Below are 130,000 nucleotides of genomic sequence, written 5' to 3'. Positions count from 1 at the left end.
TAAGTCATGATCTGCAAGATTAACCACAATCTGATGTGATCCCACCACCTCAGAGAAAACCAGTGTTGAGCTGCTGCAAGAGCTTCTGAAGCACAGCAGCTGTGGTCAAAGAGTTCACGTGTGTTCGGAGCGGGTTCTGGAATCATTTGAGTCAATTTGGAAGTTTGGAGCAGGTTGGCGAATCATTTTAGTAAGTTTGTGGTTCGCAAATCATTTGAGTCAATTCGGGACTTCGTAGCGGGTTCGCGAATCATTTGAATCAGTTTCGGGAGTTCAAAGCGTGATCGCGAAATTATTTTAGTCAGTTTGTGGTTCGCGAATCATTTAAGTCAGTTAGGGAGTTCATACCGGGTTCGCGAATCATTTGAGTCAGTTCGGGAGTTCATAGCGAGTGCGCGAATCATTTGAGTCAGTTCGGGGGTTCGGAGCGGCTTCGCGGATTATTTGAGTCAGTTTGGGGTTCGCGAATCGTTTGAGTCAGTTCGGGAGTTCGTAGCAGGTTCGCGAATCATTTGAGTCAGTTCGCGAGTTCGGAGCGGTTTCGCGGATCATTTGAATCGGTTCGAGAGTTCGGAGCGGGTTCGCGAATCATTTGAGTCAATTCGGGAGTTCGTAGCGGGATCGCGAATCATATGAGTTAGTTTGTGAGTTCGGAGCTTGAATCATTTGAGTCATCTCGGGAGTTCGGAGCTGGTTCGCGTATCATTTGAGTTAGTTTGGGGTTTGTGAATCAAAGCTGTATATGGATAGGCATTTTTAACTAATTTAGTAGCTAGTTCTAATTACGTTTTCCACGCGTGTTTATGTGTGATATGTGAAATCGTATTTTTTGTTTTAATTATGTGCCTTTTAACAGTATCAAGTATATTCAAAAACTAAACAAATCGTGCCTAAAAAGTGCAGGCATCTAGGCTAATGTAAAGTTACATGATGAAGTCATACTAGTGCCTGTGTGCATTTTGAGTGCATTCTTTCACTGCATTATTCAGTGTATTCAAATGCATTTATGAATGCATGAGAATGATCACAAAATTCAAGATATGGGGGTTAGAAAATGTATATATTTATATCATTTTATGTAGATAATCAATATCACACGAAGAGTGCCATTTCAGTTTTCTCCAAAAATCAGCATGATTAAAATGTGATATTAAGTTACTACAAACAATAATTTAATTACAAATACAAAATGTTGCAGAATAATGTGATATATGAATGAATAATAACCTAAAGAACCTTTGTGCCAAAAGGGTTGTCACTTGTCATTATAGAACCTTTTTATCATAAAAAGTTCTTTGGAGTTGAGTAAAGAACCCTATGGTTCTATATTGAACCCCAATTAACCCTTTTTCTTAAGAGTGTTGTCCAGTGTTGGGCAGTAACGCGTTATTAGTAACCAGTATCCAGTTGTCTGTTGTTATGCTTGCGTTCACATGATTATGAATCTGGCACACACTTCTTGCAGCATTCAAGAACATCTGCGTTTATTTTGCTGTTTAGTTAATCCCTAAAATAGATTCTTCTTTAGCTTCAATATCAGGTTTCTCTCAAGCAGCGTTTTTGTTCTTTTTTCCAAAAGCATATTTTGGGTAACTTTTGTAACCTTCACTCTGTTCTGCTCCAGTACTTTACAATAATTAGTTCAGGACAAATAGCTATTTGGACTGGGATAGTTACATGTATTTCTAATGAAGCTTTAGCCGCGTCTGAAAAACTCAGACACAAGAAAAGATAAACACAGATGGTTCGTCACATGACTGAGTGATTTCTGCTGAACAATAGAATCCCTCAGGAAAACAGAGAGCTAATGATCATTACAGCACTTTAACACACTGTGGGTCGGACCACCAGGCTTTTGCTGACGCAATTATACTTGAATAAATCATAATTAGTTGTAGACTTGATTGTCTACCTTCAGTCTGGACAGTAAACATATACAGACATATACACACTGGGAGTCAAAAGTCTGGAGTAATGAAGATGTGCCTCACTAGGGCTGCATTTATTTGATCAGAAATACTGTAAAAATATGAAAATTATTACAATCCAAAATAAGGGATTTCTATGTGAATCTGTATTAAAGTGTAATTTATTTCTGTAATGCAGTGTTCAGAGATGATTGACACACGGCTGTGACCCCGGGGGTCGAGCCCTCAGTGGGGAACATGAAGGTGAGTCATGTGCATGCTGTGACCTCTGACCTCTGCCCCCTGCACAGGTCCAGTGATTCACAGGAACCACGCATCAAGAGTGTATATCCTACCAGTGTTGGGTTTAATTACATAATTCTTCTTATGTAATTGAACTTAATACTGACTGTAGAATATTTATATACAATGCAATACAATAGTAGATTTAACATGAAAAATATTAAATAATTTAACCTTTCTGTTTTTTGTTTGTTTTTTTTTTTTATGCGAGTGTTCTTTAATGTTTAAGTGTACATTTTGTTGTTGGACAACATTGAGGGAGTCTGATCTTGGCATTTTTATTAATTATTATTATTATTATTATTATTTTAAAGCATCATTAATTATGAGAGATTTTAAAATCAATGTAAATGTGTGCTAGAGACACAAAAAAATGTGTTTGAGTTTATAAAACTAAAGTATGTTTATTTACTCAATTACTCAAACTTGTATGTATTAATGTATTAAATAAAAATATTATTAAAAACTATCACAGTGTTTCAGTTGTACTAAAATGTGACTGGGCTTTATTATTTCAGTTTAATTCAATAATTGTGCAAATATTTCCATCTAGTGGCTATGATTGGTTTTGCAGTTTCTTTTGCAGCTGGTAAATATTGATAATCAGAAATGAATGATCTTCAGCAGCATATTAGACAAATATAAATGGTGTTGAAAGCCAAAATATTAAATATAATGGATGTATATTTACTGAGTAATGCTCTATTTTGTAGGGTGGGGGGGTTCAAAATGATAATATGGCTTCAAATAGTTAAATCATCGTACACATTTTCAGTGGTCAATAACCAAACATGGGTCACTCTGCATGCAGCTGATTTATTGCGTTTAAAACAGGTACTTCTGAAGAGCAAATTATGTTGAAACTACAAATGTAGCTTGTTTTCCTCTGTCAAAACAACTGCACTGAACAGATTTCTCTAAATGGCCTCAACGCTGAGCTCAGATCATAATAAAGAGTTGATGAGATCTGTTTAGGACAAACTGTGTTTAATAGTATTGTTTATATACTGTTATAGGATTTAATGATATTATATCATTTTTATTTTTATATTTGTATGTAGTTTATGTAGTAGTTTTATGTGCGTTTGTCATTTTTGTTCTTAACGTTTTGTAATAATTCTATTGAGCTTTATTAACACACTGAACTAAACCTGAAATTCTTAAGTAAAGAATACTCCAATAATCTTTATTTACAACTTAAAAAAAATAAAAAATATATACATTTTTTAAATAATTAATTAATATATATTTTTTAAATGCAGTGGAGTTAAAATAGTTAAAATTATGTTATTATTTCACAATTTTTTAAATTATACAAAATTTCTAATTTTTATCTAATATTTATATTTTACTTGATTTCAGCTTTTTTTTTAATTATAAAAATGTATTGTGAATAGTTTTAGTTAGCAATGTGAAATCTTTCATTTAATATCTTTTCTTTCACCTTTATTTATTTTTTAATTTAACTAGATAACTAGCTAGTTTTTAATTTAATATTTATATTCATATTTTATTTCCGCATTACTTCAGTCAACAAAAATATTTTAATAGATTCAGTTTTAGTTAACAGTTAACAGGTTCTTCATCTAATATTTATATTTATTTTATTTTAGCTTTGTTTCAGTTAACAAAGTTTTATCTAATGGAAATGGTTTTTAATGCTTTTATTTGGTTATATTTATTGTAGCTTTAATTTATGATGTTAACTGCTGGACTGGAGTGCTGTAGATTACTCGTGGATTATTGTGATGTTTTTATTCTGACGGCACCCATTCACGTTTCACGGCACTTTGAATGCTACTGGTTTAAGTTCGACAAATGCACCCAAATGCACCCTGGGGTTGGAGATCGGGTGGTGTGTGATGCTGCTGTGCGTTTGAGATCCTGAATGTCTTTTTTTGCTGCAGCTGTCAATGACAGATTTGTAAAGTTAATTAAAGCTGTGTTTATTACTGACCGCATCGATTGATCTTCTGTGTTCACTTTGCTCACAGAAGATGTGTCTCTCTGCTTCTCTGTGTGGTTAAGACTTCATGCAAATATGTGTTTTACACGACTCAAAGGTTGGAGCTTGTTGTCTGGTTTTACATCAGAAGGTCAAGGATCATTTTTATGCAGAAATTGATTTAAGCCTACTGTGAATCACATGAGCTAAAATGATGAAATTGGGAACACGCTCTGGAAAACAGCGTCTGCTATATGACTAAATGCTAATGTACCAGAGCTTGGTAAATTACTTACAAACTGTAATCAATCACTGATTTCAAATTCCATGACAATAACGATAGTTAGTAACGCAATCTGTTACACTGCACTTATAAGTAATATAATCAGATTTTAGATCGGATTCGACTTTTAGATTACTTCATATAAATAAGTAATAATGTGAATTTGTACATTTTTACGTTTTTGAAAGTCAAAAGCCTTCCAAAGACATAGTAACATACTTAAATGATCCCTCTGACCGAATGCAAATAAAAAATAAGTTGTTCATTAGTAGTTGATGTAATATTGAATTGCGAATAAAATACTTATAATAATCTGTTAGCGTCATATGTTAGTGTCATCACAGGGGTCAGATGGAAACCGATGCTTTTGCTTTCTTTTTTCCCGATTTGAAACCTGTTCACACTGCAACTTAATCCGGTGTCACTCCACTTCTGTGTGTAATGGCATTCAGAGCGAAATGCACAAAGATTCAGATGTTTTTAAACAACTTATTATTGATTTCTGTTGCATAATAGAGCAATAACTCTGACCAGAAAATGACTGAGAAAATTTATCGGTTACTACATTTAGTAATTTCTTTAAAAACAGCCATAAATTTGATTGACTATCTATATTATATAATTAGACCAAAGTGTAGCTATAATGTACTTTATTAAAAGAGCATGTTTATAAACATTGTTTTTGCATACTGTGTATAACAGGAATGGACCAATACTAAATTTCTCAGCCGATACCGATAATTTAGAAAGATATCGGTTGAAACCGATAGTTTAATGTCTTGCAACGAATATAAGATGCTAAAATTAACTATTATATTCAGTGGGATTTATATGTGCATTACAAAAAAGGTTGATACGTCGCTGCAGAGATGTATATGTTGTAAATACTGGTTCAGCATTGAAACTTTCACAGTGTGAACGCTGTTAATCTGTTAAAAATGCATGGTTTGGTTGAGACACTTGTTAGTGACCAGCATTGTTTATGCTTGATTCCTGCTGAACACACAGTGTTGTGTGAAGTTGTTGATGTTGCAACATATGATCTTGTTAAAGCGCTATAGCATTTCTTCGTTTGCTTTCAGACACATGTCAGTGTTGTCTGCTGTTAGTTTGTGGACTGAACTGAGCTGTCTGAAGGGTGAATGAGCAGCAGGTAACGTTTGGCTCTGATCCGATCAGTGTCGGTGAGCTTTTATCTGCTCAGGCGTTTGTCTCTGAGGAGTCTCTTCACACATGGATGCTTATTTTAAAAGCTGGAAGCTCTTGACATGCAGTGGCTGCTGTCCAGTTCTCTTATTCTGACCCGGGGAGAGTTCATCAGGACTCCCTCATGAGTCTTATACAGTATGTGCTAAAAGACTCCGAGCTAGTCTTACTGAGACTATCTGGACATTTAGTGGAAGTTTTATGTGCAAAATTAAAGTTTCTCCACATCTGGAAAGATTTGCTTCCAGGGGATAAAATAAAATAACATAAAAAAAAATATTAAAAAAATATATATATATATATATTATTTTACTTTATTTAAATTTTATTTAATTTTATTTAATTTTATTTATTTAATTTTATTTAATTTAATTTAATTTAATTTAATCTGTTTTGTTTTAAAATTTATCTAAAACGAAAACCATTTCCTTGACTTAAAATAAAATATATAATTGAAATAAAGTATTCCAAACAAATATATTTTATTTCAGCTACTTGCCAAAGCAACATTTCTTATTTCTCAGTTGGAGTTCTGCCTGTTTCACAAGGTAATTGTGACTTTTCATCTCGCAATTCAGACTTGTTTTGTTTTGTTTTGTTTGTGATTTTGCAAATATTTTTTTCCCTCAAAATTGTGCAATAGAAACTCAGAAGTCTAAATTTTTACTTGCAATTTTGAGTTTGTATTATAATTCTGTGTTTATGTCAAAAATTTAGAAAGACATTTATTTCAATTCTGATTTTATAGTTTATAAAAAGTTTATAAATCTCAGTTCTGAGTTAAAATGTTATAATAAGTTTGTCTCACAACTCTGAGTTTCTATCTCATTATTCAGTGTTTTTATTTATGCATATCTCTCAGTTGAATTTATATTTAAAAATTCTGAGTTTATATCTCATAATTCAGAATATTTATCTCACAATTTATATCTTTCAGTACTTTTTTCATCAGAATTGAGTTTATAACATATGTTATTTGGAAAAAGTATTTTAAGACACATAATAATAAAATAAAAAAGGTAATTGCAACTTTGTATCCCACAGTTCTGACTTTTGTTCTCACAATTCTGAGAAATTGCAAACTGCAACAAAAAAAAAAAGAAAAAACAGAATTGAGAGAATTATGAGATAGTCAAAATTACATTGGTTGATTGGTGGGTTGGTTGGAATAAATCTATAAATACTGAAGTAACTAAAACCAATAAATAATATAAGCAACTAAACTATATCTAATCTAAACCTTAACTGAAATGAAGGTGAAAAGAGAAAATATAAAACTAAAAACTAGTTCCAAAAAAACAACAACAACAACTAAATAACACTCTTCCAAATAAAGTAGTTTTGCATGTGATAAAGTGGAGAATTTTCTCTGTATAACCCCAGTGTTTGTCAGAATGCATGAGTTCTTGCACAATACAGAACATTTGGTGTAGTTATAGTATTTAAGAGGTTCATGGTTGGATTTACATGTGTTCTCCGTACATCAATCCTCCATTAAACATGCATGGCATTGACATTCCAGTCTCTTCAGTCCGGATGAACAAATTGTGGGCAATTGAAAGTGACAATAAAATCAATTGAGCGTGTGGATCAGTGTCCAAGCGGCGTGGGGTCGCTCTGTGTGTCAGTCAGTGTGCTCATGACGACTGTAAGTGAAGCTCCGCCCCTCTCTGGATTAGAACACAGCCAGATCTGGAGCTGTTCATATTCAACAGCATTGACTCGCATGTGGACAGATCTCACTGAAACACTGCAGGCGCAGACAGAGACAACACCGCAGGTAACGCCACACTCTCATCTGATCAATTACAGACAATCAGCTACACTTTCTGTTTATTTTATTTAGTAAAATATTATTTTTACTTCATAATTGCACTTTATATTTGACATAAATATATAAATAAAAATTAAAATAGTCAAATAAAATGTTATTTATTTGTTGAATTAGGAGTAAGTTCTGTAAAAAAAAAAAAAATTAAATTTACACGTTTATTTGTAAAAAACATTTCATTCATGTATTTATTTATTTATTTCAATGTTTTTATTTTATAAAAAAATATTTTGTGTGTGTTTTATTTTATAAAACAATATTTTGGCAACCAAATAGCACTTTATATTTGACATAAATATATAAAGAAAAATTAAAATAGCCAAGTATGTATTCATTTATTTATTTTAATGTTTTTTTTTATATAAAATATTATTTTAACCCTAAAACACAACTTTTTTAATTCATGTATTTTTTCATTTATTTTAATGTTTTGTTTTATTATTTATTATATAAACATATATACATTTTTGCATTTAAATTTTATTTAGTAAAACATTATTTTGGCACCAAAATTCTAATTCTTTTTTTTTTTTTTTATGAATCTGTCAGAAAATAAATCATTATGAGTTATTATGATTATTTTCTGTTTTTGTACATTTAAAAAAAAATGAATTAGGAGGAACAGTTTAGATGCCTAAAAACATTTACACAATATTTTGGTCTAAAAATTTTCACTTTGTCTACTGTTTCAGACACAAACTACAAAAATAGCCATTTATTGTTTTAGCTGTCATTTTGAAGTATTTTAATTTAGTCTGTCAGAAATGAAATCATTTTGAGCTTGTTTTGATAATTTTCTGTCTGTGTTTGCATGTTTTACAACATTTATTCTGTTGAATTATGAAAAATGTATTTGTTTCTTTTATTTGTTAGACATTGTTTCTACTCTAAATGACAATTTACACTAAACATAAAGTGCAAAAATCAGTCTGTACAGATTTCAGTCATCATTTGGGATGATTGTAACTGGATCTGTCATCATGGTCTGTGTTTGTGTTGGTTTTGGTGACATCCGTCTGTCGTTTCTGTGTGAGGCCTTTGGCTTTGCTATTTTAAAAAGTCATCTGATGGAAAACAAAAAAGATGATAATTTCCCACATTTGAACATCGTCGGACCTTCCAATCCATTGGGACACTTGCTTTTTGAGAGTTTCTGTCCTGAAAGCTAAATGTAGTCTGAGGTCACAGAGAGAACATTGATGAACCAATGATTATTAATCTTTGTTACTGGGAATGGGATATATCCAGAGAAATAGCTTAAAATTGGGAGTTTTTATTTATTTATTTATTTATTTTATTACTTTTGTTTTGTTTATGCTTAAGTTTTGGGTTGGCCTCTTAACATCTAATTATACACACACACGTTTCAGGAGCTTTTCTATAAACTTTTTGCTCTGATGTATTTTTGAGTATTATGTAATTTTGATGATGCAATGAATTAGACATTAAGGGCAAGTGAACGTCATCTTAGACAGAAGCTGTTTTTTACATTCAGATTGAACAGCTTTAACTTGCATGACCCTGTTGATGGTCTCGATCATATTAACATTAAATAAATAAATAAATAAAGAGAGGGAAATCCTCTTATGGCACCTACATAGAGCATTTAATCACTCTCTCTCGGGTTTAATTACTTCCTTTAATCGTGAGGCTCATGTCTGTGTGTAATTTAAATGATTACAATTAATAAATCTCTCCTGCACAACATATGTTGTTTTATGGATGCTGTCATATCTTAATATGTCTGTTTTCATAAACGCTTCAATGTAACAGATTTGAAGAGGTTTCCTCCGCACCTTTAGACAGGAGCAATAATCCGAGCCGCAGCCGCCTGAAGGGCTTCAGTTCATATACAGTACTGAAGTATAGAAATATTCAATATCTGTGAACACAGCAGGACTCAGGTGTTATGTTTGTCATGCTGTACTGGGAACAAACACTGCCAGTGCAGGATCCCAGTACATTTTTGAATTATTGTTTGTTTGTGGTAGCATGTACATTTTGTGTACAGTATACCTATAACATTTACATTTGCATTTGCATTGGCACAGTCCAGGAAAAGGTCCGTGAGAGTGATTTTGAACTTCTTTGGGATTGCACCACAAGGCGTCGTTCACTTGCAGAGCGCAAACTTCTGGAGGGCGCATGAGATTTAACCAGTGAGTTTAGGTAAGTTGGTGCCGTGCCAGTGGTCGTCTTGTAGGCTAGCATCAGTACCTTGAATTTGATGCGAGTGGCTACTGGTAGCCAGTGTAACCTGATGAGGAGAGGAGTACAATAGTCCAGTCTGGAGAGAACAAGAGCTTGGACAAGAAGTTGGGTGGCTTGCTCTGATAGGAAGGGTCTAATCTTCCTAATGTTGTATAAGGCAAACCTGTAGGACCGGGTCATTGTAGTAATGTGGTCTGTGAAGCTTAATTGATGATCCATCACAACTCCTAGGTTTCTGGCTGTCCTCCAAGGAGTTATGGTTGATGAGCCCAGCTGTATAGAGAAGTTGTGATGAAGCGATGGGTTAGCTGGAATCACCAGGAGTTCTGTCTTCGTAAGGTTAAGCTGAAGGTGATGGTCATTCATCCAGCTAGAAATGTCACTCAGACAGACTGAAATGCGAGCAGCTACCATCGTGTCATCTGGCTGGAATGAGAAGTAGAGTTGGGTGTCATCAGCGTAGCAGTGATAAGAAAAGCCATGCTTCTGAATGACAGATCCTAATGACGTCATGTAGATGGAGAAGAGAAGTGGTCCTAGTACTGAGCCTTGAGGAACCCCGGTAGCAAAGTGGTGAGACTTTGAAACTTCACCCCTCCAAGACACACTGAAGGATCTGTCAGAGAGGTAGGACTTAAACCTTAAACAGGAGTGTGGTTCCACAGATGCCCATCTTTCTGAGGGTGGACAGGAGAATCTGGTGATTAACGGTGTCAAAAGCAGCAGACAGACCAGTAAGATGAGTACCGAGGATCTGGAAGCTGCATTTAGAAGATCGAAACTAAATACTTCTTTACTAATTTTATTCAATGTATTAATTTATTGTTTGCTATTTGGAATAATAATACAAATAATAAACAAGTTTTACATAAGTAAAATAAATTTTTACTGTAATAATAGTGAAATAAATAAAGAAGAAGGGAAAAGGGAGTTAAAAATAAATGTAAAATCCTCTGTCTAGGATCATACAATCGAAATAAAACTGGAGACAGAATATAGCATTCGCATTCAACCTATTTTTAGATATTTTTGCGAGTCCAGAAACAACTGAGCCCATGTTTTCAAGATCTTAATGTCCCGAGACACTAAATATTGTTTCATAACTTGTAATATTAGTCATGAATTGTAACTAAAGCTCATCCTGACAGACATGCAGTACTAATTCACCCTCTCAGGTATAAAGACCATGAAGCATATTCATGTGAAGTTAAAAAAAATAACTTCACATGAAAAGTGAAAAAAAAAATAAGTCTTTGTGCTGCAGGTGTTATTGCTTTGCCTGTATTTCTGGAGCTGGAGGCGGTTTTCGGTTGCAGGATGAGCGAGAGCTCAAACAGAGCATGTTCTTATTTGCCATAAGCCTCTTGAATCACATGCTGTGAACAAACCCCAAACACTGGTGTAACAACACTAAAGCAAGTTGGAAATGTATTAAGAGGAGATTCTTCTGGAGAAACTCTTTGGCTGGACTTTGAGAGGTCAGTGAAGTCAGATGGAGCTTTAATGAGCGTCTTCTGGCAGGTATGGAGGAGACGGTGGACATGAACCGAGGCTTCTTCAGGAAAGTGGACGTTCCCGATCATGCACACTACATAGTGGCCTTCTTCGTGGCTGTTATCGGGGCTGTAGGAGTGATTGGAAACCTGCTGGTCATGTATGCCTTCTTCAGGTAGGATCTCACGTCTCATCAACTTATACTAAGCGTTTACTGTTATGAAGCTGAGGCTCTTTTTGACAGTGTCTAAGTGAGCATTGCACATCAGTTTCTGGAGAAAAGTGTTTTATGTTAAGGGATGTATTTATTAAATAAAAAATACAGTAAATACAGTAAAAATTGTGTGAATCTGTGTTAAAGTGTAATGTATTTCTCTGATGCTCCGCTGTATTTTCAGCATCATTCCTCCAGTCTTCAGTGTCACATGATCTTCAGAAATCAGAATAATATGATCATTTACTGCTCAATAAACATTTCTGATTATTATCAGTGTTGAACACAGTTGTGCTGCACAATTTGTTTTTCAATAATCATGATTCTTTGATGAATAGAAAGTTAAAAAAAGAACAGCATTTATTTAAAATTGTTGTGATTATTTTAATGCATCCTTGCTGAGGCTATTAAAGGTGCTGTAGGGAACTTTTGTAAAAAAAATATTTTTTACATATTTATTAAACCTGTCATTATGTCCTGACAGTAGAATATAAGACAGATAATCTGTGAAAAAAATCAAGCTCCTCTTGCTCCTCCCAGTGCAGAAAGTCATGCGCTCCCGGTAAGAAACAACCGATCAGAGCTGCGGTCCGTAACTTTGTTTGTGTTCAAAATGTAGAAAAATTTATATAATAAGCGAGTACACCATGAATCCATTTTCCAAACCGTGTTTTAGCTTGTACTGAATCACTAGGGTGCACCTATAATAAGTGTTTATATTCGGACTATTTTAGATTGCTTCGGGGGTACCGCGGCGGAGTAACCCAGTACCTTTGTGATTCTTCATAGACATAAACAGAGAGAAGTAGTTCCGGCTACGATGTTCTTCCGCAAGACGCAAGCAGTTCTGTTTATTAACCGCTAGAGCGTCAAAAGTTCCCTACCGCAGCTTTAATAAAAAAAAAAATAAATAAAAATCTTGTTGAACCCAAACTTTCAAATTGTAGTATATTACGTTTTACACACACACAGACACACACACACAAATTCAAAATGAAGATATTTTTTCAATGTATAATGTTCCAAAATACTGCTCCAAATACTGTTACAAATAAATACAGCTCTTTTGAACTTTATATTTAACGAAGTAAAATGTATCACAGTTTCCACAAAAATATTATGTAACATTGATAATAATCAAAAATGTTTCTTGAGCAGCAAAACAGAATATTATTATGATTTCTGAAGATCATGTGACACTGAAGACTGGAGAAATGATTGGTTTGATCACAGAAATCAATTACATTTTAAGAGATATTCTCATAGAAAACATCTATTTTAAATTGTAATAATATTTAGCTATTTTTACTGTATTTTCTATCAAATAAATGCAGCCTTGGTGAGCAGAAGAGACTTCTTTCAAAAACAGTAAAGTATCTTAATTAATACAAACTTCCCAGTGTAAAAATAATGTGGATGCTGATAATTTCATATTGAGATCAGATCTGAGCACAGTTTGAGCCACTTTTGAGATCTTTTGTAATTCCTTTTTCACAAAATCTCATTAAAAACTGATTTCAGGACACATTTTCCAGCATACAGACTACACTGAGGTTTGCGCAATCTGATGCTGTGAAATGTTTGGTCTTAATAACTCCTCAATCCTGCGTCACTGCAGTATGACTCACTGCTGATTTTGTCTTTCATTTTAATTACTCGTACTGCTGTTTGAAGTCTAGCAGTCTTGACATGGTTTTATACTGACAGATTTATTTTAGTCGTTGCTGAGAGGGACGGTTTGCCGTCAGTAATAGATGGTGACAGCAGACACACTGCAGGAGCATTTTCAGACATTAATAAACATGATAAAGTTTAAACGTTTCGATTAAACGTAAAAATTGTGAGTGGATGTAGAATTACGACATTCCTGTAAATAAAAGTATGAGATAAATTAAGGTTAAACAGGAGTAGTTAATTGCAGCGTGAACTAATTGTCTTTCATCAACTACATTTTTTCACAAACAAATACTCAGTGATTTTGTCAATATTGATTTTATGCAACAGTGAAATAAAGTTAACGTGTTTTGTGCAGTTTCGCACTTTCTAACTGTTTAGAGCAGTGTTTCGTTACTGAAATTAATTTTGTACAAATGGCTTGAGTCAATGATTCAGTCACCTGCTTGGTTTCTGAAAGAATCATCTGTTTGAGTGAATCTTGAATCAATGATTCAGTGACTCATTCGTAAGGACTTGCTTTGTTTCTGAATGAATCATCTGTTTGAGTGAATCTTGAATCAATGATTCAGTGACTCATTCGTAAGGACTTGCTTTGTTTCTGAATGAATCATCTGTTTGAGTGAATCTTGAATCAATGATTCAGTGACTCATTCGTAAGGACTTGCTTTGTTTCTGAATGAATCATCTGTTTGAGTGAATCTTGAATCAATGATTCAGTGACTCATTCGTAAGGACTTGCTTTGTTTCTGAATGAATCATCTGTTTGAGTGAATCTCGAATCAATGATTCAGTGACTCATTCGTAAGGACTTGCTTTGTTTCTGAATGAATCATCTGTTTGAGTGAATCTTGAATCAATGATTCAGTGACTCATTCGTAAGGACTTGCTTTGTTTCTGAATGAATCAGCCCTTCCAACTAACTGGTTGAGTGAGTTATTCAATGACTCACTCATTAAAACACTGCTGCATATTAGATATTTAGAGTATCATAAAAAAATATTTGTATCATTTCATATTTCAGTTGGATATTTATTAAAAAAATAAATAAATAAATTATGTGTGTGTTGCATGTTTAAATTCACTCATATTAACAGGTTAATCATATATTTTACAGGCGTATATAATGAATTTTGAGTTTTTATAGAACTGCTTAATTGTTTTAAAATCTAAGCTAGACTAAAACAATTCATGAGTAAAACATGACTAAGTGGCATTTTAGTGTAAAGACTAGGATCAAAAACAAACCAAAATGTGCTGTGAAATGAAGATTCGGTTTATTGTGGATACACTCTATGCGATGCATTCAGTCTAAATCCTCCAGGGCCGATGACACACTTTTTGCATTTGTTCAGCTCTCACTCTCAAAGAGCACCGCTCTTCTCAGTCCCACAACACTTTCTTATCGATCACAGCCCTAAAGACACAACACACACGCTTACGAGTGCTAAAGATCTGTCTTTTCAATCTTGAATCTGAATCTTGAGTAATGCATTTATATTTAAATGCATTACTCTATATGCAATATATGCAATGTTTATTTCAACGTTTAATTAAAAGTTAGTTCTGTTAACATTAGTTGATGCACTGTGAACTTGCATGAACAAACAATCAATATCTAGTTAACAAATACTTAAAAAATATTGCTCATTGTCAGTTTATGTTAGATATTGCATTAACTAATGAGATAAAACTGTAAAATGTTACTGACATTTTAAAGTTGACAAACAATAAATCACTGTATTTCTATAAACTAGCATTAACCAATATTAATAAAACCTCTGCAATACATTGATTATTGTTAGTTTGGTAATTCATCAACTAATGTCAACAAATGAGATCATATTGTAATGTTTTTTTTTTCTAAGTTATGTCTTCTAGAAGCTGCTGTTAGCATTGGCCCATTAACAATATGATTGCATAATGTAATGAAATGTAGCCATGCAGTTATGTAACATAATGCACATTGACTGTAAACTAAGCAAAATGCTTTTGACCGTAATTAATCAGATGCACATGAAGGCCTTTAGGGTTTGGGAGTTTGTGGTGATCGTGTGGAAGTGGAAAATAAACCATCAGCTTCTCAGTGGTCAATGACAAGAGACAGAAACAAAGCCACGGACAACCTGTTTAATTCAACAGACCCGCTGTACAACACAAGAATCAATGTCTGACCTCTTTAAAAAAGCCTCTCATTTATTCTAGCGCTCATCTCCTTAAACTTTACTGTGTGCTGGAGAGAACTTAACAAGCTCATAACATTTCTGATTTACAACCACAGTGATTATATAAAGGCTGATGGGTAACAGTGGCCGAACTTTAGGGTTTAGGTGATGCAAATGCAACGACGAATAAAAGTCATACCATAAAAACCCTAGTAGCCAGTAGGCAGCAAAGTTCCTCGAGACAGGAACTTCAACATTGTCTAATATATGCAACAAAGTCACAATCCATCTCTGTCCCAGATTATTTCTGGTGTTACCTAATGACTAAACATGACTGCTGTTAATCAGATAAGAACATACTCTTGTCATGCTGCAGGATTTAGGATGCTGACTGAGAATCACAACTCGTCCTCGTGTCTCTCTGGAGGTCGTCTGTCAGCTGAGAGCTTTCTAGGAAAGGCCGTGTTGTTCCCGTGAAGTGTTGATGTCTCCTGAAGCTCTAACGCTTGATGGACGGGGATAAGGGTTTCAGATGGGGGACGTTCAATCAGAGGAAATTGTGTGAACTGTGACTGTAGGATTAATGAGATGATGTGCAATCACTGTGATTGTTGTGTGACGAATCACCTCAGATGCCATGTGTTGAATCAATAAATTTAACACCATCAACGCTTGTAGAAGCTTCTAGCACTGTTCTAACCCTATGAAGACTTTGCTGTGTCACACACAATCTACTGCACGTCTTCTGTCGTCTGATTGATAGTTTAAAGTTGTAGTAAAAGCTCTTTTAGTGTAATCAGCTTCAGATGGAGCTTCTGGTGTCAAATCTCTCCTGATTGTGATCAAGTAAAGGTGAGAATAAGGTCAGTAATATCTCCAGATGAACTCTTACTGGACTGAAGCAGCTCAGCTTCACTTGATTCTCCATCAATCATGTTTCAGAGTCTCTTTTGAGGAGCGTTTGTTTCCAGAAGCTTTACTTTCACTGTTCCTCAGCGGAGGAATGATCTTCACAAGCCTCCAGAACATCTCACATCTTCTGAGGAGCCTTGATTTTCTTCAGCTCTCGATCACTGTGTTATATGTGCGGATCATTTACATCTCATCTCATCACTGGAGATACTGTATAGCGTGATATTCAGATCAGTTTATATCAGTATCCGCTCATTGATTTACATTAAAAGCACCAGATAAAATGTATTTATTTATTGTCTCTGAATGAAGATGAGCTGTTTTTCCTCCATATCAGGCTATATGAGCCATAAGCCTTAAAGTTTAATTGATAAAATATGATACTCAATAAAGAAATAAATAAAAACATAAAAAAAAATTGTCTAAAGATTCAACAAACTCTTTCATTTCAATTTGATAATGCAACTTGCAAAATGCATTCTTTACCTAATTATATACAGTAGAGATATATTCCAGTTACCACTGCCTGCATACTTTGATCATATGAAAGTGAAAATAATTGTGTGAATTATCTGTGCATTAAAGGTTTAAATGAGTGTGAGTTGACGCATTGTTTGGTTAGCTGACGTTTTGAGGAAATGGCAATTGCTTTACATCTACTCTGAGCTTCTGTAACTGTGACTGTGACTGAAGCTGCTTTTTGTGTTTCAGTAACAAGAAACTACGGACGCCTCCGAACTACTTCATCATGAATCTGGCAGTGAGCGACTTCCTCATGGCCATCACTCAGTCGCCCATCTTCTTTGTCAACTGCATGTACAAGGAATGGGTGTTTGGTGAAATGGGTACCTAATTTGCCCTCCTCCACATCTAGACACTTACTCAGTTACTTAAACCCAGTAGAATCATAACACAAACCATTGACAGAACTGTTAATGTTAAGCTGTTCCGAGATCTATGTTATTGGAGGATGTGTCAGTTCTTCAGCTTGATCGAGGGAAACATTTACGTTTAGCTAAGTTGGCTCTGATAGCACCAAAGAGATCTATAGCTTTAAAATGGAAATTGGAGGAACTTTCCGGTAACACTTTATACAATACGGTGACAATGCGTAATAATTAATGTGTAACCCATAAAGAACTTAACCATTTATAAATGATTACTTAGAAATTTCCTGTTGAAAAAAATAGTTTAATCTGTAAAAAAAAGTCTTGTGGGGCATACATGAATAATTTGGATGTTACATTGACTGAAATGCAGATGTGACAATGTAACCCTTCTTTGCGCTCTTTGTTTATTATTATTATTGTTATTTATGTATTTATTTTTATAATTTAATAATATAATTTTTATAAATTCTGTCTAGTGAGGGCGGGATAGGTTAGAAAATAATGTTTACTTGTATATTGAACTGACTCTGTAAATTGTTGATGTGAGATTAATATATATCTTGATTAAAAAAATGATGCTTACTCTGTTTCCACATTACACATCTGCTTCTACGCAGGTTGTAAGATGTATGCCTTCTGTGGCGCTCTGTTTGGAATCACATCCATGATCAACCTCCTGGCCATTTCCATCGACCGCTACATCGTGATCACCAAACCCCTGCAGGCCATCCGCTGGACGTCTGGACGCCGGACGCTCATTATCATCCTCCTGGTCTGGATCTACTCTCTCTGCTGGAGTCTGGCACCCCTTGTGGGATGGAGTGAGTTTAGTGTTCATTTTGTCATCTATTTTTGTCAGATTAATCTTAGACCCTGGTTTTTATAATATTTAGGCAACCTTATCCTATTTAGTTTTTTTAGTCATTTAGTCTAGTTTTTATCAAAGAAAACCTAAAGTAATTGAGTCCTTTTAGTAAAATAAAATATGATTGCAGTCTAGTTTTAGCCAAAGAAAATGTATTTTTGTCTAGTTTTTGTAAAAGGAAATCTGAAGTATTTTAGTCGTTTTAGCCAAATAAAATATAATTGTTAGTCTAGTTTTAGTCAAAGAAAATTTATTTTAGAATAGTTTTAGTCAAAGAAATCTGAAGTGTATTAGTCTAGTTTTAGTCAAATAAAATATGATTGTATTCAAAGACGATGTATTTTAGTCTAGTTTTAGTCTAATAAAATCTGAAGTATTTTAGTCTAGTTTTAGTCTAGATTTAGTCTAATAAAATCTGAAGTATTTTAGTCTAGTTTTTGTCTAATAAAATCTGAAGTATTTTAGTCTAGTTTTAGTCCAACAGTCTAGATTTAGTCTAGTTTAAGTCTAATAAAATCTGAAGTATTTTAGTCTAGTTTTAGTCTAATAAAATCTGAAGTATTTTAGTCTAGTTTTAGTCTAATAAAATCTGAAGTATTTTAGTCTAGTTTTAGTCTAATAAAATCTGAAGTATTTTAGTCTAGTTTTAGTCTAATAAAATCTGAAGTATTTTAGTCTAGTTTTAGTCTAATAAAATCTGAAGTATTTTAATCTAGTTTTAGTCTAATAAAATCTGAAGTATTTTAGTCTAGTTTTAGTCTAATAAAATCTGAAGTATTTTAGTCTAGTTTTAGTCTTATAAAATCTGAAGTATTTTAGTCTAGTTTTAGTCCAACAAAATCTGAAGTATTTTAGTCTAGTTTTAGTCTTATAAAATCTGAAGTATTTTAATCTAGTTTTAGTCTTATAAAATCTGAAGTATTTTAATCTAGTTTTAGTCTTATAAAATCTGAAGTATTTTAGTCTAGTTTTAGTCTAATAAAATCTGAAGTGTTTTAGTCTAGTTTTAGTCTAATAAAATCTGAAGTATTTTAATCTAGTTTTAGTCTTATAAAATCTGAAGTATTTTAATCTAGTTTTAGTCTTATAAAATCTGAAGTATTTTAGTCTAGTTTTAGTCTTATAAAATCTGAAGTATTTTAATCTAGTTTTAGTCTTATAAAATCTGAAGTATTTTAGTCTAGTTTTAGTCCAACAAAATCTGAAGTATTTTAGTCTAGTTTTAGTCTAATAAAATCTGAAGTATTTTAATCTAGTTTTAGTCCAACAAAATCTGAAGTATTTTAATCTAGTTTTAGTCTTATAAAATCTGAAGTATTTTAGTCTAGTTTTAGTCCAACAAAATCTGAAGTATTTTAGTCTAGTTTTAGTCTAATAAAATCTGAAGTATTTTAATCTAGTTTTAGTCTTATAAAATCTGAAGTATTTTAATCTAGTTTTAGTCTTATAAAATCTGAAGTATTTTAGTCTAGTTTTAGTCTAATAAAATCTGAAGTGTTTTAGTCTAGTTTTAGTCCAACAAAATCTGAAGTATTTTAGTCTAGTTTTAGTCTAATAAAATCTAAACTATTTAGTCTAGTTTTAGTCAAATAAAATCTGAAGTATTTTAATCTAGTTTTAGTCTAATAAAATCTGAAGTATTTTAGTCTAGTTTTAGTCCAACAAAATCTGATGTATTTTAGTCTAGTTTTAGTCTAATAAAATCTGAAGTATTTTAGTCTAGTTTTAGTCCAACAGTCTAGATTTAGTCTAATAAAATCTGAAGTATTTTAGTCTAGTTTTAGTCCAACAAAATTTGAAGTATTTTAGTCTAGTTTTAGTCTAATAAAATCTGAAGTATTTTAGTCTAGTTTTAGTCCAACAAAATTTGAAGTATTTTAGTCTAGTTTTAGTCTAATAAAATCTGAAGTATTTTAGTCTAGTTTTAGTATAATAAAATCTGAAGTATTTTAGTCTAGTTTTAGTATAATAAAATCTGAAGTATTTTAGTCTAGTTTTAGTCTAATAAAATCTGAACTATTTTAGTCTAGTTTTAGTCTAATAAAATCTGAAGTATTTTAGTCTAGTTTTAGTCTAATAAAATCTTTTAATCAGTATCTGTGTAATCAAGTCGATGATATCACTGGATATAAAGTGTCCCCAACTAAACAAGCCAGAGGAGCTCCATCAGTGACGGAATGAAGAACAAAAAAACAGTAGAAACCAGGCTCAGTTGGGGGCCAGCTCTTTTAGTCTTGGTCTTACTTAAATGTACATTTTAGTTATTATCATATTCAGTCAACCTTGTCATGTTTTAGTCAACAAATTGTCTAAACATTATAGTCTAGTTTCAGTCAATCAAATCTTGGTCACATTTTTGTCATGCTGTGTAATTGGTTGAACTGATAAAAAAATTATTTTTGCTCAAAATTATAATCATAATGATTGTCATTTGAGAAATGTACCTTTGCATTTTAGGTATTGCGCTTTCACCAGTAAGCACAAATCAATAAAATATAAACTAATACTTATGCTTTATTTTACGTCATCAGTTACATTCCTATTAGTAATTCCAATTTGCAGTAGCCTCTGTTTCTCTATTAAGGCAACATTGGTTGAGTAAGTGCATTTATTCCATTAATGAAACTGACACTAGGTGCAACATATTTCCTTTGCCTTTGAATGAAATAACATAATCTAGTATTAATATATGAATTCACAATTATTCAGTTATTTGACTCAGTTTTTCTTGGACAGGTTCCTATATCCCAGAAGGCCTCATGACGTCCTGCACGTGGGACTATGTGACGTCCACGCCGGCGAACAAGAGCTACACTTTGATGCTCTGCTGCTTTGTGTTCTTCATCCCTCTTGGAATCATCTCTTACTGCTACTTCTTCATGTTCCTCGCCATCCGGAAAGCAAGCAGGTACAGTGTCAACCAGGTTCCTACATGCTTTCCATTTCAACATCTGTAGATTTTCACTTTATTTGAGGGATGTATTTAAAATTCTTTTACATGTATACTAAATACTGACTAGTTTGTTGCCAAATAATTGTTGGAAAATTGTAGCTACATCAGTAACTGTAGCCAGTGTTATTTTATTATCATTGATTTACTACTTTAGTTTAATAATTAATAATTACGTTAAGTAATTTTGTTGGGTGATTTTGTCATTTTTTTTACTGTACTTCAACTTGATGAAAAGTCACTCAATGAAAATGAGTTATTGTATATATTGTATGTATGTATGTATCTATATATATATATATCACATATTATTTACATTATACAGTACATTGAACGCACATTATATATGTAATTTACATAAATTTATTTTAAATTCGTTTTTTTAATAATATTTAGCATTCTTAATATTAATATATTAATATTTAAGATTCTCACTGATTACATGTATTTAGAAAACATTATTTTATTTTAATATTTAATATTCTGTCCAATCTTATAATGTTTGCTCTAAACACACACACACACACACACACACACACACACACACACAAACACACACACTCACACACTCACACACTCAAACACACAATACCCTAAAGTATCGATCCATATACTGTAGCATAATTTGACATTATTTAAGGTATGTCGTCTGTAAATAATGTTATGTTCTAAACTATCTGTTGTAAATATTGAGCCTATTTCTATTGAAATTAAGTTTATTGGTATAGCACTTTTCCCAAACACAAATCATTCCAAAGCAGCTTTACAGAAAATGTTTCTATTTAAAAAAAAATAATAATGTGTGTGTGTTTGTGTGTGTGTGTGTGTGTGTGTGTGTGTGTGTGTGTTGCACCCTCAGATTCCAGATTTTCTAAATATTGTCCTATCCTAACAAACCATACATCAATGGAAAGATTATTTTTTCAGCTTTTAGATAGAAAAATGTACCCTTATGTCTGGTTTTGTGCTTCAGGGTTACAAATAAAAAACAAAAACAGAATAGAGGATATTTAAATATTTGTCCATTTGCTGTTTTTTTTTTTTTTGTTTTTTGTTTTTACTGCACAAGCCGATTGGGATCAAGAACGTCATGATAAACAATCAGGACAGGTCATGGCAGGACGTCTGGTCACCCTAACTGGGGTGTCCCCATGCTGTACATCAGAGTCCCATCATTGATCTTCTTGTGTGTTCAGAGATCTGGAGAAGCTGGGCAGTCATGTGAGGAAGACAGCGCTCATCCAGCAGCAGTCCATAAAGACCGAGTGGAAGCTGGCCAAGATTGCGTTTGTGGTCATCATTGTGTTCGTTCTGTCCTGGTCTCCTTACGCCTGCGTCACTCTCATCGCCTGGGCAGGGTACAGTAACGATCAATAACCATGTTTCCCTCCACAGTTATGAATTAAACTTATGCGCAAAATTGGAATATCGCATAAAGCATTTGCGAATAAATCACCATTTCCATCCAGTCAGTCTTGTTTTCTAGTACAAATATCTAAACATTCTTGAATCAAGAAGAATTTACTGTACCAGTTAAAAAATATATATAAAATAATATTTTTATTATTCAGTAAAAGTGTTTCCATAATTGTCTATGCACATGTTTCCTTATTGGATAAGAAATGTATCCTACTTAGTTAAGCGCATTAAATATTTATACATATTTTTTTTAATTTATGCATATCTTGGCGTTTCCATCCCGGGTCTTTTTATGCCACATCTTAAAATGTGTATAAAAATAGGTTGATGGAAACACGAAGATGTGCCATTGGGATCTACTTGAAATGAGTTTTGTGTCCTTGGTTTGACTGTTGGTTAGTTGTTTTCCAGTGCATTGTGCATAGAATTAAATACAGATGTGTAATTAATATTTTGACAGATTTGGATGCTCTGCAGTGAATGGGTGCCGTCAGAATGAGAGTCTGATAAAAACATCACAATAATCCACAGCACTCCAGTCCATCAGTGAACATCTGGAGAAGACGAAAGATGAAACACATCCAGCATTAAGATGATTTTAACTCAAACACATAGAGTCTATAATCCAGAATAACACTTCCTCCAGTGAAAAAGTGTTCTGTTCTGAATCAGGAGAGAAATCTGCACAGATCAAGCAGCGTTTAAACAGATCCAAACTAATCTGTGAGAGACAACAGGAGATGCACTTTCTCACTGGAGGAAGTGTTATTCTGGATTATAGACTCTATGTGTTTGAGTTAAAATCATCTTAATGCTGGATGTGTTTCAGGTTTTGTCTTCTCCAGATGTTCACTGATGGACTGGAGTGCTGTGGATTATTGGGATGTTTTTATCAGACTCTCATTCTGACGGCACCCATTCACTGCAGAGCATCCACTGATGATGAGACACAGATGCAATGCTGCATGTTTACCTCAGTAGTCCCATTCAGCAACTACCTTATTCAAAACAAGTTAAAAGTATAAATAAATGAAATATCTTGAGTTTGTGCTCACCACAGATCTTATTTCAGGCAACCGACAACCCGTTCAAAAAACCCATGATGATGGAAGTCAAAAATCTATTTAAAGTACACACATTTGTGTTTAGCAGTCTGGAGCTAAATTCTGATGTCCAGTTTGCCGTAGATCATCTAACCTCTCGAAGAAGTGTTCAGATTCACTTGTAGTCTGTCAGAGGGAGTCCAGCCGCGCAGAAGATCTGAGACTTTCTCAGAATACCAGGGTGAAGAGACGTCCTTTTATAGAAGTACTGTCCGCAGAAGACAGTGTTTTTCAGCTGAATTAAAGTCTGCTGGGTTCACCGAGGCGATGAGGACTGCGTAGGGCGAAGCAGCTTGATGCTAACACCTCTGCGTTAGCGTCAGAGTTCAGTGTTCTGGAGGATAGGCATAATCAGGCATGTGATTCCTTCCGCTCAGCTCACAACACCTCTAGGTCACTTCCATGTCATGTAAACAGCCTCTGCAGGGGTCAGCGGCTCCTCCTGACCGCTCACAAACATCTCCCTACAGTTTCTGTCTTGGGTCCTACTCGTACAAATACAAAGTATTTTATCTCCTTTTCCAGTTCAAATATCTAAACATTCTCAATTCAAAATAAAAGACTTCAGATGTTAAGAAAAAGTGCGTGTATCTGTCGGTTGGGTCAGAAAAATGATCGTGTTTTTCCTTCGGACTGAGTTTGTTTTTATGACCCCCATTAACAAAAATTAACTTGATTTATTTTTTAACCTTCTTAAAAAAAAAAATTCTTAACTTAAGACATTTTGCTTTTCAAATACAATATAACTAGATTTTTTGGACATCTGTACTGGAAAACAAGATAAAATACTAAATAACATTTCTGAAGTGTATCTAAACATTCTTAAAGCCAGATAGATTTAATTGAGAAACAAAAGGACTTCAGATATTAAGTCTTGTTTTCTGGAAAAATAAGTTATGAAAATTAAATGAGTTTATTTTTAAAACAATTTGGTAACACTTTATTATAGGGTCCAGTTCACACTAATAACTGGTTGCTTATTAGTATGTCTATTATTAACATATTGGCTGTTTATTAGTTTTTTTATAAAGTACATATAATGCATGACATCCATAATCCTACCCAAAAACGTAACATCTACCTTATAAACTATTAATAAGCAGCAAATAAGGAGTTAATTGAGGGAAAAGTCATAGTTAATGGTTAGTTAATAGTGAGAATTGGACCCTAAAATAAAGTGTGATCAAAAATGTATTTGTCTATGCGGTCAGAAAAAGAATCTTGTTTTCCCCTTGAATTAATTTGTTTCTCTGACCTATTGAAAAATATTTGTATTGTCACTTCATTTTGATCTTTAAATATTTGCGTCATTTTGCTTCTCAAGTAAATGCATCTTGATTTTTGGGGATATTTGTACTGGAAAACAAGATTAATTCAGTTACTTAGTTTTGATGCACACCAGGACCGCAAACGTTTCCTTATAATGCTTGCAGAAAAGACCAGCAAGAGTTTCTGCGAGGCAGGGATGTGTTATTTCTATAGCTGAATATGTACTTTGGTTATTATTTTCATGTTTCAGGTACAGCCACGTTCTCACGCCGTACTCCAAGGCAGTTCCTGCAGTGATTGCCAAAGCATCAGCCATCTACAATCCCTTCATCTACGCCATCATACGCTCCAAGTACAGGTTTGTTCGGGTGCAGTCGCCTTAGCAGCTTCACGATACGGAGACAATACGTGACGCAGTGTGTATTTCTGACTGATCCACAGAGACACGCTGGCGGAGAAGGTGCCATGTCTGCATTTTCTCTCCCAGTCGTCACGGAAAGACTGCATCTCAGTGTCCAACAGCGAGTCTTCCTTCAAGGAGCCCATGCTCAGCCGACAGTCATCAGGGTCAAAGGTCAAATTCCAGCGAGTCTCCTCAATGTCCACCGCAGACACAGTGAGTATTTTACTATGAGGAGGCTTTTGAATGTGATGGTTTGTATTTATTATGGAATCCAGTACTAAATCAAGGAGATGATGTTATTGTTATTATTTTGAAAAATGTAAGTGACCAGGTGTAAGTGGTGGCTAAAGTAGTTTATGCTATTTGTGCAAAAACAGAAATGTTAATATTGACTGTGCATTTTAATGTTTTTTTTTTTTTTTTTTGGTTAGTTGCTCTGATTTTACCAGCATGAGAACTATTTCAAGAACAGGCTGAAAGAAAAGCAAATGCTCTCGAACGGACTCAAATGATTCATGCTAGAACTCGAATTGATTAAAATGATTCGCAAACCCACTTTGAACTCCCGAATTGACTCAAATGATTCGCGAACCGCTCCGAGCTCCCGAACTGATTCGCGAACACGCTAAGAACTCCAGAACTGACTTAAATGATTCGCGAACCACAAACTGATTAAAATGTTCCGCGAACCCGCTTTGAACTCCCAAACTGATTCAAATAATTCGCGATCCCCAAATTGACTCAAATGATTCGCGACCCCGCTCCAAAATCCCGAACTGATTCAAATGATTCGCGATCCCGCTCCGAACTCCCGAACTGATTCAAATGATTCGCGATCCCCAAACTGACTCAAATGATTCGCGAACCCGCTCCGAACTCCCGAACTGATTAAAATGAGTCGCGATCCCGCTCCGAATTCCCGAACTGATTCAAATGATTCGCGATCCCCAAATTGACTCAAATGATTCGCGACCCCGCTCTGAACTCCCGAACTGATTCAAATGATTCGCGATCCCGCTCCAAACACACAAGAACTCTTTGACCACAGCTGCTGTGATTCAAAAGCTCTTGCAGCAGCTCAACACTGGTTTTCTCTGAGGTGGTGGGATCACATCAGATTGTGGCTAATCTTGCAGATCATGACTTATATCTACTCTTCCTCTCCCTGCAGTTTGGTAATATAAAGATTCCTCCTTTGAACTCCCACCTCTCCTGTGGGTTTTATTGTTCTGGGTCTGAATTTGGGCTCCTGGGGTCTCAAAAAAAGAAACATTTTCAATCTCCAAGGTAAACGTTATGACAACACCAGTGTTGTGCTAGTTACTAAGAAATATGCATTAGCTTATGTTAAAAGTAACTTTTTAGTTATTTTTTTAAAGAACTTTCTTTAATGTTCCCATTAATGCGCTTTTTATGCGTTATGGTCTATACAAACACAAGGTTAAACAGAAAGTAATTTATACACTATTACACTATTTTGATTAAGTCAGACCAGCACAAACTGAATATTGTATATCACAAGGATTTCTGAAATAAATAACAAAACACCTGAATAATATATTGAGAATGAAAAACTAAAGTGGCTTCTGCATCATAAAAGCTGTTGTGTTGAGCTCTTAAAAATGTTCCTTTCACAGCTTAAGTATGAAAACTATCAACAATGGACAACATAACACAAAACATTTTGAAATAAATAAATGAAAGCAATCTGAATTATTCAGAATCAATTTCGAGAAACATACATACATATATAATATAAATGCTGTTTAAAATGAAATGTAAAGTGAAATGTTCTCATGGAGCTGACTGAAAGCCGGTGACTCCACAGTAGAGACAGCTGCATGTTTTCAACAATGTTTCACCTGTATGAGAAAAACATACAGAGAATCACTTAAGACACTTTGCTGTAGACCCATTCCACATAATAATATTCATTAAAACTGTATGTTAACACGTAGGAGCTTGCTGCATGAATCCGTGAGTAGGCTACAGTTTACAAATCCATGGGAACGGATTGCGAAAGTGTGCGCGCAGATTATGAATTCGTGGGTACAGATTAAAAAACCGAGGGTACGGTTTACAAAATCTGAGCCCACAGATTGGAAATTCGTGGGCTAGGATAGGACATTTGAACCAGAAAGACACAGCTTATATTTGACTAAAAGTTTTTGTCTTTATGCACAACTAAAGTGAAATAATGAGCGTATTTCCACTTTGAGAAACTCTTGTTGCTCTCGCCTTGACTCGCCATGACTGCCGCACATACTTGAATAAACGGAGACACGCCCACAGTGCGTCTTCGTGTTTACACTGGTTGGCATCCACCAATCCTAATGCGTCGCTGCTGCAAACAGGTTAGGCTGCACTTCAGTCAAAATGTATTTATTTTTTTTAAAAAGTAACGGACAATGCACCTTATGGTAACGGTAACAGAGTTAATTTATTTAAAAAGTAATGCATTACAGTATTAGTAACTGTCAAATGGAACTGCGTTACAGTAAAGCGTTACTGCCCAAAACTGATTTTATCTGTCTACATATTCTTTTTAAACAGGCAAGATGTGTCTGTGTTGATATGCAGTTCATGTTCTGGGATTATAGGCCTGTTATTTTAATTTATCTTAATTCATATATTTTCTACTATGTGATTGTTTGCTAAAGTTACTTGTTGTTTGCTACATGCTGGAATATACTATATGACTTTGCACTGATTTTTAGTCATGTTTTCACTCTTGTTTCTGAAAATCAGAAGCAGATTCTGAGTGGTCAGACAAGACAGATTTCACAGAAAACAGCATTGTGTATGAGGGGCAAAGATTATTTTAAAATGTAAGACTATGATTCTATCCAGTTTTACCTCTGTAAATCTGTTGTATGTTTTGGGTGACAAGAAGTTTTGAGAACTTTTGATAATTTGATAATGCGTTGTGGAGAAATTCACTCCTTATCTGAATCTTTACATACTGTATGTGGACACTAAAGTTGCGGTTTAATGAATAATCTTTAAAAAAATATTTAAAGAACTGCAAAATCTGGCAGTATGAAAGTGTAGATAATTGTATTTTATAATTTTAACTGCATGTCAGCTGTTACTCTGTGTTTGCCAAGTTACTTTTGCACAGATTTCTGCCCCCCTTTTTGAAGTATGAACTCTCTAAAAATAAAAAAAATCCCACTATTTAGGTTAAAAACTTAAGTTCATTTGCTGCAAATATCATAAAATTGGCTTTACAAGTCATTTCAACAAATAAGATTAAAATTAAATCTCTTATAACTTAAAAGATGAAGCTGAAATTGGTTTAATTTGATAAGTTAAAGTGAAAACATATGTTCATATCTGCAGATTTTGGCCATTTGGTGATTACATATTTTGCATAAAACTGTGTACTAGTCGATGATAGACACACAATAATTTTTAAGCTTCAGATTTTAATTCTATCCATTTGAAGGAAATCAAACATGAAACAATCAAACATAGTAAAAAATGGCAGGACTTTTATGTCAAATGTGTCAGTATACATTATATTGCATGTGCTCTAGGTCTGGAGTGATGTAGAATTAGATCCTGTGGACCAAAGGACTCTCCGAAACTCACATTCAGCCAATCTACTGAGAGATGAAGAATGGAAGACACAAACTAAACAGGGCAAGATGAAGAACAGGAGGCGACAGGGGAAAAAACACAGTGAAGAGAAGGTAAATCAAGTGCTTTGCAAGCAGTAAACATCATTATTTTTAGATCATTATTACCCATGGATTCTCAGGAAACTCATTATATGAAAAAAAAAAAACAACTTCACTGAAATGTTTAGTGTGGGAACCAAAAATGGTTCTTCAGTGGCATCACAGCATAAACCCACTTTTGCAACATTTATTTTTAGGAGTGTATGTGTGTTAAAGGTATTTTATGGAACCATCAATGGCCATAAAATCGCTTTTACTTTTCTAACAAGACTCAGTCTAACAAGTAAAATGTGTAGGTTACAAGTTTTTCACAATAACACAAATAGAATAAATCAGTTACTTATTAGAATGATCTCCTCTGCTGGAACAAGCCGTGTGTCGCATTGCATTCTTCTTCTGAGGTAAATACAAAGCTCATTCCTCACAGCGCGTCTTCTTCCAAAAACCAAAAGCTGCTGAGATGAACTTGATGAATCTTCATGCTTTGTTAACAGAGGTGATGTGGGGGTTTAAATGTTTGTGCATCTCATGGATATTTAGAAATCAACTCGTGTGCGTGATCACATTACAGATAATGAACTCAGATGGGAAAGACTGTAGATAATGTTGGTTTCATACAGATTACAGAGAATATTTGTTTTACATAACACATTTAAAATAGACACTTCAAGCTTTCTATAAATATCTATCTGGTGTCTGTGTGTCAAGTATTCGCTGAATATAAGTTTATTTTAGTGACACGTTTCAAAAGGTTAGTGGAGACCAAGACAGCTGAAAATGCACCCTGTTTATTTTCTTTATTTTACAAAAGCACAATATTTTGTTGATATTGTGAGTGACTGCACAAATAAAAGTAGACCCGCTAAAGATTCAAATTATATATTACTCTCATGTGGACGATCAAAAATAACAAAGCATTTTAAGTTCTTTGCACAGTCATCAGGAAAAATGCAAGTAATTACGTTGGCGCCACAGTCGACCCCAGAAGCTTCAGCCAGTTTTAAAAGGGAGTTGTGCAAGTGTGTTTATTCCTGTCATTCCAGTGACAAATAAATAAAAAATTAAGTAAATAAAGTATTTGTCCCTGTTTTATTTATGTGATGTCACAGCTTGCAGATGATTGCTATGCAAAAGCTGAGCATGTTTGTGACTCTTTAGCACGGCCTATATGTTCTCAAAATTACCACGAGGTTGGCAAAAACTATGTGTGTTTTGTTCCCTTTAAAAACAAAGGTTCTTTATTGGGGTTGATGGTTTATGATAGTTGAAAAAGCATCTTTAAATATTATTCTTTACAGAAATGTTTAATGAAATGTTCTTTGAGGAACCCCAAAATGGTTCTTCTATGGCACCACTGTTAAAACCTATACCTGGAACCCTTATTTTTTAAGAATGCTAGGCTAGTTAAAGGCATCTGTCAAAAGCATAATTGTAAGTGTTTATCCATCACAGGCTGCAGTCACAGAGAGCGGCTCTTTGAACGACTGCGGACTTGACCTGGTGTCCGAGTCCGTCAACATGGCCACTGTTCCTCTTCTCATGGCCAAAAACACTCCTGGGGAGGAACAAGAGGAGAAGTGCAATGAGGAACAAGAGGACAGTAATTCTCTGAGCCCCCTGAGCAATGGTCTGGCTTTTTACGAAGACACGCAGGAGCCACAAATCATTATCATCCCCACATCAGAGCAGACCAGAGAAGACAAATTAATACTGGACCTCAAGAGCCTGAACTGCTCCAGTGAGCTTCTGGAGTCTGTGGAGAAATTCCTCTCCTGAGGCTGAACCAGAGACCCGGAGATCCTCTTCTGTACGTTTGTGTTTCACTGAAGACGCTTGGGAACCACAGTGTTCACATCAGTATTGTAGATGAACAAGCAATCGGACCACATTGCTTTGCTGCTAACAATGAATCGTAAGAACTAGTTATGATCTTATACTTTCACTCCTCAAATATGCTTCAACTTCACACTTCAGCTACAGTGTGTAGTGTAGAAGTAGCTGAAAGAGACACAACCACTGTGCACATTTGCCCTTTAATAAAGAGCGTTCTTACAAATATGCATCACAACCATCATAAAGACACTAAAAAACATGCTCAATTCATTTCTCAAAACTAAGGAATGTTCTGTGTTCAATACAAGTTGTGCTCTATTGACTCATTGTTGACTGTTGATTATAGAAAATAATTGGGAAAGCAGAAATTGCAGTTATTGCAATGCAAGTAAAAAAAAAAAAAGGAATTTTTTGCTGTTGTTAGAAGTGAATCACCCAGTAAAAACTTATTTTTTTTCTTTATGTTTATTATTTAAGATGTATTTTTTGCTTGTTATGCATTACTAATAGTTCATGTACGTATATTTTGCTGCATGCAAAGTTATTTTCTAATATCCTTGCATGCATCATAAAAAAGTTTCCCAATGTTTATTGATGTTTTGTGGTCAGGACACTAAAATAATTTGATATATAATATAACTTTAACACTGACAGCTTTGATACTGCAAGTGATTCCAGTAAGTAGGTTGTTTCAAAGCAGCAATAAACAGGAAAATAACAGTATTCATCAGTTATGAAATGACTAGAAGCAGCTCTACAGAAGACGATAGTATTATTACACCGCTCAGTTTAGATCCATGTTGATTCAATTCTCCTCTTGGACATCAGGTTGTGCCAGTCTTGTTTTGTGGGTGTTTTTATTCTGAATATTTGTGTACTGCTGTTGTAAGTGCTTTACGGTAACTTTTTACAAGTCAAATGATGAGACAAATTTTTTTGTGTTAATAGACATTACAGGACAAATAATTTTTGATAGATCTTAACTTATACTGGATCTCGAAAAGTTCTTTATGTTGATCCCAATACTGTAAAACACAGTAAAGCATGTTTAACTGCTCTATCCTAGATCTCTCAGCTTTATATTGTGTGCTTATTTCGGCTGTATGCACCTATTGTACATGTGACTCATCCCATCACCAAAAACAAATCCCGTGGCACCTGTATGTTCTCGAATCCTATTTTGTAGTAACCTATGCCAGAACATTCGAGTGGTTTGTGAGGAAAGATTTGTTCTAGTGTAAGATATAGTATAAAACAACAAAAAAGTGACCTGAATCTTCATCATGACTTCGATTTACATTTGCATTTATGCTCTTGGCAGATGCATCGACACCACTACAGCACTTCGCTCATATATTATGTTTGTTGAAGCCCTGATTTGCCATTTTCTCAAATGCTATTCGATGAAAATCCACATGGAGCGGACCAAGTGTTGTGTACATTCCCATAACGTTCTATGTTATCATAAGTATTCATATTAATTGTGAGGTTAAAAATGCAACTGAGCTTTATTGTTTCCTGTACAGTGAAACACTGCATTGCACTGATTGATATTAAATGCACAGTGAACAAAAATCCCATGATTCGGCTGCTACTGACAGTCTTAATCTCCAGGATTATTCCTCATTCATCTGGATCTTGGAGCATTAGTTAATGCAAACATTAGAGAGTATACTAGATAAGTATAAGTCAACCCTTTCTGTAAATTTACGTTATGGAAACAGCGGTCATATATTGGCATGTGATTTAGGTATAAATAACCATGCTTATTAACAAAATGCATTTAAACTTATCAATAAAGATGGTTGATTGAGTCAGGTCTGAGTTTTGGGACAGTTGATGCATTGACACAATATCTTAAATTCATTAATTGTGATTTGATGACTCGTATAGGTTTTTGTAAACATAAAATCACAAATTTTGTATTTTTTTTAAGCAAAAGTGAAGTTGATTAAGTAGCTGTTCCAGCGATTATTGCTTAAAGTTATTGTAAATCGTGTCATGGTATAATGATAGGTTTAGTATCACTAGTGAACACCCTTTAGTAATTCCATGGTGTATTTGTGTTCGCTTATATAGGGCTTTCTATTTTATATAGCCTAGTCCTTTCCTAGTGTGCTTATATAACGTTAAACTGTTATTCTTTACGTTTCATTATCTGGGATGTCAAAGCGAAGTCAACCAAACAGCCTCACAGTGTCTTCTTTCTCCGAATCATCGATAAATCTCGATCACAGAACAACAGCATTGATTAAACGTCAGTCTTCATTTACCTGCCATTTCTTCACGTTTATCACAGCTGCATAGAGGCTTAGTGAGGGTTAACTTTTGTTAGAAACTAACACGTGTAATCCCAACAGATCTGAGGAAAATATAGACCAATGTGGCAGTGGCAAAGCTCAGCTCGTGAATATTATATATAATATTAATTATATTTTTTTTTTAACCTTTCTAGGAAACTTTTTACCTCCTTTAAAAAAATGTTTTGCCACACATTGTGTTGGTTATTGTCACACATTGGTTATATTGATTGTAATATTTTATTAGCATTTGCATCTTAATTTCCAACTATACCCAACGAAAAAAAAAAACCATTATTCATTACATTTACTAAAACAAATTTAAGGTAAGTGGTTGCAAACAAGGTATTTAAGCTACATAAAGCTACATGGTTAGTTACTAAATGTCTTAAATAGCTAAATAGTCAAAATAAGTGAATTGCAACCACTTACCTTAAAAAAAAAAAAGTAAATTCAATTAAGTTTTTTTTCTTTTCAGAGGACATTCTCATTAAGTTATGAAAACGCTTTCTGAATGTTTTTAAATGTTTTAAAAACGTTTATCTTGTTAGACAATGGGATCATTGTCATTTTGTAAACATTAGGGGTATATTATTTTCGAATCACGTTTTAAAAATGCAATTAACATCCAACTAAAGCATTTTAGGTAAAGTGAAGGATGTATAAATAACATTTTTGTACCAACTTTTTGAGAACATCAGATCGTTTTGAACAAACGTTCTGTTAATGTTACTGGACGAACCTTGCCAGAACGTTCTAAGAATGTTCCCAGTTTGCTGGGAAGAAGCAAAACATGTTTACCATAGCATGTCTTTAGATTGTATCCAGTACTTTTTCCTATAGATGTGGACAAAATATCACTGTTGTAGAGTTTTGGTCCCAGTGTTGTTTTTAGTCATGGTTTCTGCAGTAGATGGCAGCATTTGAGCACATTATATAAACTAGTTCTCAGCAGCTCAAGGGTGAATCAGTGCATCACTCTGAAATGATAGGAAACAGCTCTCACATGATGACTGTTAAGACACCGCTTGTACAAAATAACACACAATGGCTATCACCATCTAATGCTTTTCTTCTTGTTGTCATTTGCCGGTATTCCTAGCATGCACGTTCACTCCTATAAAAGCAGAGATGGGAAAAACTGACATCAGCTTGTGTTGAGATCATTGAGTCTCTATCAGTGGCATGAGCTGAGCGTCTCCTGCATGCATCTCAAGTGACATCATTTAGATGTTAACACTTCATGGTATGACAGCCTATTGTTAGACAGCTATTGTTAGTTAGCTAAATAATTTAAGTATTATTATTATTGTTTGTTTTTAAGATTCACATCAGACATTATTGCTGTAAGCATAATTAATTGTTTTGTTGTATTATATGAATCTATTTTTTCCCTCCTAGTTTAGCCATGATAAGTCATGAGCAATCTCTAAAGGTTTAAAAGTGCTCTTGGCATCCAAGCGAATGTATTTTTGTTCTGTGTTCCCTGAATATTAACTTTAATCTTAGATTATTGATGTTTCACAGTAAGATATTTGTAGACAGACCCATAAGTTTGCAAATAAAATGGATTAAATGCTTTCTTTTGCCTGGCAACAATCATATTGAACAAGAAAAGAGCCACATGACCATTAAACTACATAACATAAACAAATAAAACCATACATAAAGGATGTTGATTGGTAAATTTACTTTGGTGAATATGAAACAGTAAAATAAACAGACAAAAGTAAAACAAAATAAAAAATAAAGTAAAAAAAATAATACGAAGAAAATAATAATAATAAATTGAGCGAGTGGTAACATAGTTTAAAATAAATTCAAGAGAGAGGAGAAATGCCTTAAGTCTCTTTTGTTTTCATTATATAAAAGCATAAATATTACACTTTGTGCACAATGTAACTGACTTTAAAGCTTTGGCATTGGAAGAAGAGATAGTACCCAAATAATATTTCAGGTCATTTTGACGGACAGCTGTCAGCCAGTCCATCATCGTGCCGGTGACGTCATCGCGTCAGTGCAGCGCGTGTGTTAAAGGGGCGGAAGTCAGTCAGACTTAGACGCTCGCTGGGGTTTCTAAACTTGTTTTCTCTGTCTTCTTCACTCACAGTTTGACTCCACAGCAGCTCACAGGTGAGTGACTTGAATACGCTTTAAACGCGCGGTTTCAGGGACTTTACGCGCATGTTGCACGAGTTTGTAACTAGTGAAGCTGACAGTGTTACGATTCGCGCGAATAAAAACTCGTTAATCTGGTCCGAATGAAAGTTATTGTAGAGGATTTATGAGATGAAAACCTATATATAATCAAAAAACACTCCGTCTGCAGAAAGGTAATGTTTACTGGTTATAATCGACTGGTTTAACGGTTATCGTTTAACTTTTACAGATGTTTAACGGTTATTTGTTTTTTCGCGCTGTTTCCGTTTTTAAATGTAAAACGGTTTTTGAATATTGACGTGTTTTCATAACCTCTCAAGAATTACATTTATCGCTATTTCAACAATGTATTTACTTGATAAGTCGTATATTTTGTGTAGAGATGTCTTATGTGATGTCTGCCTGTTGCAGGTGTCATTCTGCTGTCATTTTGTCTTTGAGAGTAAGCGGGGAAAGTTTAATACAATGTGAGAAAATAGTATAAAATTGTTGGTTTGCGCGTCAGTATAGCTGATGAATTCCTCAATGTGGGAATTTTGAAAAAGTGATGTTGCATGTCAAATAACAGACATTTGAGGTGTTTTTTTGGAATCGATGTTTAATGAAGAACCTTTAACATCCACACACTCCTAAAAATAAACATTCCCAATGGGTTTTTGTAGCAATGACACAGAAGAGCCATTTTGGGTTGTTCAAAGAAACTTTAGCAGTCATTTAAAGAACCATGATAGATGCCAATAAAGAACGTATGTGTGTGTGTGTGTGTGTGTGTGTGTGTGTGTATAATAAAATATGGCACAGATGTTAAATATTCTTCTTGGAACCAACAAAGAAGGTTTATTTTTGAGAATGCACGAGAAAATGCTTATTTCAAGAAAAAGTTTACTGAAAGATTTTTTGGGGGAGCCAACCAGAAATGGTCCAAAAGTGCAATGTTGGAGACTGACGCCTTTTAAATGGATAATAATGGTTGTGTTCTCGAAGACGCAGTTTAAATGCAGTATGAACATAATTAACAGTCATTTCGTGTAATTTTAGTGCTTCCAAATGGCTGCTCACTGACCTTAAGCCGAGTAAGTGAGTAGTGTGCAAGCTTGCGTGTGTGTACATACTATATTTTCATGCAAAATTGTCCCCAGAAGTGAGCTAAATTTGATGAAGCCTTCCGTAGGGACGTCTGGGGAAGTAATCGATCAGCAAAACCGGATCGTCCCCTTCAATGCAGGTGGAATTTAAATACACCAACACACTTTACCAACCCCCTAATCTTCCCATGGGATAGACAGGATTGAGTCATTACAGACGGACGTGATCCAACACGCCTGAACTGAACCCAGGTGGCTCTGGTCTGCAGGTGATGTGTGTAGGAGCTTCACCATTGGGATTCTTCAATAATAAGTTGGTTGTAGTCTAGTAAAACACTAGGACTATTTGTTCGGGTGCATTCCTGTTATATAAGAGCCAATGAAATGTGGGTAATCAAGAGTTGGTCAGTGTTACAAAGTGCACCTGTGTTTTACAGGGAAGCTCTGAATGCTTTCGGAGCCGTCTTTCAAACAAAGATTGTGTTTACAGGTCACTTTGGTAGTTTAGGATCAGGCCTGCATGGCTAAACATTAAATTGTTAAACGTTACACTGAAAGTCCAGCAATGTTGGAGCTTGGTTCTTTATGTGTTGGCGTCGTACCTTTTTTTTATTTTTTTGCCATCTATGGCTCAGTAGCTTGACACGGTCTACACATGCAGTGATTTAGCGGCTGTCATAAGCGTGTTATTTTGGATGGGTGTAGAATTAGGTAATTCCTCCAATTTAATGGAACTGGAAAGTTATGCCATTTCTGGCCAATATGATGTTTGGCTTTAATCTTGAGCTAATATTCACTCAGTTTATATTCACTCACATTCAGTTTAGTGAAGGACCTCTAATGTACATGTAAGCTTTGCATTCCACAAATGATTAATAGAATGGATATTATGTTTAGCTTGTTGCTAACTCTAAGAAACTGTTGTTCTTTTAGGAATATGTTTACTTAAATGTTCTTTGGAGAACCAGAAATGAAGTGTTGGGAGTCCGAAATGTACTGTTACTTTATTTCACTAAATAAAATGCAATGTTTTTATTGGGTGGCTGTCTGTTTTCCAGGGTGTGCTCTTGGTATGGCTCGCCATTCGTGCCATGAGAAAACCAACCGTGACTGACAGATTGGTGGAAAAGCTCGTTGGTGTTTACACAGTTTTAGCTCACATGGTGACTGACATATTAAGCCTCTATGGTTATAGTTTCAGAGTTTGTATTTGTGTATTTGACTGGGCATGTTTCCAGCTCAAAGGTAACTAATTGCGATTATTGTGAGCTTAAGGAATGGTTTTGTAGATGTGGATTAGTTTTCTTCATCAGGTTTGGAGAAATGTAACATTGCATCAGTGTCTCATCATCAATGGCTGCTCTGCAGTGAATGGGTGCCGTCAGAACGAGAGTCTGATAAAAACATCCCAATAATCCACAGCACTCCAGTCCATCAGTGAACATCTGGAGAAGACAAAACCTGCGTGTTTGTAAGAAACAAATCCATCAAGATGTTTTTAACTAAAATACAAGTGCATAATCCTTAATAACTCTTCCTACAGTGGTGTTCTGGTCTGAATCAGGAGAGAAATCTGCACCGGTCACGCGCCATTTACAAGCCAAAACGGCTCTAAACAAATAACAGACAACAGATGGGCTTTTTACTGAAGGAAGCAAATGGACTCTGATTTTAATTATAAACATATTAATGATGGATTTGCTTCTTGCATTGTAAATTCTCATTACTTACTTACAGTTACTTACAACTTTTTGAAGCATTTGGGGCAAATAGATGCTTTCAATGCTAACAGAAATAGTCTGCAAACTCTGATATTTAGTACAAGCTATTCTTGTCATGTTATTTAGACTCCGTCTGAGTCACAACCGTATTGTTGATCTAGATCTGATAGGATGAGTAAATGTTCCCGTTTGAAAGCCTGTGTGACAAACACAAACAGCCCTTGTGGCTTCAGGCATGGAAAAACGCTTCATTCACTCTATTCAGAATGAACATGTTGTTCTCTATAACAGTACCCTTAGTGCTTTCAGAGAAACTGCTGTCAAAAGAATAATACATCAGCTCCAGAGGCTCAGTAGTCACAGACACAACACCTCTTTGAGTCACGGTTGACATTCATGTTCTCTGGTATTCAGTTATTAAATAGATGGCTGATAATGTTAATGTTGAGGTTGTATTGCACATATTGTCATCCACATAGTTCATTGACTTCCACTCATCTTTACATTTTGTCCAATTTATACCAGAGCATGGAAAAGCCACAGCAATTTAACAATCAATTTTGAGTGAAAGTCGGTTTGATATGAAGCGGTTGTATCTTTTGTAGACGTTCTGAGATGTTTGTAGAGGTCTGAAGAACGAGGAGAGCAGGTGAATGATTTTAACTTCTAAAAGCGTCAGTGTTGTGGGACATTCCTGAGCAAGACCCCCCAGAGACTAATCTGTTTCCATGGAATGTTTCCTGTGCTGGATTGTGCTTGGGTTTTACCTCACCAACGACTGCACGCTCACCCGTAAGCTCTTAAAATACTTGTGTGTGCACACGAGATTCCCCCGTCACAGCAGGTTTATATAAATAGCGGCTGCTCGTTTGTTTTATCTGCACTTATGAGATAAGTTTGGACTATGAACCATCTTGTTCCTAGATTTATTTAGAAACCTGTAACATTTTCCAGATCAATCAGTTGCTCTGGTAAATTTGAGTTATGCTTCTCTATTTGTCTTTTTTTAGCCAAATAATTGGATTTTGTTTTATTTTATTTGTTCATTTTTATGCTTGTTTGAAATATATATTTGCTTTGTTTTTTTTGCTTGTTCTTTTGTTTTTGCTTATGTATTTATATTTTGTTTCATTTGCTTGTTTGCATATTTTCTATTTAATTTTTATTTGCTTTTTAATTTTTAGATTTTTTTTATTTTTTTTTTTGCTGATTTGAAATGGTCTTTTTTGTGTGTTCATTCGTCCTTATTACATTGTTTGCTTATTTACTTGTTTTATCTTTCTTTCTTTCTGCTTCCTAGGCAAGGATTTTGTGTAGGCGTCAGTATATGGTGTTTTGTTCCTGCATGATCAGTGACCTTTACTGTGTGTCTTTGCTGTCATTGTTCAGGCTGTGAATTGGACTTCGGCAGCACCTTCAGCAGTGACCCGCTCCACCATGAGTAACTACAGCGTGTCCTTGAGCGGACCTTCACCCTGGGGCTTCAGACTACAGGGTGGCAAGGACTTCAGCATGCCTCTCACCATCTCCAGAGTGAGTGTCATCTTCATCATGTCATGCACACTTTAAATGGCCCTTTAAATGTCAATAATAGCTGCATGCGACATGTAGTTCTTCTTTGATTTGTGCATCCTCCGCATGTTGTTTAGCACATGCTAGAAGACTTTTGGGTGATGTTAGATGATGATGGACCCTGTTATGTTACTCATGTTTGGTTACAGAATTGTTGAGAAAATCGTTGTTCGTGTTTATCTCTTATATCTCTTACTGTATAATCAGTGCTTGTATTTATATTCAGCAGTGTTGCAGGTAAAAAAAAAAATTACTTTTCGCAAAGATGATGATAGCTAAGATGGATACAATTTTGACATGAATTTCTACATTTGAACAAAAAAAGATGTTTTTTTTTTTTTGTAGTTGTTTACTGCATGTTGAATTGGATTATTTAAAATATATATTTTTTGAGATTTTCATAACAATTTATACACTTCATGATGCACATTTCCAATCTCAACTTCGTTGTCTTTGGCAGAAATCAAGGAATTGTTCAACTGCTAATATTTTTGTCAGTAATTTTGACTAGATTAACACTTCTTGGGCTTTTGGTATATGTTAAGGCATTTGTCAATGCGAACTTCTCTTTAGCTCTGACCAAATTCTGATCCCGTCGATCCTGTGGTTAAAATTTTTTTTCCTATTGCATAAAATGTTTCACAAGACGTCACATAAGGGCAGCAAAATGAGTTGCGGTCTCTGTTGCATATTGACTTACATTTTAAAATGTAATTGCTTTTAATACAAGTTTAAGAGGTTATATTACCAAAGGACTTCCACCAGGAACGACAGGCATCTGTTTGAGGCCACAGGAAACACAGATTGTCCAAGTAAGACACAAAGTTAATGTGTATGGTTGCCAGATATATATTTTTGCCATGAATCTGCTCCAAGAAACCCTCATCCATCAGTTCTGCTTAAACGCTAGCCATCTGGCTCATTTCTTCTGCTTATTTCCTGTTGATCTTTGGTAAACGGCCCCCAATCGCAGGTCTCTCACCTGGCTTCCACATGCAACGCTGGCTCGGAGGGACGTTATGTATCATCTGCGATGGAGATGGATCTGTCTACTGGTTTGCACAGGAGCTCGAGTACGCCAGCTGCACTTTTAACACTCGAGCAGAGACTTTAAACCCCAGGAATATCTGTCTGGAAGCGGCACGACCGTAAATCAGCGAGGCGATGCTGCCATGGTTGCTGATGAATGCTTAGCGTTGCAAGCGAATTTCTGGGAGATTTGGTACAGATCTTCTTGCTTGGTGCTTCTGCGGCTCAGTTGTGTGCAATAGATAGATCGTGACAGCTGCGGACATTCTGGGATGTTGAGATACGGGGATTTAACTCTTGTAATCTAGGCTTCAAAGCAAAGGCAGAAGAGAAAAGAGTTAGTCCTAATGTGGAGATTTAGAACTGAACATCCAGAGTTAAAACAATACTTCATCGATCATTTACTCTCCTCATGTCATTACAAACCTGTGCACTCTCAGAATCCCTGGTCCGTTCACCTTTGGATCTAATTTACACCTAAATGGTAAATACAGTCCCTCCAGGATTTAGCAAATCTCCAAACGCTGCATTTGTCGCAAGTTCAAGTAAACAGAATTTTTTTTTTTTTTTGTAATTGCCGCTTGACGCTGTTATACACAGCGCTGGGAGATACAGAGAAGAAAGTAGTTGAATTTGACGCAGAATTAGTATTTAATTATATGTAGACGTTTATCTGCATTTATCAACTACCCAGACAGCTTAAGTACATCTGTAAGACCTCTGCTAAAATCTGAAATCATCAGTTTGGTTGTTTATTTATTTTCATTTGAAATAATACAAGGGAAAATACTTAAAAAAGAGAAAAAGAAAGAAAGTGTGGTGAGTGCTGCCCACCACAGCAAGCCTCCTGTGGGAGATAATGGCACTTCCTGTCAGAGGAAGTTATTTATACTCTCTGGGCAGCTGTGAGAGAGAGACTGAGCGACTGACACCAGCGGCTTAATCTGTAGTGGAAAACTGTGGAACGAGATCTATCTGATCCCTTATTTGGTGTCCTTTTGATTCATGCAGAACGATTTTCCTCTTACATCACACTTTCTCACGCGCCGAGTCGTGCCAGCCGGCCGAGCGTCCGCACCTTGGATGTGTCGAGGCCTGAAGCGCACGGCACAAGTCGCACAAACCCACTTTACTAGCGAGACGGCGAGCCAAGACTGCTGCTTGAGTTTCATAAAGTACGCATGTCATCAATGCTTTGAGCCCATCTGCCCGTACTTACTGAGTACTTCTCTTCTTCTTTACTTTTCCATAATTCAAGATTTTAGAACAACTCTTGTTTGCATGCTTTATTTGGGGTTTTTATAAATTGTTTGTTTGTTTAATCAAAACGCTGCAATCTGCGTTTTAATATAAATAATCCACCCTGTTTAGTAACTTTTTAGTTATCAAACCCAGTAGCTAGTGAATGCAGAATTATTTTTTATAATCCGTCTTTTATATTTTTACATGAATTTGTTTGTTTTATTTTTGTTGTATCTATTTGTTTAAGGATTTTAGTTATTTTCATTATTATTATTTTTTTACATTTTATATATTTATTTTTTAGTTATTTATTAATTGTAAAATATTATAATTTATTGTTTATTATTTGCTTGTATTTAAGTTTAATAATGATTTATTTTAGACACTTTAACTTTTTTTTTTTTACATTTTAATTTTTCTTTGCTGGCTTGTTTCTTTTATTATTAATTTAGGTTTTTTTTACTAATGTGCAGATCATTAAATACAATAAATCTGCCTTTATAGTACTGAGGGACATCACAGCGATATTGTAGATGGTTTCAAAGAAACCAAACACTGTTCTCTGCATTTTCTGTTTGGTCCCTTAAAGCAGTGTGACTTACAATAGAGAAAGAGATTCAGCATTTGATTTATTACCCATCAGGAACATAAAAGCTGAAGGTTTCGGGACATAAAGCAGTACATGTAGTCACAGTCAACTTGAGTAACACGACTCTCATGTGTAAGATTTCTTAAAGAATTAAAGTCTGACAGTGAATCTCCTTGTGAAAGTCAAGCCTTCTCGCAGATTTTCAGAAGTGGTTCATGGATTTTCTCTTGATTTTTCTTCCTGTAAAGCGTTCCCATCTACAAACCGAACACTGTCGGCTGAAGTCGGTCAGAGAAGTCTCTTTGCATCAGCTCTGATCCGACTGGGACGCTGCTGTTAATATCATCGCTCGCTGGAGGTTGAGACGGCAGCTGCCCGTGTTGCTTTTGGAGTGATGTTGAAGTGTTAATATTTCCATGATCACAGGCCAGACCTTCACCACAGAGCTGTCTTTGTGTGTGAGTCCCTGAGTCTGTGATTGGCTCTTTCAGAGATGCATGAGGTCACACCCGTGCTTTATGAATGCTTGTTTAAAATATTGCAAGCATGCCGTCCTCTTCTACATACTTCACATGCATTACTGTGGCAGGAACAAACCTCAGTAATCAAAGGAATTAAACGTGTTTGAAGTTATAGATTAGGTTTAATTTGCTCATCAAGAGCTGTTGCTTTGCCATGACAATTGAAATCAACTGTGTATTTATATTTAAAATATATAGTATCTTTAAAATATTGAACCATTTATAACCCGATTTCTCTTTTAAGGTCAACTGTGTTGATGAATTAACTTCTGGATGGAAATTATAGAGATGGTGTGATTTAAACGACTAAAACACATCTCTTCCATCTTTATTTGACCCTCTGACTCTAACACTCACTACTTACTACTTGTTTTCTTTAAAAAAAAAAACACCACTAGCTTTTCTATTATTTTTGTATTCTATTTGTTTTCTTATTTTATTATACAATTAACAAAAGCAAAAAAGACATCTAACACTAGCGTGCTCTATTCTATCGGTTTTCTTTTGTATTTAGAGCGAGGAGCAGTTCATCTGAGTTTGATTTAGCCGTGTGCTGAGAGCTTAGATCAGCCAAACCTCGAGATGAAACACTTGCTCCGAATCATTCAGAACTTTTGTTCTGTGTGTGATTGTTTCTGTTAATAACAAAAACTCAACTCTGCTGGGAAAGTGCTGGAGTCTGGTTTGTTTCTCTAGCGGAGTAACAGATGATTCTTGGAAGAATGCGTCCGAGAGCACATTTATCAACATGAACATTTTATGTTCTTTCCTTTCGTTCTTAGACAAAACACTAACACTCTATTTTAACCCTTAGGGGACTAAGCCCTTTTTGGTCCGTTTTCTCTATTTTTACATTTCGGCTTATAAACCATATGTAATGAGGATGGACCACCATGTATTTGGTATCAATGGATTCAGAAGACCCTAAGCTACCATAAGCATGCATGCAATATGTCTATAAAGGAAGTATGAGTGAAAAATTGTACAATAAACTAGAGAATTTCAAAGACGAAAATGAGATTTTTGTCATTTATTACTGAAAATCCTACCTCACACAACAATAGTTAAAAGTTTTTGACCCAAAAATATATTTTTCAAACTCTTTGCTTGACAGAAATGGGTTAATGTTCAATCAAATGTGTAAAGACCAATTAAATAATTAACTTTATTTACAAACAGTCCTAGGCGTTTTTTTTATTTTTGGGACTAAGCCCTTTTTGGTCTGTTTTCTCTATTTTTATATTTGGGCTTATAAATCATATGTAAAGGAGATGAAACACCCTGTGTTTGGTATCTATGGATTCAGAAGACCCTAAGCTACCATAAGCATGCATGCAATATGTTTATATAAAGGAAGTATGAGTGAAAAATTGTACAATAAACTAGAGAATTTCAAAAACGAAAATTAGATTTTTGTCATTTATTACTGAAAAACACACAATATAGAACAGTTTTTGAACAAAGAAAATATATTTTTTCAAACTCTTTGCTTGACAGAAATGTGTTATTGTTTAATCAAATGTGTAAAGAACAATTAAATAATTAACTTTTTTAAAAAACAGTCCTAGGCATGCCAGTGAGCAAAGCAAGGCCTCTCCAGGCCTTTCCAGTAATTGTTCCAGAGCTTGTTCTGCCGTAAATCTTTTACTGCTTGCCATTTTGATAAAACAATTCTATAATAATGCTGTATCTCTCTCGAATTGATCTCTTTGTGCTCGCTAACACTACGATCACTTTCTGCTTTCTCCACGTGATGCTGATTCTCCGATCGCTCGAATTTAGCTCTTTGTGCTCGCTAATACTCCGATCGCGTTCTGCTTTCTCCACCCTGATGCTGATTCTCTGAACGCTTATTGATTACATGTCTTTTACTATAGTCCAGCCAGCTTTTACAAGGCTACAGCAGAGCTACAGAGTCCTCTGAATCGCTAGAAGACATAACCTTCCTCTGATTGGGTTAGAAAAAGACTCCTCCCAGCGGCAATTTTTCCATTGGCTGTTGCGTGTTGAATCTGCCTAGCACAATCTTTTTCATTGGCCTGTTTACGCAGTGGTATTGCGCAATAAGGGAAGTGTTTAATATAGAAACTGGACACCGCTGTTTTCAGCGGAATCTGAGGAAGACGGCAAAAAAACCCGCATCTCTCTAGCATTAATAGTTTTTGAGATAACTACACATTTGTAAAAGTATGCCATTTTGGGCGGTACCGCCTAATCCGTCCCCAGAGGGTTAAGAGCCTATAAGACTTTCCACAGTGAGCGGCACTGATCTGAGGACACTCTTATTTCCTCATAATATTTGTTTGTCCGTGGCCTTTCCGAGTCATTTGACCTTTAGATGTGGGAGGTATCCGGCTAGATGTGGGGAACGGGATGGTTTATTTGGGCTGATTTTAACCAGGCCTGTTAAAGTACCATAAATAATGCTTGCAATGGCAGGAATGGTTTATCAGGGGAGTTGCTGTGAGTGAAAGCCAAAAAGATAGTTTTTTTTTTTTTTTTTTTTTACACCAACAGTAGCCTACTATAGACATACTACTTAAAGAGGTTTTTTCAAACTTAATGTTCAAACTCTAACAGCACGGCTAAGCAACGCTTGTCTAACCATGCCTGAGAATCCTGGGCTGAGAACGGTTTGTAATCGCCACGATAGTCAAAAAGTGTCTATATACAAGCGCGAATGAAGAACGTATCGCGGTGGATCGCCTTTTTTTTCTGGTGACAGATATCATCTTGGGTTTCATCTGCTGAACTTTCCTCTCCCGGTTTGGTTCAGTCGAGGGTCCGTCTCACTGTTCACACATCACTAGCGCTCCTCCAAGCAGCCCTAAACTTCACAAAACCGTCTGCTTTCTGTCAGATTGATATTTGATATTTGTGCTCAACAAATATGCTCTAATTTTAGTCTGAGTTGAGTGCTATATTATTCCCTGATGGCTCTCCTTTAACCTCACCGTTGCTCCTCGCGTACAGTAAGGCCTGGAATGCTTTTGTAGCATGTGAACATGCCGTATGATTGAGTTTCACACGCCGTGTGTGTGTGTGTGTGTGTGTGTGTGTGTGTGTGTGTGTGTGTGTGTGTCGATCGGGTGTGAGGTAAGAGCAGGACGAGATTCCATAATCACAATAATCCAGTGTTACATAAGAAGGAGGCGTTTGAGAGAACAGGGAGATGAATGCTTTCCATTGAGCTTCATCTGCCTCAGATTTCCAGAGACAGAGCTTGGCTAATGAGCCGAGTAACTCAAGGATTCCACGAAGAGTTTTGGTTTGAAGTAGTGGTTTTGGTCTCGACTAGGTCGCCTTAGCATGACGGTTCAGATACCTCGATTAAATGTTTTACAGTCGGCTATGCGCATTATTATTTCTCAAAAGTATAAAAATACAAAATAGTGAAATTAGCAATTTACAGTTAAATAAAGCATTTATGAAAAATGCTGTTATTATTAAGAACAATATAAAAAAAATGAAGTAAATTGTAATATTTAACTATAAAATAAAACATTTACATTACCATAAAATTACAATACTAATATTTATAGAGCTGTTTTGGCACGTGACAATGTGATACGTGTGACATTCGTAATGAAACTAAAGAAGCATTAAGGTCTTCCTGCACGTTTCTGCCAAAATAAAAGTTGAGAAAAAGCAGTAACTCCATAAACATTCATAAATGTTAGTATTGTAATTTTACTGTTGTTCTTTAAAATAAATTAGAAAGACAATAATAATGATGATATTTATTTTTTAACAGGTTTAATACATTTATTGTAACATTAACACACAGGGCCCTATCTTGCACCCAGCGCAATTGACTTTGCACACCGACGCATGTGTCACTCCTATTTTGCACCTGCGCAAAGCGCGCTTTTCCCTCCACAGAAGCACGTCGCTAAACTAGTGAATGAACTTGCACTCCCTGGGCGGTTCAGCGCAAAAAAGGAGGCGTGTTCCGGCGCAAACAATCCCTGGTGCTATTTTGCTGTTCCATTAAACAATTGCGCCACTGACCAGAAAAAACCTAGTCTAAAGTCAGTGGCGCGTTGCGCGTTGTTCATTATGCTATTTTAAGGGCGCATGCTTGACCATAATGTATAGCGTGCACAACGCGCATACACTTTGCTCATGTAATCTACACAGATGCAACAGTTATTTTTGCATATCATAAATTGTTACACTAAAAAAAATATTAACACATGAGATGACGGAAATCATTGTGGTGTATTTTGGGTGGGTTTCTCCCATCCCCATACAACACAACTTCTCTGTCTTTCACTGCTCTTACAAGAACATCAGTCTCCTCGGCTGTGAACCGCTCCTGGCGTGCGCCTGGTAAATACGCCATAATAATAGCAATCCATAATGGAACTTGCGCACCTGCTTTTAAAGGGAATGTTGGATGACGCTCTGATTGGTTTATTTCACGTTACGCCCAAACCACACCTATGAATAATGAAGCTACTTCAGACCAACCCATTTTAGATTTGCGCCGGGCGCAAGAGCCATTTATCCCGCCGGGAAAATAGCAACAGCGCCGAGACCCGCCCACAAACTTACTTGCGCTTCGCGCTTTGACACTTGCGTTTCAGATCGTTAAAATAGGGCCCATAGTGTTCAAATTGGGATCTGTAATATTTTCTAATGTTTTAAAAAGAAGGCTTTTCTGCACAACAAGACTGCTTTGATTTTTATAGTAAAAAATAAATGTCTGATTAAAAGAAAGTGGTCTGATTGCCAAAAAAATTGAATTTTACTAACTTATTAATTTTAAGTAAAATTTAGTTTTGTTGCTATAATGTCAGCACATTTAGGCTATTTAATTTGTGCAATGGTGAAAAAAAAAAAAAAAACTTGAAAAACCGCTTGTTCTGTATTTGACCCTAGGCCAATAACTTTATTTTCGGTGCATCCCTAGCAGAATCCTGAAAGTCTGTACTGCAAGCTGCATGATACAGTAGCTTTGTGTGAGTACTTGATTGAAGTTCCTCTTCTCTGGCTCTCAGACCTTATTTGTGGTCACAAATGTTCAAACTTGGTACAAGCTCTAATTATCTGCATTTGCAAATGAGTTTGGGTTTTCAAGTTCCTCACATAAAGCTATCGTATGACTCTTGAACAGTTGAACGGTCCACTTTAATGGCACTTTTTGTAGGTCTTGATTGCATAAATCATCATCCACTTTACCATCTCCTGCTGTAGTTTCTTCAGGAATCCCTTCCCACTCAATATGAACCTTGCATGTCCTGCTCCAGTTGTGTCTCGGTCCAGGGTTTGGCGGTCTGTCCGGGCGTGTTGTCAGCTCGCTGGAGTCGGTGGATGTTACTGCGGCTTTCAGCATATGAAAGTCAACAAAAGTGCTGCGGCTTCGACTCGAGAGCGAGGAGATGATTTGTGGGACTTTCTAACTTGTCATTTTTGGGAGCAAGAACATCGAGCTCAATTATTAAAGTGACATTCACAGGAACCACATGAACTATTTTCAGCTCTCCAGTTGCTCTGTAGTAAGTTTGGAGCACCAGAATTTAGAACCAATAACAATGACGAGGGTATTTACAATTATATCCTTATTAAATTCAGTGTTTAAATATTCTGGTTTAATATCTAGTAAGTGTTTGGCAAACTTGATGGCTGTTTGAATTAAATCTGAACACTGAATTCATTCAGAATGCACAAAAGCTAGATTCATAAAAGAAAATTGGTTTATCATTTCCAATGATGAACGCTTTTATTTGCTTTTAGCTATTTGGCTGACTCTAAACTGCCCCGTGTTTCTTTAAACAATGCATAAATGATATAGACATTGACTTTCCAGGCCTCTGGCTCCTCATGCGGTCAAATAACTGTTGAAAACAACTAATGGAGAATGTGTGACGGCTCGCAGATGTCATTTTAAAGGCTGATTGTTCTTGATTCGTGTTCAGTTGTTTATTTTGCACATGATTTGTGCAGAAATCCTGATAAGATCCTATCTTCCTGCTCTTATGACTGATACTGATTAGGGTTGGGTATCGATTCAGATGTCCCGATTCGATTTTGATTCGCTTTTGATTCTTGGTTCGATTCTCGATTAATACAAATGCGATTGATATTTCAAAAAAATTAACGGTAAACATCAGTTTACAAATGGTGAATTTATAAAAAGAAATTAAGAGCCATAGGCCTGTTATTTAAACCTTTTAGTTTTTTGTATAAGGTCATTTTTTTAAACCATAAGGCCATATAAAATGTTCTTAATTTTTCTGGTAATCAGATGAAGGCGTTAAACGGTTTAATTTGTCATAATCAATTGAAAAACACATTTTATTGTTTTGCAAACAAAGTGCTGCAAAACAGAGGTTTACTGTTAAAATTAATAAGAAAACCAATGTGATTTATTTTCTTTAAGAATAAAGCTTTATTAATATGTACTAGTAGTAGCGTTGTTGTTACATTGAGTCTTAATACTGATAAAAATATATTTTTGACAGTTTCTTCACGTTAATCTAAACTTTTATTTTGACAGGTTGCCGTGAGGAACTTGCAGCTGCTGTGTGTGAGATATGATGGTATTTTTGTCAAATTAAATGGTAAAATGCTAATGAAGTGACTCTTTTGGGATTAAATTTGTGCATTCATATTATCATAGTTAGACGACAGAGGCTGAAAACATTGCAAGCGTTGTCCGCGCTTGTGTGAACAAAACTGCGTTGCACCATCCGCAATGATGGTGCCTTTACACGTGATGTTAAATGCTTCTGCCAATTTTTTTTTATTGTATTACCATAGAATTCACACGCATGCAAATCACCAAATCCCAGTCTTGTGAGAAAAAAATGTTTATTTTTTTTTTTTTTTTTTTTTTTTACCAACGTGTCATACCTGAATTGGTCATATTACCTCAATTGTCATATTGGTGGCATTGGTTACAGAAAGGATTTCTTAACTTCTGAATGTGCCAGTGAGCGCTATTGGGATCATAATCCGAAAGTGGAAAGAACATAAATTCACCATAAACCGACCACAACCAGGTGCTCAACACAAGATTTCTGACAGAGCATTGAAAATAATTATCAGAGGAGTTGTCCAAGAGTCAAGGACCATTTTGGAGCGCTTCAGAAAGACCTGGAATTAGCAGATACAGTTGTTTCAAAGAAAACAAGAAATAATGCACTCAAACACTTTGGTCTGTATAAACGCTCACCACGCATTACTCTATTGCTGGAGAAAAAGCAAGTTGAAGATTGTTTAAAGTTTGCTGCACCACATTTAGACAAGCCTGTGAAATACTGGGAGAGTATAGTCTGGCCACAATTAAACTCTTTGGATGCCACAATACACTCCATTTTTGGGGATCAAATAGCACTGCACCTCTCGTAACTAGTGTTGTCACGGTACCGAAATTTGGTATTCGATACCGATACCAGTGAAAATCCACGGTTCTCTGTACCAGTTTCGGTACCAAAGCAAAACACAAAAATATGCTAAAAATAACACCCGTTTTATCACTAAAAATAAAAACAATGCCATTCTTTAAACTTATTTGCAATTGTGTTTAAAGTTTTTCTAAAAGTAATATAATTTTGAAAAACAGTAAACAAGTTTCACCCAAATTTAATTAGTTTTGTAATGAAGTTTAAACACATTAAATTTGTTGGCAAATAAAGGGGATTTGCTATTAAAATTAAAACATGGAAGAAATTTTGAATGATTAATTTCTTTAAAAAATAGTTTTATAAAAAAAATTAAACGGTAGTAGCAGTGTCACATACATTCTACTAAATAATAGTAATATTTCTAGCACAATGCCTTTATGTAAAAATGAACTTTTATTTGACAGGTTGCCATGAATACCTTTTAAATTGACACTGGTTTTACTCAAATGAAACAGTAAAATGCTTGTGAAGTGACTCAGAACTGTTCTGGTGATGTTGTTGATGTGTTTATGTCCTCATTACTGCAAGCATCAGGAGCTTCAGTCTGTGTAGTAAACAAACCATTCATTAATTCAGACAGAGACACGCAGAACATGCAGGATTCATATTTCAACCAACATTTACAGATACTGGTCCATATGGAGATTTGATTTGATCCATTCATGCTAACTTTGACAAATTCGGTGACTGTCCATATTAAAATATAAGTTAAATTTTCATGACTGGATTTTGAGATTCTGTCCGCGTTTTCTGCTTCATGGAAATCAAAGCGCTGTATGCGTCAAGAACCGGGTTGACTGGGTCCTCGGTACCACCGGTACTTAAAGAAACCTGCTACCGTCACATTTAAATTTTTTAGTACCAACTTGGTACCGAAGCACAGAGTCTTTTGACAACACTAATTGTAACACACCCTAGTGTTGAAAAGTGGTGATTTAGCTCATAATTTCCCAAGTGTATGATACAGCTTTCATTCTTCAGGTCAATCATCATATTCATGAAAAACAACTGTTTGAATAAGGAAAGCGATAACTTTGCCATAATATTCTTTCAATTGTTAAAGTTACCACCGTCATTACATGATTTTGTGCTGCACTTAATTTGTGCCATTTAGTTTTATAAATTAGGATAAGATAACACATTAGTTTTATAAGATCTCTGATTTTAGTCCTTGAAAACCAAAAAAAGTAGTGCTTGTAGTCCTTGAAAGTCTTGGAATTTAATTTAGCAGTTTCGTAACGAACACTTAAAGCTGCTAGAATGGCTAGCCAATCACCTAACCTGAATCCAATGGAAAATCTATGGAAAGAACTACAGATCCGAGTTCATAGAGGTTCACAGAACCTTCCAGATTTAATGAAGTTTGTGTGGAAGAATGGGCCAAAATCACACAACTAGTTTCTCCATACAGGAGCTTCTTGAAGCTGTCAGTAACAACAAACGCTTTTGTACCAAATATTAAATACATTTCAGTGTTCAATACTTTTCCCCTTGTTAATTATGTTTTATTACACAACTTCTGTTCTCGTTTGTTTTGTTTTCTTTGCATGTATGGATTACTTGCATTGTTACCAACATCTGGTGAACATTTCATGTCAACAGCTCTTTAGAAATATATTTACTGAGAAAAATGGTGACATGTTCTATACTTATTTTACCCACTGTGTGTGTGTGTGTGTGTGTGTGTGTGTGTTTTGTTGAGCGAATGGCAAAAGATCACGTTTAACCTGGTCCTGTCAGAGCTCAACGGTGGCCATCTGTCTTGTTTTTTCCAGTTTCTTTTTCTCTAAAGGGATTTTAAACCAACCAAAGTTGTGCCTTTTCCCAAAAGCATTGTAAGACTTAGTAGATCATTGAAGCTATTGGCACTAATGTTTTCTATGATCTGTTTAGTCTTACGAGGCTTTTGGGAAACACAGCACTGGTCTGAGATGAATCGCAGCATTATAAGCTTTGATTTGTGTTTGGTAATAAAGACCAAGAGTGTTGTAAATTATTTTATGAGAGAAGAAACTACTCGCCATAGAAGTATGAAAACCTAAAACCACTGACTGTCATCATAAGCTGGGCATTTAACATTTTCATAGCAAAATATGAATATGTAGCTCTTTTGGTGCATCGTCTGTTTGCATGGTAACAGCATGATTTTTCTAATTTGTGCATTTCTCTGCTGGAAAATGGATGGATTAGTTATTCACAGAGAATTTAGCTATAGGTCATATGATGCAATTTCAATCTTTCCTTTCTCTTTGGAGTGTTACAAGCTCTTGGTGCATGAAGAGGATCTGTAAAGTTGCAAAGACTAAAGTCTCAAATCCAAAGAGATATTCTTTATAAAAGTTAAGACACTGCCACAACATTTTCAGTTTTATCCTCTGGTTTCGAAGAGAAAGTTCAGCTGTTCTGACCTCTGAATCACTCCGATATTCAGCCAAGATGAAAGTGTGCAGGATCCTTCCAGCTTGAGCTGCAAAAGAAACTGATTTCTGGCTTTTCTAATCATATGGAAGTGTGCGAATGCTTTGATCTGATATAAAATGGCACATTTACAGGAAAACTCAACTCTAAATCATTCTCTTGAGTGTCGTCCAGCCCATAACACCAAAGTATGTTCTGACGATCTTTAGGTAACATTTATGGGCTTGTAACATTTTCTGCTTGGCTTTATATCCAAAATATCATCAGTTTAGATAGAATTCCCTGGATCTAAATATAGACTCTTTCTACAGGCTTTAACAGAGTCACTTCCCCTTTAAAAGGGGAGCAAACCATCTAGCAAACCATCCCGGGCTATTTCAAGTGATTATGAAAGAGTCTTATAACAATGCTAAGAGTTTTGTGTGAATGCCAATGGCAGTAAAATCTGCGCGACCGCAGCACATTGAGCTTTAGTGTGAGGCGATCTGGTTTTAATCGTGAAGTGAATGAAACTCATCCATCATGTCACACTGCCTCACTCCGCTCTCTGATTTACAGCTTTTGTGGATTTGTGTGCTGAAAAATGGCAAGCGTTTGGATTCATAGCCAAGGAGGCCGGGTGATGGTGTGGATGTAATCTGACTTTGGACAAGCTCTTGTTCTCTGTTTGTGTTTAGATTCGGTGAGAGAAGATGATGAGTTACAAGTAAACAAGTAAAATACAGCTTCAGGAACAGTGAATATTTATTTGTTTATTTTTTTTATTGCTTTTTGTATTGTTTTTTTTATATATTACATTTCAGTATTGATAATGAAATATAAAACCATTTTTTTTTTAAATAGTTTTAGTTTATTTTTTTTATTACATTTTTTGGGTTACAGAAGAAAGAGTTACAAGTAAACAAGTTAATTGCAATTTTAGGAGTATTTATTTTATTTAATTTTTTTGTTCTGTATTTTATTTAGTTTTGTTATTTAAATTTTCGTTATTGATAATGAAAAGTAAAACTACAAAATAATTGTATTTTTAGTTGTATTTATTTAATTAGGTGAGAAAAAGAAATAAAGTAATTTTACAGTTTAAGAAACAATGCTTTTTATTTATTTTATTTATATTTTATTTTATGTTAATTTTTAATTGATTTAGTTTTGTTTATACCCTACATAAAAACTATTTAAAAATATACTTTTTAATTTTTATTTTAATTATTATTTTATTATTTAAGTGTTATTTTATTTATTTTCGTTTATTTCTTTAATTTTAAGTAAATTACAGTTGCAGGAAATTTCTTTCTTTTTTTTTTTTTTTTTTTTTACCTTTTTTAGTTTTCTATTGCTGTCTGTCTGTCTATCTATCTATCTCTGTGTTATAAAGTTATAGTTTTTTAATACTTTGATATTTTGGTTTTATTTAATATTTTTGATTTTAATATATTTTTTTATCAAATATTTAATAATTTGTTATATATATGGCATGGCTTGGGAGGGTTACTTTAAAAATGTATTCCGTTACAGTTACAAATTACTTCATAAAAAAAAGTATTCAGTAACGTAATCCAAATACCACAATATGAAAGTAATGTAACTGATTACTTTTGGATTACTTCTGGATTACTTCAAGGTCAAATATTATTTTTTTAAAACAACAACATTTATTAATTAAGAATTTCACAGCCCTGAATTAATATATATGTAAAGGACTATAGAGACATCTAGTGCAGGGTATTGGTATTACAGATTATTTTGTTTTATTTTGAAGAAAATATAAGAAAGAATTTTAAGGAAATGTTTCTTCAACAGGAAAACAGAGAATACAAATTCATTTTTTTCCAAGCAAATATAATAAGAACACAATTTTTTGACAATTGAAAATGTTTCTTCAACAGGAAAATAGAGAATAAATTTTTTTTTTCAATGCAAATATAATAAGAACAATTTTTAGACAATGGAAAATGTTTCTTCAAAAGGAAAATAGAGAATTCAAAGATTTTTATTTTTTATCTTTGCAAATATAAAACGTATTTTAAAAAGTGCTTCTTTAGGTTGGATGTGGAATCCTTCGATGAAGAAAGTTTTTTCTTTGCTGGAAGGCACAGTTTGCACTGTACAACGTTGTTTGCAATTTTTTCTTTTTAAACAAAATAGCAGCGGAATTTCCATGAAATGAATGCGTTTTAGCAGCAGTGATTCAATCTGCGTCTGAGGAGATTGTAGACGGCTGTTATTTGCGCATGCACCAGCGGGTGGCACACGTGACTCGCGTGAGTCATTAATCAAGCTGCGCTTAATATAGTGTCATTATGCCAAAACACTGATTTATTTAGTTTTAAATGAAACCATTGTAATTCTGAAAGTATTCCCCCTTTTTTCAAAATGTAACCATAATCTGATTACTAAATTTTTTGACGTAACTGTAACGGATTACAGTTACTGGATTTTTGTATCCTGATTACGTAACGCCGTTACATGTATTCCGTTACTCCCCAACCCTATATATATATATATATATATATATATATATATATATATATATATATATATATATATATATATATATATATATATATATATATAATATTAGCTGTTTTATATTGCTATAAATTTGATATATTTTGGTATATTATTATATTTTTAGCAATAATAAAAAATTCTCAGTCAGCAAAGTATACAAATGGTAACACTAATTTTATTGGTGTTTTTGCTATCTAATATGTCTTGGATGTTACTTATGATGCTATAAAATAAATGTGCTATCTATGAATTGTCTACTAACAGTTGATAAAGAGAGAACTATTCATCTGAGCTAAACTCGCTCCATGTAAAGTAAATCCACTTTTATCGTACAACTCGTACATGAGTGGACATCATCGTAAACAGATTTTCCAGAAGTGCTATGGGTTTATTTCTGTGGCACGTCGCAGGTTTGCTGCATACGAGCGTTGTTTCAGTGTCAGATGTGGAAATCTTCTCCTCCAGCAGCGTAATGTTGTTTTGATTTGCATTGCCATGGAATCGAGAGCATTAACACATTAACGAGAGAATGATGCTGATGCTCCTGTGTTTGGATCCGCGAGGTTCATCTGCAGCACATCTGGATGAAGAGCCTCATGCTAGCTGTCAGTTATTAGCCAAACACGTGATGGGTTCAAGCTTTTGCATGTCTCTCTCTTAAATGGGTGCTTAATCATCACTAGACTTCATGTAGGCTTTATCATGTAGACTTTAAAGCAAAAATATAAGCAAAACCTATGTACTGTACTTATAATTTGGAGAAATGTTCATAGAACCCGGTTTCTAAAAAATATTACATGGTAATTGTGACTTTTTTTTCTCACATCTTGCAATTGTCTTAAGTGTTTTATTGTACATTTTATTTATTTATTTTTTCTTCTCCCAGTTGTTTTTGTTTTCGCAGTTGCAGCTTTATATATCGCGATTTTGACTTTTTTTGTTCTTCTCAGAATTTAATTTATCTGAACTAAAACTAAAACCTTACAAATATTGTCATTACTTGAAAAACTTGTTAACTAAAAATTAAACTAATTTATATATAAAATATACTTATTTTCTATCAGTTACATATTAGTTTTATAGTTATAATATTATATATTAATTGCATTTTACTCTATGAATAGTTTTTTTAATTGTTTATAGTAATGTTATTTTTATTAGTTTTTCAATTTATATAATTTGTGTGTGTGTATGCTATTTTATAGCTACAAAAAATTAAATGCATTTTAAATTTACATTTAACATGTATATTTATTTTTATCTCCCATAAATCTGTTTATATAGATCATTAAATGTCTTTATTCATTATAAACATTTAATTTTATATTTACATAAATGCATATTTTATAATAATTTTTTCAGTATTCATGAATTTATTTCCTGAAAATAAAACCAACTTTAACTGATTAGTTAAAAAAAAAAGACATAAACAAAATCTAATAAAAATGACAAATAAACAACAATGATTAAAATTAAAATATAAACATACAGAAAACCTAAACTAATTCAGGCTATTAATAAACACTAGTATCATAATGAAACTACAATAACACTGTCAGGAAGTATATTATATTTCATATATTTCTGCGCTTCTATGCATTAGTACTTTTGTTGTGTAATATAGCCTGTGTGTGACATAATAGAAGTATTTTAGGAACACAGCATCTCCTCATCAAGATCCAGTAAAACACCTGGTTTGTCCCAAAACGCTCCAGGAATGTTTGACACGAATCACACCGTCTCAATACACTGACAGCAAAACCATGCAACTATCGGCACGTTTTCAGCTCTTGATAAAGATTACTGGAGGAAAAGCAGCCGTTCCACTACGTTTAACATCCAAATAATATCTTTCCACAGTTGAAAGAGGAATCTTAACCTTAGTTGATGTTGTTTGCTAAGTTAAGTGTCTCTGTTCTTTACAAAGTGTACAAATCCGGATGCTAAAATTGAGTATTATTACCAGAAACAACTGGCCTTGTGGTTTGAGGTGATTCAAAGCAGTCCAGTGCAGTTTTTAATGAGTTTTAGGAGTCATTTAACGCAGCTGGCTGAAGCTGTGCTGATCGTATCTGTGCCGAACACACATGTAGATACTGTATTTTAATTTAGATCGCTATTGTTCGTCGTATAAAGAGGAATGGAAACTTCCCTTTGGCTTTGTTTCGACGGCACCTGCATGCATCTGGAGCGATGGTGGATGCACGGATGAGGTTTTGAGCAGATAATGATGATCTGTAGGTTTATCATCTGACATCTTTATGGGGAGTTTCACCTAATTTAATTAGTGTTTGATTGCAGAGACACACATGGAAGCGTTTGGCCGTCGTCCACGTCTGAGCTGAAATGAGTGTTGTCTTATTTTGTGTGGTTTATCATAACTCACGATCAGATCACAACTGTGTGTTTTTCCTTCATCAATTACGCTGAACTGCTTCTCTGTAATTATCTGTATCACCATACTTAGAATTGCCAGATATAAACTGACATTATTTCATTCATTTCCAGTAATTACATTTTTTTTGTGTGTGTTTTTTCTGACGCTGAATAAAAAACACACACAAATTAAATGAAATTCCTAGAAAGACTTTCTGTCCTCACAAGTCTGAGTTTGGATCTTATGTTTGTGGCTTTTATTGTTTGAATAACGAGATTAAAAGTTGCAATTACTTTTTTCCTCTCAATTCAGTTTATATCTCTCAATTCTGACCTTTTTTCATGAGTAATACAAGAAATTCTAAGACAAAAATCATAATCTCACTTATTTATTTTTTTATTTTTTTATTCTGTGGCAGAAACGAGATTTCATATAATTTTTAATTCTCAAAACTTAACTAAAACATTAAAATATTTCCATTACTTAAAATAAAGCAAACATTAAAAATAAAATATAAAAAATATGTATTATTATTTTATATACAATATTATAATACATTTTTAGATGTATATAAAAATATTGCTTAGTTCACCTTTAATATTTTATTTTAATAACCTATTTTATTTAATCTAATTACAAAGGCAACATTTCTAATTTTAATATCTGAACTGAAACTAATATAGTCTTATTTAGTTTGGTTTAATATAACTCCTATCTGGATTACAGCATGTGGTGTTTTTTCTTTATCAATTACTCTGAACTGCTTCTTGTAATTATTTGTACCACCATCCTTATTTTTCTCCAGCAGTAAACAGCGTTACTTGCGGTTCTCTCATTATAGCCTTCATTTCTGCCTCTCTTTTTGGTTTAAATTGAGAAGCAGCGAGTTTTAGTGGCTTAGATGAAGATGTAGATGAAGGCTGTAAATGTCACAACAGTCTGCTGGTTGCTGGGATTGCTCGGCTGTTTTGTGGATGTCGGGTCATTGTTCTGCCAGTCTGGTTCTGTGTGTGTGTGTGTGTGTGTGTGTGTGATGTGTGATGTGGCCCATGATACCCTCAGATGGCTATAAAAGGAGACGGGCCGCAGAGCTTTGGCTTCGTAGTGGAGCAACCGTTCATTAGCGTTTACAGGCCGGCGTTAAACCAGCATCTTCAGAGCTGCCAAGAGGGCAAATATCTCATCTGTTCGGCTTTCTAGAGCTGCTCATCTGCCAAACACATGTAATGAGGACCGTTCAGCTTCACTTTATACCAAACAAAGGAGATTTGTCCTGTTTGTTTCCTAATAAGGTCAGCATGACGTCAGAATAGACCCCGTTTACTCTCTTTTCGGTGCTCAGTGTGAATCTATATTCTTTATCTGTGCATCTATATGTATCTATCTCTCTGTCTCTGCTGCTTTAGATTGATTTTGAAACCTTTGAATCCATTAGAAACATCAGAAGACAGAATCATGATTCATATATGATTAGATTTTTATGTGCACCCCTAGTTTTGACAGCATGGCAACTCTTCTTCTCTAAAGCAGCGCTACATGGCTCCGCCCCCTTTGTTGCATGTTCCTGGGGGCGGAGTTTATGTACACTTCTGGGTTTGTGATGTCACCAACCTGGGAAGTAACTTGTAACTTTTCTGTTTATTTATATACATTATTCAATTTTAATTTTATAATTTCAAAAGTATACATGGCCCATTAAAATTTATTTATTTAATTTCTCATAATGTTTATAATGTATGCTTGCATTATGTGAGTCAAATGCCTTGTTATTTCTCTTGGCTTAAGTGTGAAAATATGGATATGGAAAGTTCCTCTGGTCACGCAGCATAACTCGGCATAGTTTTTTAAAAACCTGTTAATCTTTCATGTTGAAAATGTAGCTTGAAATGTGACTAATGAAAGCATTGGAAGGCAAGCTGTGAGGTGTTGTGTGATTTGGGTTGTCCCTCTCCTCTGCGCTGGGATTTGATCCTTGTTGCCTTCTGCTTTATGAGGCTGAGGTTTAGTTTATGATGTTAATAAAAGCAAAGACTGCTGCGCCTGCTGCTAATGCTAAGTGTGTGTGTGTGTGCAGCTTCTGGAGGTGTTTAGTGTGTTGTGGGGTCTCCTCGGGACATTACATGCGCTTCAGGCTTCGAGGGTTAATTGTTGTCGTTGACCTAATGACTCGGATAAGTGTGACCCGTCAGACTCCCTCGGAGCGGTGTTTGGGAGATTTGTAGGCTGGAACGTATAGTCGTGTGAGCTCTAGATTTGCAGTTCCTGAATAATGCAGTTAATGCACTTCTGAACTGAACATTTCAGTATGAGAGAGTTTTACATCTGTCACAGTCATCCTTTGACTCATTTTGTCTTTTAAAGATGACAAAAATGTAAAATTTCACACGCATTCACTTTTCCAACCAGTTTCTGATTGGTAAAATCCTACCTTTTTTATATGTGAAAAAATATGCATGATATTCGTCATGCATGTGGTTGTGTATAGTACTTCGGTACCAAGTCGCTACTAAAAAAATTTAAATGTGACGGTAGCAGGTTTCTTTAAGTACCGGTGGTACCGAGGTCCCGTTCAAACCCGGTTCTTGACGAGGACGGAATCTCAAAGTCCAGTACGTCATGAAAATCAAACTTTGAAAATATGGACAGTCACTGAATTAGTCAAAGTTAGCATAAAATAATCAAATCAAATCTCCATATGGACCAGTATCTGTAAATGTTAAGCCGCAAAAGTTGTTTAAAATATAAATCCGTGTTCTGCGCGTCTCTGTGTGAATGAATGAATGGCAGAGACGTGCAGGTTTGTTTACTACATAGACTGAAGCGCATGACGCTTGCATTAATTTCAGCATCTGAGCTTCAGAGTTCTCTCTCCATCAAGCGATCTGAACTTTTCAGCTCATCTCAATGGACGCCCAGCGCACCTGTATTTGATGCTCTGTAAACTCTGTGTGAAGGCGCACGACTTTACTGATAGCGCTGTTTCTCACACATGCAAAGAGAGAGAGAGAGCGAGAGTCTTACCACGCTGAATTGATACGCTATATGTAAACTATTCTTTGTTGTCTTCTCCTGTCAAAATAATGGAGTTCATTTAGAATTTTTCATATTTTTTGAACAAGAAGAAGATATGCCGGTAGTGGGCGGAGCTAATGCGCATATGGCAATTTCATTGGCTGGCGCTCATCTATAGACCCTTTTACAGTTGGTAAACAAGGTGACGTATTTGTGTGGGCGGGGCTTAGCTGGAGGCAGAAAGATTCCCCTCAACACTTGAACATACAGTAGCTAGCGAGTTTTCTTAGCTTGTTTTTTTAACAATGGCTGGAGAAAATCTGAATATATCTGCTTTATCTGAATATTTAAGGTCACTCACTGTCCGGGACCGCGATAATTATTTGAAAAAGTTAACTTTAACGGACGGAACCAGATTGGGCGACCCGTACACAATCACTCATTGGATGGACGATCTGACAGGGTTACCTCCGATTGAGTGGCCTGACATCTACACTTACCTGATAGAGAAACCGAGCGTGTATTAATTATAAATTAATTATAAACTTTCTGTATTTATTCTTTCTTACCATGTTCTTAAATTCCGGTTACGTCGATTCTGGCAACCAACAACACAACAAGACGACATTTTAAGCTCCTTGAGTAGCCGACCCTGTGTTGGTTTGTATTAGCCGCCTCCAGTTTTCCGTTTGTTTTGCCTCCAGCTAGCGCCGTGACGTACCTGTGACGTCCGCGCAAAAGGGGTCTATTACCGTCCCTGTTTTGATTTCAGCAAATCAGTTTGACCGATCGCAGACAACATGATTAATATTCATGAACCCAGCAGCTCATCTTTCCAAAATGCATTGTATATTGTTAGTATGGTAGTAAAATTAGTAGTCGTATTATCTTTTAATAATAATACGATCTATTTTTTTTTTTTTTTTTACAGAAACCCTCAATGACCAAAAATATCTTAAGCATCACCACCAGTCTTAAGTTCAGTTTAAAATGACAAATATGCTTTCATTAAAAGTTCATTTTTACATAAAGGCATTGTGCTACTAAATGTTACTATTATTTAGTAAAATGTATGTTATACTGCTACAAATTTTTTATTTTTTAAAGAAATAAATCACAAAATATTTCTTCCATGTTTTAATTTTAATAGCAAATCCCCTTTATTAACCAAAAATAAAATGTTTAAATTTCAGAAATTAAAAGACAAATTAAATTTAGGTGAAACTTGTTTACTGTTTTTCATAATTATTAGGGGTGTAACGATACGCGTATTCGTATTGAACCGTTCGGTACGACGCTTTCGGTTCGGTACGCGGTACGCATTATGTATACCGAACGGTTCGTTGGAGTAATTAATTATATTTGAAAAAAAAAAAAAAAGAGAGAGAGAGAAATATAATGATATGCGTTCAACAAGGTAGCCCAATAACCCAAACAACGTAACAGGCAACGCCCCTGACACTCCCGAAGAAGAAAAAAACACCATCTTATATGTTTATGTTAGGCTACTCAGCAGGCGCTCGCTCACTCAGTACACGCTGAAGGCTCGTTGCAAAATAGCCAATGCGTTTAACAGACTAGAAATGAGAAGATCCCCCAATAACCAACAGGTCTGGTGTTTGGGTGCACTTTGGATTCCCTTTAAGCTATAATGGTGATGGCAAGAGAGTGGTGGATAAAAAAACAACGGTATGTCGCATCTGCAACATGACAGGGTACACCAGCGGGATTACAAAAAAAAAAAAACACCAGCGGGAATATCTGGGATATATGCGTCAGTACTATCTGGGAAAAGACGAAAAAAAGGTGAAACATGCACGCATCAAACTATCCCTGCAGCATTTAGAAACTATAGCTTACAGGGAATCCAACCCAAACACCAAATCTGTTGGTTATTTTAGGATCTTATATTTCTGGTCTGTTAAATGCATTCGACATTTTGCAACGAGCCTTCAGCGCGTGCTGAGTGAGCGAGCGCCTTAGGGGCCGTTCACATATCGCTCCTAAAAACGCGTGGAAAACGCTAAGCGCGTCTTTCTCCTCCTTTCCAAAGCGCTCGGGCAGAAGCGCTCATGAGGCGTCTGTCTTTGCTAAGCAACAATGACGTGCTCTCTCCATGAGACGCGGAAATTTCAGCGAAGGATAAATGGATTTGCAGCTCTAAAAATCGCTTGCAGTAGCTCTGCTACTAAATTTATTTCAAAATTGCAATCCATATACAACTATGATCAGCTGATCCTTCATCTTGGCTGAGCTCTCAACGTTGTTACGGGAAAGGATGAAGCTGATTGGTTGGTTCTTGTCACATGACCCGCGGTGCGCTTGCGGCATTCTGAAAAGTTGAGATGTTTTTACATTTTGCTGTATCTAAAACGTATCGAACCGAACCGAACCGAACCGTGACATCAGTGTATCGTATCGAACCGAACCGTGAATTTTGTGAACCGTTACACCCCTAATAATTATATAACTTGTAGAAAAACTTTAAACACAATTGTAAATAAGTATAAAGAATGGCATTGGTTTTATTTTTAGTGATAAAAAGTTTTGTAATTTTAATCAATTTTTTTTAATTCGCATATTTTTGTGTTTTGCTTTGGTACTGATATTGGTACCGAGAACCGTGGATTTTCACTGGTACCGGTACCGAATACTGAAATTTTGGTACCGTGACAACACTCGATGAGAGCACACTGCCTCTACTTCATATCAGTCCTGTATAGTACACAAGGTTAGAAATAGTGTGCAGTGTCCAGCAGCGGAGAGAAAATCAGCAACTGTTTGGTTATCCGCGTTTTCAAAATATCATCTTTTGTGTTCAGCATAATAAAGAAATGAATACAGTTCTGGCACAACATGTGAGTGAGTAAATAATGACAGAAATAACATTTTAGGGTGAGCTGTCCCTTTAATGACTGTTGGCAGCATATTTAGTTCTGTCTAGTGCTGGGATGAACATGGATTTGCACGGAAAAGCAGTCATTTCACAATAAAAGTATACTCATTAAAGCCTACTGTGTTTCACACGCAACACATGGGTTATTGGCTAGGTTTAAAACAAGAAAAAGTGCGCAAGGAAAACAATATATATCTTCACTTTTATGGAGGCAGAAAAACGAAGTTCATTAAGACTTGTGGGATTTCTTGTGATAAAGATTTAAATGCAAAAGGCACGAGACTGTTTCTGTCTGTGGTGTTTTCATTTTAAATATTTTATCGAGTAGACTAATTAGTATGTTTAAATGTTTTGCCACTTGCTTGAACAGCTTATTATACAAACCTAGAAGTAAAATGCATTAATGCATAGTTTATATTTATTGAGTTTAAACTAATGTCTATGAAAGATTGTTACTGTTCTGTGATAAGACTCACAATGCTGAAAAAAAATAAGTGCTGTCGGGCTAAAATTGTCGCCAAAGACGGCAACACGAGCAATTTGCTCCAGTACCTTTGAGCAAGCACATCTTGGAATATCAACCAGCAGAACATGCATTGAACACCTGATTATGCATGAAAAAAAAACTGCATAATTTTGAAAAAAATAAATGTGATCTTATATACAAGCACATCTCTGTTTGTCTCTCAAATCATAACCAACTGAGTCTTTATGTAAACCTTGTGTGTGTTTTGACAGTATTAGCACAAAAGCTAACTTAGTCCAGTAATCAGGAGCTGTTCGACAGGGATTTTAGTGAGCTTTAGTGTGTTTTTCCCTTTTTTATTTTATTTTTTTATTTTTATTTAAAGACTAATTGATTTTAGATTTATGTTTTTCAGTAAAACATTTTCTTGATTCAGTTGTAATTTTAAAAATTAAAAATTTTAAACTCTTTTAGGGGCCATAACATTTTTATTTTCCCCAAATTCTAGTTTCATTTTTCTAGACTTATAATTTTAATACTAATTTATTATCAGAAACAGTTGTAATCAAATAAAGGCATAAAATGTTAATTTCACTGTATTTAAAGTTTTTATACGTTTATTTTCGCTTTAAATAAAAACGTAATTTAACAAATTTAAAAAATGTATTTATAAAGTGTAGCATTGATAATATATTGCTATCATAATTTTTTCATGTTAATCAGAAAAGCCCATGGAGGGGTAACTTTTGACAGAATCGCACATTCAGGAAGGGAAAAGCAAAAAATATCAAACATTATCAATGTTATCAAAAACGGTCATACTAAAAATTTGAGTGCTAGACAAAGTTATCTATATAGCAATGGTTTTTAAAGAAAAATTTAATGAAATTTATAATAAATATAACAAAAATAGTGAAAATGACAAAGCACTTAACTGAATAACTGAAAATTAAATGAAAAAAAAAAAAAAAAAAAAAAAAAAATATATATATATATATATATATATATATATATATATATATATATATATATATATATATATTAGTAAATACAAAATTAAAAGACTTAGACTTAAAATTAAAAATAAAATAAAATGTCTCGTCAATTAACAGAAGTAAAATAAGTTTATAGTAGTATAAATGGTAGTTTTGCTAAAATTGAAAAAAAAAATCACAGCTAAATATAAATATTTAAATTTTTTAAAAGTTTTAGTTTTTCAAGAAAATATAAAAATAAAGATTAAAAATACTAAAGTTTTAGTTTTAATGAATTAAAAGTAAGATTAATTTTTTTTAAACTTGAACTAAAAATGAAAACTGATAATATTAAAATATCTTGAAACATTAATAAATACTATAATGGTGTATAAATAATATTAAAATATCTTTGTGTCCATCATCAGTCTAATAAGGGTAACGCAACTGTTCATTCTGATCAAATTGGTTAAGAGATTGATTATCAGAAAATACTTCTGCCTTTCTTTTTAATGCAATTATAATTAAAGGGAACTAAAGCATTCAGAAAAGCACACCAAAACACAGTCTCTAACTGGATTTGAGGGAGAAATTGAAGTGATTAGTCATTGATATTTGCACTAGCTCTGCTTGGTGTGTAAGAGTTCATGATCCCCATCGTGTCTCTGACTGAATCTGCTTCACAAATCCACTCTAAATGATCGAGGGGTCACCGGAAGAGAATCTATTTCAGTCGAGCCTGATGTGTGTGTGATATGAAGACAGCAGCTTTCATGTGTGTTTGTGCGTCTCTGAACTGTGTGTGTGTGTGTGTGTGTGTGTGTTTGATGCAGCTGACAGAAGGAGGAAAGGCAGCGAAAGCCAAGATCAGCGTCGGGGACGTGGTGCTGTCTATCGACGGCATCGCAACGGAGAGCATGACACACCTGGAAGCACAGAATAAAATCAAAGCCTGTACGGGAAACCTGAACCTCTCGCTGCTGAGGTAACACACACACACACACACACACACACAATTTCTTTATTTCTTTCGGTTTCAGCTGTTTATGTCTCATGGGACCCTAGAATTAGTTTGCTTTGGACCTGCAGATATAAATATATTTTCCATTACATTTTTCCAGATTACCTGACAAATAACTTAATCAATACAGGTAGTGTAACCGATTTGGGATTAACACTGGAATAATCTTTTGCACACCGGTGGACAAAAGTATGGGTTTAAGGTTTTTTTTTTTGTGCAAGAGTCTGACTTCTTCTCATCAAGGATGCATTTATTTGTCCAAAAATAAAGAAAATATTTTGAAATATTATTCTAATGTAAAACATCTGTTTTGTGTGTGAATCTGTGTTAGGTTGTAATTTATTCCTGTGATGCTCCGCTGTATTTTCAGCATCATTCCTCCAGTCTTCAGTGTCACATGATCTTCAGAAATCATGAAAATATGATGATTTACTGCTCAAGAAACATGAAGATTATTATCAATGCTTGAACACAGTTGTGCTGCTCAATATTTCTGTGATGCACAATATTTAAAAGAAAACAAAATTAATACTTTTATTCATCAAGGATCCATTAAATTGATCAAAAGTTACAGTAAAGACATTTATAACATTAAAAAAGATTTCGGTTTCAAATAAATTAAATTCTTTTGAACTTTCTGTTCATCTGTGAATCCTGAAAAATAAATGTATTATGGTTTCCACAGAAATATTGAGCAGCACAACTGTGTTCAACATTGATAATAATCTTCATGTTTCTTGAGCAGTAAATGATCATATTATTCTGATTTCTGAAGATCATGTGACACTGAAGACTGGAGGAATGATGCTGAAAATACAGCGGAGCATCACAGAAATAAATTAAACTTTAATATACATTCACATAGAAAACAGCTGATTTACATTAGAATAATATTTCACATTTTTACTGTATTTGTGATCAGATGAATACAGCCATGGTGAGCAGGAGAGACTTTTCAAACACATAAAAAAACCTTCTGATCATTAGTTTCACAAACTGCATCTTCTCCGAGTTCTCTCTTTGAAATCAACCCCACGGTCGTCCGGATGCGATCAGGGATTGTGTAAATACGCCAGCAGATCCGTCAGAGCAGAAGAGCTGTTTGTGCTGGAGCTCTTGGCTGGGTTCGTCTCTCCAGGGGTCTCTTCCCACGACGGGACACACAGGATCTAATGCGCTCAAGATGTTGGGATCTGCACATCAGCTCTGTTTCTTCAGAGAGTTGATCTTTCATCACAGTTATAAGAAAGTCAATCTAAAAGTGCTGATTTACAATTAAAGGAACATCAACTCTTCCTTTACTCACACGCATGTTATTCCAGACCTTTTTAAGCTTTAGATCATTTACATTCATGCATTCCAGCGGCAGGTGCTTTTATCCAAGGTTATTTTTATCAGTTCATGCACTCACTGTTCAGTTCATTATTTCATTGCTAAATCTAAAGTGAATACACATGCAATCAAGCTTCCTAAAGGTTAAAGATTAAAAATTATCCTCTAATTGTTATAAAAGTCAGTATATAGCAACTTACTATATGGCTATGGCTACCAACTTTCTTTAAACTATTTTTTTATGATCCACAAATTGTGTAAAGAACAGGCGTAAAAGAAAAATGGCATTAAATGTTACATGCACTGCAAAAAAATGAATGTCGTCTTCAGTATTTTTGTCTTTTTTCCCAGTACAAATATCTAAACATCCTTAAATTTAAGATGCATTTACTAGAAATGTAAAATTTAAGATGTCTATTTCTGAGAAATTTAACAAAATTGAGGAAAGCGAGAAAACGACTAGTTTTCACTTCAAATTAAATGTTTAATTTTGTAAAATAATTTTAAGTAATGAAAAAAATATGTTCCTTAAATGTTCTTTTCTTAAAGCCTTCAAAACCCCTTTTGTTAGAGCAGATTTCCTTTATTGAAAAGAGATGCGAGTGGAAATTTTTTTGTTTTTGAGTGATCCGTTCTTTTAAATGTCTGTTGCTGTGTCGATTCAAGGCAGACGAATTCAAGAGGATGTAGGTTTAGTTTTTGAGCTGTAGCTGAAGCTGGTTTCTCAGCGCAGCTCACATTCTGGAGTTATGTGCTCTTTTAGAGGACGTTTAGGGAAGAGAGATTGTGCAAGAGCTCTGGAATCTCCCATTAAAGTCTTTTAGTGCCGTTTTCATAGCTGTTGAACATTTGTCAGAATATCTGCAAAGGCTATCAAACGGCACTTAAGCTTTAGTATGAAGATAACATGGCATTAGGAAGAGCAGCGTTTGCTCAGAGATCCCAGAGAGCTGCTTGAACCCAAACCTCCCAGAATACCTCCGTCTGAACGTCTCGCTGTCTGAGCACGTCTCTACGGGTGTCTCAAACATACATTCGAGGTTAGATCGAGGTGGTGATGATGACAAACCTGATTTAAATCTCAAATAGAGCTATTCCAATCTGAAGTGCTTTAATGCACTTTTTTGGACGTTAATGAAGTTGAATTAGTTGTGTTTGTACTTGTGGTGAAAAAAATAATTTTGTTACCATTTGCTGTCCATTGTATTGTTTCCAACCATCTGTACAAGATTTGGATAAAATTTATTGTTTCATTTTTTTACATTCTTTTTTTTATATTATTTGTATTCTATATTTTAATTATTTAATTTGGTATATAATATAAATATATATATTTGGATCAATTTTATTTCGCATGGAGACACAAAAACTATACATTTCCCCATGTTTTCTTTTAATTTATAAAATGTTAATTCTTGGTTTTGTTTTTTTATTAATCATAATTTGTATTTTTGGGTGAACTAGTGATTTAATGAGGCAAATCAATCACTCTCATAGTTCCTCATTTTGATACTCCTGATCTATTCAATATGACATTCATGTCTTTCAGTCATCGCCTGGAGATGATCATTGGTTCAGATGATTTTTCATGGACGCTCTTGTTGTAAATGCAGATGACAGGTTCTGTGTTTTGTCTCTTGAGGTGGTGAAACGGCTCAATCTGTGGTCAAAGCGTCTGGATAAATCAAAGCTCCTTTCGTGCCGCTTCAGAGCCGATCATCCATATCCAATCCAAATTTGTACTGTTTTGTTTGCATCTCCAGATCATTTCAGACCACATGTTGCTCCGCTTCTCATGCGTTCTTAAGGATGTTTCCCGACCGTGTTGATGCAGTGCTGTGTGAAGCATGTGTTTGGAGCAGTACCTGAGGTTTGGGACAGGTTTGGTTCACGTCTCAAACCTCCGTCACCTGCTGGACGCTGCCGTTCCTGGGAGGTTCAGGTCCACTTCGGCTGTTTTTACACAAATTTAAACACTGTTGTCTAGAAGTGTGTGCAGATGTAAGTAGTTTTTGTCTGATCATTAGATATCCTTTCCCACTGACAAAAGCAAAGTCTACAGCCTTTCTTTGTAAGAGAGATTTCCTCAAATCAGTGGAAATGTGGCACCGACATACTGATTCAAGATTTTTATTCGTCAAATACACAATTATATAGAGTTAGGTACGCTCCATGGACAGTGCAATTATTAAAGAAAACAACACAGGTGAAAATATACATAAATAAAGCTATAAAAAATGTAATAAAAGTGAACAATAAAAATATGTATACTGTAGAATTAAATATAGAATAGAAAATGTGCATGAAAGTACACTGTACAGTAGTCTTAAATATTAAGATACCCAGGGATGTGCAAACAGGTTGAAACTGTCAGTGCGTCAATGTGAGGTAGAGAGTAATGAAGATCTTACTGATCAAGTGAATATTAATTGGAGACATGAAGATGTTAAGAGTCTGGTTTTGAGTTTAGGATCCCGATGGCCTGGGGGAAGAAACTCCTCCTGAGTCTCTCAGTTTTTGCCATCAGGCTGCAGAAGCGCTTAACAGATGGCAGCAAAGTGAAAAGATGGTTACTGGGGTGGACTGAGTCCTTGATTTTAACAGCTCTGCTTTTGCAGTGTTTGAGGTAGATGTCCTGCTCAGCTAAGCGCACAACTCTCTGCAGGGCTTTGCAGTCTTGACTAGGGATAGGTATCGTTAAGGTTTTAACGGTATTACTACTCTTACCGATACTGCTTAACGGTCCGGTACTTTAACGGTATTCTTATCGGTACTTTGTGTTGTGTCAGGCAGTTGAAAACTTAGCATTTCTCTGTCTGCACATAATGCACTTTTGAAAGATGCTTTGACAGATTGCTTGTGTTTCCGCCCTTACATGAAAAATGTTGTTGCACTTATGACAACCACTGCATCAACTCTAGTGGAGTATAAACACACTGTCTCCGCCATCGTCACTCTTTGTATTAAGCAGGAATTTTCGTGCTGTAAGGGGTCGTTCACATATCGTGTCTGAAAATGCGTGGATTTTTCTGATTTTTTCCACAAAGCCTTCGGGCACTAAAAATCCACATACAGCTATCAGCTGTTCCTTCATCTTGGCTGAGCTTTCAATATTGTTATGGAAAAGGTGAGAAAGTTACATGACCTGCAGTGCGCTTGCGGCATTCAGAAAAGTTGAGATGTTTTTAACTGGATGCGGTGCGGACGCACCTGGAAAAAACGAGTTTGACGCAACGTGTCGCAAACGTGCCGCTTCCATTATGAGCACGCATACCGCGCGCCTATATTTGAAATAACAAACTTGAGCGTGCAAAAGACGGGATATGTGAATGGCCCCTTATGCGTGTGTGTGCGCCGCGCTCGTTCTTGTGTGTGTGTGTGACTGACAGACAGCCTCCGCAGCGCGCATGAGAGATTTCACAGACAAACGACTTAATAATATCGCAAATTAGAAATGTTTGATAAGATGTGCACGATAACATTATTAAGCAAATCTCTTCGCCCTCGTCACTCTTTATTATTAAGCGGGAGTTTTTTTATACTGTTATGTCTGTGTGTGTGCCGCGCTCGTTGTGGTGTGTGTGCGTGCGTGTGTGTGTGTGTGTGTGTGTGTGACTGACTGACAGACAGCCTCCGCGGCGCGCATTAGAGATCTCGCAGATCTCACAGACAAACGTCTTAATATGATCGCACATTAAAAATGTTTGGTGAGATAAAATGTGCATGATAACATTATTAAGCAAAAATACATTCTTTTTTCCCCTCCAATACCGAAAGCAGAACCGATACCGTCAGATCTTACTGATACTACGGTCTTCCATAATTTAGCCCCGGGGCCAGTTTAATACCGGGTTTCGGTACCCATCGCTAGTCTTGACTGGAGCTGTTCCCATACCACACTGAGATACACTGAGATACACTGAGTCAATACACTTTCTATAGTCCCAGAATAGAAAGTTTTCAGGATTGCTGGTGAGACCCTGAATTTCATCCAGGTGGTACAATCTTTCACCTACTTTCACCACTTGAGGTGAGGAAATCAAGAATCCAGTTGCATAGTGAAGAATTCAGGCCGAGGTCCATAAGATTAGAGGCTAGCTTTATGGGGACTTTAGTATTGAAAGCTGAGCTATAGTTGATAATAGCAGCCTTGCATAGTTCCTGTTAATGCTGTTGATGTGTGTGTGTGTGTGGATCTGTTTGGGCTGAAGAGGGTCCTAAGTATCCGGGATGGAGGAGCAGATGTTGTTTTTAACCAGTCCATCGAAGACCTTCATGACCGTTGATGTGAGGGCAACTGGACGATAGTCGTTCAGACAAGAGGGTTTATTGTTCTTAGGCACAGGGATGGTCACAGATTTTTGGAAGGACGTGGGAACCACTGAGGTAGCAAGACTCATTAAAAAAGGATGTAAACAAACCAGGACCGAACACGGCCAGAAATCCCATCAGGACCTGCTGCTTTCCTGACGGTCACTCGCTTTAGAGCCGAACCTCGTCCTCCGACACGGTGATCACATGATGATCGCTGATCTGACGGCTGCTTCCTGATTCGCTGATTGTTATTAGTAGTAGCATTGTTTATGTATTTTTTATTTTATTCTATATTTTAATATTTTTGTGAAAATTAACCATTAGTAATTGTTTGGGAAACTTTTGCAATTGTAACACACAGTTTTCCCAAAGCAACTTTTGATAAAAAGATAAAAAATGCGTTCCTCTTGAAGTGCATGTAGAGAACTGACTCCATTTGAAGCTGTACGATTCTTTGTGAGCAGTCGTTCCTCATTCCTGTGCTGAAAGTGCAGCGTGTGTGTGAAGGGGAATCGTTAAAACAGAACAAAGTTGGTTTTTCAGACCTTTATGAGGCACAGGAGAACCGCTGCCTGTCTGAACTCTCCTGTGCTCCACAGACTCTTATTCTCTCTCCAGTCTAATACACGTCAAGTCTCCATGATTCCAGCGTTCAGAGAGTTATTAACCCCGCAAGCTTCAGTCAACATCAAATACTTCTGCAGTCTGTGAAACAGCAATAAAAACACTTACGGATCCATTGTGTGTTCAAATGAATCATGTGAGTTCATATGCATTTCATGTTGATTTGAATCACGTGTTTGTTCAGGAACAGCAGATTTAATGAATCAGAAAATATGGCTGTTCCACAGATTCTTCTTCCTGTGGAAACGGTAGCAGGAGCACAGCCGCTCCAATCTCTGAGCTGAAACGCAGATAACGTGGCTCTCTCAGCTTTCGTTTGGCTCACAGCTTATTGTGGAGCGATCTGGATCAAATCTGTTCATTTCCTGTCGAGCTGACGCTCCGCTGTTTTCATCCAGGGTTCGCACAAGATGCTTGAAGCACGTGAATTTGACTTTTTTTAAATATGAGCATGTAAAACCCTTGAACACAGCCATATTTATGAAACCGTATATCCGTATAGAGTTAGTGGTGAAATCTTTGATAGTGCTTGCATTATATTATATGCATTGTTTCTTGCATCTTGGGTTTCATTTGGGAACGCATATAAAGTCTGGCGCTCTTTGTGTTGCACTGTTATCATTGACACACACTGATTATTATTGTGTCATCGTTAGTGCAGTGTATATATATTAATGTAGTCATACTAAAGCCCGTTTTTCACTTGGGTCTATTTTTATTACTAATGCTATCAGATTACTCAATTTTAGCACAATACGTGGATTACTTGAATAAAAATTTTACTGATCCAAATTTTATTTTATTTTAGATTATTTTTTTATTTTATATTGCCGCACTACTAATAGCTACGAACAAATAAAATGACAATGGCATTAAAATTTTACTGATAAATTAAAAAAAATTAAAAATATATTTAATGTGGCAGATGTATTTCTTAATTTTATTTTTGAGCAGAGAGAAAATGTCCAAAGCTTTAAATCTTTATACTTTAACAGTTAGAACCAAGTTTTAACACTGATTTGTTGTGGATTTATATTTCTGCAAAGTTTGACTAATGTGCCATAACTGTTATCTACTCATAAAATATAAAATCAAGCTGTGAATATCGGTGAAAATAAGTCTAATGATCTATTTTACAGTCTGGCTCTCTTTACAGCCTTTTCTTAAGCTACCACACGTCTTCATCCTGTAGAATCATCATTATTTGATTGTGTTATATCTGATGTTTTTATTTCCATTGGATCCCGCTGGAACTGATAATGTCTTGGAATGACATCTTAATCTTGAAATGTCGTTTGTGGTATATTAGTTGTTGTTGAGCTCTGCGCGGCTTGGACTGGGAAAGGAAAAGTAATTTTCCCTGCATAGCTTTCGGTGCGTCAGAGGATGGAAATGAAGCTTTATAAGCACAAAAACAGATCTCATATTCATCTTCCTCCTCAGGTTCATTCGGCCTGCGGCTCAAACATCTGTGTGTGTGTGTGTGTGTGTGTGTGATATGAGTTTCAGGACTCGTAGTCAAACACCCGCTGTGGTCATGAGCTCAAAACTAGATTTCATTTGATTTATTAAAATAAAGAATTTCACAAAAAAAAAAAAAATCTAGTTTACATTTTTGTGGTTTAAATTATTTTTTATTTTATTGCATTTGACACTTTTTTTTGTATTAAAAGTGATTTATATTAAATTGTAATTTAATTAAAATTAATAATGTTGTGGTTGGGTATGGTTTTGGTACAGCATGAGGAATAAATTAAATATATTTTTTTAAATATTAAACATAATTTTATATTAAATTATAATTAAAATGTTTTATATATTTATCTCTTTCTCTCTCTCTCTCTATGTGTGTGTGTTTGTGTATATAAATATAAATCTTAGGAAATAATTTTTTTTTAAATGCAAATAAATCTCAGTCTAATAAATAAAAAAAAGTTATAGCATTATTTTATTGGTTGTATTTTAAATAATTGCTTAATTATATTTTTTCTTTGTAGTGTTACGGTTAGATTAAGTCTGTTGTTTATATTTTCATATAAAAAAAGTAACTATTGTAGGTTGTACATACTTTTGTGAAGTTTTTTTTGTATTTTATAAAATATTATATTTTTATTAATGTATTTTTGTATTTAATGTTTAACTTTTTGACATTTTATTTCCTATATGTTTCTTTTAGTTTTAAGTCCTATAATTATCTTCACATATAATCACATGAACTGTATGTAGGTTGTACATGTATTATTGTGTGTGCGTGTGTGTGTGTGTGTGTGTGTGTGTGTGTGTGTGTGTGTGTGATGCGGTGCAGAGAACAATGCGTCTGTCTGATGATTATGTCTCATATGTAGTTTTGTTCCTCTGCAGTTTTTCCAAGTGTGTTTCCTGGAGCGTCTGTTGGTTTGTGTTGTGTGTGTTTGTCATGTCTCCTGTCGCAGCTAATCACACAGAAATAGTTGTTATTTGTGCTGTTTGATTTGGTGATGTTAGTTTTGCAGAAATAACACATTCAGCTTTCACAGATGAAACTTGCTTTCTCTAACTGGATGTGAACGCTAATTTAATATGTGTAGTAAATCACAGTCACCTGCTGGATCTCTATTAGATCTAATCTGACTCCAAACGACACATATCAGTGAAAAAAAAGCTATTCTTGAAGAGCATGTTGTGTGTGTTCAGCGTGTTGAAGCATGTCTCTGAGTTCATGGTGATTTTGATGTGGACGCTGGGCATTAATAGTGTTTCACTGCAGCTGTCCAGTGTACACACACACACACACACACACACACACACAGTGGTGTGAAGTCTGACTACGCTCTCATAACACACTCTTTCTGGCCGTCAGACAATAATCGTGACACGTGTTGTCCAGTGTCTTTCACCGCATGCTAAAATCCTTTTTAAGAGTTTTTATTTTATTGAAGGCAAGATATTTTAGTGTTTCACAATCCTTTGTACTCTCTGAACACGGTTTGCCTTTGTTCAATCATTTTATTTAATTTAACTTTTTTGTTTTGTTTTAGTTTAAGATTTATTTTATTTTAATTTACTTTATTTTTTTAAAGATAGGAACTGCAGTTTGACATGGTCTACTTCCACACTGCTTTTTTTTTTTTTTCTTTTTTTTTTTTTATTGCATTTTTACGGATTTTTTCATTTCATTTTCTTTCCCTGTTTTCTTTTTTTTTTTCTCATATTTTTTTATATTTTTTTTGTATTTCATGTATTTTTTTCCTATAATTTTTTATTTCCTTTAGTTTACTTGATTCTACATTGTATTTTAGTTTTCTTTTATTTATATTTATTTATATTTTATATTATGTGGTATAATATATATATATAATATATAATATATATATTATTTTTTATTATTTATTAATTTATTTTTTATAGCTTTTTTTAAATGCTCTTCTGTTCCAACATGGTTTTCTCCTGTGCTGTCTTCGTTGTGCTCAGATGCTGTTGGTGTAGTTTGTGTTCGTATGGACAGGATGGTTCTTCACAGACAGGATCTGTAGATTGATCTTCTGATATGGAGGTGATCGAGGACGTGGCATGGATTCACAGAGTCACAGCAGTTTTTAGGAAGTGTGGCCAGTTTGTCGCCTGCTCGAGGACGGATGTTATTTATGAGGATGTTGATGCTGATTAATGAGGACAGATGAAGCCGTAGACCGTGTGACGAGAATCAGCTGATAAATGAGAGTAAAGTACCAGTCTTCAGTGTCACATGATCTTCAGAAATCAGAATAATATGATGATTTACTGCTCGAGAAACATGAAGATTATTATCAATGTTGAACACAGTTGTGCTGCACAATATTTCTGTGGAAACAGTGATGCATTTTATTTTCAGGATCAGGAAAAGTGATGCAAGACGTGATGCATTTTACCAACAAGAAGACTTTTCTTTTTCTTTATTTTTATCTGTTTTAATGGACATATGCCTTGTGGAGGGATTTCTCCCATTAGTTTTTCTTAAAATCTGATTTAAACTAGATCCTAAACGTGGATCTGATCCTTCAGTGTCATAAGAGAGCTAAAAGTGTGTATTTTAGTCTCCTCCGAACCAGCCAAAGATTGCTCTGGGAATCTCATTTGTCACCTCAGACACTTCACCGTGTTTTCTCTCAGTGATTGCGGCTCATCAGAGTCTGAACTGGTTGTTTTACGCTGTGAAGACAGTTTGTGTAGTTATTCCTGCGCGGCCTTCAGCTCTTGGCAGTGCTGAACAGGGCATGCTGGGATTGAATGCCATAGTTTGCTCTCTGCTTTATTTATGGCCATGTAATCTAGCGTACAGTGGAAGGTGCAGTCGGTTTGAATGGCAGCCAAATATCATTATTCAAACTATATCTCACACACACACACACACACACACACACACACACACACAGATATATCTTCTCTCAAACTTTGGGACATTTATTTCCATTTTGATTCAATCAGAAGATCATTATTGTTCAATCGTGAGGTCTTCTGTTAAACATCTGTCTTGTCTTTGCAGATCTTCCAGTATCACTAAAACAGACACTTCGAAGGTATGTAAACTTCAGACTATGTAATTATATGCAATGTGTGTCCTAACCAGGCGCTGATAATGTGGCAGTAAAATAAGTGTTTAAATCTACAACAGAGCGCTAATTATTACCAAAAAGTAACTCATGATTAAGCTCTTTTAGATGTTGTTTTTATTTTATTTTTTACATTTTATTTAAATTTGTATTTTTTATTTATTTTGTTAATTATTTATATATTTTTTATATTATTATTATAATTTTATTATTTAATTCTTATCCTTATTTTATTTTCTTAATTTTTTTTTTTTTTGTTTTGTTTTTTTTTTATTATTAAATTTTTTTTTGATAAAAAGTGACAGAATCTCACTCATTAAGAGTGTATTTTAATACACCGTGATGTTTGAACCAATTACATGCACTAGGGGCGGGGCCTATCTGTGCATTGTGACAGATTATAAATGAGGCAACCAATCAAATGTGACGTCACTTTTGTGTCTTTGCATCTCGTCTGGTGAGGACACACATGAGATCTGCTGCATGGGATTCTGCTGCCCTCATTACAGTCCTTTAGCAGGAGAAGATTTCAATTAAACCCTCGCATTTATTATAGTTAACTCAAGCAAAAACTACAAATAAAACGTTATTTCATTTGAGCTAGTTTGAAAGCCATTTTCATTTAGTTTAACTTGATGTGCTAAAATAACTAAAACTGAAATCAAAATGAAAAACTATAAACACATTTTTTTAACTATAGACAAACCAAAAAGGACAAAATTACACAACTGTAATATAAGAATGTAAATGTAAACTAATTCGAAGCATTTAAAAACTATAATAAAATATAAAATAACATTTGATTCACAGATTATGAATAAAATCGGTATAGACATATTTAAAAAAACTAATTAATGTGACAAAAACACAACAAAGTTACTTTTAATAGGAAGAAATGTAGTTAATAATGTGTATTTTTATTAGTTATTTATATGTCCACATATTAAAGTTTTATTATATTTTATTTTTTTATATAATTTATAATCATTTTATTTAATACATATTTAGTACATAAACACGAACTAAATGAAAATGGAAACTAGTTAAAAAAAATTATTTAAAGCTTTTATAATTTGAATGCATTTCTAGTAACATAGATGTTGTTTTATGGTTTCAGTTAACTATAATAACCATAATGTGAATTAAATGAATGTAAATTTCCTGTAATGAGTTAGTCCTGCGAATGAACTGGCCACAGACTGAAGTAAGTGTTCTGTAGGGCTGTAATGAGGGAGTCCTGCATGTGTGTGCCGTGTGACGTGAGCGTGTGTTGCATGTGTTTCATCACATCTGTAGGGGGAACCACAGGAGATCATAAAGCCGGTGCCCATCAGCCAAACACCTGGGGCCTCCACCGGCCCCGCCAGCATTGCTTATAATAAAACCGCTCGGCCCTTTGGTGGAACGACTAACACGGTCAGATCAGTCAGTCCCAAAGCCTCCATCCCCTCCGCCTCGTCTGCCTTCACTCCAGCCACTCCCACCCAGCAGCATGGCCACTCCCCCTTTGCTAACTCCTCCTCCACACCGTCCTCTGGCTCCTCCTCCCCGGCGAGAGTGATGGCTCCGCCCCCGGCCCCCGTCGCCCCTCATTCGTCCGTCTATAACACGCCCATCAACCTCTACTCCAATGAGAACGCGTGTGAGGTGGCCTTGGGCCAGAGGCGTGGCCTGCTGGAGAGCAGAGCCCCTGGGGAACAGCACAACGGGTAGGTGGAGCTTCAACCGGCCAATCAGAAACTACTTCCTGTTCTTCAGACTTCTGTTTCCTGTGTTTATTCTTCCTCACTGTTCTCAGTGGGGTGTCTTTGTGTTGTTCAGAAAGGGTTTTAATGGTGTGACAAAGGAATATTTTGGGTTATTCTGTTTGTGACGCTCTCGATATAACACCTGAGGAACCGAGCTGTTATCTTAGTGTAATTAAGATAAAACCGGGAGACTAGTTTTTATTAATATTTAGATTTTTATTTTGTCCGTTTTTTTTTTTATTATTATTAATTTGTATGTTATTTTATAGATTTTTAATTATTATTTTAGTTTGTTTACTACCATTTCAGTATCAAATTAAACTAATTGTAAAAGAGAGATGTTGAAAAAAACTAAAATCAGTAAAAAAAAAAAAGATAAATAATAAAAACAGTAAAAATCTGTAAAAACTGAAAGTGTATATATATATATATATATATATATATATATATATATATATATATATATATATATATATATATACTGTATGTCAGTTTAAGTCTGTTTTATTTTAAAGCTTTTTTATGGTTTTAGTGTTAGTTAAATATTTACCATGGGTCCAATAAAAAAACTTCTTATTTATTTTATAAATGTTATTATTATTATTATTATTATTATTATTATTATTATTATTATTGTTGTTGTTGTTGTTATTTAATTTTAATTAAGTGAATCAAAACTATTTATTCTGATTCAAAGTCATGTATTAATCTTAGTACAACTGTAGTACTATTCATAATATTCAATTAAAATAGAAATTTAAAATTTAGTAATTTTGCTAAAAAAAAATATCAGTGTGATTTCTTGGAACACAAGAATCAATATTTTTCAGTTTTAGTTAGTTTTTTACCTTTATTAAACACATTAACATTACCCCATTATTTGAGGAATAAAAATGGCAGATTATTAGTTCATAAGTACATTAGGCACTGTTTAGAAATGTCATGAATGTAATTTCTGCTCCACTAACATCACCAAACTGAATTAAAGATGTAAAGGTTTCCAGAACCATTTAATTGCTTTTTATTGGTCAGACAGACAGGAAGTCCCGCCCCAAACCCTCATTATTGGTTGAATCAGTGTTTCTGCATCATGCTGCTACAACAAACTAGAGCTTTCAGAACTTTAATGTCACACTGTTGCACTCAACCTACCTTAACATCTCTTTCAGAAGATTTGATGTTTTATTAGATACTGTACATTATCTTTGAAATATCTTCTCAGCTGGTTGAGAATCCATGCATGTAATTCAGCTGGGATTCAAATCAGGAATATAAATCTTGATTAAAGCACCTAAACATGTCAAACATGTGTTATTTGAGTTGTGAGGAGTCTAAACCTTGCGTTTGATGTGGGACTATGGTTTCAGACGGATGACTTCTGCTCGTCTGATGCTGGTGTATAATTGCTGTTTGTTTGAGTTTGCTCACATAAACAGTGCTTTATGGATGATTACATCACACTCCTTCAGTTTTTATGATCTTCTGTGGGAAGCGAGAGCCTGTCACAATTGCTATTCATAGAGTTGAAGCTGTAAATGAAGCAGAATATTGTCTCTAGAGAAAGGGAATCGCAGTATCCTCACACAGCTCTCTGGGGGAAACTGGAAGTCAGTGTGTAAAGGGATGGTTTTCTGAAACAACTGTGTGAGCGAGTGACGGCCTGAGCCAGAGATGGACCTCGTACCAAATCTGTGCTGTTAGTCCTTACAGGGCGATCACACCAGACGCGACTTGCGCTAATAAATCACGCTTTTCGTGCGTAGTTGGACATTTTGAGCCTCCTTCTGTATTATTATTATTATTATTAAATAAAATGCCTTAAATTAAAATTTTATTATTAAAATATTAAGTTATTCAATTTTAATATTTTGTAATTACAGATATATTATTTATTATTATTATTATTATTCATATTATTATTATTATTATTATTATTAATTTATGTATTGTTTATTTTTATTTCATTTTAAAATATTGCACTTATTAAAGGCTTTATTTTTGTTATGCATTATATGTTAGATATTTTAATATTGTTTCATATAATTTTTTTTATCACTTTTAGTAGTAGTAGTAGTTGTATTAATTGAATTATTTAATCTTTTACGGTTTATTTTTCATTTTGATTTAAATATTAAACTTCAGCATATATATATATATATATATATATATATATATATATATATATATATATATATATATATATATATATACTTTTTTTTTTCTTTTTGAAAATGTGTAGGAAAAGCAGACTTTAACAGTTCTCTCGTGTCTTCACCGTCTGTGCTCTTGTATTTGCTCGCTCGCTGTAGTTTTGCCGTGGAAGTCAACAGCAGATCAAAGAAAGCTGCTCAAGCGTCATCTTGTGTCTGGAGCGAGCTCTTTCCCTCTCATGTGGTTCCTCTGATCCCACAAACACTTAACCGTGTGTCCACATGCTGAGACTCGGACTAACAAACGCTCTGACCACAGGAGCTCGTTCTGCGCAGCTTCAGATGGATTGAGTTTTTAAAGGCTGTGAGAATTTGTAACGGGTCAAACATTTGTGTGAAATATTGCCGGATGTTGCTCGTGTCGTCTCTGTGTTCATGGATGCATCCTTCATAATATATCATTGAGCTTCCAGTGATCGTGAAGTCAACCGGTCGAGTCGTGACAGAATAAATAACTATCCAGAGATCCTCTCTCTTGGAGGAGTCATCATTTCAAAGCTCCTGAGACTTTGTGTCTTCTGTGAAACTCAAAAGGAGATATTTAGTTGAATGTTCATGCTTCCCTTTCCATAAAGTGTGTAGTTGCTGTTGAAAAGAAATGGGTATTTCACAGTTACGAAGAAACAAAGTATCATACTGAATTAATTATAAATCATTATTTTCAACCATTTTTACAGTGAGGGTTTGTGATATTTTTTTTATGATTTCTTCTGTATTTTTTGTTGTATGAACAGACGCAGCTTTAAGATTTAGCTTCTCATCTTCTGTTGTGTTTTCTGTTGTGATGTGTGTTTATTTTTATAACATTTTATTTTAACATTTTTCAATTTATTAGTTTTATTCCCATTTTAAATTTTGTGTCATATTTTTATTTACATTTATTTATTTTATTTTTTATTTATTTTTTTTAAATGTTTGATTTCGTTTTTTTTTTTTTTTTTTTTTTTTTTTTTTTTTTTTTTTTTTTACAATTATTTTTCAATTTTAACTACTTTTTAATATTTAATTACCTAGTAAGATTTTTTTAGATTTTGTTTTTATTTTCAAGTTATTTTTCAGTTTGACTTTTTTCTTATTTAATTACTTATTAGGAAGTGTTCTTTTTATTTTGAATTAATTCATTTAATTTAAATTTTATTTAATTTGTTTATTAATTGTTTTAAATTTTTTATTTAATTACCTATTAGTAAGTGTTTTCTTTTGTTTGTTTTTTTTACAATTATTTTACAGCTTTACCTTTTTAGTGTTTAGTATTTGTTTGTTTTTTATTGCTTTAATTGATATTATTTTATTTATTTATTTATTTATTATTATTGTTATCAATGGTTTTATTTCTGTTTTTTTTAAATATATTTTTTACAAATATTTTCCAGTTTTACATTTTTATGATTTTGTTCCTTATTAGTAAGTGTTTAATTGTTTTACTGAAGAGATAAAGTGATATGGGTTTGGAACAACAGAAAGCATAGTAAATAGTTTTTGGGTGAAATATGCAGTAGTTGGAACATGATGCTGCTGTCTGAACAGGATTTGTGTGATTGGAAACATCAGTGAGTTGTTAAAGTTGAGCGTTTGGTTCCAGTTTTCCTCTTGGAGTCTGAGCTGATGACGTGTGTCTGCGTCTGTGAGGTGTTTGTCCTAAACTTGTGCGGTGCTTTCTGTCCCATCATCCCAAAGACCAGAGATCCCCAAAACAACATTGTGACTGGAATTAGTTTTTTTTTTTTGCTTTTTTTTTTTTTTTGCAAGTATACATTTTTATTACTTAATTATTAGTTTTATTTGTTTATTAACTGATTACATTATTAGTACAGTCATTATTTTAGTAGTTTATTTTAGTTGTACATTTTTATGATTTAGCTACTTCAGTAGTATTTTTTTATTCCATTTGTTTAATTTTAAATGTTATTTATTTTTTATTTATTTACTTTTACTGGTGTATTTTGATTTAGTTTTTTTAATGAATTCATTTTATTAGTTATTGTTAAGCATTAGTGTTTTCTTTTGTTTTTATCTTACAATTATTCAATTGGTAAATTCTTATGATCTAATCACATTATTTATATTAGAAAATATATTTTAATTTAGCTTTTTTGTGGTTTAATTACTTGATAGTGTTTTGATATTTTTATTTTATTTTAATATCTTATTAATCAATTACTTTTATTATAAAAATTATTTTAATGTTTCTTTTTGCAATCAAATTAATAGTAAATGTTTTATTGTTATTTTTTCTATTTTAAAATGTATTTATTTTCATTTGTATGATTTTATTTACATTTATTTTTAGTTTCAATTTATTATAATAAATTCATTTTAATTTTTTTTAATGCACTTTAGTAGTTAAGTGTTTTATTTTGATGTGTTTTTATTTTAACAGTGAGTCTTTAAGTTGCTGTTGTGTGTAGTGAGTGTAGTGAGTGAATGTAGACGTGACGTCTGTGTTTCTTCTCATTAACGATGTAAAGCTGTCAGCTTCAGCAGGAATGTTTGTTAACTTCCCTGCGAGAGTTTCCAGCTGCGTTTACAAACTCAAACAATTAGTGTCTCGCAGACGCAGCCGGAGTGAGTTTGACTCGTGTTCTCACACAAATTAACACCATTAACTCACTGATGAGGGAAAGAGATGGATCCGAAAACACACATGAAAGCTGGAGACGAGATGTGATCGGTGTGTGTGTGTGTGTGTGTGTGTGTGTGTGTGTGTGTGTGTGTGTGTGTGTGTGTGTTTGCATTGATGAAGTCATAGCATTTGTGTGTGAAGCCTGAAATTACTCAAACATTTTATATATAGATATAATTTTTATAATTTTTTATATATAGATAATTTATTATTTGCTGTATATTTATTTCTAATTTTCCAGTATAGTTTTAAACACTTAAAATAAGATTAATTTAGTTTTGAAGCAAAATTAAATAAGTTAAGTTAATAAGATTTATTTTAGATGTGTATTGACTATTTTTTTTATAAAATCTTGATTTAGTTATTTTAGTTTAGTTATCAGATGTTTTTATTTAAAATGACTTAACCATTCCTGACCTTTTTTTACACTTAATTTAGTAGATACTATAATTCAGATAGACTTAAAAATAGATCTAATATTTTATAGATTTTATCTGACGTGACTCAAAAATAGATTTTTCATATTTTTATTATTTAGTAGATTATTTTATCCAAAGTTACTTAAAAATGTATGTAATTTTTTTGTAGATTTTATTTTATTTTTATTTATTTATTTAGCAGATGCTTTTTTTCAGTGCCAAAAATAGATATGATATTTTTATTTTATTTTTATTCATTTAAAAGTTTTTTTATATATATTTTTATTGTATTGCATTTATTTAGCAGATTATTTCATGCAAAGTCACTTAAAATATATGTAATTTTATTGTTTTTATTGTATTATATATATTATAATACATTATTATATATATATATCAGTCATTAAAATGTTGATTTTAACGTGACTTAAAATATATACAATTAACATTTTTTTAAATTATATGTGCACTCAATTATTAGGTGATTTTATTTCAAGTGGCTTAAAATTGTGGGGGGTTTTTTAGCACATGATTTTATCTAAAGTGTCTTTATAAATAAGCAATTCAACAAAGCAATTCATCCTAGATATATTTTCTGAAAATGCTTATATTTGACCATTTTGCTTCTCTCAAGTCAGATCATCTGTTTTCTACAGTTTCAGAGGGGGGTGGGTGTATCATTAGCACTGGTGTTAGCATGTTTGTGTTTCTGTCAGAAGTGCATGTGTGTGTGAGTTTCTGCATGAGGTCTGATGGGGATCAGAAGCGCTTCAGATGTCTCTCTCTCACTCTCTCTCTCTCTCTCTCTCTGTGTGTCTCTACAGGAGGAGCCCATCACAAAGTTAGTGTCCCAGATGCTGTAGTGTTCTGTCCTCATCACTAACATCGTCTCTTTCCATTGTGTCACAGGCTCTGATCATGTCAGCATGTGCTGCTGTCAGTCAGCGTGTCTGTGTTTATTCCTGGCAGTCAGAGTATTAATAGCAGTGACATTAATCTTTGCATGTATTGTTAGAGAACAGTTGATCAGGAGCAGTGCAGGTCAACTAGTTACACTCATGAGACAGTGGAGCCATCTAGTGGTGATGGAGGACATGACCGAACCAAAACTCTCAGCACTCAGCAGTTTTAGCTCATTCAGATTACAATTTTTAATTATAATGATTTAAAAAAGCATGATCTGTTAAAAAAATACATAGATAATAATAATTAAATCAAATTAATAATTAAATCAAATAATTAAATCAAATCAAAATTTGCTGCCACTTTTTAGAGTTGTTATTGTTAACCACAGCCATATAAAACATGTTTTCATTACTTTAAAAAAAGATGAACATGAACTGAAATAAAATGTAACTACATTTTTATTTTTTTACTTATTTTAGTTCAGCTAGTTAACAAGGGAACATTTCTCTTTCATTTAGTAAAACTTGATATACTAAAATAAAGTACAAATGTGTCTTAATATAACAATGAAATAAAAACTAATTTCAGCTGTTCAGCAATGAAGTATTCAAACTGGATCTACTAAAATAAAAATAAAAATATACTAATTAAAAAAATTATATAGACATATTAATAAAGTATTAAAGTTAACTAAAATAAAAAATTAATAAAAATTATATACATTTTAAATCGAAATAATAAAAACTATAATATTATTTTGATACTAAAATATAACATTAAATATAATAGAATATATAATATAAGATCAAAATAATTTTATTTAAATTTTTAATGTGAATATCAGCACAGTATTGCTGCTGTGACAAAGACATTTCCTCTCGTTACAATTAATAAAATATCTTTTGAATCAGTTCAAAAGATAAATTTTTAAAAGTAGAAATATTAAGATATATTTGGCAATTATAGAAAACATTTATAATTACATTTGCATGCAGAATCTCACTTGACTTTATTAATTTGCACTAATAATAATAATAATAATGTATTAATAATAATAAAAATAATAAATATATCTAATAAATAAATATAATTAATATTTTCTTGACCTTTGTATTTCCATAGTGGACCTCAGAGTATTCTGAAGTAAGTAGAAACGATGTGAAATAATAGAATCTGAAAGAGTATCATCTCAATATCTTTTAATGTGTCTTTTTTTCTCTCGTTGTCCTAAACTCTCTGTTCTCATTTCCTACCTGTAGAAAGACTCCTCCCAGGTAAACGGCTGATTGTGTGTGTGATGTTTGCGGTGGTGCAGTGGTGTTTCATGGTGATGATGTGTGTGTGTGTGTGTGTGTGTGTGTGTGTCAGGAGCGCTCGTCAGCCCGTGCCGGACCCCGAGGGGAATCACGTCTCTGCTGTCAGTGATGCCAGTAAGAAGCGTGTGATCGAGGACACGGAGGACTGGCATCCTCGCTCTGGCACGTCTCAGTCCCGCTCCTTCCGCATCCTGGCACAGATCACGGGCACAGAGAACGGTACACACTCTTCCCTCACACTCCTGCTGTGTGCCGTTCACACACCGCTCGAGCTGAAAGTGTTTCTCGTGTCTCTCCTCTAGAACCAGCTCAGGAGAACCGGCCGGGGAAGAAGTAAGTTCTGCTGTCGGATCCTTCACAATCATGTGCCAATCATTGAAATCAAAGGGGATTGTGGGTAATCAGGGCTGGTTACATGGTCTAAAGTAACAGTGTTCTACAACTTTAATTGATATAAATTGGTTACAAAAATTATATGAAAAATTATAATATTTAGATTAATTATTTGTGTTACATACTATATATATATATATGTGTGTGTGTGTGCGTGCGTGTATATATATATATATATATTAGAGACACACACACACACACACACTAGCGCTCAAAAGTTTGGGAACCGTGAGATTTTTTTAAAGAAGTCTCTTCTGCTCATCAAGGCTGCATTGATTTGATCTAAAATACAGAAAAAAAACGTAATCTTGCAAAATGTTATTAGAATATAAAATAATGGTTTCTATTTTAATATCCTTAAAAATATAATTAATTTCTGTGATGAAAAGCTGAATTTCCATCATCATTACTCCAGTATTAAGGGTCACATGATCTTCAGAAATCATTTTAATATGCTGATTTATTATCAGTGTTGAAACTGTTTTTTTATGTTTTTGTAACCTGAGATACTTTATTCAGGATACTTTAATGTTTAAACCGTTAAAAAAGAAGAGCGTTTATTTAAAATAGAAATATTTTCAAACAATATACACTAGAGTTCAAAAGTTTGGGGTAAGTACACTTATTTATTTTATTATTATTATTTTTTTTTTTTTTATAAAAATGTAAACTTTTATTCAGCAAGGATGTGTTAAATTAAGAAGTTACATCAAAGATTTATATTGTTAGAAAAGGTTTATATTTTGAATAAATGCTGTACTTTTTAAGTATCAAAGAATCCTGATAACTCTAATAATAAATCAGCATATTAAAATGATTTGAAATAAATTATATTTTTAAGGATATTAAAATAGAAACCATTATTTTATATTCTAATAACATTTTGCAAGATTACTGTTTTTTTTCTGTATTTTTGTATCAAATAAATGCAGCAGAAGAGACTTCTTTAAAAACCATTACCAATCAAACTGACCCAAACTTTTGACCGCTATATATATATATATATACACAAAAGTGCTTTTCTATAAAAAATATAAATATAAAATATAAATATATGGCTGAAATTGATGAAAAATTATATTTGACATATAATGTTTGTCATTTAAAATAATTATAAATGTTTATATGTTGTTATTTTACTTGTTTACCAATCGGATGAAATAAAAGTGAACACACACTATGTATGTTAGGTATTATATAAGGAGATGTATAATATGGACATGTTTAATTCCCAGTTCAGTGTAACGGCAGAATGATCCTGACTCTTGTAGTGGATCAGCTGATAGTGATCGATCTGTTTCTAGAGTTTTGAAGTGCTAGGTTTATTACTGTCCTCCTGCTGTCTGCTTTCTGCTAACGGGTGTATTTCCCGTCTGTCTCGACCGTCAGGGTGACCCGAGTGGACCCAGAGGTGGTCCGGCCTCAGTACAACAAGCTGAGAGACTGGCATCATGGGGTCTCTGCCCGCGTGCTAAACGTGTAGTAGACCCGCCCACACCTGTCAATCACAGCGGCAGGGTCATGTGACCCGAGAGCAAGCGCGCGTGTGTGTGTGTGTGCGTGTGTGTGTGTGTGTGTGTGTGTGTGTGTGTGTGTGTGTGTGTGTGTACCACTGGTCTGTATAGACACTGGATTGCTCACTGTGTTGTAAACTGCAGACTATAGAGAGATGAGCGGGTCTACATGACTTGCTTTTGGAGAAAGAATAACATTGTAATAAAAATACATTGCACGGGTCAAAACTATCGATTTTTCTTTTTTACTCACTTTTTTTCTTTTATGCCAAAAATCATGAGGATATTAAGTAAAGATCATGTTCCATGAAAATATTTAGTAAATCTCTTACCGTAAATATATAAAAACTTAATGTTTGATTAGTAATATGCATTGCTGAGAACTTCATTTGAACAACTTTAAAGATGATTTTCTCAATATTTAGATGTTTTTGTCTCCCTCAGATTCCAGATTTTCTAATAGTTTTATCTCAGACAGATATTGTCTTCTCCTCACAAACCACACATCACTGGAGAGATCATTTATTCAGCTTCAGATGATGCATACATCTCAATTTTGACAATTTGACCCTTATGACTGGTTTTGTGCTCCAGGGTCACATATCAAAACTCAGAATATCTAATTTCCATACCTAAAATATGTATTTTACTGTCTCCCGTGTGCAGATTGATCATACATACGGCTAAAAGGCTTCTTACCGTGCCGTCCTTTACAGAACGGAGCATCTTGCACAGTTTTATCACAGGTGGAATATAAAATGTTTCAATGCAAGCGTTTCAGTCAAATGCAATTCATGCAATATTTCAAACCTTTAACCCACGGGAGAAAATCAGCCCAACACAACGTTTCAAAAGCAGCCCAATTCAGTGGAAAGAGTGTGGATTTGGCAACCCTGGATCTACAGGAGCTGCAGGAGGCAGATTTGACTGATCTCAGGGGTCAAGAGGAAGAACAGATGCCTGACAGATAATATTAGGGAGGAACACATGAGCTGTCCAGTTCTCTATTATAGATCAGTGGTGTGTGTGAGAGTCCTCAGGGTTTTGGCTGAAGGATGTATGATGCTCTGTGTTTCTTCACATATAAACCTTTCTCTGATCATCTCACGCCTCTGATGCTGCAGTGTTTCTCTCTCAATCTTCCAATAAAGCTTTTCTTTCATATTTCTGCATCTGATGCGTCCCTTCTTTCCTCTGTTTTCTTCTATTCCTGAACTCTGACTGTTGAAATGGCACAGAAATGATTTCGTTTTTTATGTTTAGTGATAGGAGCAGACTCAAAGAGGAACATAATTCTGATTCTGTAAATCATCATATTATTCTGATTTCTGAAGATCATGTGACACTGAAGACTGGAGGAATGATGCTGAAAATACAGCGGAGCATCACAGAAATACATTACACTTTAATCAGTGTTGGGCAGTAACGGGTTATTAGTAACACAGTTCCTTTTGACAGTAACTAATACTGTAACGCATTACTTTTTAAATAAATTAACTCCGTTACCGTTACCATATGCTGCATTGTCCGTAAACACGAAGACGCACTATATATATATATATACAGTATGCATGTTTCTCGAAATTGATTCTGAATAATTCAGATTGCTTTCATTTATTTATTTCTAAATGTTCTGTGTTATGTTGTCCATTGTTGATAGTTTTCATACTTAAGCTGTGAAAGGAACATTTTTAAGAGCTCAACACAACAGCTTTTATGATGCAGAAGCCACTTTAGTTTTTGATTCTGAATATATTATTCAGGTGTTTTCTTATTTATTTCAGAAATCCTTGTGATATACAATATTCAGTTTGTTCTGGTCTGCCTCAATCAAAATAGTGTTTAAAAATTACTTTCTGTTTTACTTTGTGTTTGTAACATTAAAGAAAGTTCTTTAAAAAGTTACTTTTAACAGTAATGCATATTTCTTAGCAGAGGTGGGTAGTAACGAGTTACATTTACTTGAGTAATCTTTTGGGGTAACAAATATTTTTCGGAGTATATTTAAAGATGGGTACTTTTACTCTTGCATGAGTAAAATCTGTACTTTTACTTCGTTACTCTGGGCGATGCTCCTCTCGTTACTTTATCTTAATGCAATAAATGTTACAAATTATTCAGTTTATTCCAAATGCACCATCTACTTTTCTCTGGACAATGAGCGATGCCCATTCGCGAATGATTCATTCTTTTGAGTCAATTCTGTTCAAAGGCTTGATCAAACCAGTCGGCAAACGAGTGAATCGGTTCATGAATCAGTTTGAATGACTCGTTCAGTTCCCTGCCGCACGCGCTGAGCGTCAGAAGCGGTTCACTCAGAGTTATAACGTTTAACATCAGCAGCGTTGAAAACGGGGCTATGGAACTGCACTGGATTGAAAGCAGATCTGCAAAGGCTATTATTTGCTTGCGATGGAGATCCTTATTAGATGAACGCGTGTGCTGTCTACTGTTTAACAGGTAATAACTTGGGCTACATTCGATTACAGTACACGATACCACTGTGACATTAGTTTGTTGTACGTGTGTGGCTTATAACAGAGGGGAGTCAAGTTGAATGCATCTTCCAAAAGACAAAAAATAGCCGATTAAGATTTTATTAATTTTAATACAATCACACCGGTGCGAGTACGTTCAGCAAGTCATATCATCAGCTGTTAAATTCAGATCTGTGATCGCTTGCTGGCGCTGAGCCAGAGATAGACGCGTTTTTACAGCGCTGCGCATTAACCAATCACACACGGTTCTGTTGAGCTTATTAAAGCAATGGCCAATCAGAGGTGTTCCGATGAGTCATCGCTGAAATGCCGGTGCTTCCTTCACTCGCTCACTGACTGAATACCTCTTTCTGGTGAATTCTCTCGTCAGAAACAACAAAGTGCAGATGTGTTTATGAATCTATAATTAAGATATTGATTTCACAGTGTTAACAGTTTCAGTGATTTTAATGGGAGCTTCTGAGAGTGATTGAACTCTAGACTGTCAGTGAAAATAATCTTTAATAATGTAAATGTTATTTGCTCACTTTCTGAACAATGAAAGATTAGTAGCAATATTTATATCACTTTAACTTTCAATGTTAAATTCACATTCAATATAAAGTCAGTCGTATTAAAAATGTTATGGCATGAAACCTATATCTGTTACTTAAGTAAACAGACAGGGTTTTATAATAAATTACAGTAGAGGCTGATGAAATATATACATTTATACACACACACATACATAACATACATTTTATCTATATATCTAAATAAAAATAGGCTCTGTATATATGACCCAAAGTAACTAGTAACTAACTACCTGAGTAGATGTTTTATCCGATACTCTTTTACTCTTACTCAAGTAACTTTTCAAGACTAGTACTTTTACTTTTAATTGAGTACAGTTTTTGGGTACCCACCTCTGTTTCTCAGTAACTAGCACAACACTGGTGTTGTCATAACGTTCACCTTGGAGATTGAAAATGTTTCTTTTTTGAGACCCCAGGAGCCCAAATTCAGACCCAGAATAATAAAACCCACAGAAGAGGTGGGAGTTCAAAGGAGGAATCTTTATATTACCAAACTGCAGGGAGAAGAAGAGTAGATATAAGTCATGATCTGCAAGATTAACCACAATCTGATGTGATCCGACCACCTCAGAGAAAACCAGTGTTGAGCTGCTGCAAGAGCTTTTGAAGCACAGCAGCTGTGGTCAGAGAGTTTGGGAGTTAGGAGCGGTTCGCGAATCATTTGAGTCAGTTTGGGGATCGCGAATCATTTGAGTCAGTTCGGTGTTCAGAGCGGGATCGCGAATCATATGAGTCAGTTCGGGAGTTCGAAGCGGGATCGCGAATCATTTGAGTCAGTTCGGGGATCGCGAATCATTTTAGTCAATTCGGAGTTCAAAGCGGGATCGCGAATCATTTGAGTCAGTTCGGGGATCGCGAATCATTTGGATCAGTTCGAGAGTTCAAAGCGGGACCGCGAATCATTTGAGTCAGTTCGGGGATCGCGAATCATTTGGATCAGTTCGAGAGTTCAAAGCGGGATCGCGAATCATTTGAGTCAGTTTGGGGATCGCGAATCATTTTAGTAAATTCGGAGTTCAAAGCGGGATCGCGAATCATTTGAGTCAGTTTGGAAGTTTGGAGCAGGTTGGCGTATCCGTTTAGTCAGTTTGTGATTCGCAAATCATTTGAGTCGGTTCTTGAGTTCAAAGTGGGTTCGCGAATCATTTTAGTCAGTTCGGAGCGGGTTCGCGAATCAATTGAATCAGTGAGTTCGGAGCGTGACTCATTTGAGTCAGTTTGGAAGTTCGGATCGGGTTCGCGAACCCTATGGTTATATATAGAACCCCAATTAACCCTTTTTTCTAAGAGTGTTTTGTTATTTACTTCAGAAATCCTTGTGATATACAATATTCAGTTTGTTCTGGTCTGCCTCAATCAAAATAGTGTTTAAAAATTATTTTCTGTTTTACTTTTTGTTTGTATAGACCATAACACATAAAAGCACAGTAATGGGAACATAAAGAAGTTCTTTAAAAAAGTAACTAAAAAGTTACTTTTAACAGTAATGCGTTACTTTCTAGTGTAAGTAATCAACAAAGTAATTGAGTTACTTTCTGAATTAAGTAACTAGTAACTGTAACTAGATACTATTTCTTAGTAACTAGCACAACACTGGTGTTAACACAGATTCACACAGAAAACAGCGGTTTTAAATCATAATTATATTTCACAATTTTATTGTATTTTGATAAATGGAGCTTCATTGAGCAGGAAAAAACTAATTTCAATAACAAAAAATGCAATTATTCCCAACTTATGTATTTTATATATATATATATATATATATAAATTTAACAATGATAGTGATAATCATAATAAATGCAGTTATTTATTAACATATTTAATTATATACATTTCCTGCCTCCACGTCTTAATTATTGATTTCATAATAATAATAATACTTGTTAATTGTAGCTGGAGCTGTATGTGTTTGTCTGTCACTTCACTGAAAACTAATGAAACTCCGGGTCGGCTCAGTCATTTGAAATGAATCATGAGATTTTTTCATGAGATTATGTGACATGACAGACAGAAACCTTTATAGAGCCGTTAGACACTGACACCCATCTATGACAGAAGATCTGGACATTTCTACTATTTATTTATTGGAGATCAATAAAAGATGAGATTGCACCTTCCGGCCACATATCCCTCTCTCTGTTTCAGTTTTTCTATCCATTTTTTATTGTCACATTTGTCCTCAGGAGCCCACAAAACTGAATGACAGACTGAAAACTGAAGAAAATGAAATGTGTTTGAATCAAAGCACTGTGTAATGTAGAAGATGCGAGGAGGAGGGAACCCTGAGGTCTGATCATATATTAATGCATCTATTCACTTTAATGCACTTTCATCATTTGCCACAGGCTGTGAAAGACTGCTGCAGTTCTGTTAGTGGACAGTAGGTGGCAGCACTGCATTGGATTTCAATGTAGTTCAGTCCATGATCACTAGAAATAGTGCTGCTATGAGTGATGTGATGTGATGAAACCTCTAACACTTTATACTCCGTATATATTTAAACAAAAAAATCAAATTTTCAGTTTTAATGCTATATGCATATTTATAAAATCATGTGACATTGAAGACTGGAGGAATGATGGTGAAAATACAGCTGTGCATCACAGAAATAAATTACACTTTAACACAGATTCACACAGAAAACAGATATGTAAGATTTAATATTATTTTAGCATTTTACTGTAATATATGATAAATGCATAAAGCAACCAGCCACTTTTACGTCTACCAAAACAGCATGTAAGATGTAATTACAGAATATGAATGTAACACTGTGTTCTGTAATGCTTTTATTTGTTTATTAGACTCATTTTCAGGACTTACAGAAGGCTGTGTGTTTTAGTTTCAAACAGACTCCATGTGGTGATTAATAAAGATTAAAGAGCTGTATGGTGGCTTTCCGTGTGTAAAATGAACTGCAGCGAGTGTGTGAGATGATGCTCACCTGCTGATCGTGTCGCAGTGCTGTGTTTCACGCATGTTACCAGCTGCTCAATGCATATGTGCCCTGTGTGACCTCTGCTATCCCAGCATCCTCCTGCGGCGTGTCTCTCCTGCGTTTCTGTGCGTCTGCTGCTCTATTGTGCTGCATGTTTGACAGTGACAGATGCTAAACCCACAGTATTCTGAGAGAAAACACGCACGCACGCGCGCATATATCTGAAAACATGACAGTACATTTTTATTGAATGTTTATTACTATTTTATTAATTATTATAACATTTTAATAAGGCTGCTTGAGTGGTACTGACATGTGTGAAAATAAAAATTATATATATAATTACTAAAAACTACATTACCATAATAAATATTTTAGTAATTTTTATAATATGCATGTAACTTATGTTAACATATATTAAAATATCTATTATTATTTTATTTTGCATTGATGACAATTAAACACATTATTTTTTAATAATAAAAATATATAAAACAATATATGTGTGTGTGTGTGTGTGTATTTAATTCTATATAATTGTTTAGTAATATTTAGGGCTGCAACTAACGATTATTTTGATAATCGATTAATCTGTCGATTATTTTTACGATTAATCGATTAATCGGTTTATGTACTTATATTTTAGTTTTTTCCATTTTTTCCCCAAGTAAATTATTAATAAAGGGTCTTTATCATTCAGCATAGATTTTTAAGAGATTTTAACCATTTTGCATTGTCATATCCTCATCAAAAATATACCTGGAGTTGTTTTATTATGTTAGTAATCCTTTGTCGAACTCTTCTGCAATCAAAACACTGACCCATACTCTAGCAAAATTCACAAGGAGATTTCAAATATTGTTTTCACCATGGCAGTCCTTAGAGCTCCTAAAGTAGTTTAACATCCCAAACAAAGCTTAAGGAATCTTTGAGAACATATTTTCACGAAGTATAAGGATAAAACAGAATAAAATTGCAGTGCATTGTATTTTATTATTTACTGGGAAAAAGCTTTATAGCTTATGCTGTGAAATTGTAAACAATCCTTCGAAAAAAAAGTGCCAATGGCATGAAACCTGAATGGAACTCACAATTTAAAGTAAAATCCATCAGAAGGTTGTCCAGAAAAAAAAAATTGGGACACACACAAAAAACCTGCTGTGTGAAAAAGAGCAGTGAATACTTAGAAAAGAAGTGCATTTTAAATATACTCAAACATTTACCTCTCTCATTCAGTCATAATTAAGCTGCAAGTCTGAATTATGAACTGGTAAACGACAAACTGATCACATAACATGTTTGTAAAGCTTTAAATGTTAACTGTTAAAAAGCAATGCTATCAGCTTTTACGACTAAACATTTGCAAACAACCTTGTACTGGAGAATCTGCACAAATAAAATTCTTAGGGGCCGTTCACATATCGCACCTAAAAACGCGTGGAAAACGCTAGTCGCGCCGCTTTCTCCTTCTTTCCAAAGCGCTCGGGCAGAAGCGCCCCTGAGGCGTCTGCCTTTGCTAAGCAACCATGACGTGCTCTCTCCATGAAGACCCGGAAATTTCAGCAAAGGATAAATGGATGCGGTGTGGACGCGCCTGGAAAAACGGGCGCATCGCACCGCGTGCGTGTCGCGACCGCGTCGCTTCCATTATGAGAGTGCATACTGCGCGCCTACATAGGAAATAACTAACTTGAGCACGCAAAAGACACGATATGTGAACGGCCCCTTAAACAGTTCAGTAGTGCAGAGTTTACAGGTTACTCTTCATTTTGAAGGCTCAAAGTAAAGTACTCCCACTTCCCGCTGAATGCTGCAGAGACGCTGTTCGGGAAGCACGTGACATAAAACGAGGCCAGCTATTGGCTATTCGCTACTTCACCTGCTGTACTGGCTGAGTAAAACCTCCGGTGGCTCATTACTGCCACACTTTGGTCACCGCAGATTTGAAATATGCACGAAATGAGCCGCTTATGGCAAATAAAATTTATTTAGCGACGAATCGATTACTAAATTAGTTGACAACTATTTTAATAATCGATTTTAATCGATTAAATCGATTCGTTGTTTCAGCTCTAGTAATATTATTAAAATATATTGTTAGTATATTTAAAATGCATTTACGCATTTCATTTCATAATAATAAATATTGTAATGTTTAATATTTTACATTTTAAAACTACTATGTTTGAGCCATATAAAACTATTAAAAATTCGATATTACAATAAAAATAATACAATAATAAATTATAAGATAAAAATATAATTTAAGCATTAACCAGCTTCTAACTGAAGACAGATATAATGAGAAAGAAAATGAAATGAAGTGAAAGAGAAGTGTGACCCGGGCATGTTGTCCACAGGAAATCTCAGCAGCTCTATTTTTTTTTAATTGGCACCGGTTTAATTCATTAACAAACCATCTGGGGCTGTATTTGAGTCAGATCTCCTCCTGTATTTTGTTATTGTGCTGTGTTTTAGGACTATCATGGACAGCTGACCTAATGTTTTTGATTCTTCATATTCTGCATGATGGTGATAGAAATGAACCTTTTTCAAGAAATTAGAATTTTAACCTTTTTATAAAGCCTTGTTTATATATAAAAAAAAGTGTGCATCATCTTTTGAGTCAGATTCTTACATTTAATCAGTCGATTTGAGCGGTTGCCAAAGCAAATTAAATCAGTTTTAACAAAAAACATGTTTGAAATGCAGAGGAAACACAGAAGCTGCATCTGAAGAGGGTTTTTAGATGCATTTACACATTTAATGCAGGACATGAATGCATTTAACCTGCTGTTACAAATGCAGAAATAATGTTTTTATATTTTTAAAATAAAACGTTGAATACTCATTTTATCTGAAATCATATAAAAAAAAAAAGAAAAGATGTGATATTAAAACCGCCAGTAGGTGGCAGCAAGACACTGTTAATTAGCGAGTCATTGCGATTGAACCGAATTGTTTAAACAGTTGATTAATTCAAGAACAAAACACTGTCATGTTGCTCAAAGACACACAACAGCTCTGTGGATGTGTTTGGTATTATTTTTGTTGCTGAAAATTAGAAGAAAAAAAAAAACCAGGCAATATGGTGTCTAAGTCTCTTAATATAAACTTCTTGTTTATTGAACTGCTATATAAAATCAATATTAACCACGCTATAAATATGTACATTTCCTGCCTACACGTCTTGAATTTTGTGATCATTTTAAATGCATTTCATTAGATTGAAAAATGCAGTGAAAGACTTCATAACGCAATGTAAGTGTGTTCTGTTTGGTTTTTGCCATATTCTTCAATGTCGAATAGCAAATGGTTAAAACGTCTAGTACAATATTATTGCAGATGATTTGAATCTCACACCCTGAATGTAGGAACACGGTCAGATCTCTGATGCATGTTTGAGTGTTTGTTTTGTGGTCTAGCAGAGCTTCAAGACACTTTCTCTCCATCTCTCTCTCCAGCGAGGCCACAGAGGAGCTTCATCCCAGTTCGCATGCCACGTCTTCAGTCAAAACCGTGAGCACAGCGTCCGCTGGAGCCCTGCAGAAGGACAACGGCGTCCCTCCAGCCGCAGCCGAGAGCCACCAGTCGAGCAGCGCCGCAGGTCAGACCTTCAGCTCATCACTACTCAGACTGCTTTCTTTGTCAAGTCAAGTCTGCTTTATTGTCAATTTTCCACAATTCCACAGAGAATCGAAATTGTGTTACTCTCAGACCCCGCTGCATACAGATAACATTAACATTAAAGCCTAAAAATCTTGATCAAATATAAAATGTAGATACAACTATAAGGGAATATAAAAAAAGACATATAATAAAATTAAAAATAAAGCAGCGCAAGGCACATGGCAGATAGAGTGCAAATCAATGAAGTGAACAACAGTGCAGATAAAAGATTTTAGTGCAAAAACAAAAGCTTATTAAGTCTGATTAAAGTGACAGGTGGAATGACGTCAGTTCCATGGAGAATGAGGTAGTGAGCAGACCAGTGCTGCACAAAGTGACTGGTGCATGCCATCATATGTTAGTGGTGGGTGGGGGGGTTCATAGTTCAGTGGTGCCTGGGACAGAAGAGGGGAAGGGGGGGGAGTTCAGGAGTGAGTTCAGCTTCCTGACAGCCTGGTGGATGAAGCTGTCCTTCAGTCTGCTGGTCCGGGCCTGGGGACTTCGCAGTCTCCTCTCTGATGGCGGCTCACCTCACCCATGTAGTTTGTCTCATCTTTGTTGCCAATGAGACCCGTCACAGTCGTGTCATCCGCAAACTTAATAAAGAGGTTGGAGCTGTGTGACGGTGTGCAGTCATGGGTCAGCAGAGTGAAGAGGAGGGGGCTCAGCACACATCCTTGGGGGGCCCCATTGTTCAGTGTGATGGTGCTGGATGTGTTGCTGCCGACCCGTACTTCCTGAGGTCTTCAGTCAGAAAGTCCAACAGCCAGTTGCACAGCGAAGTGTTGAGCCCCAGCTGACTCAGCTTGTAAATGAGCTGTTGAGGGATGATTGTGTTGAACGCTGAACTGAAGTCTATGAACAGTATTCTGACATAAGAGTCCTTTTTGTCCAGATGTGTGAGTGCTGAGTGGACGGCAGTGGCGATGACATCATCGGTCGACCGGTTGGACCGATATGCAAACTGGAAGGGGTCCAGGGAGGGGGGGAGGGCAGACTTGATGTGGCTGTGTTTGTTCACCCAAAAAAAGAAACATTCCAGCATCATTTACTTGCACACATGTCAGTCAAAGCTTTAAAAGTTAAAACCAGTGTTGTAGTCGAGACCAGCTCATTCGAGTCCGAGTCCAGATCGAGTCCAGAGAGGGTCGAGTCCGAGTCAAGACCGAGTTCAGAAAGGGTCGAGTCCGAGTCAAGACCGAGACCAGAGAGATTGGGTCTGAGACAAGACCTAAAGAAATCTTCAAGAGTATGTCAAATGTTTGGTGGAAACAATAAAGGTTAAAATGGCCACATAGTATGTGGTGTAAAGGTAATTTTATTAGTATTATGAAGTGTTACTTTTCAATATTAAGTGCTCATTTTCACATAACATCGTTGTACCACTATACACATCCATATAACCTTTCTAGTACACATAATATTACTGTACGACTCTATATTGTAATTCTACATAACACTTCTAGTACAAGTAACATTACTGTACCACTATACCTGTAAATGTTCAACTGTAACAGCTTTTACATAACTTTTAACCTTGAAGCTTAACTAATGACTGCTAATATCCTTACAATGTTTTGGATTATGTGCACTTTAGATGTTGTGAAGATTACAGATGGGCATAATTACTTTTCAAAAAAAATAAGTGAGGAGACCATCCAGCTACCCAACCAAGCACGATGTGGTCTCATGATCAATCCACCCCAACTAAAAACTCTCTCTACTGGCGCAGAGGAAGCGGGGACTGACAACAGTTACCATTTCATCACTTTCTGTAACAGCAACGGATAATCTAATGCTAATTTCCCTGGATGGTGCGTTTTAATGCAGGGTAAAATACACACTAGTCGAAGTTTTTTTTTAGTTACGGAGGCAGGAGGGTAACTTAAGGCCGGTGACACACTGGCTGCGTAGCGTCTCTACTGCGTGCCAGAAAGGTGGTGGCTGCTTCGCGTTTTCTGTGTCTTTACACACCAGAAGCGTGCCTGCACGCGGCGCTTGGCGCGCTGCAGCGGCTGTAGGTGACATAGAGGGAGGCCGCCAAAAAACCAGGCTCTTTATTTTTTTTATTACAATATCAAATTTATTTTTTTATTTTTTTACACACCTACTGATAAGACACCGTCAACAGTATTGACGGCATAGAGTATGTTTGACAGGTGCAATATTTGAAAATCGATCATTATTAATTTATTTTTAAAATTACATTTATATCTGAATTTATGTCAACCTATAGACTTTCAAATATCAAAATGTCATGAATTAATATGTATTTGTGTACAAAATGACATATAAACATATTTTCCTAGTATATTTTGCCTGGAAACGCTTCCCACATGCACGCGTCGCGTGAAAAATAGGCGTCGGTTCTATTTCTATCATGCGCGCGTTTTCCGCGCGGCTCGAGTCGCGCCTGGGACGCGCGTCTCACGCAGACAGTCTGCAAGATCTAACCTGTTAACATGGGAGCCGAATTAAAAACAGACACGCCACGCAGCTGAGGCGCTTGCGCCACGCATCCAGTGTGTTGCTGGCCTAACGTCTCACGTGAAAAGAAAATCACCAGTCATTGGATGTGTCAATCATACATCAATTTAAATAAACATTAACATACAGTAATAATCACGAAATATTTGGATTGGGACTCGAGTGGAATCGGGCATAAGTCCGATTCCTAATATGTTCGAGTCCGAGTCAATACCGAGTCAAAATGCACACGAGTCCATGACAAGACCGAGACCATTAAAATACGGTCTCGAGACCGAGTCCGAGACCGAGTCCGAGTCTCGAGTACTCAACACTGGTTAAAACATTAAAATCGAAGTCACGAATAGCAAGTTCTGAGAGCTGTGCAGTATCTAAAGTAGTGCTGTCAAACGATTAATCACGATTAATCACATCCAGAACATACGTTTTTGTGTGTGTACTGTGTATATTTATCTTGCATATAGAAATACACACACATGCATGCATAATAAAAAACACACAGCTATACTATGCAAACAAAAACTTTGATTTTGGATGCGATTAATTGCGATTAATTGTTTGAAAGTACTAATCTGAAGAAGAGACCTCAAGCCTCCTGTAGATGGCAGACTGATGCTTCTGGAGGTTTAGTTTGTTTTTAAAGCTTTGAGTAAATGCTATGTTTCTTTTTCAGAAAGCAGGAATGCTGTCACGATTAGAGTAGGCCTCTCAGCATGTTGTTGGTTTGCGGGAGTCTGAATGTTGACTCTGTGGGCTCTGAGGCGCTGTATTGTGGGTGTGAAGCTGGTGTTTACCCATCATGCCCTCTCGTGCTGACAGGCGTCTGAACACAGGTGTCTCTGTGTAGTGGATATGGCTCAGATTCCTGGTCTGCTCGATCCATTCACCAGGAGCTATGGGTCAGAGGAGAGGAGTTCATCAGCAGAGCATCTCTTAAATTAAAGCTCATGGCCCTGATTGATTCCAGACGGTTGGATTAGATCACAGAGAGCAGAAAGAAACGTCTCTTGCAGCATATGGCCTTCATTTGTCTGAGAAACCTGCGGTCTGTTCTTCAGATTAGTACTTTCAATCAATTAATCGCGATTAATCGCATCCAAAATAAAAGTTTTTGTTTAAATAGTATATATGTGTGCTTTTTATTACATTAATATAACACTTAAATTATTTTAAAAAGTATAAATAATTCATGTTTTAATCTTTTGTTATAGTATTGCATTTTAAAATGTAATTAAATGATATTCATGGTTTTCAGATGAATCTTTGGTGTGGTTTGTGAAGTTAAGTGAGGGTTTGAGTCTTTGTGAAGACATTGAGTCAGTTCTGTTCGAAACCTGAATTTTTGCAGATTCAGAACGATTCGATCTGATTCACAAATTACATTTACATTCATGATTCACAATTTGATTATATCAGATTCTGTATATTTTTAGGATAACGTAAATGCTTTTCCTAATGTGTCTTAGTGAAGAAAGGAAAAGACAGATACTGCGTGAGATTTCGAAGTATTTATTGCACTAAGCATTTTTTAAGGTATACACATTAAATTAGTTCACATACAGGCTACTTGGAACATAACAGAGTGCATTGTGCCAAAAAAAAAAAAAAAAAAATATATATATATATATATATATATATATATATAATATTTTGTACAAATAATTTAAATTGTATTTATTAATAATTATCAATAAAAAACGTTTATTTTGTTTTATTTCAATGTAATTTATTTCCTTTAGATTTCTTTGTTGTTGTTGTTTTGATCTGAAAAAAAAAAAGTAAATTCCCAGTAATTTCCAGGTTTTTCCTGACTATGTGAACAAAATAAGTTTATCCAAATATTACAATATTATCTGATTAATTAATTTGTTTCCGTAAATGACCACACAGTGAATTTGCAGCTTTATAAAGAAAATGAGTGAAGTGCTATATCCCAAATTTTTATTTAATTAATTAATTTTAGGTACATTTTTCAGATTAATTTTTGGGTACATTTTACCTAAAAGTTTCATTTTTGTTAGTTCATAAAATTATGATGTTGAATGAATGAATGAATAAAGATTTCTCACTTTTTCTTTTTGTTTTGTCACTTCCAAAAAAAAGGTATTATTATTAAAAATTATTTTAAGAAAAGTGTAATATTACTATAATAAATTAACACATTAATGTTAATATAATTACAATTAAAATGCACTTAATGAATTTTTAATTCATGATGTTGATTTTTAAAATTGATTTTTAACTTCAAAAGAGTTTTTTTTTTCTTCTTTTTTTATGTTATTAATTTACTACATTTCTTACCATCTAAACATTTTTATGGTTTTAATTTGTAAATCCTGATGTTGATTTAAAAAAAGAAAAAGAAAAGATGCACACATTTTTTGACAGTCAGTCTGATTTATTATCAAAAACTTCATTATCAAATGCAGATTTTTAATGGTGTGATGAAGTCTCACATACACACACACACACACACTTCTTACCAGCTCAGTAACCTGTGATGCGTTCGCTGTGTGACCTCTGACCCCTGCTGTCTCTCTTGAGCTGGCCAGAGAAGGCAAGGCTTGTCCAGGATTATTTTGCCAGGTGTCTCCTCCGCTTCTGGGAATGATGTTTTTTTCCCGCTCTGAGTAAACCGATCCATTGTTTGTGGCGGCGCGGTGTGGATGTCCCGTCCCTTCAGAAGAGATGGAGTTGGTATCACCCTGGGTCACGCTACATGTCTGCGCACGCTCTTCTGTAACACAGGCGCTGTTCAGGGTGAGCTTCAGCGAGAGATCTCTTTCTCTTTCTCTTTGATTAGGGTTTCCCAAAGCAGGTGCACCTGCGCCGCAGACGGGGCCCTCGATGGGACGGGTCAGCAGCAAGGGCCCGGATCGACCCGCTCCTCAGGTTCATCCCAGTGACCAGGACTCGCTGGTGCAGAGAGCCGAACACATCCCGGCGGGAACACGCACACCCATGTGTGCACACTGCAGCATGGTCATCAGGTCAGACATCTCACACCAGAGATTCAGACGGGGTCAGCTTTTAATACTAGAAGATAAAGATTGTAGACGCACTTAAAGTTCACTCTTAGAAATATGTGCTTCATGATGCCATGAAGAAGAACCTGTTTGTCTAAATGATTTCATAAAGAACCTGAAGAACCTTTCTGTTTCACTAAACTCTCTTTGTGGTGGAAGAAGATTCTTGGGATTATAAAAAGATCAGAAAGAGATGGTTCTTTAAAGAACCTTGGACTGAATGGTTCTTTTAAGCACCTTTAGTTTTTGTTTTAAGTTTTGAAGGTTCTCAGTTTGAAATAGTTTTAATTTAGTGGTTTTAAAAGTCAGATAGATAAACCGCTAGAACCCAGATATAACCAGTTGAGTTAGCAAGAAACAAACAAACAAACAGATACATCAATTTAAAAACAACTAAAGACCGGGTGAAACCAGCTACAACTAACTGTTTTAACCCTCTGAGGTCAAAAAACAAAAAAAAAGAGAAACGCGTAAACCAGATGATTTAGCAAAAAGACACACACACAAAAATCTTTTATCTGACCCTGGAGCACAAAACCAGACATTAGTGCCAATGGTGTTACATTTGTTGCAGATGTTGTATCATTGAACACCTACACGAGACCTTCGTGGTAAAGTAACAGAGTGAAAGGATACATTAGTGTGGGGAACACATGTGAGGTAAAGGAGCGTCTGATGGATTGGGCTTGAGCTCATGATGTTTCAGGATCTGTTACTGCACAGACTGCCAGACTCCCATCCAAGCTTCATCAGTGTGTTGTCTAATCATCTGATTGGTCAGCCGCATCCCGCTGCTGTCCTCGCGTTACCTCGACAGATTCCTCCACATCAGATCCCATCAGACGGCTGTTTTCACACTGTCACATGACACTCACAGCTTTACCTGTGTCTGCTTTATGAGGATAAATCTGTTATTTTAGTGTCATCAACTTATAGTTTTATTCATATTTTACACATTTTTATAGAATTTTTCTTTATGTATAAAACAATTTTTTTGTTACTTGAAATAAGTTAAATGTTAACATTTTATATAAAATATAAAATCCTAGTTTAATTTTATTTTACATTTTCAGTTAATTTAATGTTTCATTAAGCAACTAATACTAAAACTGAAATATTAATAAAATAAAAACTATAAACAAACACGACTAAAAATGACAAAAACACGGTAGCAAAAACTTAATTAAAATCGTAAAAAATGACTCAAAATATTACACTTTAATCATATTTCAATACTAAAAACATTTTTTTTATTTTGTTGTGTTTGTCATTTTAGCAGCTTTTGTTTTTTGTTAAATCTCTATATCATTGTTTTTTTGAAGTTATTAAAATTAGGTTAGTTTTTAAATGAATACGTGTTGAAATATTAATATATTAGTTAATAGCTTCCTTTTTTTGTCGAAACTGAAGTTGATAAGAACAGCGTTTATTTGAAATCGAACTCTTTTGTATCATTATTAAAGTCTTTATTGAATCCTTGCTGAATACAAGTATCAGTCTGAACGCTAGTGCTACATTTGTTTCAGATCGAGTAACACTGAACATCTTCTGTACTCATGAATTAACATGAGAAATGTGCCTAAGAACAATAAGAGCAGAAGCAGTGTATAGTTATACAGTTATCCTGTATTTGGGTGTGTTTGATGGTTTCAGAGGACTGTAACACAGAGATGGGTCTGTGTGTGTGTGTGTGTGTGTGGCAGGGGTCCGTTCCTGGTGGCGATGGGTAAATCGTGGCATAAGGAGGAGTTCATCTGCTCTCACTGCTGCAGTTCTCTGGCAGACGTGGGCTTCGTGGAGGAGCGTGGCTCTGTGTACTGCGAGCGCTGCTACGAGCAGTTTCTGGCCCCGACCTGCTTCAAGTGCCAGCAGAAGATTCTGGGGGTGAGTTTGTGAAGTGCACCGAGTCTACTACTGCTTTTACTCTGAACCGGATGTTTAAGAGTTCAGTGTCCATCGTACTGCAGCATCTGTAAATGACATGGTGTGTGTGTGTGTGTGTGTGCGTGTGTGAGTGAGTGTGTGTGTGTGTGTGTGAGTGTGTGTGTGTGTGTGTGTGTGTGTGTGTTTGAGTGTGTGTGCGTGTGTGTGTGTTTGAGTGTGTGTGTGTGTGTGTGTGTGTGTGTGTGTGTGTGTGTGTGTGTGAGTGTGTGTGTGTGTGTGTGTAAGAGTGTGTGTGTGTTTGAGTGTGTTTGAGTGTGTGTGTGTGTGTGTGTGTGTTGATTTTGATTTTATTTAAATATTCAACTATTTAAAAAATAACAGAAAACAAAACAAAAAAATGTTTCTATATATTACATATAATTATTACATGTATTTCCAACATTCTATTAATTAGATGCGTGTAAGTGCCACTTTTTGAGTACCATGTAGATTACTGAAATGTTGGATATATGATATTTTAAATATTATATAAAAATAAAGTATATAGTAAGTACATTTTATTTATATAGCACATTAAACATAGCAAAGCTGAACAATGTAAAATAATATTAAAAGTGAGATGGAATTTAAATGTGTGTGTGTGTGTGCATAAGTCTCCTACCGTAAATATATCAAAACTTAATTTCTGATTAGCATATTGCATTGCTAAAAACTTAATTTGAACAACTTAAAAGATGATTTTCCTCAATAATAAAATTGTCTTGCTCCCTCAGATTCCAGATTTTCAAATATTGTTCGATCATAACAAACCAGACATCAATAGAAAGCAGTTTTGAGATGTTATATAAACCTCCATCTGAAAAATGGACCCTTATAACTGGTTCTGTGCTCCAGCGTCATGATATAATTGTATGTTGTTCATCGTGAACGATGCTCTTAACTACTGACCTCCATGATTGTTCCCTGCAAGCTTTATTCTCTCTGAGAGCGCTGGGCTGTGGGACGGGCTTTAATCAGGATCATAAGATCTGGTTTATCTGCTCAGATGTGTGACAGTTAGCGCTTCACATGAACACAGGAGACGTCTGCACTCAGATAATGAGCTGAGAGAAAACACCTCTCATCGTCCTGAAGATCACATTTCATTAACAGGAGTGTGAACAGCATTACAGCAGATCTACTTCTACTGAAGCTCACGATGCTTTTGGGAAACACAGCCCTGATCAGTATGTTACTCAATCAGTGATCGTCTCCAGATGAGTTTCCATCCATGTTTTAAATGCACTGGGATTTCTGAACGGGTTTGAGAGTTGATGCCAAATCTAAAATGTAATTAAATGCAAAATTTATTGAAATAAATGTGGCTGCACAATTGAAGTAAACTGATGTCACTAACTTTAAGATAAAAATAACAGTATTTTAACTTTTAATAACTATTATTATTATTATTACATTTGACTGTAGTCCTAAAATACCAGTGTGAACAACCTTGTATAAATATTTTTACATATAAATACTATAATAAATACATGCAATTTATTTGTTTGAATTTTTATAATATTATAATCAGAATTTTATAATATATTTAATATAAAAAATTCTAAATGAAGATTAAATTAATACATTTTATTTATTAGAATTTGTACAATATTTAATTCAATATTATCATAATTTAATATATAGTATAATATATAGTTAATATTTAAATATTTGATGTTAAAAAAAAACTAAATAAATGGAAACTATATATAATATAATTTATTTGAGATATAATCGAACTCTTTTTCTCTTTATACATGCCTTGCGTTGTGTATAATATTGAAATATGAAGCTGTAATCTCTGCTGTAGGATGTGATGCTGAGTGAAGAGTTCAGGCTTCTTTGCTTCTCGTCCGCTAACAGGAAGTCATCAATGCCCTGAAGCAAACCTGGCATGTGAACTGCTTCCTGTGCACCAGCTGCCAGCAGCCAATCAGCAACAACACCTTCCACCTGGAGGACGGCCGGCCGTACTGTGAGACCGGTGAGAGACCACACCTCGGCCTGCTGCCTATGGACATACATATATGCAGTGTATACTCTAGTTCTAAAATCTAATTTGTATATATTATGGCATTAATGTGAATTAATATTTTGAGAAATGTACGTTCACTTCACTACACTCCTCTACACTTGTTCTGTCACATCTGAAGAAACCTCCGAGACGCTGAAGTGATTCGTTTGTGAGTTGATTCTTTCTCTGATTGGTCTGCTCAGATTACTACACCCTGTTCGGCACCAGCTGTCACGGCTGTGACTTCCCCATCGAAGCGGGCGATAAGTTCGTGGAGGCGCTGGGCTTCACCTGGCACGACACCTGCTTCGTCTGCACGGTACGATACGATACGAGACGCTCGATCCTCTGAATACACTTTACAATCCTGCTGATATCACCAATACATCACATTTATTTTGTGCATTCCTATTAAATTATATAAGGAGGCTACTTTAAAAAACTCATTATAGGTACTGTAACACTTTATATTAAGGTATCTTTGTTACACTTTACATGTTATAATAACATTTAATTATGCAAAATTACATGCAAGTAACCCTATAAGCAAAACCCAAACGATATAGTAATTACATGTAACGTTACTCAGTACTTAAATGCATAATTTCACTGTAACAAGGATTCCTTAAAATAGTGTAACCTAATTGTCTATTAATTAAATAATATATAATTCTTTTTTAATTTAATTATTGTATTTATTTACCTTTTCCATTTATTCAATTGTTATATATTATTTATTAATTATTTATTAACTTTTTTTTTTATCATTATCCTTTTTTTTTTACAAACTATATATATTATTATTTTTAGTTATTTTTTACTTTTTTATTATTTATTTATGTACTTTTTATTTATTTATATAGTTATTTAATCAGTTATTTACATTATTTGATTATTTAATTCTTATACATTATTTGTTTATTTACTTGATTTACTCATTTAATTGATTTACTTTATTTTCATTTATTTATTTATCAACTTTTTTTTTTATTTTTTTTATTCCCATAACTTTACAGGAATATATCCAGAGTTTCCCTGGTTCTTACATAAACATGACATTTGTTTGGGAAACTAATGAAAATAAGAAATATGATTTCGATTTAGTTTCATTTTAAGGTTTACTCTCTGCTTCTGATGATGTGTTGTGGTGTCTCTCTCTGGTCCTGTAGGTGTGCAGCACGAGTCTGGAGGGTCAGACCTTCTTCTCCAAGAAAGACAAGCCCTTGTGCAAGAAACACGCTCACAGCGTCCAGTTCTGATCTCACGGAGAAACACTTGTGGTCAGATTTATTCCAGTGAGATCAGGAACCGCTCTCCTGAAGAAGGCTTTGGCTTCATGTTCAGAGCGTTGTCTGTTTTTGAGCGAGTATATCATGCGATGCAGTGTTTTATTGAGATCTTGACATGCAAGAGATTTTTCGTTTCTTATTGTTATCATTCCAGAAGTTTATAGTCTATTATCCACATGTATTTAAAGAGCCGTGTCTCTGTGCTAATATATTTTGTGTTTGGACGGCCGTCTCTCTCCTGCAGAACATCCAGCTCTCTTCATGCAGGTAGATTTGATATTTTACAGTGATATTTAATGTTATTTCTGTGCTCTTTTATCTGCGTCAGGTTTGTGGGAGATCCGATCATCTCTGACTTTATTTGTATTAATATAAAAACATGTTTTAAGTTTAGGATTAAAGACTTCCAGATGGTTTTCTAATCATTAGCTCGTGTGCATCTTTATTCTCTTTGTTTTAGTTGCCTGTAATTCACTTCTTTATTCTGAGATGGGATGAAAAATAAAACACTGTTCTTCTCAAAGTCTCATAGTGTGATTAAAACGATTTCTTTTTTATGCAACATGGATCACATTGTTATCATCAACTAAACTAAAACTGTAAAATAGAATAGATAGAAAAGAATACAAAAATGCTAAACGAACTAAAATTAAAACTAAATGTACCGTATAGAAAAATATTCTTTATTATTTCACATTTTTGTATATTTCACAAGAGAATAACTCTAAAATCTGAATATGCCAAAAACTTCAAACTTAAGTACTAAAATAACTTTATCAAATTATTTATCTATTTAGTTTATCAAATCTATATTTACATATAAATAATATGCCACAAAATAAAAACAATTACTGAAACTTTTAACTATAATGAAAATGAAAACAGAAGTCGTCAAATTATAAACACAAAAGTGGCTTTCAAAAGCGCAAACGAAAAGATGAATTTGATCAATTAATAAATTACCAAAACTTGGAAACTTCTTTAAAAAGATGACACGGGGAGAGATCGAGATCGAGATGGAGCAAGAGAGTGAAGTGAGTATGAAGTGACTGTTGGTAGTAGCAGCTCCGTGGTTAATGCTAGCACCAGTGGATCAAGCAACATCGATGTAAAAGGTGAAAATGTTGTGGACAGAGTCGTCTCTCTGGACTTGCAATACTGTCAATTGAGAATGCACGTGCGCGCATTCGGGACCTTTAGGATATGATCAATAACTTCGCACAGAGGAAAGCCCGGAAAATGCAGCTATAATGTAAGTGAGCATCTTTTTTATGTATTTGGACCTATGCCTATGTGTATATAGCAGTGACAGTAACAGTAACAATGTGTTATTATGGTGCGCCGACACCAGCAGTTTTTTTTTTTTTTTTTTTGGTGCGCGTAGCATCATGACGTGTTGTAGTAGGGAGCCCGCCTTGATAATCCTGCTTAAGTGAAAGTGAAAGTGAAGTGACATTCAGCCAAGTATGGTGACCCACTCAGAATTTGTGCTCTGCATTTAACCCATCCGAAATGCACACACACAGAGCAGTGAACACACACACACACACACACACTGTGAGCACACACCCGGAGCAGTGGGTGTTAAGGGCCCGGTGTTGGCTCGTTACGCCACTGAATGAGTATATTTCCACTTTGAGAAACTCTTGTTGCTCTCGCCTTGACTCGCCATGACTGCAGCACATATTTGAATAAACGGAGACACGCCCACAGTGCGTCTTTGTGTTTACAGTGGTTGGCATCCACCAATCCTACAATGCGTCGCTGCTGCAAACAGGTTAGGCTGCACTTCAGTCAAAATGAATTACATTTTTTAAAAAGTAACGGACAATGCACCATATGGTAACGGTAACAGAGTTAATTATTTAAAAAGTAATGCGCTTCAGTAGTTACTTTCAAACCTTACTAATAGCGTTACTGCCCAACACTGGACAAACTGACGCAAATGATTCGCGAACCCACTACGAACTCCCGAACTGATTCAAATGATTCGCGATCCCGATCCAAACCTTTGAACTGACTCAAATGATTCGCGAACCCGCTCCGAACGCTCCGAACTCCCGAATTGATTCAAATGATTTGCGATCCCTCTACAAACTCCCGAACTGACTCAAATGATTCGCGATCCCGCTACGAACTCCCGAACTGATTCAAATGATTCGCGATCCCGCTACGAACTCCTGAACTGATTCAAATGATTCGCGATCCCGCTACGAACTCCCGAACTGACTCAAATGATTCGCGAACCCGCTTTGAACTCCGAACTGACTCACATGATTCGCGAACCCGTTACGAACTCCCGAACTGAATCAAAATGATTCGCGATCCCGCTCCGAACTTTCGAACTGATTTAAATTTTTAGAAAGTAATTTTTAAACACTATTTTGTTTAAGTCAGACCAGCACAAACTGAATATTGTATATCACAAGGATTTCTGAAATAAATAACAAAACACCTGAATAATATATTCAGAAAAACTAAAGTGGCTTCTGCATCATAAAAGCTTTATGTAATGTCTGAAAGACAGGAACACGCTCATTGTGTCACCCCTGTTACCGGAAAAGCATACGTTAAAAAGTTATTTAGACATATTTAAAAATGTACATATATGATAACATTTAAGCCTCTCATTAAGGCACGTAATGTGGTGTCATTACCTATACCTCATGGCTAGTAATGGCCGCCAATAACCTTTTTCGTCAACCCTGTTACCATCAACCCTGTAACCATTCCAGGGTAAGAGTGTTGACGCAAGTACGCTATTGTGTGTCTTACCCATCTTGTATACCCAAGAAGGGTAAAATCAAGGGCAACTGGACTTGGTACGTCCATATTTGAAGAAATTGCCTCTCATCCAAGGGGTTTCTTCATTTCTAAATGACTCAAGGGGAGTGCCAGGTATTTAACCTCTGTGGGGTTGTCACCCCTGAGCAAACCCTTCTTGGATAACTATGACCTGGATGACTGAGAATTTTAACAGACATACTTTTCTTAGAAATAGTATACATAATATACATGTTTTTACAGATTTCATCCCTAAAAATCATGTTTTTTTATTTATTCTACTGATTGGTAGGCTAAAATGTGTTGAGATTACTGATCCATACTGATACACACAAGTGCATTGGGTTTTATAAATGTGCTTTATAAATCAAAAGTCATTATTATTTTTATTATGAGAAGTCAATAAATTAACAAGCTTTTCGGTTTGCATTTGGGATACTCTGCATACATGCACTTCATTGCACAACCAAACAGCTGTTCATTCAGCAACTCCTAGTGAGTGTGCATACATAACGACACAAACATTCTCATAGAAATCACACTCTGCATTTCCATACGAAGCATGCATGAAATAAAGGTTTATGAAGTCAAACGATAGCTTTATGTGCTTTACAGATGAACTTGAATTCTTTATTAATTTGAAATGTACAGTATCATCTTTGGCTCGGTAATGCAAGTTCACGATCCGATTTGTGAACAGATGATTCTTATGAGTGAATCTTTTAAAATAATAATTTCCTTTATTTATTTATTGAACGAAACCAGTGTGGAAACCAATGCTTCACTAACTGGATATATCTGGTTCAGGGTATATTCTGGCAAACCGTTTACCAATCACGTTTCGCAATTGGCAAAGCAAACTGTGTTACACGCCACTACCAACACACAACAGGTAACTCTGTGTTTTCTCAGCACTATATCATAGAAAGTACGAGGTTTGAGAAGTAGAAAGCCTGGCAACAGTTAAAACATTTTAAATTTAAAGTTCATGCAAACAGATAAGTTTTGTTTTTTCATCATTTTTATGCTAAAATATCTCAACAGAGCTGTCTACAAAATATGCTGATTAGTCATGTTGAATTAAAGGTTTACGAATGTCCAATTAAGACTCCATTACAACCATAACTGTAACTCAAACAAGCATAATAACCAATACGGTAACTGTTGTCAACCCTGTTACTTGTATAATATTCTAAATTTAACTTTTAATATTCTCAATTCACAAACACTCCTAATGTAACGGGGGGGGGGGGTATATTTCACAGTATATCAGATTTGTTCTATACATGTATTTAAAACCTTTTCAAAAAGTAATTAATATGTTGGTAACAGGGTTGACCAAAAATACATATTTAAATTGGTTATATGAAAAATACATAAATAAATAAATAAATAAGATGGCACGGCACATTTTCCTGAGAGGTAAGGATCTACTTCATCCAAAAAGGGGCTTAAAGATTTTCAAAACAGTACTTTGAAAATCAAACATTAAAAGTGTGAAATGGCACGTTTTCTTATAATGACCCATATGAACAATGCAGTGCTAATTGACATAGCATTTATTACAGTATAGAAATGATTCTGCCTTATTAGGAGATAAAAAGTGTTTGTATTATATAAACAAATCATTATTATTTGTTATTGTCCAGCAGTTATAGATTTCTAAGCTAATTAAAAGCTAGAAATTATAGAAAATTAAAGTTGCTTATGGTATCCACTACCAGTCAAAAGTTTTTGAACGGTAAGCTTGTTAATGTTTTTTAAAGAAGTCTCCCCGGCATTTATTTGATCCAAATACTGAAAAGCAGTGAAATTGATAAATATTTTTACTAGCCTATTTAAAATAGCTGTTTTCTATTTTAATATATTTCAAAAGGTTTCTTTGATGAATAGACAGTTCATAAGAGCAGCATTTATCTGAAAAAGAAATCTCTTGTAAAATGATGTCTTTATCATGACGGATACATTTAAAGAATCCTTGCTAAATAAAATTGGAAATTCGTGGGCTAGGATAGGACATTCGAACCAGAAAGACACAGCTTACATTTGACTAAAAGTTTTTTGTCTTTATGCTCAACTAAAGTGAAATAATCAAGAGGGTCTGGCTGGAGACTTGCACTTGCACTCTCAGACTTGCATTTCCACTAGTGACGTCACTTGCAGTCTTTTTTTTTATTTTGTTGAATTTTTTTATTAATTTTTGTTTGAATTTCCCAAAATTTTATAACAGTAGCCAGGTGGCGAAGACAAGAAAAAAAGAAACTAAATTACAATTGTTTAAAAAATTGTTTACAGTGGGTCGGCATCCACCAATCCTACAATGCGTCGCTGCAAACAGGTTAGGCTGCACACTTCAGTCAAAATTTATTACATTTTTTAAAAAGGAACGGACAATGCACCATAGGGTAATGGTAATGGAGTTAATTTATTTAAAAAGTAATGCGTTACAGTATTAATTAATCAAAAGTAACTGCGTTACAGTAACGCTTTACTGCCCAACACTGGACAAACTGACTCAAATGATTCGCGATCCCGCTTTGAACTCCCTAACTGATTCAAATGATTCGTGATCCCCAAACTGACTCAAATGATTCGCGAACCCGCTTTGAACTCCGAATTGACTCAAATGATTCGCGAACCCGCTTTGAACTCTCGAACTGATTCAAATGATTCGCGAACCCGCTACGAACTCTCGAACTGACTCAAATGATTCGCGATCCCGCTACGAACTCTCGAACTGACTCAAATGATTCGCGATCCCGCTACGAACTCTCGAACTGACTCAAATGATTCGCGATCCCGCTACGAACTCTCGAACTGACTCAAATGATTCGCGAACCCGCTACGAACTCTCGAACTGACTCAAATGATTCGCGATCCCGCTACGAACTCTCGAACTGACTCAAATGATCCGCGATTCAAATGATATGCGTTATGGTCTATACAAACACAAAGTAAAACAGAAAGTAATTTTTAAACACTATTTTGATTAAGTCAGGCCAGCACAAATTGAATATTGTATATCTCAAAGATTTCTGGAATAAATAACAAAACACCTGAATAATATATTCAGAATCAAAAACTGAAGTGGCCTCTGCATCATAAAAGCTGTTGTGTTGAGCTCTTAAAAATGTTCCTTTCACAGCTTAAGTATGAAAACTATCAATAATGGACAACATAACACAAAACATTTTGAAATAAATTAATGAAAGCAATCTGAATTATTCAGAATCAATTTAGAGAAACATACATACATACATACATATATTCACCTATATATATATATATATATATATATATATATATATAGAGAGAGAGAGAGAGAGAGAGAGAGAGAGAGAGAGATAAATGCTGTTTAAAAATGAAATCTATGTTCTCATGCTAAGGAGCTGACTGAATAGCGCCACCACCAGTTCAAAAATCCACTTTTCTTTTTCGTCAACATGTGTTTGATGAAGAAGTATTTTTGACATAAGGTTGAGGTTCAGAGCAGGAATATGGTGATATGGGTTACAGAAGGTGTATTGTATAGTATATACTATATTAAATAATTGCCTATATATAATGTCAGGATGTTTAAAAAGGGCAATTTTATATTTGGTTAATGTTTTTTTTTTTTTTATAGTTTCTACCTGTCTCTGTGTGTGTTTTTTTATTTTTATTGCTTTATTATATAGTTGGTGTGTGTGTTTTTGATGAGGAGCTCGTATTAAGGTGTATTTCTCTGAGGCGTCACTGGTTGGAGCCTGTGCTCCTCCACACACACACACACACACACACACACACACACACACACACTGAAGGAAAGAAGCTCAGTTTTCCTCCTCGAGTGATTGACCGCCTGATGTTGGTGTGTGCAGCTCTCGAGGAGCTCAGGACGCTCTCTGACGGACTTTAGAGGATCGGGAATGAAGGTGAGGCTTTAGTTCGCTGTGTTTGTCGATACTCTCTCCCTCGGTTTGTGATCCGCGAGCAGATTTCGGGTGTTTCGCGAGCTTTTCTCGGACTCATATTGACGAAAGTTTGGCGTTTTCTCGTGAATCTCGCTGCAGTGTCTCGGGGTCGTTCTCTCGAGCAGATGTCAGAGCTTAGTTTTAGTGGAAGCTACTTGTTTAAGACAAATGAAAAAGGTCTGTTGTGATGAACGCAAAATAGCCTATCAATCGAGTTAGACGTTTAATTTAACTCATGCACTCTGCAGCACAAAACCAGTCATCAGTAACACAGGTATGTTTGTAGCAATACATATGAGTCATTAGTAAAGATCATGTTCCATTAATATATTTTGTTAATGTCCTACCGCAAACGTTAATTGTATGCATTGCTAAGAACTTCATTTGGACAACTTTAAAAGCGATTTTCTCAATATTTAGATTTTTTTGCATCCTCAGATTCCAGATTTTCAAATATTGACCGATCCTAACAAACCAATTTCAATGGAAAGATTATTTATCAATTAAAACAAAGAAGTGATACTCATGACTGGTTTTGCGTTCAAGGGGCACATATGCATTTAAACCACGAGATGTTTTAATCCGTGTTGGGTTTTGTTAGTTAATTCTTGAATTAGCTACTTTTAGATTTTCATGCGTGCGTATTTTGATTAGTAATGAAACCAAACACACAAAGCTCTTGTTGTTTAGGTTAGCAATTACTGGAAGTTTTTTGACATGTTGATGAATTGCGATTTGATTAGGGATGATTCCTGAAGTCGTTTTACAGGTTGTTTCTATATTAAATGATATTGCATAACTCCCAGGGATATGATTTATTGGTCTTCATCAAGGTCTTACGAAATATTCTGTTTGACTGTTCTTGTAGATGTTGAGAGATCTGAACATCATAAATCCATAAGGAGCTTCATTCATCTGCAGACTGAGGTAAGACAATCGGTCAAAGACTTTAGCAAGCGATGCGAGAACAAACCGAAATGTGTTTTTCTGTGGCTGATGTTTTCATTTTCAGTGTTGAATCTTTGGTTAAGTTTTGCTTGTTTAATGGCTGAAATAATTGTGATTGTTGTGAAACAGCTTAAGGGTGAACACACACACACACACACACACACAAAATAGTTTACAGTACATTTTTAAAGCTGAAATGTGTCATTAAGCTGTACAATAAAAATAATAATGACTGTTATCAAACCATTTCCCCACACAATACCCTCGACCGTCATTGGTCAATCATACAAGTAGCCCCTCCCCCAAACCACGTCATTGTTTGAGTTAGAAATAACAATGTTTTTGATCAAATCAGTGTTTTTGAAAGCGTTTTTAAAGTAGCACTGGTCAATGATTAATCGCATCCGAAATAAGTTTTTATGTACATAATATATGTGTATACTGCTTATATTTATTATGTATATATAAATACACACACATGCATGTATCTTTTTTTATATATATATTCAATCTATATATATATAATACAAATTATATGAGTTTAAATATAAACATGTAAATACAGGAAAACATTTTTTGCCCAGAACTAGTTTAAAGTGTAATTTGGGATATGAGATTTTTTGGGTTCAGGGCTTGTGTTGGGAGTACTTGTTTGTTTATTGGAGTATTAGTTTGTTTACTGGAGTACTAGTTTGTTTACTGGAGTATTGGTTTGTTTAATGGAGTACTGGTTTGTTTACTGGAGTATTAGTTTGTTTACTGGAGTACTGGTCTGTTTACTGGAGTACTTGTTTACTGGAGTACTAGTTTGTTTACTGGAGTATTAGTTTGTTTACTGGAGTACTGGTCTGTTTACTGGAGTACTGGTCTGTTTACTGGAGTACTGGTCTGTTTACTGGAGTATTAGTTTGTTTACTGGAGTATTAGTTTGTTTACTGGAGTACTGGTCTGTTTACTGGAGTACTGGTCTGTTTACTGGAGTACTGGTCTGTTTACTGGAGTACTGGTCTGTTTACTGGAGTACTGGTCTGTTTACTGGAGTACTGGTCTGTTTACTGGAGTACTGGTCTGTTTACTGGAGTATTAGTTTGTTTACTGGAGTATTAGTTTGTTTACTGGAGTACTGGTCTGTTTACTGGAGTACTGGTCTGTTTACTGGAGTACTGGTCTGTTTACTGGAGTATTAGTTTGTTTACTGGAGTACTGGTCTGTTTATTGGAGTACTGGTCTGTTTACTGGAGTACTGGCCTGTTTACTGGAGTACTTGTTTGGAGTACTCCTTATACTGTATGCATTGATGAACAGAGGTGAATAAGACTTATTTGAGAGCTGTAGTATGACTGTGTAGCAGCTGATGAATTCATCATCCTCGTCCTTGGATCTGATCTGAGCTCATGGTTTTTGGCCGTCCAGTGAATCGTTCTTTAATCGTTGCGTGTGTGTTGTGATATCGGTGAGTATCGTGTGTCTGATAAGCAGTTCTTTGGGAGCGTGTCAGCGGCTACACAGGAGTCATTTATACTGCGGCGTAATGAGAGAAAGCCATTACAGGCCTGATGTGTGTTTTGGGTGGGATTTCTAAAAGCCTGCGTGTGGGAAAGTGCTCATTTTGTTTGTGTGGTCTGGCTTTGGCGACTGTAGGCTTGTTTGAATTAAACCCAGCGGGCCGGCGCTATTTTACTGCTTTTATTTCACCGCGGCGTCGTTCAGTGTGAAATCGTGCCGCGATGATGTTAAGTCATCACAGGTCACGGTCACTTGAGGTTGATCATTATGGGTTTTAATGGCTGATTCCAATGTTAAAAGAGCAGATGGGCAATATAAAGATGATATTTATCTCAAAATAGACTCAGCGTAGGGGTGCACTGTTTGAGGGAAAAAGTTAAAATTTAAAATTAATTTTTTTTAAAGCTCTCTTTTTGTGTGCACAATTTGGCCAAATTTTTGTGATTTATGTGATATGAATGATTTAAAAAAAAAAGTAATAATTATATGATATAATCATTACGTAAAAAAAAAAAGATGATAATAATAAATTTTATATAATAAACATAATTATTATATAAAAAGTGTTATTAATAAATCATATTTATTATTATTGTTATTCTTAAAATATGAAACAATAAAAATGTTTTAAACGTAATTTTGTTCGATTGTATAATTTATTTTATCACATAAAATAGATTTTATAATTAAGTTTAATTGATTAATTGTATTAATATTAAAATGTATGAATACATTTCAATTATTTTAACGTGATATTTTAATTTAAACTCAGAATGTAAATTAACACTTATTTACACAATTTTTACATTTATGGAAATAAATATTTACAATAATTAAATATTATTTTAATACCCAACATTTTCAAAAAAAAAAAGTCCATTATATTTAGAATAATATTAAAAAAACCATTCAAAGATTTATAAACGAGAAGAAAAATATTAAAATCCACTCTTAAACAAACAGGCAACCAATGTAGTGAGAAAAAAAGCAAGCTTTGACAACTGAATTTATTTGTCGGTCAAACTTTAAGCCATCATTAAAAATGAAACCAGGGATTTTTACCCATGATTTACCCATGATTTCAAACCCTCCCAAATCCAGTTTCATGGAATTTGAAAATTCAGATGGACTAAAACCTATAATTTCAGTTTTCTTTTCATTAAAGAATAAAAAATGTAAAGCCAAGCCTTTACATCTGCCAAACATGCCATAAGAGACTCAAGACCCACAGAATTTAGTTTGACAGGCAAAAAAACCTGAGTGTCATCCGCATAACAGTGAAATGACAAACTGCGTTTTCTAAAAATCGAGTCAAGAGGGAGAATACAGTATAGAGAGAAAAAAAGCAAAGGAGCCAAAATAGAACCCTGAGGAACCCCACAAGGCAAAAAAGCATTACTCGAGTAATGCTCACCCACTCCTATTTGCAAAATATGATTTAAACCAATCTAGAGCAACACCTCTTAAACCAACACAATGTTGTAATGTCTTCAGTTGAACGTGTGCAATTATGACATCTCTCAGACGTTTAATGTGGCTACTGTGTGCGTGGACACTGCAGAACACTGCGCCTTTGTGCTCTGGATCTGGATACCCCAAGGGCTTCTGGGAGAATTTAACAAGCTTCTGATGTTCCTGGAGCACGGAGGCGTGTGAGATTCCTTCATCAAGGTGCATTTCCAGCCTGGAGTTTAGAGTCCGAATAATGAGCTCAGATCGTTCTCGGAAACATGATGTGAACTTCAAGACCTGCTTTATATCATTTACACATAACATTGGCATAAAAATGTGGCATGATGTGAAAATTCAGCACAAAAATGACCATTACTTAATATTTCATACACTACCAGTTAAAAGTTTTTGAATGGTAAGATTTTTTATTTTTCAAAGAACTCTCTTCTGCTCGCCAAGCCAAAATATTTCACAATATTACTGATTTTGCAGTATTTATTTACAGTAAAAACACTAATATTGTAAAATATTTTTACTATTTAAAACATCTGTTTTCTGTGTGAATCTGTGTTAAAGTGTAATGTATTTCTGTGATGCTCCGCTGTATTTTCAGCATCATTCCTCCAGTCTTCAGTGTCACATGATCTTCAGAAATCAGAATAATATGCTGAAAATACAGCTGTGCATCACAGAAATAAATTACACTTTAACAGACATTCACACAGAAAACAGCTGTTTTACATTCTAATTATATTTCACAGTTTTATACCATATTTTTATAAAATGATGCAGCCTTGGCGAGCATAAGAACATTTCAAGTCTTAATTTTATTGAATTATCATAATTCTCTATATTGTGAGTGATGTGGTTAGTAGGAGTATGAAACAAGTGTAGTGTGTGTGTTTGCTGTGGCTCAGGTCTGCGTCTGTCTGCAGTCTGAGCTGCATTAGCCGACCTTTGACCTCGTCGTCTACTCGTGTAATTACAGGAAGTGGGCGTGGCCTACAGGGGATTGTGGGTGAGCATTAATGAGCACAGAGGTGGCAATGTTGCTAAAGGTGAGAACAGAAGTTATTATTAGTTTAGTGTTTTCTGCATGATTCATAACTAAATGTTTACATTATGTGAAGAAAATGTATGCAGTTTTTGGAAAAGCCACCACCTGATTCTAGAATCTTGTTCTATGGTTGCCTGGATGTTGTTACACTGTTGCTAAATTGTTAACTGGATGGTTGCTATTCAGTTTGCTACTGTCTCCAGTGAAATGAGTCCATGTTAATATTGATGTTAATATTATTGGATAATATTGAAATGGTTGATATTATTTAGCCCCGTTCACATAGCCTTGATTTCATCAGCAGGAAAGTAGTTTTCAGAAATTTGTTACATTTTAATGAATAATTATGTCCATTGTAGTGTAAAAAGTAGTGTTTAATCTTATTAATTTTTATTAATATTATTAATTTATAATATATTCATATTAAATATAAATATTTAACATAAATGTTTAATATTTTTATGAATGTAATATTACTAATATTTAATAAAATAAAAATAATAAAATAATTTCAAGTAATTAAATATATAATTAAAAGTGAATTATTCAAGAATAATCTAATAATATTTAATAAAATATTTGATATGTTTAATTTTATTTTTGGGGAAATATTTAATAATAAAATAAATAAAATCACTTAAGTAAATAAATATTTAATTTAATAATATAAAAGTTTATTATGATTAGCAATATTAGTATTATTATGTAATATTATTTTATAATGTATAACAATATTTAATATAAATACATTTTATAAATATTTTATAGCATTTTTATGTAATAATTAAATGATTATAAAATGGAAATGTTAGTTTTTATTAACAAATATACCACTTAGAAATAATGTTGACCTATTTACAGATTTTAATTCTTTATAATAGCTCACACTGGAGTCATTTATTCTGATTTCTATCAGCTCATGTTTTTACCGTAAACGCATGAAGTGTCGCATGTGAAAGGAATAAACCCCGACTCGTCTCAGATCTCTCCGAGGCTCTGAAGATGAAAGCCGGCGAACTTTGTCAGAGATGATTTGAATTATTATCTCATCAACATGTCACACGCTGCAAACTAAATTCATCTGACTCTTGACTCACTGACTGTGACCGGCGGGAGATTTATGGCGCTCCGTCTTTGATTTCCCACCAAAACAGTTCGGAGCCCTGCGCTAATGCGTCCCGCTGCATGCCATCCGTCCATCCATCGTGTGTTGATCTCCAGCTCTTCGTGAACAGCCGTTCTGTTCTCAGCAAGCGTTTTAAAGACTGCCGGTAAAAGTGTTCGTGAATCACTCCGAGTGTCAAACGCTCCATTAATCCCCAGCACAGATGCATTATGGGTGATGGGTTTAGAGAGGATGGCATGACACTGCTCTTCAGGGACTCAGAAAGAAGACTGGAGCCTACACTCTTAAAAATAAAGGTGCTTAAAAGTTCACAGTGATGCCATAGAAGAACACTTTTTGGTTCCACAAGGAGCCATTCAGTCAAAGAACCATCTCTTTCTTATCTTTTTATAATCTGAAGAATTCTCCACAAAGAAGCTTTTATGAAACAGAAAGGTTCTTCAGATGTTAAAGGTTCTTTATGGAACCATTTAGACAAAAAAGGTTGTTCTCTTCTATTTTTAAGAGTGTAGGGATGAGCCTATCCACCCTGAAGTATTGACATTTCGGTACTAATGCGAGTATTGAAAGTATTGAAGATACTTCATAAAAATGAAGAGTTCATTTGCAATATCAGATAAAGTTTAAAAATCATGTAGTTATTTAATAGTTTTAGTTTATTTATTTAAGTAGTATTATTTAATCAAAACAACCCAATTGCAGTTTGTTTAATATGAACTGAAATTTAATGTTTTTGCAAATGAACTCTTCAAATACACTGTAAAAAGTGACCTTGAATTTAACAGTTAAAAAACAGTAAAAATGCTACGGTAAAAACCTGGTAAAAGAGTAACGTTAGTCCCCTACTATACTATACGTACAGTGAAAAACTGTATTGCACATGACGTAATTTTACGGTAGTATAACGTTTTTGGAAGTGGAAAAGAATATATAATTTACAGTTAATAACCGTAAATTGATATTTCTGCGTTACGATTCAAATTTGATGTTTGTTTTTAAAAACGTCAGTTACATTAGGGTTGTATGTTACATCTAATGTTGTTAAATGAATGTTTATTGCATTATTTCAGTTTCCCGTGTGTTACCGTGAACGTGTTTAGTGTTTGTGTGAATGACTCTGTGCACTTCTATATGTGTTCGTGTTTAAAAGCTGCGTGTGATCGGCTTTGGTTCGTCATGTGACTTTCTCATCAGCACCTGCTTTGGTGGTTATCAGTGTATTACAAAGAATCAAAACACATTTAATTGCTTCAATAGGATGTTATATTACCATTTTATCAGTTACAGTATTTAACTGTAGATTTAAGTTAAAAACATAAAACCTAAAATGTTTTTACCGTTTTTTTTTTTTTTTTTACAATGTATCTATTAAGGTGTGTTCTAAATGTTGTGGAAGACAGAACCAATCAATCACAAAAAGCATTCACTCAATTCTGCGTTTCCCAAAAGCCCTAACCAGTGCTTATCAGAGGACACAAATACACGTTTGAGTGATTTCAAAATAAACAAATTAAATTTGTAGCCTACATACCGTAGTTTGTGCAATTGCATTTCTTTAAATTCTACTGATCATGTTCTATTCTGTTGTAAAGTTGTATTTCATGCATTCAGCAGCCTGTCACTGATTGTACCTTTATGAAAATTAACCATAATATGACTAAAGTGACCACAGTTCAACTATAGTATTTGTGGATTCCATGTTTACCACTATATCAGTAGCATTTTTAAACCATGTGTAAACAAAAATATAACTTAAGAAGTTGGCTTATTGAATGTTAAAATGTATTTAAGATATAAAAATTTGGGAATCATTACCAATTTTACTCATATTAATGTAATAAGTCAATTAAATTACAGTACAGATGAGATTTGTGAGGAACCGAACATTAATGATTATGATTATGATTATTTTAGTGCTGTCCAGTCTCTGTCACAATCAGTTCAATTTTTAAACTCACATCAAACATTGTTTCCAGAAACATTACATTTTTTTTTAGTTAAAATATAAAATTTCTGAGAAGAGCTTGGCAATAAAGGAAAAAAAAATCTAAATTTTTAGTAGGCTAACTCCTTTATCTATGTTTTAAAATCTGTGTGTTTGTTTAACTTTTATTGTGACTAAGCGGATTTAAAATGTTTAGTAAAAGAAGTAAAATACAGTTAAAGTATTGAAGTGTTGTTATAAATATTACTATTATTTAATTTTTCTTTTTGCAAATCATTAAATTAAAATATATTTTATATTTGATAAATATGTATTTTAATAATACAAATATAAAAATTGTATAAGTAATTACATTTTTAATTTAAACAAATTATTATTAAATAAATTTCAAATATTTTATATTTTATAAACATATAATATTATTTTTATCCATTTAAACAATGTTAAAAAATAAAATTAACAATTTTAATAAATACATTTAAAAAATAAAACATAATGTGCAATATTCTTCAATTATAATTTTATATTAATATTTTATGTTTTATAAATAAGTATTTTTATATTTAATAATATTATGTAAAATGATAATAACAATACATATTTAAAAGTTAAATATAACTGTTAATTTCTATAAATCTATATAGCAGTACATAAAAATAAGTGTTTGTTTTTACAAAAATTAATATCATGAAAAAATACAGCAAAGTCTTTGAACATTTGAGTGATGATGCAACTGAATTAGAGTCTTGAACTGATTCATTAAAAAGAGCATTTGAATCAAATTTAGTGACCGTTTGCTACTGGAGATTAAATCAGATGCTATTAAACTATTATACTTTTTTCCTATTAAATGAGCAAATAAAATGAAGATTGCATTATTTACAAAGTTGCTTCCTTTTTATATCACAAAATCTTTATGCTCGTATTGTGACTGTTCAGTACGTTGTGTGGCCGATATGAACCGCTTCTTGTTTCACAACCCTAATAGAAACTGTAATAGATTCACGTTGGCAGGAAGTGCAGAAGACAAAACAGCAGAATATCACGATGGCTTTTCCGTCTCAGGTTTCTGGTTTTACTGTGGAGTTCAGGTATTTCTTTATGTGCCTCTCTCCATCCATCATCCAAACACACACACGTTCCCTCATCCACAGACTAAAGCTCCTGACAGGTTCCTGTGAAACACAATCGCTCTGCTGCTGTTGTGACACAGGTCTGAGCTCGAGTCCGTCTGTCAGCGGATTAAAGAAGTTCAGATGACCCACAAACACTCAATAATACAGTCAGTCAGATGCATTAGATGAGCCTTGAAGTTGGATTGTTTTGTGCTTTATCAGAACATCTAAGTTATTCATGAATAAATGCATGAAATCAGAATTTATGTGACAAAATATGCTTAAAATGGGTCATATAGAATATGTTGACATGCTTTAATGTTAAAAAAACACATTATTTTTCAAATACTGTACATTATTGTAGGTCCTCTATGCCCCGCCTCTCTCAAACAAGTCCCTCCTTCTGACAAGCGCAGTCTGCTCTGATTGGCCAGCTGACCCAGTGCATTGTGATTGGCCGAACACTGCAAGCACTTGTCAGAAATGTAACACCACTTTCCATAATCACGAGCTTCATCTTTCAAAATAGAGAGCTGATTCAGAAGCACCAGATTGTCGTAGTAAAGTCCTGACCTTCTCTCCTAGGTTCACGAAACAGTCGTCCATGAAATGCGTAGCTGTTCTGTTGTAAGTAATCTTAAAGATTCCTAAATGCATCTGCTTTCGGAAAAACAAATAAAGTGCTTGTTCTTTCTCCTCGATACACACACATCATCCTGACATGACTGCTTCAACACTAACTGTGTTACTGAAACCGCTGTGTCTTTCTTTGCGTGAATATTTGGGCGGCATTATGCAAATATTTCCACATAGTGATGTAGACATGTGGGGGCGTGTTTAAACGAGGTGTTTTAGGGGGCGTGTCTTAACTTTGATAAAGAATATCTCTTTGGGTATGAGACTTTAGTCTTTGCAACTTTACAGATCTTCTTCAATCACCAAGAGCTTGTGACACTCCAAAGAGAAAGGAAAAATTGAAATCACATCATATAACCATTTATGCTAATTTACTCTCATAAAAATAGTGGAACATATTTACATGAATATGTTACAGTGATACTGGGCTTCAGTCATAAAAAAGATGCCATTAAACAAATATAAAACATATACCGTCTTTGTTGTTTGTACATTTAATTTGAAGATTGATTGTGAAATTGTTGAAATATAAAAGTTTATTTAAAAACTTGAATGTTAGGGGATTAATGTCAGATAAATTTTGTGATTTTAATTGTCATTCATTTTTTAATCGATTGACAACATTATATTTGTTATATGATTTAAACAAAAAAAATATTAATATTAATAATAATAATAAATAATAAAATGTAATACAATACAAATATAGCAGTAGTATGTATAGGGTTTTCATTGTGTTTTATTTGATATAAAAATAGTATTAATGTCATAATATATATTAAAAATAATACTATATATGTGTGCATTTGTTTGCTAATAAAATCTATATTGAATTATTTTTTAATAAATATTAATACACACACACACACACACACACACACACACACATAATTCACATTTAATAAATGCACAGGCTTGTTAGGTCACATTTGAAAATGTCGCTTTGTAAATGTAACTTTACAAATTATATCTTGAATATGAATTAAGTTATGGATTTCTGAATTGCTGTTTGCAAATAAACAAACTTTTTTTGTAAATGCAGTTTATAATGCTTTTAACTAACTTCCATGATGTGACATTTTTCCCGATAAAATGTGAATAAAGGACATGATTTAATTAGATCATCAGGACTTGATTAGATCATATAATCATTGTTGTAGCTGTTGGTTAACAGTATTCTTCCTCATCTAAAAATGAAAGTTGTTACTTTATGACGTGCAGTTATGATGTGCGTTTGAACAGCATGCGTGTAAATGTATTATATTTAAATGCATGCATGAGATGGTTGTCTTTCACAGCCGTAGTTTCTCATGCGATGAGTGCAAGCGGATGTTAGCGGCTCGATCCGCAGCTCTGGTGTCACAGAGCTGGACATCTTGATCCACTTTCAGTAAAGCTCAGGGCAATTAAACCCCCTGAAGATGAGAGCGAGGACATTCAGTCGGATGAACAGAAAAGAGGCGGTGGATTACTTCAAGCTGCCGGCCGGTGCAATGTCCAGCGAAGGGGAGAGGAGCAGAGTGGACTTCCATTAACCAGAGAGAGATGGAAATCTAATTTCTCCAGCTCTGGGAAGCGTAATGTGATTGCTGGGAGAGGATCGGATGAGTCAGGATGTCTTGCATCATATATGGACTGAGGAAACTCTGAATGCAGGGCGAGAAAATCCAATTGTTCGGGGTCTTAATGTGTTCATTGAGTTTTCAAGAAATGAATCCTGTCTGTAGGGACACAAACTTTGATCTTATCCCTTCAGTTCTTCAGTGCTGTTTTATCAGAAGATACTATGATAGTTTTATATATATATATATTTTTTTTTTTTTCTTTTTTTTTTTTTTAGATATGTACATGGATTTTATTATTATTTTGATTGTTTATTTTTTATATTTTTTTATTTAAATGTTAAAGTTGTATTCATTTTGTTTTCATTTTTAGTAATTTTTTTTTTTTTTACAAATATCTAAATGAGTTTTTATAAATTTTAATATATTTTGACTAATTTTGTCTTGGCAACTAGCTGAAATGTTTTTTTTTTCTGTTAATACTTATTTCAAGTAATGAAAGTTTTTTTTTTATTGTTTTAATTTAAGTTTAATATTAGTAAAACTAATTCAGTATGGTTTCTCATTTAAAAACATCTTGAGGAGAATCTGAGCATCTGTACGAAGCATCACATGATCAAAAATCACCGACCAGAATCTGAATTATAATTTTGTCATTTTATATATTTTGTCATTTTTTTTATAATATTGTATTTTATATTTCTCATTTTAAAGTTTTTTTTTTTGTTTATTTGCTTGTTTAGTTTTAATTTGTTATTTTAGAACATGAAGTTACTCTAAATAAAAATGATTGTTAAAAATGACATTTAATGAAAAAAAAAATTATATATATATATATATATATATATATATATATATATATATATATATATATATATATATATATATATATATATAGTTACTCTAAATAAAAATGATTGTTAAAAATTACATTTAATGAAAATTTTTTTTTATATATATTTAATATAAATAAATTAATTACTATTTTTAATATTCACATTTTGTGAAAAAATATGTAATGTAATACATATTTAATACTAAAATATTTTGTTTTAAAAAGTAATTAAAAAGAAATAAAAATCATGTTTAGGTTTCTTTATTTTATTTAAAAAATTTTGGCACAGTGTGATTATTGCTGAATTTTATTGAATCCAAACAGATCATTCCCAGACTAATATATACAGTCCAATACAAGGCTAAAAAGTTTTCGTTTGATCTCAGACTTTTTGTCCTGGCTGTATGTTCCGGTTCATTTAGTGCAGAAGAGCGTGCTGTTTTCTTCACACGAAGTCCTCTCAGATGGACTTGACGAGTGCTGAATAAAACAGCTCCGTGTCCAGAGACGGGGACCTATTGATCTTGATATCGATCCATTTACAGAAGAGCTCTCGCTCCATCAGGTCTGTGTACACACCCTTCCCTCTGAGATCCAGAACAATTGATCAGCTCCACACTCGCATCAAAGCTAATGAAGTCAGCGCCGCTGCTGGGAAAATCATTGTGCCTTCATATTCGCCTCATTATTTAGACTGGAGGGGTTATGCTTGTTTGCTTTGGGTTTAGGCTTGCTTTTCTATGACCTAATCACGATCGTTGCACTTTAAAAGGGGTTGTTTTGTGGTAAACGTGGTTTTACTGCCTGTCAAAAAAGTCATATAAATGTACTGTAGCTTTAAGAACCCAGAACTTCTCCAGTCCATATATGGAAATGAAATTCTAAGGATTATGACATCAAAACCTTGAGCTCATTAACATATGACCGCCCACTTTAACACATGACCATAAAGTGTAAAAGAAGGTTTTGGTGTCATAATCATCAGGATTTCCATATATGGACTGGAGGAGTTTTGAGTGCATGTGTTAATGAGCCAACGGTTGTGTCATAATCATCTCCAAATTAAATCGTAAAGATGTCTTAAAGGTACAGTAGGAAGAACAGCCTCTTCAGTTGTAAGGTGATACTGAATTGACTGTTTCTGATGCATGAAAATTATTTTATAAAAGAAACGTATTAATTTGATGGTAAACATGATTTTTTTTTCTGTCAGTTTTAAACGAGTAAAATAAATGTACTGTAGCTTTAAGAACTTTAAAAACCTTCTCCAGTCCATATTTGGAAACGTATGACATCGAACTAATATACAGTTGAGGTCAAAAGTTTACACCCCCCTATTTAGAATCGGCCAAATGTTCATTATTTTACCCAAATAAGAGGAAAAAATTATTGTTTATTTAGTACTGACCTGAATAAGATTTCACATAAAGGATGTTTACATATAGTACACACGTGGTTTCATTTATAAAAATGACCATGTTCAAAAGTTTACACCCCCTTGATTCTTAATACTGTGTAATGCTCCACAGCTGTGTATTTGTGTTTAATAAGTATTTGTTCATCAGTCGCTCGTTTGTCAGGAACCGTTAAACTGCTGAAGAGTCTGCTGTTCTCCAGAAAAATCCTTCAGCTTCCACTAATTCATTGGTTTTCCTGCATTTTTGTGTATTTGAACCTTTTCAAACAAGGACTGTATGATTTTGAAATCCATCTTTTCACACTGAGGACAACTGAAGGACACAAACACAACTATTACAGAAGGTTTTGATCACTCACTGATGCTCCAGAAGAAAAAAACATGCATTAAGAGCCAGGGTGTGAAAACTTTTGGAAATTTAAATTGAAAGGCGATTGGGGTAAGTTTGACTTATTTTGTCTTCTGAGAAACATGTCCTGTAGCTTCTGAAGGGCAGTACCAAATAAAAAGAAAATAATATGACCTTTAGGCGAAATATTAGTTTTTTACACACCTCCATCCTGTTCAAAAGTTTTCACCCCCCCAGCTATTAATGCATGGTTTTTCCTTCTGGAGCATCAGTGAGCGTTTTAACCTTCTGAAATAGTTGCATACTAAGTTTCTCAGTTGTCCTCAGTGTGAAAAGATGGATCTCAAAATATTAATTAACTCATATCATTGCAAATTCATTATTCGGCAAAAGTGACAATATCTCCCATGTTAATGAGTTTATGGTTCTGACGTCGTAATCATTACATTTTTTTTTTCCCTTTATGGAGAAGTTTCAAGTGCAAGAACTAGCTGTTTAGTTGTTAAATTACAACTGTTTAATGCATGAAACCTTATTTTATTATTGTAGTTCAGGGAGACACTATATGCTAGAGGAATATAGCCCATAGCAGGAGGGAGTGTTATAGTATTTGGATGATATTTTGTGCTCTCGAGTCACGCGGCGGCTCTGGTTTCTGTCAGACGTCTGTGTTAAACAAGCTGTGTGAGTGCAATCGAAGGGTCGTTCAGGGCATCGGCTCACGAATGATTTGGACGTTGTTTTGAGTTCTGTTGAGGCAGAAAATCTTCATTTTTGGCTGAAATTTGTCTGTTAATGCTTGCTATGCATGTATCGCCCACTTTTCATGATCCAAGTTGCATAATTCCAACTGAAATACAACCAAAGTTGTGCGTTTGCAATCTTAATTAATCAAGAGAGAAAGGTTATGTTGTATAATATGAAAACAGAATTTATTTTTCTTGTATTTGAATAGCATGCTTTTGAAAAACTAAAGCCACAATCAATCAAGACCTTTTTTTTAGTTGTTGCAGAAATACTGCACGATCAGACCGATTCACAAGCAAATGATTCTTTTGAG

The 130,000-nt window shown here is 34.6% G+C and overlaps 3 protein-coding genes across 8 annotated transcripts in view; all 3 read left to right on the top strand.

The window, feature by feature from the left end:
- The first annotated feature begins 11,206 nt into the window (after nt 1-11,206).
- On the top strand, nt 11,207-32,377 carry opn4xa (opsin 4xa). The gene is made up of 9 exons (XM_052566790.1): nt 11,207-11,355; nt 16,857-16,990; nt 17,653-17,856; nt 20,637-20,808; nt 22,047-22,208; nt 24,892-24,999; nt 25,083-25,257; nt 28,584-28,739; nt 30,180-32,377. The coding sequence occupies exons 1-9, from the start codon at nt 11,210-11,212 to the stop codon at nt 30,501-30,503; spliced, it is 1,581 nt and encodes a 526-aa protein (XP_052422750.1). The 5' UTR covers nt 11,207-11,209; the 3' UTR covers nt 30,504-32,377.
- Nucleotides 32,378-34,853: 2,476 nt separating this feature from the next.
- LOC127966420 (PDZ and LIM domain protein 5-like) lies at nt 34,854-108,778 on the top strand. Of its 5 annotated transcripts, XM_052567369.1 has the most exons (15): nt 38,666-38,797; nt 39,216-39,359; nt 65,679-65,830; nt 76,638-76,671; nt 84,529-84,545; nt 85,733-85,753; nt 85,870-85,884; nt 85,979-86,145; nt 86,229-86,259; nt 97,312-97,454; nt 102,807-102,993; nt 104,733-104,913; nt 106,816-106,936; nt 107,170-107,285; nt 108,136-108,778. In XM_052567369.1, the coding sequence occupies exons 2-15, from the start codon at nt 39,264-39,266 to the stop codon at nt 108,223-108,225; spliced, it is 1,371 nt and encodes a 456-aa protein (XP_052423329.1). In that variant the 5' UTR covers nt 38,666-38,797; nt 39,216-39,263; the 3' UTR covers nt 108,226-108,778. The 5 variants fall into 5 exon arrangements, with proteins under 5 accessions (XP_052423326.1, XP_052423327.1, XP_052423328.1 ...); XM_052567366.1 differs by lacking the exons at nt 38,666-38,797; nt 84,529-84,545; nt 85,733-85,753; nt 85,870-85,884 and adding exons at nt 34,854-34,993; nt 78,001-78,413; XM_052567367.1 differs by lacking the exons at nt 38,666-38,797; nt 84,529-84,545; nt 85,733-85,753; nt 85,870-85,884 and adding exons at nt 35,072-35,193; nt 78,001-78,413.
- Nucleotides 108,779-114,793: 6,015 nt separating this feature from the next.
- LOC127966356 (bone morphogenetic protein receptor type-1B) overlaps nt 114,794-130,000 on the top strand; it is a 71,072-nt gene continuing 55,865 nt past the window's right edge. For both annotated transcript variants that reach the window (XM_052567270.1, XM_052567269.1), the window contains exons 1-2: nt 114,794-114,953; nt 115,861-115,919. The gene's annotated coding sequence lies outside the window, so the exon portion shown is untranslated. The remainder of the gene's footprint in view (nt 114,954-115,860; nt 115,920-130,000) is intronic.

This window comes from Carassius gibelio, chromosome B10, assembly GCF_023724105.1.
Source record: "Carassius gibelio isolate Cgi1373 ecotype wild population from Czech Republic chromosome B10, carGib1.2-hapl.c, whole genome shotgun sequence".
NCBI lineage: Eukaryota > Metazoa > Chordata > Actinopteri > Cypriniformes > Cyprinidae > Carassius > Carassius gibelio.
The sequence above is the reverse complement of the archived record's forward strand: the minus strand, read 5'-3'. Positions and strand labels throughout refer to the sequence as shown.

Excerpts from the sequence above, each read along its gene's own strand:
- opn4xa (XM_052566790.1), top strand. The coding sequence starts at position 11,210 with ATGGAGGAGACGGTGGACATGAACCGAGGCTTCTTCAGGAAAGTGGAC. Across the intron at positions 11,356-16,856 it reads GTCATGTATGCCTTCTTCAG|TAACAAGAAACTACGGACGC; the intron begins GTAGGATCTCAC and ends TTTGTGTTTCAG. Across the intron at positions 20,809-22,046 it reads GCCATCCGGAAAGCAAGCAG|AGATCTGGAGAAGCTGGGCA; the intron begins GTACAGTGTCAA and ends TTGTGTGTTCAG.
- LOC127966420 (XM_052567366.1), top strand. The coding sequence starts at position 39,264 with ATGAGTAACTACAGCGTGTCCTTGAGCGGACCTTCACCCTGGGGCTTC. Across the intron at positions 86,146-86,228 it reads GATCACGGGCACAGAGAACG|AACCAGCTCAGGAGAACCGG; the intron begins GTACACACTCTT and ends TCTCTCCTCTAG. Across the intron at positions 102,994-104,732 it reads CACTGCAGCATGGTCATCAG|GGGTCCGTTCCTGGTGGCGA; the intron begins GTCAGACATCTC and ends TGTGTGTGGCAG.